This window comes from Camelus dromedarius, chromosome 28 (genome assembly GCF_036321535.1).
Source record: "Camelus dromedarius isolate mCamDro1 chromosome 28, mCamDro1.pat, whole genome shotgun sequence".
NCBI classification, from domain to species: domain Eukaryota; kingdom Metazoa; phylum Chordata; class Mammalia; order Artiodactyla; family Camelidae; genus Camelus; species Camelus dromedarius.
In genome coordinates this window covers 3,386,441-3,530,619 of record NC_087463.1, presented here as the reverse complement: position 1 = coordinate 3,530,619, position 144,179 = coordinate 3,386,441, and the positions used below count along the sequence as shown (strand labels likewise).

Sequence of the window (144,179 nt, the reverse complement as noted above, 5' to 3'; positions counted from 1 at the left end):
TGGATACAATCAGGCAATGTGGGACCTTCTGCAAAGCTTAGACGCTTCAAAGAGCCAGTATTGTGGGCCTGGCTACGTGATTTGTGGGGCCCAGTGCCAAGGGAAATGTGGGCCCTTTGTTCAAAAAGCAAGAAAAAAGTGCTGTTAAAGACATTAAAAACTATTACAGTTTTTTTCTTCTTCTATGGCTTTTCTCTTGATCGGCCATGATATTTTTAATTTGCTATTTAATGATATTTTAAGTAAAGTGAAATTAAAATTTTACATTATTAGCATGAATTTTACCATCCATCTTTACATTGTGCACTGCTGCATTTAACCACAAATATAAAAGTGCTCAACTCATACGTGGAATCACCAGAATTACACAGCTTGTACTTCATAGCTTGTACGAGGGCATGTGTATTTGGCTTTTACCAGAAAAGGGGGAATGTTGCACGAAATAATAGCTGCTTTTATTTCACTTGTTTTTTGGCAGGAAGAGGTAATTAGGTTTATTTATTTATCATTTTTTTAAATGGAGATACTGGGGCTTGAACCCAGGACCACGGGCACAGCACGCACTCTACCACTGAGCTGTACCCTCCCCCATATTTCACTTCCTGATGCACTCTGCCAGCAGTCTCCACCTTCCAGGTGCTTGTAAGAAAGGAAGACTTGAAGGAAAGGATTGCTGTCTCCTTCCCCTTTCTGATATGTCATCATTTCCAGGGCAAGTTACAGGGAAGCACGTTACAGGGAATTAAGGTGAGTGAGGAAGGATCTGATAGGGTTCCTTGGTCATGTATGTTTCTTAGAACCCCCTTGCTTTTTGTTCTGCATCTGAATAAAGTCTTTGAACAGAAGTGCCCCACTGTAGATGTAACACACATTATGGGTCCACTGGAACTGTGTGCCTGTGGGATATCAGGGACTCTGCACACAGGAAGGTGGCAAGAAATGACAGCAGACACACATATTGTACATATCTCCTCTGCTTATACACATAGTCCGTGGTCCCCTCAAACTTCCCTTACAAAACATAAGTTCAAATATAGAATATCAGAAGAAATTAAGAATTTCAGGAGAGTGATAGCAGGACACCAAACCAAACACTGGGTCCTTCTGAGCACAACTGAACAAGTCACATATCCATGGTCACAGGGGACACAATGTGGAGAGAGTGCTCTAAGTCAGAGCTTGGCAACCTGTGGCCTGTAGGACAGATCTAGCCCGCTGCCTTTTCTTTTTAAGAGCTGCAAGTTAAGAATGGCTTTTGAATTTTAATTTATTTTTAATTTTTTTATATATGTATATAAACATTTTTATTGAGTTATAGTCATTTTAGAATGTTGTGTCAAATTCCAGTGTAGAGCACAATTTTTCAGTTGTACATGAACATACATACATTCATTGTCACATTCTCTTTCGCTGTGAGTTACCACAAGGTCCTGTATATATTTCCCTGTACTACACAGTACAATCTTGTTTATCTATTCTGCGTTTTGAGATCCCAGTCCCTTCCCACCCCCGTCACCCTGGCAACCACAAGTTTGTACCTATGTCTATGAGTCTGTTTCTGTTTTGTATATATATTTTTTTAGATTCCACATATAAGCGATCTCATATGGTATTTTTCTTTCTCTTTCTGGCTTACTTCACTTAGAATGACATTCTCCAGGAACATCCATGTTGCTGCAAATGGCGTTATGTTGTCAGTTTTTATGGCTGAATAGTATTCCATTGTATAAATATACCACATCTTCTTTATCCAGTCATCTGTTGATGGACATTTAGGCTGTTTCCATGTCTTGGCTATTGTAAATAGTGCTGCTGTGAACATTGGGGTGCAGGTGTCATTTTGAAGTAAGGGTCCTTATGGATATATGCCCAGGAGTGGGATTCCTGGGTCACATGGTAAGACTATTCCTAGTCTTTTGAGGAATCTCCATACTGTTTTCCACAGTGGCTGCACCAAACTGCATTCCCACCAGCAGCGTAGGAGGGTTCCCTTTTCTCCACAGCCTCTCCAGCATTTGTCATTTGTGGACTTTTGAATGATGGAAGAATGGCTTTTATATTTTTAAATGTTTGTTAATCTAAGTACCTACGATGATTTTGCTTCTTGGCCTGAAAAACATGAAATACTTACTATCTGGCCCTTTGTTGAAAAATCTAGATCCCTGCTCTAGATTAAAAGAGACTAAAGAGCAGAACAACCAAATGCAATGAGGGAACTTAACTGGATCTTTGGAAGAGAAAACAAAACAAAACCAAAAAAACACATGCTTGGGACAACTGAAGGCAATTTGAATATGTGTTCAGAGAGTATATGCATATTCACTGTGCTGGCTTTCAAGTTTTCTGTGCATTTGAATTTCTTAATAATAGAAATTTGAGAAAAGTATACAGACCTGATGGGTTTCCCTGCCGATTGGGGGTTCAAAATTATTGTAATGCAGGTTAGGTTTGAAACATACCAGAGATGACATTAGAATGCAAGGATGTGCTGTGTGCCCGGGCCTAGTTTGGGAAATACCACGGCTTTCCATGTTGGGATTCCTGGGGTGTAATCATTGGTGTGTTGTTAAATATTTAACAACTGGAGCTCCAGGAAAAGCAAAGCTGACTTGCAGCATTGACAATCTGCATGTTGTAAATGTGCTCACCATGGCTGATTTCAAACCACCAACATGATGTCACTGACCTCAAAATTGAGAAGACGTTCTCATACTCAGCTCTCACAGGCCCACGTGAGTTAGCTGCAGCACACCACTGCAGTCCGGCCTGGTAAAGGGTCAAACCAGACAAAATGTGTCCTGGTTCCTCAGGAGTTAAGGTGAGGGTGGTGGCTGAAACCTGGACCTCAGGAAAGAAGGCACATAACAGCTGTGATTTAGGATAAGATGAGCCTCCCAGCTTCACCAAGCCCCACTCCGCTGCTGGAACCTGGTGCCCATCACTGCGCTCCCCATGGGTTCCAGTCTCCCTGCTGGCTGCCCCATCTCCAGCTGGCTGCTCCCCATTTCCAAACTGCCCACAACACACCTTCTGTCCTTATAGTGCACCCTTTCCCATGCCAGTCCAGTATGCATCCTCCCCTCACTGCCCCACAAATCCAGCCTATGTATTCTGTCCCTGCAAATTCTCACTAACCTTTCCCTGGTTTGGAATGTGCTACTCTATCCTCTAATTCTACAAGTCTGTAAATTCTGGTTCGAGACTCACATGTTCCAGAATCCCTCCCTCCCTGCTCTAGCTCATAACTGACTTCCTTCTTTATTCCTCACCTTCACTATAATGTTTACTTCCATTAATTATCACCTCCAGTGCCTTCATCTCTTTCATCACCTCCACCATCCCCATTCCTTTTCCTTCACTAACACCACTATCATCACCATCACCTCCACCTTTATCTTCACTGCTTTCATCTCTGCATCACCTCTACCATCACTGGTTCACTACTTCCGCTACCACTTCCGTCACCATTTTCACCACCAATGCTCTGCTACCTTTACTATCACTTCCTTCATCACAATAATCATCACCTCCAGTTATACTTCCACTGACTTCATCTCCTTCATCACCTTCACCACTACTGCTCCATCGTCTTCACCACCTACTTCTACCACCACCACTTCCGTCACCATCACCTCCACTTCTGTCTTTTCCACCTCTACTTCCACGGCTTTTCCTCACTCCACCATTATGGTGACTGCTATTTATTTATTTGGCTTCTATCCTTAGTGCCCTCTCCTTGTTATTATCAGATTTTTCTTCTCTGTCTCCATGTCTTTACCTTTGACATTGAACATAGAAACCTGATACCCTTGCCCATAAGTGATATCCATGTAAAAATGAGCCTCTTTGTTGAAATAATGAGATTTGCAAGAAGAAAATAAAGTCAGATATTGCTCAAATCCACAGGTATGGGCATTCGCAGCCCTTTTCAGGCTCTAGAACTTGGCATACATGTGAGTAGTGAGGGAAGAGAACATGTGTTCAGTTCAGTGGCTGGGTATACAGGCTCAGTAGCTCCTTCTCTGAGTCCTGCCCCCCTATCATTTTCAGAACCAGGTTCCCCAGGCTTGAGGCCAGTGATGCAGGGAGAAGGAGCAGGGCCAGGCCGAGCTGGATGAGTGGTCAGTCCAGCCCAGCCCTTGGTCCGCCCTGTCTGTGAGGTTTGCTGGGAAAGTGTGCAGTGCTCCGAGTCCAGCCTCAGGTGGTCAGGAGTGAGTGCCAAACACCCCCAGCTGCCCTTAACAATCACTGTGACTCTCCCACCCCTGAAATGATCAAAACCCTCCTTGAACCAATTTTTGTTTGCCTCCCTACTGTCTCTACGGTGGATTCATTCCAGATGTTTGCAGCTTCCTGGTTTTACCCCAAAAGCCTCCCTTTCTGAGTTTGCTGGGTGTCCTCCTGTTTCCAGCATTTCGAAGTGCTGAACCTCCTCCATATTCTTCATGCCATGAACACTGTCTTCTCAGTGCTCTTGAGAATAAACAAGACAAATACATAAATCTATTTTCAGTCGAAGTTCCTCAGTGCTCTTACGGGCATAATCACTTTCCCGAACGTCCCCTTGTGTAATGATGCCTTTATCCCTGGGGAGTGGGAGTGAGTTGGACGTTGCTTCGCATCATGAAACCCTCACCGTCAGTTACTCATCTGATACCTATGTATGTGTCTTCAGGGTAAATTCAGAAGAGGAGCATGGCATAAAAGTCTCCTTCTGATCTGGCCTCCTCTCTCACCATCCTGTCCCTCCCTCAGGCCCATGCCGTCTGCCCAGCAGTCACAGCTCCGTGCCTTTGCACTTGGGGCTTCTCCTCCTGGAATGTTTTTCCTTCCCCTTTTCTGGCTCATGACCTAGTTTAGGCACTGGGTCCCTAGAAGACTTCCCGATACACCACGGAGGGCTGGATGCCTCCCACTAGGCTCCCAAAGCCCCCTGCACTCCCTCAATTAGAGCGTTTATCACACCCCCACCATGACTGTCGGGTTAGCTACCCCATCAGGCTGCAGCATCTCCCCCAGAAGGAGACCTCCACAAGGAGAGGGGCCGTGGATTTCATCTCTGACTTGAAATAGCTCATATTATTGGTTTGAGATATCTCATTTAAGAAGTTCCTTGTTTTATGTTTTGGACCTATTAACCTTATCAAGATAGCTCATTAAAGAGAGGCTGGTGAATGAGATCATCCATCCTCTTCTACAGAGAGGAGCCTGCCTTTTAGAATGAACAGAGGAGGAAAACACCGGGGGCTCGGACAGATCAGGGAGCAGCACGGGCACCGGGTCAGGGCGAGGCTCGGTGCCCAGGCTGGGGAGCGCCAGCTGCCTCTCTGGGGTGGGGGCTTCTGGGTTTCTGTGCTTCCTCAGACCCACTACCCATCTTTGAAAACACAACTTTCCTTCTGTGATGAGCTGTAGTTTCAGCAGCCCAGCCTGACAGGTTCATTATTTAGCAGCTGTTTTGAAGCCCTAGCTCACATATTTCCTGGACTTTCAATATGGAATTTTAAATAATCTCATGGCTTCCTGTGGACTGTTTACTTTTAAAGCAGAACTATTTTCTATTTATTTCTATTTTTCCCTGACAGTATTTTCCAATAGTTCCTCTTACTAAAAATGACAGATGTTTTGTTTCCCCCCAATCACCAGGAGGTACAGTTTAACCAAATATGTGTGTTGAGGTGAGAGGTGTATCCAGACATTTCCTGTGTAAGACCCAGGCCACCTAGGACCACGCCCCGTGTGCGTCCTTCCCTGGTGGGTTCTACAGCCGTAGGGCCTGCCCCAGGAGGTGCTTGTGTATCTCCTTGTCGAACATCTCTTCTGTTCTGTGCTTGGACAAGGGTATTTCTGCTTTCAGAAAAGCAGTCGTGTTGGGCATGCACAATCTGCACGGATGGACGCAATGTTCCTGGCCCAGGGGTTTCCAGAACCCTCACCTGGCACAGTCCTTCCCTGGCAGGGTCTGTGGAGGGGAGGAGCTGAGCAGCATGGACAGGCAGCAAGGTGGCTGAAGGTCCAGCCCTCTGGGAGCAGAACCAGCTCCACTGTGGCTTGTGTCCAGTGAACTGGATCCCAGTGTTCAAGAGTCTCAGTGGATAGTGGGTGCCTACTTATGACACATGGAAGGGAGGTGTTTCCCCTCAAAGACCTCGCTCTCCCTGGCTTCTCTGGCAGAGCTTTTATCTTTTCCTTGTCTTTTCCAACAGGATACATACACTATGTAAGCAAGGGCTGACGTCAGGGCACAGGTGATGGGCTGTTGCTCTGACTCTCATATATAGCTTGACAGGCCCACCTAGCTGGCTCAGAGCAGGACTGCGCCACCTCCAGGTTCATCATCTAAGCAGTGGCCTTCCGGGGACCACCTGCTTTCATCCCCCTTTTGTTATCTGTCTCCTTCCTGAACCAAGTCGAGCAGTCCTCTGCATCGTCCCTTCTGGTGCTCTGCGTCCTCTCAAACCTAAGATGAAAGTCATCTTAGAGGACATTTTTATTTTATACTTCAAAGTATGCTGGGTGCTGCAAATAAAGATGCTGAAGACATTCTTTGTCACGTCTTTTTGGTGAATATGCACATTGCTTTCTGTTGGTTATTTATCTGGAGGTGGGATTGCTGGGTCAGAGCACGGTTTACCTTCAGTAGATTCTACCAAATGCTTCTCCAAAGCCGCTGGGCCAGCCTGCCCTCCCCCCAGCAGTCCCCGAGAGCGCCAGTTGCTCCACGTCCTCCCCAGTGCTTGCGACTGCCAGGCTTTTTAATTAAAATTTCAGTCTTTCTGGTAGGTAAGTAGCAATGTCTCATTTTGTTTTTATTTACATTTCTCTGAGAAGTAATGATGTTGAGTATTTTTTCAAAGGCTTAGGAGCTATTTCGGATATCTTTTTTAAAGTTCCTGTTCAAATATTTTACCAATTCTTTTTATTGAGCTCTTTCTCTCTTTATCACTGACTTGCGGAATTTTAAAAGTAAACATTCTAAATAGGACTACTTTGTCAGATATACAGATTGCAAACATCTCTCTGTCTTTGGTTTATCCATCCATTTTCTTCATGGTGTCTTTTAATGAACAGGTTATTAATTTTAATGAAGTTTTGATGAACAGGCAATTAATTTTTTATTTGAGGTATAGTCAGTTTACAAGGCTGTGTCAATTTCTGGTGTACAGCACCGTGCTTCAGTCGTACATATATTCATTTTCATATTGTTTTTCACCATAAGTTCAGGCAATTAATTTTAATAAAGTTATTAACTTTAATGAAGTATTTTTAAATTTCTTTAATGCCTTTTGTGTCCTGTTAAGACATCCTTGTCCTTCCCCAGGTCGTGAAGATATTTTCTTATATTTTCTCATAAAATGATTGTTTTCTTTCCTAATTCAGGCCTGTGATCCACTTTGAATTAATTTTTGTGTGACGTATAGGTTAGGGGTAGGTAAGGGTTAATTTTTTTTCCAACTCGACATCCAATAGCTCCACTGTCACTTATCGCAGGACATTTTTTCTCCCATTGAAGAGCAGTAGAGCTTTCGTTGCAAGTCCTCGCAGCCTTATTCATCACAGGCCTGCGCTGAAATGGGCCCAAACATCCATGAGTGGAGAAACAGACTGTGGTATGTCTATACAATGGACTACTACTCAGCAATAAGAAGGATGAACTATGGATAAGCACAACAACAAGAATGGATCTCAGAAACATGTCAAGGAAAGGATGACAGAGACAAAAGAATATACACTGTGTGGTTCCATTTATATGAGACAAAATTAATGCATGGTGGTAAAAGTCAGAACAGTGGGTCCCCACTGCTGGGAGGGGATTGATGGGGTGGACTGGTTTGCGAGGCACTTACGTTGTGCTCAGCATAATGCACCCATGGAAGGCTCGCCTTCACACCAAGCCTTAGTTGCCCTCGACCCCTAAGCCCCTGGACTCACGCGCCAGATTGTCTCAGTGGAGACTTTATAGGTAGAAGTGACATACTGAGAAGAAGCCCCAAACCAGCTTGATCCTTTCCTGTCCTGCAGACCACGAGGCCGCGTTCGTACGTGCGTGTGCACACACACATTCCTGGGGACAGAGCCAGGGGCTCCAGGATTGGGGCTGCAGTGCGGTGAGACTTAAGGGGGGCTGGGAATTAATTTTCATCTTGACTCACGTGACCCATCCCCTCATATATCCTTCCTTGGGAGGCCGTCGCTTTGTGTTAGTGACAGGCCTCTACTGGGAGTCCTTTCCCTCCCCTGGGTCTGAATCTTGCTGCCTGAGTCTTCAGGAGATACAATCCCAGGGGGCTCCGGCCAAGTGCAGGGGAATGTTATGCCCACTGGGCAAGCAAGGGCTGGGCTGGACAACCTAGAATCAGGGACTTCTGCCACCCTGCTCCCTAAAACCCTAGGCCAGAGGCAAGCCTCAGCAGCCTTCTGGCTACCTGGCTTTCCTTGGGTAGAGGAAGAGAAAGAAAAAAAGAATGAGGAGGGAAAAATATTAAGAAGGAGGCACCCCCTTTCACTGTCTCAGCTGCATGCCCATGGTCCCTTTCTGGACCCTTTCCTGAGGGAAATGTGGGGATGGAGGACCAACAGGTACCTTATCCCTAAAGAAGTGCTTATAATTTTAGGGGCTGCTTCCAGACAGGTCCCTAGAGGTGTCTGTTGTTAAATATAATCATGGAGTTGGCTTGAAATATTTTAAAATTGCATTGGGCCCAATAGTTGGGTCCTGTGCAGTCATAAATATAGGACACTGATTGATGTATTTATTTGTCTATCTAGCAAATAAATAGCCCCTGACATGCTAGGCCTGACATAGCAGGGAGCAGGGGCGTCATGCGCCCTGCCCTGTGGGGAGGGGAGGGTTTCCAGCAGAGGCAGGCACAGATGGGTGACAGGGAGCAGACAGTGTTGAGCCCAGGGGGACACGGTGCCTGATACAGACTTGATGCTTAATAAGCGTTTGCTATGTGAACAAGTGAGGACAGGACAGACTAAGGGAGGACGTGGCAGAGAGGATCCAGGAGGATTTGGTGAAGGAAGGGGGTGGGGAGAGCAGAAGCGGGGATACAGTGACCCTCGTTATTTATGGATGATACTTTTTTTTCAAATTTACTACTTGTTATAATTCATGTGTAATTCAAAATCAGCTCTGTGGCCCAGTCACTCACGGACATGCACAGATCAGTGGAGACTTTGAACTCTGAGGTTGGACAAGGCGATGCCCTGCCCTCTTGTCTCAGCTCATACTGTAAATACGTGTCCTCTTCCAGTCTAGTTAGTGTCTCATTTTTTGCTTATCTGTGCTTTGTGTGAGTGACTGGGCTGTTCAGAATGGCCCCCAAGCATCACGCTGAAGGGCTGTGTGGGGTTCCTGAGAGCAAGAATGCCGTGTGAGCCACTTAGATCAGGCCTGAGTCCTAGTGCTGTGGACTGAATCCAGCACATTAATGAGTCAACCATATCTGTTAAGCAAGGTGCACTTAAACGGAAACCCACATACAACAAGGTTATGTGTTGATGGTCGATAAAAATGTGACCAGAGGCTGGCAAGAGCCTAAGCCCATACCCCCCCATAGGAGCAATAGTTCCGTGTTCACTAATTCGGTGTAAGTGGTGACTTTAACAGAATATAACTACCTCAGATAATGAGAATTTACTGCAGATCGGACAAGTGGCAAGAAATAGACAAGGTCGGTTAGAGCTGGCCAAGAGAAGAGAGGGGCAGTGAGGCATGAGGAGGATGGAGGCAGCTCAGCGGGAAGCGGCAGGGAGCCAGGACTCTCTGGGCCGAAGTAGGGCCAGCGGCCGCGAGGCTGCGAGGGGGCGACTGGGGCGTCGGCGCTTTCAGCCAGAGGCTCAGCAAGGACCGGGGGCCCTGCAGGGATGCAGTGGGGGGTGAGAGGTGGTGACCCAGCCGAGATGCAGCGACTGCAAACCGGAAAACAGCTCAAGAAGTCCAGTTGCTTACCTTGGAGCGAGGAGAGTACTACCTTGCTTACATCGCAGGTTAGGAGCAGGGCCCGGGGGCCCTTACAGATAACAAGGGGTGACTTGAAGGTAGGTCCCCTCTTCCTAGGGTCTCCCTCTAGACTGGTTTGGGGACTTGAATTTCTCCATTTGATCCCCATTTTCCTCCGACACATCTCAGTGTAAGGGTGCCGAGTGCCAGCTCTGCGCTGGCCCGGCTCTTCCTGTCCTGACTAACTTTGGCCCCCCTGTCCCCCAGCCTGGCTCTCTGGTCCCAGATCTTGACTCTCACACATCTCTGTCCATGGCTTCTCTCTGTGGCCCCAGAGAGAAGTGGGTGACACGGGTGGGCTGCCGGGTAGAGCAGGGTTCTGTGGCTCCTTGCAAACAAGACTTGCTCTGTGTGCCGTGCTGCGGAGGCCAGCTGCTGGGGGAAAGCAAAGGAAAGAGAATCTGTTTTAAAAAGCCCAGGTGAAGGCCGCCAAGACAAACACAGCCAGCCAAGGGAACAGGAGGGCTGGGGGGTTCCAGGTGTAGAGGCCGCCCTCCACCACCATGGTCTGACCAAGGGGCTGGGCAGATGAACGAGGCAGAGGAAGGTGCCAGGCAGGGTGTCTTTACCTGCTGCCTCCTGAGCCCAAGCAGGAGACATTTTCCCTGGGACAGGGCCTTACTGGCTGCGGGGCTGAGCTGGATTCAGCCCAACAGCTCAAGCTTCAGTTGGAAACTCATGGTCCCACAATGGGCAGCAGAGGAAGGGGTATGTGGACAGTGCCTGGTGTTGTCCCAGGTGATGGCCAGCAAAGGACCGTGTCCTCTGCTCCTTCTCCCACTCCCACTCTTTCCAGCCCCCCGCCTCCCTCACTCGGTGTCACGTGGCCCTTCTGTCAACACTGGCTGAGCAAGGGGGGCTGAGGGAACGTGTGGGTCTTTCCTTTACTGCTGTTCTGGGAACCAGCCTGGGCCTTATGGAAATGTGCCCTCTAAAAGGACAGCCTGTGGTCTCCCAGCACGGGACACTTACCCAAGGTGGGCCCCCGTGAGTCAGGGGGCCACACGGCCCGGGAGGGACTCACGCCGGCGGGCTGCAGGTCTGAGCAGTAGGGCATTTTGCTGCTGCTTCGTCCCTAACCCTCTCTCAGCAGCAGAGGGAGAGGCGGAGGAGAGCAGACTGGCTGCAAAGTTGGCACAAGGGGGAGGACCACACGGGCCGGAGCAAGTCTGCAAACTGAGTTGGGCAAATGTGCCTGGGGCCGGGCCACTAGGCAGAAGCTCTCTGCAAACAGGGCCCCTCTTGAGTGTTGAGAGCAGACTTGTGTTGGCCTGATGCCAGGACAGACACGAGGACAGGCCCAGAGGGGCAGGGCAGCGGGACAGAGGTCTCCATGAGCAACTTCATGGTATGGCCGAGGCCTCCTGGCTGAGACTGGAGGGTCATTTCTGACTTTTTGAAGGGCTGGCCCCTGGAAGAGAGTGATGCTGCCCTGTAGGGCCCCCAAAGGGAGCTGGAGTGATGGAGTTTAAGGACCTGGAGACAGAGTTACCCTCAAAATAGGGAGGAACTTGTCAGCGATTGAGAGATCTCTCTGAGGACAGATGATGTGTTTTGGAAGATAATGTGCATTCTTCCATTAAATATGTTCACACAAAAAGTATGGCAGCCGCTTTGGAAGGATGTTGTTGGGGGGAGGGGGCGCAGACTGGACGGATGGCTGCAGTAGATGCTCTTTGGAGGCCTGTCCCATCCTGAGAGTTTCTTAAGTCCAAGGAATCGAGTTAGTGACATGCATGGTGGCAAGTGTCTTAATCTCCTTAGCCTCAATTTCCCCATCTGAAAAACTGAATTTGTCTGGGTCACATCATGGTGGAGACCAAATGACGTTTGACACCCAAAAGCCTACAGTGACATGTGAGACATCACTAACGTAGGTTCTCAGTTAGATTTGGGGAGCGATTAAATTATCAAGGGCAGTAGCTGAAAACACCAGTAGTGTGGCCCTGATACCTGCTGAAGTCTCTAGTGCCAAGCCTGTTCCCTAAACCAACAGACTGAACACACACACACGCACACACTCTCTCTCCCACCTCTTCCCATCCTGAAGACTTGCTCAGCTCAGTCAGGGGGCAGACATGCTTCCACAATCTGGCTAACTTTTCCCTTTCTGAAAAAGAAGACTGAACTCAGAGATCACCCCTCCTAAGTTCTTTGTGGCCCACTGTTTGGTGTTTAGTGCACCCCGGGGGGGGGGGTGCTTAGTGGTGAAGCGCACGGGCTTTAAGATCGGACACGCCTGGGTTGGAGTCCCAGCCTGCTCTTGGCTGACTGCAGGAACTTGTCCTCCCAGACTCAGTTTTCTCATCTGTAAAATGGGAATCATAAAGTAAGGCAAATACACTCACAGCTGTTGTGAGGATTAAAGAAAGAAAGAAAGTGCGTGGGTGCTCAGCACGGGGCCAGGCGCGCAGTAAACGCCCAGTAGGTTTAGCTCTTGTGCTCGTGGGTACGGAAGCGGTGCCAAGCACGCAGCGGGAGCCGGGCGTGTGGGGGGCTGAGCGGGTGGAGGAAAGGCTGAGCAAACTGACACTCGCCTGTCCCCTGGCTTCCAGGGCTGAGCTCTCACGACCTTCTGCGGTGGGCTCTGCGTCCCTGCAGCGGAAAGTGCGCTGAGTCAGGGGGCAAGGAGCAAAGCGAGTCCCTTCAAGGCAGGGAACCGAGGGACCGAGGGGCCCAGGCTTATCTCGGGTCCCACCGCAGCCGCTCTGAGCCCTTCAGAGGGGGCCCAGGAGGGCGGTCCTTGTCGGGGCCCTGGAAAAGTCCTGGGCCACAGCCTGGGCTCCATCCACTCTTGCGCAAGCCCCACTCCCAGGGTGAGCGTTGCTTCTGGAGTCTGTTTAAGGGAAGCGGCGGAGGGAGCACGAGCACGGGGGCCGCCCGCCGTCCGGCCACGGCTGCGCGAGCAGACGCACCACAGAGCCGCCGCCGAGGGCCGGGCAGCCGAGGACCGGGGCCGCCTCGCCCCACGTTCACGCAGAGGCGCCCAGGGCTCCACTGAAAGACCCGCACCCTGGACGAAGCACGGATGGGTTTATCCCTGACTGTCCCCACGGCCCCCCTGGGATTCTCTCTGCAGAGTGGCTCTACTACCCTGTTGGCCCAGAATCACCCCCCTCGCCCACCCCCAGCTATTTTAGTCTCTGAGTCTTTTCATTAAAACAAACAAACAACCTAGTCTATTAGATTTTTTAATTTTTTCTTTCTGGAACACGGTTTAGCCAGGTCCCTCTTAGCGGGCTGAGCTTGCACCAAATAGGGATGTTTAAAATTTAATTATTTTGATGCTACCAAGTAGCAGAGGCTGGATTTTTTTTTGCAGGGGGTGTGTGGGGTGGGTCGGGGATGGGGGAGAAGGGGCCGCAGGAGGCACAGGACGTGAAACCCAGGCCGGCTGCAAACTTGGGGCCCATGGTGGTTGCTCTCTGCCTGGGCAGGAGGAACTTCTAAAGCGCAAACGAGAGCCAAAAGGCCCCTGGGCCCAGACTGCCCCTCTTCCCTCCAGCCGCTCACGGGGAGGGAACTGAGGACGGCAGGGGCAGGGCCAGGTGTCAGGCTCTGAGCCCGGGGTGTGTGTGTTATGCACCCCTTCTGGGTGGCACTACAGGGAGGGATGGGGGAGCTCTGGGGTCAGCTGGATGAAAATTGAAATCCTGGCCCCACCAAGGAAGCTTCTTATCTCTCTGTGCCTCAGTTTCCTCACCTGTAAAAGAGGGTAACAAAAGAACCAACTCATAGGGTTCTGGCAAGGATGAAATGAGGTGATGTTTGCAGAGCAGTCAGAACAGTGCCTGGGTCTTGGCGAATAATCATTATTGTTCCCACATTAGAGAGGAGGAATCAGGGCTTGCAGAGGTCATTCGGGGTGCCCAAGGTCACATGACTTGCCCAAGGTCACACAGCTGATCAGTGGTGGAAATGGATTTCAAGCTCGAATCAACTTGGTCGGGAGTTGGTGGACTTGCCCTCGCCCTGCACTGCCGCACAGAAGAAGGTGTTCCACCTCTGACTCGGATGTTTTTTAAAGAAATATCAAAATTCCAACTTTTTAAAAAAAATTCTTGGGTGGGTGCCTTTACTGAGCTGGTGCACCAAGAGGCTAAGCTGGGCTCGGGGACAACAGAATCCCTGCCCTCAGGGAACTCAGGCCGGTGGGGGCACCAAAACTCAGTGCCCAGTGACTATGATGTGAAGTGTGTAGAAGCTTAAAGATGAGGCACTTGCGGAGCACAGGGGTTTGGGAGCTCACACAAAGCTTCAGAGAAGTCACCCAGAAGAGAGCGAGGACATTGGAACCAGTTCCTCCCATCAGCCAGAGTCCCTGAGATTCATCCATGTGGCAACTGAATCTCAGCAGCCCTTGCAAGGACCAGGGGTTGACAGAGCTGGGGCTGCTCATCTCCATGGGGTCCTGCACGTGGCCTGGGATGATGCTGGCTGTCATTACCCTGTTTCCTGTGGTCGCTGAAACAAGTCCCCCTGAGACACCAGCGCCCCCTGTAGGCAGCATTCCCTGAACTCCGCCTCCTGCCTCAGCACAGCTGTCTTTCCATGAGGCCCATTCTTTGCAGTAAACCCTGAGAGGTACGGCTCTTTCCTCACTCACCCCGCAGTGCCCTGCCTCACCCCCATGCTGTGCCTGACACGCTGCTGGCAGACGAAGCAGCTCCAGAGATGTCAGCTCAACGGGCCGTGCTTGTCCTCATTCAGCCCCAGAAGCACTGGTTAGCATCCTAACGGCTCACATTTATCAAGGGCCTGGGCCTGGACATGGGTGTTGCTCGCTTTGCTGCTTTGTCTCAGTTCTCACATCAGCCCAGGCTTGGAGGTGCCCGTGTTGTTTCCATTTCACAGATGCACTGACAGAGGCAGAGAGAAGTCACACAGGTTACCAGGGGCAGCACTGACCTTGATGGCAGGGGTTGACTCTTGATCATCACACGGTCTGTGCTGCCTCCCACACATGCAGGGGAGGGGCCTGGGGGCCCGAGGATGGGCTTGGAAGGGGCAGATGTGAGAACACCCTACACTCACTCTGGACCCAGAGTGTGCTCGTATTCCTGTGGGGTCTTTCTGCTCCCGTCCTTAGGCTGAGGTCCAGGCAGGCCCTCGGCACCCGTCCCTCACTTCTCCTGGGACCCTGAGAACTGATGTCCCCCAGGCTTGCCCTCCTATGGAGGCCCTGTGGTCTAGAACTTTCCTGACCTACCCTCCACCCCTGTCAGGGATTCTTTGCTTCCCAAGGTGCTCACCCCAGAGGCATCTGTCCTTCTTCCCTAAGCGGGGCTTTCTGGAGACAAGGCATTAAGACAGAGAGGAGAATTTCAATGATGAACTTTGTCAGGGCCTGTATCAACCTCTCCAAAGCTGACTTAAACCTTCTGCCTGGAGCTCCTTCCTCCAGGCCTCTAAGGCTCCTGTGCTGCTCTGCCTGTCCTCTCACCATCCCTCCTCTTGGAGCTGTGCAAGCCCAGACGGCCGCCGTGGCCTCAGCAGAAGGGCTCAGCACCCCGCTCCCCGCCAGGCCCCAGGGGGGCAGCCCATCTGAGCAGCAGATCTCACCTTGGGATCAGCTCCCGCTCTCTCAGGTGCATCAGGCCTCTAGGGGCCATGGGATAGAGCTTAAGCCCTTCCTTCTTCAAAACTGGAAGATTTCTGGCAACCTCAGGGAAGGATTTTATATTTTGTCTCCTGCTTCTCTTTAATAGCAATTGGATGGAAACTGCAGAAAACCCTATGCTCAGCAAAATGTCCCTCTATAATAAGGAAATAGCAAGAAACCATGTTCCAGAATGAACGCCAGGCCAGTTTCAGTGTTTCTTGGAGCCTCTGACTTGTTACATAATGTCTATGGTCCAGCCCAGGTGAGCTGGCACCCCTGGAGCTTGGCAAGCCCCCTTTGCTTTGTGAGCCCCCTGCCCTGGGCTGGTCAGGCCCCTAGGAAGGCACAGGCTTTCTCTGTAATAACAGTTGTCTTTTTAATACTGACTCCTCCCTGTGCCCCTTCTCCCCGCCCCTTGGCTCATTTTTCACGGAAACAGCAACAGTTCCCATGATGAGCTCAGTGCGCAGGCAGGAACTGAACCTGTCTGGGCTTTCTGCTTCCCCACTGGAGGGCTGCGGATCAAGTGACCTGAGGTTATCGCTTGGAACCAACATCCCATGATTCTGTGGTTTTTCTCATAAAGGAAATCTCCCTGTTCTTGAGTCTGTAGACCATGACTGAGGGGGAAGGCTTCCACACAGAGCCATCAAGTCCCCTCCTAGCTGGCTGTGACTAATCCTGTCTTCTCCCCCACTGAGCAATGACACGCACATGCACACAGGATATCAGGCAAGCCTGCCTCTCGTGGGTTGCCTTCTTTCATTCATCCACCCATCCACCCACCCATCCATTCATTTGTTCCATGACTGTTCATTAAGCTCCCACTTCGTCCTACAGACACAGAGGTGATGGGATCCGCTTCCTGCCTCCAAACTCACAGGCTGGTGGGGGAGGGGCAGCGTGCAGCCCAGACAGGGCAGTGCTGAGTGAAAGACCCAGTGCAGGGGTCTGGCGGGGGCTGGCAGGGCAAGTGCCCGCAGCATCCTGGCTGCTTCGCCGTCTCCTCAATCTGCGTTTGCCCACACTGGACCCGGCGTGCAGGCGTATGCCTGTGAGGTGCCCTGAACACCTGGGAGATGTCCTCCCAGTCCTGTGCCCAGAGTGTTGGCCAAAGTTCAGGAAGGCCACGCAAGTGGGGAAGCTGGAACCATACCCTGGGCCCCTGAATGTTACCAAGCTGGTGACTCTTATCATGGTGGCAGCTAGCAAGGCTCAAGACTCCACTTAAGACAGGGTGGCAGTAAACACTCGGACTTCACTGTAGAATTCCAGAGCCAGCACTGTCACCTATGTCTTGGCAGGCAGGGAAACTGAGGCATAGATTGGATGAGTCATCTGCCTGGTGTCCTCAGCTTGGAAGAGGCTGAGCTGGGAGAATGCGCAGGTCCCCTGACTCCAGGCTGGCCTCCAGCAGGCTCTGGTTCAGCCACACTGCTGTAATCGCTTACACCCCCGCTTCCTAGACCCTTCCCTGGGTGGTCCTGAGTCAGACGGCCTGGCCACAGCAAATGCCGCTGTGCCAGCAGACAGGGGTGTGCTCATCCCCCGAGATGGCGTGGCAGGACTGTGGTGGCAGCCTGGGCTTCTGCTGCTGTCTGAAATCATGGATCAAAGTGGCTTGCCTGCGGTCTGTTGATGCCTGATACTCTATCATCAGATTGGGGAAGTCAATTAAAAGTGTCTGGTTTCCCCTGAGGGCCTGGGAACTGCACAGAGGCCAGGGATCAGGGGCCAAGAGGAAAAGGGCCATAAGTCCCCCTTTACAACATCAAAGCCAGAGGCTGCAGGCTGCACCTAGTGGGTCTGTTGGAAGCAACAGGCAGTTCCCAGGGACTGGCAAAGAGAGACCAGCTCTCCAGTCTGAAGAATAGGCTCAGATTCAGGCTGCAGGAGCATCTGGCCCTCCTGGAAAATGCACAGGGAACAGCTCAGGACGGGAGGGCCCTGGGACTGCCCTGGAACTTCCTGTGGCCAATGGGGCAGAGGCCAAGAGACCAGAGTGGTATGAGTTGGGAGTGACTGTGGCTGGTTCCAAATGGGACTTCAGGGACACTGGGTAATGTTCAGAGCAGGGCAGAGGGATGAGTGCCCAAGGAAGTGCAAACTCTTCCCCTGTCATGTGCAAAACATAGGAACGTGGACCTCTTCTCCTCTCCAGCTTGATGCTGACCTGGGCCAGCCAACAGGAGACAGAAACCAGACTCCCCAAGCCCTACTCCAGCTGAAATCAAACTGTGCCCCTTCCCCAAGACGGCTTGGCCCTCTGTGGGTTTCAGGTCTAATGCAGTTCCACCTTATTACTCAGCCAGCTCCCCTTTCACCTTTGGCCGCATTAACCTTCCTATTTTCAGGCCCCCAGGTTCCAACTTTCCTTGGCTGGATGATGAAGACTGTGCGGGCACAGGGATAACAGGCTGGGCCAGTGGTGTCCACACTTGAGAATCCAATATCCAGATCACCTTGGAGGGATTGTTAAAACAGAGTGCCAGGCCCCATCCCCAGAGTTTCTGACTCAGTAGGTCGGTGATGGGTCCTAAGAACATGCATTTTGAACAAATTCCTGAGTGATGCTGATGCTGCAAGTCCAGGGACCACACTTTGAGAACCACTGTACTAAGCAATGACCTGATCAGGAAGGGGGCACCTGTAGCTGCCATGGCCAAGGAAGACCTCCCTGAGGAGGTGACATTGAGCTGGGACCTGAAGGACAAGGAAGAGCCAGACATGCAAAGGTCTAGGGATTCCTACACTCTTCTGTGGCACAGGTGCTGGGACAGTCTGGCAAAGCCTCAGGACTCCTTCCCTAGATGATGCATAAAATAATATGCAAAGTGTTTCATAGGAAAATTAATTAAATTCAGTGAAATGTAAATCCACCTCATCCTATGGACCCGCTGGTTAAGAACCCCTAGGGAAAAAGTGTTTGGGGGAAGTGGGAACAGCAAGTGCAAAGATTCTGGGGTGGAAATGAACTTGGCAGGTTGGAGCTCAGACCAGGGGCTGAGCTTAGTGGGAGGAGAGGAGTAAAGGCAGGAGCCTGGGGCTGTGGGACTGGCTCTCAACTGTGTTCCCAGTGTGCTGGAAGACGTCACTTTTAAACAGGGCATTGTGGTGGTCAGATTCATGTTCTAAGAAATCACTTTGGCTGCTGGATGGGGGATGGGATGTTAGGGGGACAAGAGGGAAGGCAGGAGGCCTATGATGGGGGCTGCCAGCCCCGGGTGGTACACAGGACCTGTCTTTGACTCAGAGCATGCAGAGCCAGAGGAGCCTGGGGAGTCCAAAGGGACTTGGGAGGCATAATTGACTGAAATGCCTGTGTTGGACACAGGGCAGAGGCAAGGGAGGACCGGGGTTTGGGGTTAGAGCCTAGGGCTGACTCCGTCCCTAGTCCACCACGCCACTTTGAACGGTTGCTTCCCCTTCTGCCCTAGTGCGTAAAGGGAGGGGTGGACTAGACTCTAATTGCGAGCCTGGAAGTGCTCCGTGGGGGCGTGGCGAACCCCTGGCTGAGAAGGGCTGTTTGCCCGGGGAGGGCGATGCCCGCGGCGGGGCGCCCCGGTGGCTGCCCAGCCTGGCTGCGGGCCGCTCTGCGGGCAGAGAGGGCGGCGGCAGCGACAGCCGGGTGGCCGAGCGCCTGGGCGGCGAGGGGCCGCGGCGCCCCCGTCCGGCTGCCGGCGGCGGCGGGGCCGTGTCCGGCCGGGCCGAACCAGGGCAGTGGGAGCCCAAGGGAGGCTCGGGCGGCCGCGACGCTAGCGACCTCCTTCTCCGGCTCGGCCTGCTCCTCCTGCTGCTCCATCTGCTCCTCCTCTGGGCAGAGCGTTTGGGGGGGAAAGGGAGTGGCAGAGGGACAGAAAGCAGCTGGCCAGCTCCGCACGGCCCAGCAGGGCAGCGAGTGCTCAAGAGGAAAAGCTACCGCCTCCTGGCCCGGGCTCCCACCAGCATCCCCACTCCCGAGGTCCCGCGCCAGAGGCCTGGGGGAGGAGGCTCTCCCCCACCACCGGACCCTGCTGGCCCCCCGCAGGGAAGTGCTTTCTCCCGCTTCACTGCCACAGCCCCTCGTTCCCTCCCTCAGATCCTTGAACTGCTGCCTGGAGATTGCGTCTGGGAGGCGCTGTCATTTACTCAGTCAACAAACTGTACTGAAAAACCTCTTCTTGCTGGCACAGAGCTGGGCCCTGGTTGCTACACAAGTTAAGATTCTGTCCCTGCCCTGGAAGAGCACCAGTCTAATGGTGGAGACAGAAATGTACAGTGACATGAACTGAGCACCCATTTTTTGCCAGGTTTTGAAGGTACATAGTGTTATTCCCACTTACAGATGTTGAGACAGATACGTACACGATAGACTAAGGTAGCAGATGGGTGAAATTACCTTTACAATACAGTATAAAAAATCCTAGAGAAGTGAATCTCTTAGAATACATAGATCTCTTACAAAACCCACCAGAATGGCTACAATTAAAAAAACTGAAAATATCAAGTATTGTCAGGGATGAGGAGCAACTGGAATTTTCCCGCACTGCTGGTAGGAGTGTAAATTGGTATGAACACTTTAGAAAATGTTTGCAAGTGTCCATTAAAGCTAAACCTGCAAAAATGCCCATGATGCAACAATTCCACCCCCAACTGCACTGAGTGCTTATATCCAACAAAAGGCATGTTCAAGAATGTTTATAGAAGCTTTAGTCACATATAATAACTCCAAACTGGAAACAACCCCAATGTCCATCATCAAGCAAAAGGGTGAATAATTGTGGCATAGGCACATGGTGGAATATCATGCAGCAATAAAAAAGACTGACTTAATGCTGCAAACAACATAGGTGGGTCTTACAGACACTATTCAGAGAAAAAAGTACATATTGTTTAATTCCATTGATATGAACTTTTGGGACAGGAAAACTGACCTAAGGTGATGGAGGTCACAATAGCTGCTACCTTAAGAGATACCTGACCAGGGGAACACAAGGAGCCTTTGTGAAGGCTGGGACTGCTCTAAGTCTTGATCTGGGCAGTGGTTACACTGATGTAAACTTGTGTAAGAACTAGTCAAGTTCCACACTAAAGATCTGTGCACTTTACTTTATGAAAGTTATGTCTCAATTCAAACAAAGCAGAAAAAAGAGCTCCTGCCTATCAGTAAGGACAAGCCAGGAAGAACAAAGTTTGACAAGCAAAGAATATAAAATGGTAATTCCCAGAAAGAGAGGTCCTAAGAGCCAATGGATATTTGAAAAGATACTCAATCTCATTAGTAATAAGATAAACATATGCTGAAACACGGTTTTACTCGACACCCATCAGAATGGCAAAGATTTGCAAAGTGGGTAGGTACCCAGTGTGGGCCAGGATGTGGGGAGGTAGGGGCTGGAGCTCTGCTGGAGCCCAGGCAGGTAACTGGTTGGTTCAGGCAGTGAGGAAGCAGTCAGGCCAGCAGCCCTGAGTGACATAAAGTAAGCGCACAGCTTGGGTCCCAGAGACCCGCTCTCAGTGCTTGTGCAGACCAGCAAGGGGACTGGAAGGATGGCATGTTCACCACGGCATTATTTATGGGAGTGCTGCATTGGGGGCAACCTTGGTGTTCATCAAAGGGAGGGATAAGTAAAGTGGTGGGGACACACCATGAATGCTGCACAGCAGTCAGAAGCAACAAGCTTTTCATTGCAGGGTATGCAGAGTGGAGCTCAAAGAGTAAGGTCAAGTGAAACAAGTAAGAAACAGAACTAGATTTACAGCCTAGTACTGTGTACGTAAGTTAACCATCCCCACCACCACACACACAAACACACACACCCCCCCCCCAGCTCTGAGCATTTTAAGAGGATATGTTCATGGTTAAAGGAATATATCAGAGTGGGTGCTTAAGGGAGAGCAAGAGTAAAGATTAGGGATGAAGGAGAAAAATGTAATAAAATGTGATCCAGTCATGCTACTTTGAGAGAGACATGAAAGCGCATGTCCACACCAAGTGTTCTGTCTGCAGGCTCACAGAGCTTTACTTGTGATAGCCAAAAAGTGGAAGCAGCCCCTATGTCCATTAACAGGTGACTGGATGAACAAATTGTACGATAACCATACACTAGAATGCCACCCAACGATTAAAGAGGAAAAACCACTAATACAACATGGATGACCGCAAAATAATCATGCTGAATGAAAGAATCCAGACAGTATGATTCCGTTGATGTTCACTTCTAGAACAACCCAAGTCTCTCTGTTGCACTACTCAGCTCTGCCCTAGTAGCGTGAAAGCACCCAGAGGCAACAGAAACAAATGGGCATGACTGCATTGCAATAAAACTTTATTTATAAAAACAGGCAATAGCCTGGACTTGACCTACAGATTACAGTTTGCTCATGGCTGGATTTGATTATTGTTTGGTGGTTATTTTCTCCTTTCTCCCTTCCTCTTGCCCCTTGATTTTGGGCTCAACTGTGAAACTTCTTTTAGCTAATGGCTGTTAGCAGATGTAGGACAAACAGAGACTTGACACATGCTTATGTATTTCCACTTGCCCTCGTAGGCTTCTGTCATTGCCATGAGAATATACCTTGGATAGAGCACTGGTCCAAGGATAAGACAAACATGGAACAGCTCACTCTAGATCAGCTGACAGCTGGTTAACCTGCAAACGTGAAGAAGAATAAATGACGATTGATTTAAGTAACTGAGTTTAGGGGTGGCTTGTTACACAGCATTATTGTGGCAATAGCTGACACAGCTGGATATCTCACTATCAAGTTAATACAACACATCCATGAATTATCTTCTGTCCCAAACTTGCTCATTATCCTCTTCCCCTCCTTCATATACCCAGCAGCACAGGCATGGTCCTACCCGCTTATCCCTGGTCTCCAGTCGTGTGATGGATCTCCAGGTTCTGTTTATTCTGCCCCTTCTCATTAATCTCATCACAGTTCAGTACTGCTTATCCCTACTGCGGCTACCCTTTGTCATCTGTCTTCAGTATTGCTGCAGTAGTCTTTCAACAGGCCTTCCTTTCTTTTGCCTCTGGTATTTCCAATAGAGTCATCGTTACCCCCAAAGCCAACTTCCTGATACAAATGGTGAACCACATCACTTCTCTCTACAAAAACCAGGAATGGCTCCCCCGCAGTTCTCACGAAGGGTTTAAAATTTGGTGTCAGGAGGCATGGAGAGAGAGGGAGGGATTTCTGTCAGCAAACCTTCTCCTTGGTCCTGGTCTCTCCTCCCCCTACTCTGTCTTGCCCAGCGGTAGGCATCTCCACCTGCCACGTCCCCCATGCCACTCAACAGCTGGGGTGCAGAACTCAGCTCCGCTGCACCATGAGGGATTAGGCAGACTTCCATGATGTTCAGCCAGCACAGCTTAGAGAGCCAACCTACCAGAGGTTGGGTACTGTAAACAACAAACATTTACTTCTCACAGTTCTGGAGGGTGGGAAGTTCAAGATCAAGGCACTGGTAGGTTCTGTGTCTGGTGAGGATCTGCCTCCTGGTTCACAGATGGCTGTCTTCTTGCAGTGTCCTTACCCGGTGGGAGGGGCGAGGGGGTGCTCTGGGATCCCTTTTATAGGGGCACTGGCCCCACTCATGAGGGCTCCACCCTCATGAACTGAGCATTTCCCAAAGGCTTCATCTCCTAATACAGTTCCCCTGGGGGTTACAGTTTCAACAAATAAATCCTATATGTGGGGGGACGCAGACATTCAGTCCATAGTCCTGAGTGTCTTAGTCTGGTTCCCTAGAAGCGTGCCTCAGGTGGGGGTTTGGGTGCAAGTGACTTATTAGGAGAGAAAAGTGCAGGAGGTGGGAGGGGTAGGAGAACAGGGGAGGGGAAGGAGTCAAGCAAGGGTGAGTTTTGAAGCGATTCCAACCTCAGCCCGATCTTTGGGGTAGCTCTGGTGTGTACGTTACATCTCAGAGTGTGCATCTCCTGCACAAGTCAGTCACTAGCTGCTGGCTGCCTGTGAGTGTGCAAGTGCATCTGTGAGTGTGGAGAGTGGTGGACATCAACTCCCGGGCACCTCCTGCTTTGCAGCGGTGAGCAGTTTGGAGAGGAAATGGCTCTAGTGGCCCGGAGCAGCCTTCTGAAGATCACAGATGCAAGCCTTTAAAAGCAAAGCACGCAGAAACTGAAGAGGACTCACAGACCCAATGAAGGGGATTTGAGTGGGAGCATTTATAGTGTCTGCTATCAAGGGCAAAACGTTGTGGTTTTTTTTTTTTAAGAGAAGGCAATTAACATTTATTAAAGTTCTACTTTGCAACAAGAGCTTTATGGACATTATTTTATTTAATTTTCTAAAAAGAGAAAGAAAACTCCACTTACAAAGTGTCAGAGCCTACCCCAATGCAAACAGAGTTTCCTGCTGTCCTTCGCATGCCTTTCACTTAATATACCCAGTACCTGGTGAGTTACTGCCATGTGCCCATTTTACAGATGAAGGACCCCAAAGCTTAGATCATTTTGGAAAGTAGGGGAACTGGTCTTGAGGTCAGGCCTTGTGACCTTGCACACCCAGGGCTCTGGCCCTTATGGTACTGTTGTTTCCTGCCTAGATTGGGAGTAACTTGAAAATGGGATCCATATTTCATGTTTTAAAATCCTATTTAAAATAAAGGGTACAAATTTCAATCCACAAAATCCCACGTGCAAAAAAAAAGTAATGATCTTTTTGTAACTAACCTTTGCTCTAAGTCTTGGTTCCCCTGCCTGGTGGAAACACTCTCAGTCAGCTCGTGGTTCCTCTGACTTTCTCCTGTCCCTGTACGAGGGGTTCCTCAGGCTGGATAACTCGCCCTTTCCTTCAGTGCCACCCTTGCACACACAGGTGCCTGCCTGCTCTGGTGGGCATGGGCACTTGCTGATCTCACCAACCCCTGCCTGCCTGCACACTCCACTCAGACATTTCCACTTCAGTTGTTGCCATATCTTCATTGCTCTCAGATTTTCTGAACCTACCTGGCTCTGTCACCCCCATTTTACCAGGCATGGGATGGAGCACTGTCCACGGACACATCTTCATCTTAATGCTCTTTGCTTCCTCTCCAGTTTCTTACTGGTAACCATGGGCCTCATCTAGTTCTGGGCTCCTACCACTTGCTGTGTGGTCTGGGACAAGTTACCTACCCTGTCTGTGCCTAATTTGCCTCATGTTTGAAATGAGAATAACAATAACTTAACAGAGTTGTTATAAGGATTAAATTAACAAAGATGTATGAAAAGCACAGAGAATAGTGCCTGGCACATAATAAATGCTTAATGAACATTATTATTATGGGGTGTTGAGTCCATGGGCTGACTTAGACCATTGGAAACCCACTCAAAAGATGATTCAAAGATGATTCAAAGCCTAGGTGAGGATTGAGATGATGTCCTGATACTGTCTGGCTTGATGCCTCCCCCACCCTCTGCATTTGTCTCTAACAGTGGTCATCAGGAGATTAAAGTTGCCACTTTGGGGGTTCAAGTAACAGGCACTGTGGCTTGGCATTGAAAATAAAGTCCTTCATATTCACTGGCAATTATATAAAGGAAAATGAAGTATTTACAATAAGAAATCAAATTGATTCATTTTCCAAAAGCATAATCCATAGAAACCAAACAGAATGAAGATGAACAGAAAGAATCTGTATCCTGGCGCCAGCCTACACCTTAGAGGTCATCCACGCAGTTCTTCCTGCATTAAGGACAAGGAGGTCTGGGGTGGGAGAAGGGGGAGGGACTCGCCCAGGACCACACTGGACCACAGCAGGGCTGGGTCTAGAACTGGGTGATCTGCTTTCCAGTTGTGGCTCCGGCTTCATCCAGTCACCCCAGTTCTCCAGGATGCCCCAGCAAAGGCACACATCTTGGGCAAGCTTTGTCCTCTAAATCCCCTTGTACTTCCCTCCCCTGACAAACTGAGAATGAAGAAACCGCAAGGTCCATTTATCTCCCTGCCTCAGAGCCTGGGGCCAGTCTTAGCGTGACTCCCAGACTGGGGGCCCCGGGGCAACACATTTTCTTTCTCTAAGCATTAAAAGATTTCTCTTTTGAAAATGCATAATGCAGCCTGACCTGCTGACTTGGAAGAGCTGTGAGGATTGGGATGTGATAACGTAGGCCAAAATGCTTAGAGCTTAAATGGACATAAATAAGAAGCAGGGGGGTGGTGACCCCTCCCTCAGATGTGTGGACTCTACCTACCATGACTTTAAAATGTTAGCAATCAATGTACAGCAGGACAGTTGTGCCTGTTACAAAAGGACATGTATCAAGGACCCCCAAGTCACTGAGTCCACAGCTCCTGACCCTGCAGGAAGAGTCCCTGCTGGCAGTAGCCAAACAAGACTGAGACTTGTGGGCCTTTGCCCACCCCACCCCCAACTTCCAGGGTGTCCCAGTCCTTCCTTGCGTGCTTCGCTGTCCGTGTTTCCTAACTAGAGACCACTCGCCAAGGTGGGGTCCTGGCCAGAGGCTCTGATTCATTCTTTTAGGAAGTGGGCCCCTGGCTCCTTGTTTCTAAAAATCTCCATGCTGCTTCAGAAGACAGGATTTTTTAAAGAGGGCTTTTATCCAGCTAATGAATTTCTCTTCTATTCCAAGGTTTTTGACAGGTTTCATCATAAATGAATAAACGAATATTAGATTTGTCAAATGTATTTTTCTATTGAGGTGATAATGTGGTTTTTTGCTATTGTTTTCTTAACAGAAAGTAATTAAAGGAGATCTAAATAAATTGATATAGTTTCCAATTTTATCAATTGGAAGAACCCATATTGTTAAAATGGAAATTCTCTCAAATCGATCTATAGACTCACTAAGTTAGGTTTAGGGTTAGGGTTAGGGGCACAGAAGTTCAGAGGACCTCAAATTTGCCCTTGAAGAAATGCTTGAACCTACTTATGAGTTCTAATTTCACAGGCCCAGACTCTAAACAATCAAAATACAATTTGGAGATCAGTCTAACAGAGACAGAGGGATAGGCTGCAGCTTGGGGGTCTCTCTGGAGTGCCAGCCCATCCTGTGGTCTGAAGGTGGGCGGAGGCATTCACTAATCTCTGACAAAATCTTAGATCAGTTTTGTTTTTTTGTTTTGTTTTGTTTTGTTTTTGCAGAAATTGATAGATTGACCCTAAAATCTATATGGAAATGCAAACAATTTAGAATGGTCAAAATAATGCTGAAACTTGTACTTCTTGATTTTAAAACTTACTACAGAGCTACAGTTATCAAGAAAGTGTAGTACTGCCAAAAGAATAGACATGCCGCTCAATGGAACACAGCAGAGAGTCCAGAAATAGTGCTTCATTATGGTCAATAGATTTTCAACAAAGAAATTAAGGCAATTCAATAGGGAAAATATAATCTTTTCCAGCAAATGGAGCTGGGGCAATTGGATATCTACCTGCAAAAGGTAATATTTAGACCACAGATCAACAAACTACCCCCATAAAGTAAATCCAGTCTGCTGCCTCCTTTTGCAAATAAACTTTATTGAGACACAGTCATATCTGTTTGTTTGCATACTGTCCATGACTGCTTCACGCTACAACAGCACAGGTGAGGAGCTGGGACAGATGCTGTCCAGCCCACAAAGCCCGATGGCCCCGTACAGAGAAATTCTGCCAACCCCTGACTTAGATCCTTACTTCATAACATATATAAAAATTAACAAAATGGATAATATATCTAACTGCAATAAATGAAACTCTTAAACTCTTCAAAGAAGACATAAGAGTAAATCCTCATAACCTTGGATTTGGTAATCATTTCTAAATAACTCATCAAAAGTATAGGCTACAAAAGAGGAAGAAACAATAAATTGAACTTTCTGGAAAAAAAAAGCATATGCTTTTCAAAAGCATTATTAAGAAAATGAAAAGACAAGCCACAGTCAGGGAAAGAACAATTGCAGATAATATGTCTAATAAAGGCTTTGTATACAGGATGCATAATAAACTCTTTCAACTCAATAATAAGACAAATAATCCAATTTTTTTCTGCTGCAAAAATAGCAGGACATAATAGAAATATACAGTGATTTGGGGCCTCCAAGTACTTTCACATCCCTCGTGCAGTTCAATTTTCTCAACAACCCAACCAGATGTGGTATTATTATTACACCCACTTCAGAGACGCGGTAACTAAAGCCCACGGGGACTGACTTCTCAGGACCCCTCGGTGAGTAGTCATTCTCTGAATCCTAGTCCAGTGCCCAACCAAGCAGCACTTTCCTGGCACTGCAATCCTCTTCTTTTCCTCATGTATTCAGAGCTTAATTTAATTAAAGTAGTACTTCTAGACAAAGAAACTATATAAATATTGAAGCTACATGAAGCTAATCTTTGAAAAAAAGATTAGACCATGTGTATCAAAGTATTCAACTGAAAAGCTGGCTCTCAGAACCCAATCTCATAGAAAAAAACACATGAATTTAGAAAAGCAAGGCTAACTCTTCCTTGAAAATACATATATTTTACAAATTCTTCCTATGTAATAGAATGGTAGGCCATCATCAAAATATTTCATTTACGGATAAGATGTAATCACCTTCTTCTTAATTATATCATATACTTTTGACCTTAGCTATACTTAACTGTTAGGAAAGTTCATACAAATTAGAAAAATTAGTCAAAAAAAAAAAAAACAAAAAAAACACCACAAAACCCAAGGTGATATTTAAAGCCACAGAAAACCTGAACTTCAGGGACTAGGGACACATTCTCACATTACGACTTTGCTCAGATTTTTCCAGCAGAGTAACCTTAGACTAAACTGGGAGAGGGAGACATGGAGGCAGGATGAATGGTCCTCAACTGGCTACAGCATCACTAAACAATGAGTCCAGCAAACAGAGAGATGGTAAGGGAACTGGTGTGATCCTCCAGGCTTCAAAACAGGAGGGGTCTCTGTTCTCTGTGTGAATCTGAGGAGATTTGGGAGGTGGGGGCATGTAGCAGAGATAAGAAGCCAGCAGCTGGGTGTCATGTTACAAAGTTGAAAGGAAGTAGAGAAACCACGAACAGGCAGAAGACAGATCAGAGAAAGCTATTATTATGTAATATGCCCATTGCAGACAGACAGGCGGCCCCTGCCCTTCATCTTTCTTAACCTCAGATTCCGAGAAAGCCTTCGTTACAGCCTGGTCAGTCACACACAGGCACACGCTGGGGTGATGTCAAGGTCTCTGCCAACCCCACTCTGGACAAGAGGGTAACTAAACTTGGGAAACCCCTGAGACCTTTTCAGGTTAGCCCCATCCTAGTTATCAGTTTCCCAGTCTTAGCTTCCTTCTGTTGCCCCCAGCTCCAAACCAAACCCCTCTGAGGGCAGTGGGAAAGTGGGGCTGCCTCCAGCATGGCAAACAGCAATGTGTTTGGGGCCACAATTTGCCCACATACTTGGCAGGCACCACCCTAGACTCATGCTGACTTGAGCTGGGGGAAGTGAAAGACTCACTCATCAAAGAGTTGTTTTGTCTACATGACACCAGACCAACCACTGGTTGATCTAGTGCAACAGGATGCGGAGAGCTGCCTTGACTGAAATCAGCTCCTATGACTTTGTCCGTCACCTGTGGCCTGTGTTGGATGCCAGGTGGGGCATAGGTAGAGCCATAGGTCAGAGCATCCCTCAGACCCAGCCCAGCTGAGGGGGGCTCTGTTTGCATGTCCCCCTCTTACAGTTCCAATTGCTGCTCTGTCCACTGTCACAGCTCTGAGTGCTTATGTGGCATCGGCAGGTGTCCCTGTTGGAAGACACTTGGAGGGGAGAGGGGATTTTCTTAGAGATATTTAACTGAGACACAATAACTTAGTAAGGTTTGGATAGGTCCTCATGTACACGCCTTGTGTCTGCTTTATTATGGAAGAAGTATCATCATGCCTATTTTAAGATGAAAGGCTGAAAAAGAGCCTGGAGTCAGAGTGAGGTTCTGAAGGTACCCACCACATAGGATACAGTGAACATTAAATGAAATAAAACAATGTGCAGATCACCAGTGCATGGAGGCAACAGTAAGTGCCCAGTGGGTGTTCACTGCTTCCCTTCTTCTCTGCAGCCTAATTTTCCCAAGTTATTTTAAAGTCCTTGAGGACAGAAACAAGCTATCCTTTTTCACCTTGTATCCTAGGGTCTAGAACAGTACCTGGCAATAAAAATTACACTGTCTGACTAGCATTTATATCATTTGTAACACTTCTATCTCCCTCCGGCCACACTCTTTCCCTTTTCTCAATTTTCTCTTAACTCCTTGTGATTCAGTTTCTTGCTTGAATTAGCTCATCTCCGGCTTTCCTCCCCTCTATTCATTTGCTGTGCCTTCAAGCAGTAAGCTTCTCTGTGTTCATGTATTTTGAAGATTCTCTGCTTCTTAGTCATCTCATTCTTGGGGCAAAGATAGAATGTTTCTTTTCCTTCTAAAAAATTTAGGCTGTAATAATCACCATCCCTGTGACCTGGGAAAGATGGAGTATTTCTTTAAAATATCTATTTTACTTGCTCAAAGTAATGGGCCTGCCTCACAAGTATAGGTTTTTAGCTAATTTATTCACTCCTCACAGCAGATCAAGAGGCTGTGAGGAGTTCTAAACTGAATTCCAAGTTGCTGTAATCTAAAAATCAAACCTAGATAAAACAACTAGCATTTAAATCTCAACATCTCCCAAACCTGCATCTCACATTGTCATATAATGTCAGACTCCAGAAAACATATTTACTTTGCCTTAACAAATTAAAATAGGTTAGAGAAGCACTTTGAACTATCTACTTACGTACGTATGTGTACTCTGGCACTGCTCAATGAGCACACATGCTGTACAAATTAAGTAACAGTATATATCTAATACCATCCTGTGTATATTTTTTTGAGGACTTGGAAACAAAATTTTCCAAATCACACCCTAGAGCCTTCTGCCAATTCTATCACACATCTGACATCATGCAGAACTGAAGCTTAAGGAGTTTACTTAAACACACACACACACACACACACACACACACACGCACACACAAAGGGTTTATATGCAGAAGTGGCTCAGAAATAAGGGAGACTCATGCTTGGTGTAGAAAACCCAGAACTCAAGAGTATTCTTCCTTTCAGCAGGAAAGTTAGCTTATGAGATATCCTCATAACCAGAATAGGTTTTTTTTTTTTAAAGTTAACATTTTACCCAACTTTATTCAATTTTTTCCTTCATATTGAAATAAACACTTTCCAAAGACTTCCTCTCAAGTCATTAAAACATCACCAGGTAGGAAAATATCAGTCAAACATTTACTACCATAAGTAGGACTAAGATACATAATAGTCTCAGTTACCTTTCAACAGACAAAATATGCCACTGGTTCAAGGAGACATTAGACGCTTTCAATTCAATATCACACCATGAAAAGCAGAAAAATACAATGTGAGATAATTTATTGAATCCAATGTTTTCACAGTAGAATAAGATTCTTCTTTAAAAGCAAAAAATTATTTGTTTAACATTAAAGAGAAATGAACATCAGTATATGTGTACATTGCCCAAATTTTATCAGTGACATTTCTGACAGTGGGTTGTAGGTCTTTGCTGCTCAAAGCAAATCATTTTTTTCTGGACTAAGGTAGTATATATATTTTTGAATCTCTTTGAAATGGTGTTTGACTCACACAGAGTGAACTCCATGAACTTTGAGAGGGCAAAAATGCAGCAGTTACAAGAAACCAGTAATACTGCTTAAGTTTACATGATCCTAGAAGTACTGATGTCTTGTAGTATCCAGACCCAGACATCCTGGGATAACTGGGTATGTCTGGAATCAACTGGACACTCTGGTCAGAATGGTTCAAATTTAGATAAGAAGATCTTACACAATCAAACGGAGTTGATTTTTTTTTTTTTTTTTTTTTTTTGCTGTAAGAATGTAGACTATATGTGCATCTGATTCTAGGAGCACCGTGAGAATATAATACCTAAGAAAATGAAGACTTTGTGTCTAAAGCATGACTTGTTTGGTAAATGATAAGAATAGAAAAAACATCTTTTTCTGGAAAGACTGACCATGGCCTATGATGAAAAGTTCAAAGTTCCAATTCAGCATTATTTACATTTTATGAAATTCCCAACGTTAAGCAGAAATTGAGCTCATTAGCTAAAACAGTTACACAAAGGGCAGTATTACTCTGGTGGGACTGTTAACTTTTGAAGAACGGTGTTCCATTTAATACATAGCATGAACTTCATACACATCCATTATCAGTGCCTTGAAAAATCAAACAACTTTAAAAGTTAGCAGCAGTTCCTTCAAGTACAAAAATACACATTTCTTACATAACATATGGTAGTAAAATTTGTCAAGATATATTATACAAACTCAAAAGCATCTTAGATAAAGCATCAGTCTAATATTTTATAGACTGACAAGAGTGTAATAAGATGACATGTAGTCTGTCTTCAAATCATACAATATAATACTTTACAGCAATATTAAGTATTCACATTAAGTATGTAAGGAGTATCTAAGGGAACACAGAGTAGAAATGGTTATTAAAGAACTTGAGTATCTATTCTTTTCTCTGCTTCAAACTGGGCATATGATTTTCTCCCGTCAGTACAAGAGAAAAACAAAAACATGGCTAGAACTATTATTTTGTTAAGTAGAGAAGAAGTTTGTTTCCGGAGAAGACACTCCAAGCCATACAGCTTCATTCACATATTGCAGTTCTGACAGTAGTGTGCCCGCAGGGTGAGGGAAATCCCTGCTGCTCTCATATATCATATCACATGAGATGCATAGGAACAGTTGGAGGACTCTCAATATAGGAGTGGTTGGTGATAAGGTAAAATCTACTTCACATCTGTGACTGAGATGGCCAGTGTCATAAAGGAGCTCTTTGGACACAGAAATCTAAAGGTTTATTATAATGCTTAGGTCAAAAAGTGCCATGTCCCCAAGAGGTAGGTAGCACCTATAGCTAATATTGAAAGGACTTCTTCTAATTTACAGAAAAAAATTTTTTTCATAACAAAAAAATGCAATCTTTAGGAGAACAGGGGAAGCATATCTGGCATGAAAGTTTCTGGGTGGCTAAGAAAGGCGATTTGGAATAAGCAAGTTTGTGGGAGAAAAGGCCATTGGAATTTGAACTAAAGAGGTCAAATGGGTTCTAAAAAATTTCCAATAAGTAACTCTTTAAAATGAAGGGAGGTGCACAGCCATTCCTGATTGTCCCTTTGTAATGTCTGGCAAGGCCTAATCATCCATGGAGATACTTCAGGAGAGGTGTAACTTCTGAGAGAGAGGGGCTGGTAGGCTGTAAAGAGTCATAGAAGAGAAGAGCCATCACAGAACAGAAGAGCCACCACAGTGCCAGTCAGGACTTCTTTCAGACAGTCCTCGACGATGATATTCTCACCAACAGAAGTTTTTACATCTTTTTGTCCCAAGATGATTCATGGTGTATACCCCATTGGAAAAAACCAGTGGGGTCTACACCGCAGTGCATGCCCCAGTGGAATAAGCCAATGGGGTCTACAATGCCATGCATGCCCCACTGGAATAAACCAATGGGGACTACACCGCGGTGCATGCCCCAGTGGAATAAACCAATGGGGTCGACACCGCGGTGCATGCCCCAGTGGAGTAAACCAATGGGGACTACACCGCGGTGCATGCCCCATTGGAATAAACCAATGGGGTCTACACCACGGTGCATGCCCCAGTGGAATAAACCAATGGGGACTACACCGCGGTGCATGCCCCAGTGGAATAAACCAATGGGGTGTACACCGCGGTGCATGCCCCAGTGGAATAAACCAATGGGGTCTACACCACGGTGCATGCCCCAGTGGAATAAACCAATGGGGAATACAACGCGGTGCATGCCCCAGTGGAATAAACCAATGGGGACTACACCGCGGTGCATGCCCCAGTGGAATAAACCAATGGGGAATACACCGTGGTGCCTGCCCCAGTGGAATAAACCAATGGGGTCTACACCACGGTGCATGCCCCAGTGGAATAAACCAATGGGGAATACACCGCGGTGCATGCCCCAGTGGAATAAACCAATGGGGACTACACCGCGGTGCATGCCCCAGTGGAATAAACCAATGGGGTGTACACCGCGGTGCATGCCCCAGTGGAATAAACCAATGGGGAATACACCGCGGTGCATGCCCCAGTGGAATAAACCAATGGGGACTGAACCGCGGTGAACGCCCCATTGGAATAAACCAATGGGGTCTACACCGCGGTGCATGCCCCAGTGGAGTAAACCAATGGGGTCTACACCGCGGTGCATGCCCCATTGGAATAAACCAATGGGGTCTACACCGCGGTGCATGCCACAGTGGAATAAACCAATGGGGACTACACCCCGGTGCATGCCCTAGTGGAGTAAACCAATGGGGTCTACACCGCGGTCCATGCCCCATTGGAATAAACCAATGGGGTCTACACCGCGGTGCATGCCCCAGTGGAATAAACCAATGGGGAATACACCGCGGTGCATGCCCCATTGGAATAAACCAATGGGGTCTACACCGCGGTGCATGCCCCAGTGGAATAAACCAATGGGGACTACACCGCGGTGCATGCCCCAGTGGAATAAACCAATGGGGAATACACCGCGGTGCCTGCCCCAGTGGAATAAACCAATGGGGTCTACACCACGGTGCATGCCCCAGTGGAATAAACCAATGGGGTGTACACTGCGGTGCATGCCCCAGTGGAATAAACCAATGGGGAATACACCGCGGTGCATGCCCCAGTGGAATAAACCAATGGGGACTGAACCGCGGTGAACGCCCCATTGGAATAAACCAATGGGGTCTACACCGCGGTGCATGCCCCAGTGGAATAAACCAATGGGGACTGAACCGCGGTGAACGCCCCATTGGAATAAACCAATGGGGTCTACACCGCGGTGCATGCCCCAGTGGAGTAAACCAATGGGGTCTACACCGCGGTGCATGCCCTAGTGGAATAAACCAATGGGGACTACACCGCGGTGCATGACCCAGTGGAATAAACCAATGGGGAATACACCGCGGTGCATGCCCCAGTGGATTAAACCAATGGGGTCTACACCACGGTGCATGCCCCAGTGGAGTAAACCAATGGGGACTACACCGCGGTGCATGCCCCAGTGGAGTAAACCAATGGGGTCTACACCGCGGTGCATGCCCCATTTGAGTAAACCAATGGGGTCTACACCGCGGTGCATGCCTCAGTGGAATAAACCAATGGGGAATACACCGCGGTGCATGCCCCAGTGGAATAAACCAATGGGGACTGAACCGCGGTGAACGCCCCACTGGAATAAACCAATGGGATCTACACCGCGGTTCATGCCCCAGTGGAGTAAACCAATGGGGTCTACACCGCGGTGCATGCCCCATTGGAATAAACCAATGGGGACTACACCGCGGTGCATGCCCCATTGGAATAAACCAATGGGGACTACACCGCGGTGCATGCCCCAGTGGAATAAACCAATGGGGAATACACCACGGTGCATGCCCCAGTGGAATAAACCAATGGGGACTACACCACGGTGCATGCCCCAGTGGAATAAACCAATGGGGACTACACCACGGTGCATGCCCCAGTGGAATTAACCAATAGGGACTACACCGCGGTGCATTCCCCAGTGGAATAAACCAATGGGGACTACACCGCGGTGCATGACCCAGTGGAATAAACCAATGGGGAATACACCGCGGTGCATGCCCCAGTGGATTAAACCAATGGGGTCTACACCACGGTGCATGCCCCAGTGGAGTAAACCAATGGGGACTACACCGCGGTGCATGCCCCAGTGGAGTAAACCAATGGGGTCTACACCGCGGTGCATGCCCCATTTGAGTAAACCAATGGGGTATACACCGCGGTGCATGCCCCAGTGGAATAAACCAATGGGGAATACACCGCGGTGCATGCCCCAGTGGAATAAACCAATGGGGACTGAACCGCAGTGAACGCCCCACTGGAATAAACCAATGGGTTCTACACCGCGGTGCATGCCCCATTGGAATAAACCAATGGGGACTAAACCGCGGTGCATGTCCCAGTGGAATAAACCAATGGGGACTACACCGCGGTGCATGTCCCAGTGGAATAAACCAATGGGGACTACACCGCGGTGCATGCCCCAGTGGAATAAACCAAAGGGGACTACACCGCTGTGCATGCCCCAGTGGAATAAACCAATGGGGTGTACACCACGGTCATGCCCCAGTGGAATAAACCAATGGGGACTTATACCGCGATGCATGCCCCAGTGGAATAAACCAATGGGGACTACACCGCGGTGCATGCCCCAGTGGAATAAACCAATGGGGGGTGTATACCGCAGTGCATGCCGCAGTGGAATAAACCAATGGGGACTACACCGCAGTGCATGCCCCAGTGGAGTAAACCAATGGGGACTACACCACGGTGCATGCCCCAAGGAGTAAACCAATGGGGTCTACACCACGGTGCATGCCCCAGTGGAGTAAACCAATGGGGACTACACCTCGGTGCATGCCCCAGTGGAATAAACCATTGGGGAATACACCGCAGTGCATGCCCCAGTGGAATAAACCATTGGGGAATACACCGCGGTGCATGCCCCAGTGGAATAAACCAATGGGGACTACACCACGGTGCATGTCCCAGTGGAATAAACCAATGGGGACTACACCGTGGTGCATGCCCCAGTGGAATAAACCAATGGGATGTACACCACGGTCATTCCCCAGTGTAATAAACCAATGGGGACTACACCGCGGTGCATATCCCAGTGGAGTAAACCAATGGGGTCTACACCGCGGTGCATGCCCCAGTGGAGTAAACCAATGGGGAATACACCGCGGTGCATGCCCCACTGGAATAAACCAATGGAGAATACACCGCGGTGCATGCCCCAGTGGAATAAACCAATGGGGACTACACCGCGGTGCATGCCCCAGTGGAATAAACCAATGCGGTCTACACCGCGGTGCATGCCCCAGTGGAGTAAACCAATGCGGTCTACACCGCGGTGCATGCCCCAGTGGAGTAAACCAATGCGGTCTACACCGCGGTGCATTCCCCAGTGGAGTAAACCAATGGGGAATACACCGCGGTGCATGTCCCAGTGGAATAAACCAATGGAGAATTCACCGCGGTGCATGCCCCAGTGGAATAAACCAATGGGGACTACACCGTGTTGCATGCCCCAGTGGAATAAACCAATTGGGACTACACCGCGGTGCATGCCCCAGTGGAATAAACCAATGCGGTCTACACCGCGGTGCATGCCCCAGTGGAGTAAACCAATGCGGTCTACACCGCGGTGCATGCCCCATTGGAGTAAACCAATGGGGAATACACCGCGGTGCATGCCCCAGTGGAATAAACCAATGGGGACTTACACCGCGGTGCATGCCCCAGTGGAATAAACCAATGGGGACTACACCGTGGTGCATGCCCCAGTGGAGTAAACCATTGCGGTCTACACCGCGGTGCATGCCCCAATGGAGTAAACCAATGGGGAATACACCGTGGTGCTTGCCCCAGTGGAATAAACGAATGGGGTCTACTCCGTGGTGCATGCCCCAGTGGAATAAACCAATGGGGATTACACCGCGGTGCATGCCCCAGTGGAATAAACCAATGGGGACTACACCGTGGTTCATGCCGCAGTGGAATAAACCAATGGGCGGTGTATACCACGGTGCATGCCCCAGTGGAATAAACCAATGGGGACTATACAGCGGTGCATGCCCCAGTGGAGTAAACCAATGGGGACTACACCGCGGTGCATGCCCCAAGGAGTAAACCAATGGGGTCTACACCGCGGTGCATGCCCCAGTGGAGTAAACCAATGGGGACTACACCGCGGTGCATGCCCCAGTGGAGTAAACCAATGGGGTCTACACCACGGTGCATGCCCCAGTGGAGTAAACCAATGGGGATTACACCACGGTGCATGCCCCAGTGGAGTAAACCAATGGGGACTACACCACGGTGCATGCCCCAGTGGAGTAAACCAATGGGGTCTACACCACGGTGCATGCCCCAGTGGAGTAAACCAATGGGTATTACACCACGGTGCATGCCCCAGAGGAGTAAACCAATGGGGAATACACCGCGGTGCATGCCCCAGTGGAATAAACCAATGGGGTCTACACCACGGTGCATGCCCCAGTGGAATAAACCTTTGGGGACTGCACTGCGGTGCATGCCCCAGTGGAATAAACCAATGGGGTCTACACCGCGGTGCATGCCCCAGTGGAATAAACCATTGGGGAATACACCGCAGTGCATGCCCCAGTGGAATAAACCATTGGGGAATACACCGCGGTGCATGCCCCAGTGGAATAAACCAATGGGGACTACACCGTGTTGCATGCCCCAGTGGAATAAACCAATTGGGACTACACCGCGGTGCATGCCCCAGTGGAATAAACCAATGCGGTCTACACCGCGGTGCATGCCCCAGTGGAGTAAACCAATGCGGTCTACACCGCGGTGCATGCCCCAGTGGAGTAAACCAATGCGGTCTACACCGCGGTGCATGCCCCATTGGAGTAAACCAATGGGGAATACACCGCGGTGCATGCCCCAGTGGAATAAACCAATGGGGACTTACACCGCGGTGCATGCCCCAGTGGAATAAACCAATGGGGACTACACCGTGGTGCATGCCCCAGTGGAGTAAACCATTGCGGTCTACACCGCGGTGCATGCCCCAGTGGAGTAAACCAATGGGGAATACACCGTGGTGCTTGCCCCAGTGGAATAAACGAATGGGGTCTACTCCGCGGTGCATGCCCCAGTGGAATAAACCAATGGGGATTACACCGCGGTGCATGCCCCAGTGGAATAAACCAATGGGGACTACACCGTGGTGCATGCCCCAGTGGAATAAACCAATGGGCGGTGTATACCACGGTGCATGCCCCAGTGGAATAAACCAATGGGGACTATACAGCGGTGCATGCCCCAGTGGAGTAAACCAATGGGGACTACACCGCGGTGCATGCCCCAAGGAGTAAACCAATGGGGTCTACACCGCGGTGCATGCCCCAGTGGAGTAAACCAATGGGGACTACACCGCGGTGCATGCCCCAGTGGAGTAAACCAATGGGGTCTACACCACGGTGCATGCCCCAGTGGAGTAAACCAATGGGGATTACACCACGGTGCATGCCCCAGTGGAGTAAACCAATGGGGACTACACCGCGGTGCATGCCCCAGTGGAGTAAACCATTGGGGTCTACACCACGGTGCATGCCCCAGTGGAGTAAACCAATGGGTATTACACCACGGTGCATGCCCCAGAGGAGTAAACCAATGGGGAATACACCGCGGTGCATGCCCCAGTGGAATAAACCAATGGGGTCTACACCACGGTGCATGCCCCAGTGGAATAAACCTATGGGGACTGCACTGCGGTGCATGCCCCAGTGGAATAAACCAATGGGGTCTACACCGCGGTGCATGCCCCAGTGGAATAAACCAATGGGTTCTACATCGCGGTGCATGCCGCAGTGGAATAAACCAATGGGGTCTAAACCGTGGTGCATGCCGCAGTGGAATAAACCAATGGGGTCTACACCGCGGTGCATGCCCCAGTGGAATAGACCAGTGGGGTCTGCACAGCAGTGCATTCCCCAGTGGAATAAACCAATGGGGTGTACACTGCGGTGCATGCCCCAGTGGAATTAACCAATGGGGTATACCCCATGAATCATTTGGGAGAAAAAGATGTAAAAAGTTCTGTCGGTGAGAAAATCCAACGTCGAGGACTGTTTGAAAGAAGGCCCGACAGCGACTGTGGTGGCTCTTTTGTTTTGTGACTGTTTACAACCTGCCAGCCGTCAAAACTGCTCTCTTAGCTTTAAATGGCCATCGGAAAAGGGAGAATTTATCAGCAATTTTTTTTCTTACTGATTAATCCTATAGGCAAGGCTGCAGAAAAACATTTCAGCAATGTGGGGTCTTGCTTTGATCACCTGTTGGCAATGATGACCATGTAACAAAGGAATGACTGTTGTTGCAGACTCTTCCTGCTCACCCAGACAGCGAATGCCGTCAAGAGGGCACCTCCTAGGAGGGAAAAGTGAATTTCTGGAGAATGTTCCTGGCTCAGGCACCTCTAGAAAGAACACTGAAATGAACACCCATTTCCTTCTTTCTCCCCACAGCTGTGTCCGGGGCCTTGCAGAGCAGTGAAACACTAATGGAAAAAAGAATTGACCAACAAAAACTATGATGTCTTGGTACTCATGGCTCAAATCCCTTGAGTTTTTTCCACTCTAGCTGAAATGAGTCTGTGAGGGCATGTGATTGACTATGAGATGTCTCAGAACTGGCCACTCGCTTGGTTTCAGGGAAAAGTCTGATGTGATTTCCTTGATCATCTGACATGCTTTCCTTCTTAATGCTTTGATTGGTGGTATTTTTCTTGTTTACTTATTAAAAACATTTCATGTAATGTGGATGGTTTCTTTGCAGACTTCCCCCTCTGTCCATGGTTTTTATTCTTTGCTTTTGATATCCTTGCCTTCTTAATGTCATCTAAGGTATGTTTCCTCTAGAGAAGATGATTCTTCTTTAGCCCTCTGCTTGGATCTCTTAAAATGCATGATAGGATCAATCCATGCTCTAATAAGGAAAAGCCTCCCAAACAGTTAGGTGATAAAATCTTTTAGTCTCAACTTTTTGCCAAATAGTCTCAATAAAGAGGATTCTTTTGTTGTCCTAAGTATCAGCAGTGATAACCTTGATGCTACCTGTCTTGGTTATTCTATACACAGGTGTCATAGTAATTATTATCTTTATGTTATTAGCAGCCCGGTTTCTGTCCTTGCAGATATTAGATTCTGATTGTGGTTAAATGTCTTTGGTTACGTGCGTGTCCTCAGCATCAGAAACCACTGTTGGCCCTGAGTCTGGGCTGGACACGTCGTCCACTGTCAAAGAGCTGGGAGAGGATCCTTCTAGAGGCAGAGTACCAGAACACTGCTCATCCTTCTCTCCTTCCTCAGGGGACTTCATACAAAGCTCAAGTCCATCTTCCGCCAGGCTGGATGGAGAGCTACCGTCCTTCTCCAAGTCCTGGCTGGGGTAAGAACTACAGCACTGGGCTGTTTGCACGGCTCCAAGTCCTTCAGCTGCCCTTTGGGGAATGTGTGTCTGTCTCTCTTGCAGTGCGCTGGTTCCTGGAATGCCAGAAGCAAGTGGAGGTGGCTCTGTGGGTGCTTTTAGAGAACCTGTTTTATTGTCTTCTGGTCTTGGTGCCCTTGCCTTCTTTTTGAGGGACCAATTTTTCAAACTGGCTATACCATTTCTCAACCATGTGCTGGGGTGAAGACTTACAGAACGCATTTGTGAATGCCCCTCTAGGCTGTCCTTTTTTGTATGAGCCAGGTGGCTGCTGGCCTGCCCTGATGAGGGACTGGGAATTCCAGAAATGAGGCTGGAACTGCTAAAGTCAGAAGAAAGCTCTTCCTGTTTTCCTTGAGCTTGAAAAGTGCAATCTACTGGAGAGGATGTTTCAGTGGGTGTAAACACTGACTGTTCAGAAATCTGAGGAAAAGCGCTGTCTTGGGAGCTCACTGATGAGCCAGATGGGGACGTGTCTGGGGAGGACAAGCTGGAATAGCTACTCCTCGGGCAAATATTTAATCTTGGGGGGAAGACCTTCTCAGTGTTCTGGTTTGTGGCACCACTCTTGCCAACCTCGATCCCCATGACCAAGCTCTGATTGATAAGCTTTTGTCCCTCCATCTGCAAAGACTTGTGCCTCTTGAGATAATCCTCCTCTCCATGCAAGAGACTGGTGTCACAGCTTGCGTTGTGCTGCTGCTTTTTTGAATAAAGTCCCCTGAGATAGGTCAGTTTGCAGTGCTGGTCATCAGTGCTGGGCTCTGAGCAGCGCCGCTGCCCCCTTGAGCCCTTGAGGGGCTCTGCTGTGCATGGTGGGGAGTACCCAGCCGTGTCCGCAGTGAAGGGCTGGTTCCTGGGACAATCATGTGAGGACAGGCAGCTGTAAGAAATGGTCACTGGCTTGGATTTAGGAAAAAGCTTTACATGATTTCCTTCGCTATCACAAAAGATTTTCTTCTTATGATTTTTATCAGTGGTATTTTTCTTGACATCAGTACCTGTGACTAAACTCGTTTTAAAACCTGTCTTACCCTCTTCCTGGAGGGGTGGATTCTGACTCAGATGGTTCTCATCTTTTTTCAGGAGAATAGCATCACAGCTGGCCCTGCGTATCCTTTTCTGATAAAACGCCCTGAGAAAGGAAATCTTTGAACCCAGGTAGCCGATGCTGGGCTCTGAGCAGTGCCGCTGTTGCCTCGGGGTTTTTGGAGCATCTTCTGTAGCTGTGGACAGGTAGATGGGGGTGCTCGTGCCAGAGGGGGCACTGGCCTGGTCCTGCAGTGAGGCCTTTCTGTGCACTGCTGCCATGGCCACCGGCGCGGGCTCACCGGGCTGTTCCACGTGGATGTCTTCATCTTTAGGACGGTCTAAGTCAAAGTCACTCAAGGTTAAAACGCCTTCCACCTCAGGCTGCTCGAGGTCATAGTCAATGAGGGTTAACACGGAGTCCATGCTTCTGCTGCCTGGACCGAGTTTCTTTACTAAGTCACTGCACGGAGCATCGACTTCTTTGTTCAGCTCATTTTCCAGGCTGTCATAGGAGGAGTCATTCAACTGGAAGCAGGAGATATCTGCCAAAAAAATCAAACCGTGATTAACATTTGCACTTGCCTCAAATACACGCTGCCTTAAAAAAAAAAACAAAAAAACAACTAAACAACTATGATGTTTAGTTTAATTCTGTTTTCATGCAGATTTTTCAAATTCCTACTCCCAAGAAAGAAAGCATCTTTCACAATCTTTCTAGTTGTTAGTGCAGAAATTAAAAGTAAATTTTTGGGGTATACTAGATTTACCTCAGTCCCTGAAGAAATAGGCTTTCTTTAAGTAAGACTTCCTCAAAACAATGAACACATGTCATAATACCAAGAAATGGTAAAAAAAAAAAAAAAAAAACGAATAAATTAATGCAGATATACCCAGGTTCTGAATAAGACCCTGTCTTTTATTAAATGGATTAGCTGGCAGGTATACCTAATTAATTCTGTTAGCCTCAGTGAAACCATTTACCAACCTTATCAATTTCCCTTTGACAAAGTTCTTTAATATCTATTACCTTGTTTATTCTTTACGGCAATAATACCAGTTAGATGTTATGGTTTCCCACAATTACAGGAGAAGATACTAATGTTATGGTGGCACAGAATAATTGTTCAAAGATAACCAAGAATTGGTGGTGCAGGCATTCATATTCTGGAAGGCTGAATGTCTTCAAGCCCCACACACCCTGCCCCGCCCCATGAAGCTAGCTGTTTTCTCAAGCGTTTTGCAGGGCGCTGGATTTCTGAGAGGTGTCAGGGACCTCGGAGAGGAAGATGAGGAGGAACCAGACCAGGCCTGCATCTGGGTCTCCTACTCCAGTTTCAACCACAGCAGTTCTGTAATATTGTAAGATGTTGTAACAATATGTTATAACAATATATTATATTGTAAGTCTGTTAATTGTTCTATTGTATATCCTTGTAAGGTTTATTTTAAAAAAAAGTTAAAATTCTGCCACTAACAACTTCTTGGAGTTTGGGAACCTTGTCTTATACACTTGGTAACCCGACCACAGTGTTAACACAGCCTGACCTACGAGCAAGCCTTGTAAGGAAGGGGCAGGAGCCCTCGGCCCCTGACCCAGGCGAGAGGCCCCTTCACCTGAGCTGCTCTGGGCTGCAGGGTAACCAGTGCCCTCGCTGACCTTCACATGTGTGTCTATTTCTCACGAACAGAAACAACCCCATTATTCACAATACCTGAGGCTTTCTCTTTCGTATCACATGTCACTGAAACTGCTTCCAGAAGGGAAGTGATTTCTTCTCCAAATATTCTACAGCAATTTTCAATCAGAAATTGTATAAGCAGAGAAACCTGTACAAAAAAGGAATAAAAATGAAGGGCTACTTTTCACATAGTGCACCTATAAATCACACTTCCTGTATGAATCCTGGTTCAAACCGAAAAAAAAAAAAAAAAAAAAGAATCCTGAGAAAAATTCAAAGTTCCTATCTCCTTGAAAACTAAACAGAACTGTTTCCCCTAAAAAAACACGATACTTTCAAGAGTAGTTTGAGTATAGAAATTGATTTTAACCAGTGGCTTAAAGTTATTATTTGTGGCCTTGGTTTAATGCTAACATTTTGATACTAATGGTCCTGTCTTTAAAATTAGGGTAATTTTAAGTATTCTCTGTACAGGGCATTTGGGATGAAGAAATATACTTTCTTATTAAAATTCATGAAGCATCATTAGATAAAGACTTATAAAATATGTTTCTTATGTAAAAGGCAGGTGTCATAAGTGTGGGAGGTGGGCATCCTCTGTGGATTTACTGTGAAGGAGAGAGACAGCTGGAGAGAAAAGCGTACATTTTGCCTGACCAGCCTCTTCCTATGCATTTCCCTCCCTGAGGAGCCAGAACTGGAGATGCTTGGAGAAGAGCTCACTGGAGAGCGCTGTGCCTCCACTGAGATAAACTGGAACATTTACATAGTCTTCTTGCCCCAATAGCTGAGGCAAAGGAACAGGCGGAACGTTGGGAGGAAGAGGAATCAGTACCCCGTCCCTGTACTAACCACTAGGTACTGCAGGAGTGTGATTTCAAGTAAGTACTGAGTGAGCGAGGTACCATCCCCACCTCCACTGTGTTAGGTGAGGAAACTGTGGATCAGTGTAACTAATTCTGCCCTAGATTGTACATCTGGCAAGTGCGGAGGGCTGAGATTTCCACCTGCACCTGTTCAATTTCAAAGTATTTTGTTTCTTTTTAAAATCTTATCATCTGCTCTTATTCCTCTGTGGTTTCAGTCAGTCATAGCTGTTTTGCCTCCTTAAAGGGAAAACAGAAGTAACCCAATTACTATCACTTTCTTTACTTAAGAAATCACCTTTCTGCAGTCTACCAGGAGAGGACAGAATAGTCGATGAACTCAGACTTATAAAAAGATGTACTTAAGAACATGTCTTTCAGAATTAATACCCCAAACTTTAGGTTCAAAACGGGGACTCAGTCCCCCAGGGCAGAAAAATGAAAAACTTTATTACCTTTTTTGTAAATTCACTTTCTAGTTCAGGGCTGGAGGAAGTAGGAGGCCAAAGGACACTTGGAGAGATGCACACTGCTAAGTTAAATGCATTCATCTGATTCGATGAGTTGTGCTGTTCAATCTTGTGCAATAACCCAAAAAGATGCTTTAGCAGAATAACGTTAGCTCTTGGGAGCTGGTCTAATAGCCTAAAGACAGACAAAAGTGCTCTTTAAGCAAGACATTTTGTGGAAAACTTGTAGACAGGGCAACCTTTCTTCACTTTTCATGGGGAATCACACAGACAGAAACACAGTTCAGATATGCTGGAGTGTCAGCTTATACGGTACGTGCGGAGCGAGGACTGTCTTATAGAGGGGAGAGAGTAAGACTCAGGGGGGTTATTCATTTATTTTGTATATTCTGTCTCTGGATTAGAACCTTTCAAGCCTCAGCCACAAAGACTCCCAGTTCCATCCTGAGAGCTTACACTCTGCTCCACCAGCTTCTAAGGTCAGTTCTGTCCCATGTCTCTTTATCTCAGTGGCACCACTTTCACACGTCAGTCAAGCTTATAACAGTATATTTCCTACTGTTCCGATTTTGTACTTGATAAGGGATTTTTAAATTATCCTTCACCATCATTTACTACCATCCAGAATACATATATATATATACACACATATATTCATGGTTGTTGCTTTTTTCCAACAAGAATCTGCAACTGAGACAGGAGGGAAGGGGGCAGGACACAGCCATTAAAGGAATGACACAGCAGTTAGCACCAAGGTGGAGGAAAAGTCAACTTCCGATGGACCTTGAGGACCAGGATGGAAGGGGATCTGACCTCCAGCGGACCCTGAGCTCCCTCACACACACTGTAATGTACTAGCACCACGAACGGCACACCCACAGGTGCCATGACAGCTCCAAGGCTGACCGTGAAAGTCAAGGAGAGGGTGGTGGCCCAATTCCTGGGGATCCCCGCCCCCTTTCTCAAAGCAGTTGGAGTAATCCTCTCACTTGTTAGCATATAAAAACTCGCAACACCGCGCCTCGTGGCCTCCTTGCTCCCTCACCTTCCGAGATGCCCGGCACTCTGTCTATGGACTGTGTGTCTGCTTCTTCTTTAAACAAAGCACCCAACCTGCTCCCCTCTGCCCTTCTCCTGCGTTCTGAGATGGCCTGCACTCTGTCTACAGAGTGTACATCTCTCTAAACAAATCTACTTTTACTCAACTAGGGCTTGCTCTTGAATTCTTTCCTGCGTGAAGCCAACGACCCTCACTTGGCAGGGTGCATCCCAGGGACTCAAGTGAGACCTGGGACACAGCCCTCCTCTCGTGCCCCGTTTTCCTGTATCACAACCTGGGGAAGAAAATCAGGTAATCTGACTCTTGTTGCAGAGAGGTGCTTCTTCAGCACCACAGACTGACAATGAGTGTGGTTTTCTAGGGACAAATTATGACAGATTACAACGGGCCAAAAGATTACTGAATGTATTCAGTGGAAAGTAAGGCCTTGCCTAGCGTGCTCTTTTGGGGTGTCAGATTCTGTGGGGGCCCTGAGCCTTTGAGTTATTTTACACCTCTGTAAACTGTAGCACATTGACAGCAACACACATAATACTTGTCCATAGACCTGAAAATTCTCTCTGGTGAAGAGACACGTGATTTATTTGCACTGCCTCATGTCCCAGCAGAAAAAGCCAGTTTTTTTTATATATTTATAAATTCATTTCAGCATTTCTGATTCAACTATTATAACTTGTGGTAGTTAACCGTCTTCTCTGAACCGGCGGCAGTAACGTCTTAGTAGTTCTCTTTATTAATTCATGTTTTAAATAAAATTTCTTTCATGTGTGTATATTTATATGAAAGCCATAATTTTGACCTTTTAAAAATCATCCTTTAATAGCTCTAGAATATAAAGTTTTAGACAGTGAGCAACAACATACAGAATCTCAGGTTCCCTGTCTCTGAACAGTTCCCAACAAGCTGTCATGAAAGCAGAGACAGCATTTTGTACATGGCTCTGAGTCTGGTGTCTTCAACAATTACACCATCAGTAGCTGTGTGTAGATAATGATTTACATTTGAAAGTTGCTCAAGATAACACTGCACTAAACAAGCATTTGCAAATAAATGATACTGGGATTCTTGGGTTTCACAGAAACGCAAGTATTGCTTTTCATTAATGGACACTTCTTTCCTATTCTCTTATGATGTGGGAAATACTCAGGAATGGGGGTGCTGGGTTCTGCTCGCAACTTCCCTTTCCATGAGGACAGACCATGCATTCTCTGTGATCAGGCTGAGGCTTTGCAACTCCCTTTTCCCTTGACACTTTCAATGAGTTGACTGTCTCTCTGGACTGTCCTCACGTCCCCTTCTCCACATACCCCTGTCACGGCACTGACTGCAACACACTGGAATTCTGGGTTTTATCTGTCTATTTCTACTAGACTGTGAGTTCCTTGAGGGGAAGGAATTTTCTCTGTATGAATTCAGCTGCTAAATGAAGTGTATAAGGAATCATCTGGTTAGTTAAATATTTACCAAAATTAAGGTCATAAATTGTAGATTGTGTCTACAGTATTAGCTATTAGTCTAATGGGTTTCAGTGCCTATCAGATTAGAATATACAGAAGGTGTACAATGGTCAAGTATTCCATATTAATAAGATTAGGAAAAAAACCAATAATAACAACAGCTGCTAGCATAAATCTATTTTTAAACTGGCCCCTATGGATATGACTTTGACAGTTATTATTACATTAACAGACAAGCTTATAAAATATAAGTTTTTTTAAAGTATTTTTGAGAAATGACCAAATTGGAATAATTACCTTTGAACTGCATTTATTTTCTCCTCATCATTTCCTTCGTCCATTACACAGACCCAATGATCATAGAGATCTGATGAAAACACGCTTCCAGGAATATGTCGTAGAAAATCCTTACATAGAGGGAAAATTTTTTTTAAATTGTTATTCTACTAATTTGTATTGGAGAAATTAGAAAGAAGGCACTTTATTGGAAAATTCATTCCTCCCTTCTTTGGAACACACAGAGCTCTGTGCCAGCCCTCCAATGATGTGCATACACAGAAAAATATGCTTTGAATTTTTTCCTAACAAAAAACCAGAGGGAAATTGGGGTCTAGACTACAGTGGGAAAGATAAAGGACAACCTGTTTGGACTGAAACCTCCTGTTTGCATACATCTTAGCAAACTAGTGTAACATGGCAGAGTCTGGCAAACCATCCTAATCTTTTTTTTTTTCTCTCTCTCTCTCTCAAATCACTAGTTAAAAGAAATGCATGAAGGTATCTGTGAGATTCACAATGTGGTAGTCAGTCATCCAGTCATTCTACACATATTTACTCATCTTTGCCAGGCACTGTTTGAGGTGCCAGGAACAGGGTAGTAAATAAAACAAAGTCCCTGGTAATTTAGAACTTTAGATTCCAGCAGCATTGGTGACTAATTCCATCCAGAGGTGTCTGGAGTTTCTCCCTGTATTCTTCATAGGAGGGGAGAAGGCATTCCAGGCTATGGCTGGGCTCTGGGAGCCTGGGGCAGCACCCTCATCCCTAATGTATATTAAATAACATGTCCCTGGTATTATCCTTCCCGGCCTTTGAGACTCCTGCTGAGAGCACTTGTGGGGCCGGGTGTGGTGAAACCAGACTATGACACAAGTAGGATCTGACCAAGGGAATTTGTTGTTTGACATTTGTTTATAAAAAAGCTTAAAAGTAAACACACTTTGGTCCTGGTCCTATGTTCCTTTCCTTTCTAGGCCAGCACTCTCTGTTGCTTTTGGCACGGTCCTAACAAGCCAAGCTTGCGAAGTCTGATCTCCACCTTAGGAAACTTCAGGCAGAGAAAACCCAATTCCATGTCTAAGCACTGGACCCATGGCTGACCACCCTCTTGCAAGTTCCTGCTTACAACATGGAGACAGGTGTGCAATGGAGTAATTTTAATTCTTGCTGGAAAATCAAATAGCAGGCTTACATATGTGCTTTACCAAAGGCGACACACAACTTGTGACGTACATGTCGTGTTTCTGTGACTACATGGAAGCCTTGGGCCTCGGTGCTGCAGTCAGCTGATGAGGTGAGCATGTCTCCCACGAGCCTACGAGCTCCTTCAGGGCAGGACCAGACCAGACCCTTGCCTTTCACTGCGTACACTCAACGCCAAGCACAGTTGCAGTCATAGCAGGGGGTCATTACTGAAATGTCGCTGTATGTGCTATGGCCAAATATTAGTGAGGGACAAGGGAAGGCCAGCTAACTATAGCTGAGGCTCTAAAATAATTTAAAAGTAAACCTATTTGCCATAGACATCTTTGCCACAAGTATTTCTGCTACAAATACTTTTACCACGTAGCTAATTGGCTGTGAGACTCTAAGTATGATGGTTCTTCACAGATGGGGATAGCGTTATAATGAGGGAGACCAGCTGTCTCCCCCCAGAGCTCCACTACTGGGGGGACAAAGGGTGTGCGTTCCCACCTTTAAGACAGAGGCTATCACGAAAGCCGATTCACAGTCTAGCTGTACTTCAACTCCGGAATTCAGTTTCTCTCTCAGCTCTCTGCAGGATTTCATGTTGGCCGACTGTCTGAAGATCCCTTTTGTGAGGGGTCCTTTCTGATTAAGGAAGAAAAGCATATCCTATGGGGAAGCAAAGGAAACAAAAATCAAAATGGCACTTGAGGCAGAAGGAGCCGGAGAACACACCGCTGCCCTCCCCGGCTGCCAGGGGCCGGGGCGGCCCAGCGGGAGGCACTGAAGGGCTGGGGCTGGATGGGCTGCCAGTGGATTAAAGCCACTTTGTATGTGTGTGTGTCTCTAAATCTACTTTCTCCCATTTGTTCTTGCTACATTTCAACACTTGCTTTCATGCGACTGTCATTTTTCAGCGATCCAGTAGTCACTTCAAGGTACCTGTTACCTCGTCTCTCTCCTGTCTCACTATTCTTTGCCCACTGTTCTCTAACATGAAATCTTGTCCCCAGACATGGAAATGTTCTTGCCAAACTCATCCTCCACTTGCTTGTCTTGCTTTTCATGTGACTTTACACTTCATCCTACTTCCTGTGTTGCCTTCTTTTAAAATCAGCCTCCAAAATCATCGCCTCCAGGAAGCTTTCTCTGTCCCATTCTATTCCAATCAGTCTTTCATTTTGCTTCCTTTCCAGCTGCGTGTCCTACGCTTGCCGAGGAGGAAGAGAGTGGGTGCCGGAGACATGCAACCCACAGGACCTGAGACCTAGTTATGGCTCAGACTTGCTGTGTGTGACTTTCAGTAAACTTGAGGGGTTTTTGGGGGGAGTGGGGCTTTAATTTGTGAAGTAGGAATGATGGAGATGGTGATGGTGACGGTGACGATGGTGATAACTACCTTCTAACTCTGTTGTGAAGGACCAGCGATGAAGTGGCTAGAATGTGTCTGGTACTCACAGCCCCACAGCAGAGCATGAAGTGCCAGGCATCTGGGACGGTGCCTGGAGGGTACCGGACACTCAATAACTGCTGCTTGACAGGGTTCATTTACTACCTTCACTGAAGACCATGCACACTCAGTGGCTTTCACCTGATCTGTTCTACATACAAAAGGTAACTAAATGCCAGAGGATGTATCTGCATGCCTAAACGCTTAGAACACTAATAAGAAGTATGAGGTTTAGTCCCTGCTGCTAAGGTGACTGAAAGAGTCATGTTCTGAACAACACAGGGTTCAAGAAAGGATGTGAGAGGAACGTGCAGATAAAGTGCGCTCTCCGTCCATGGAGCAGACAGACTCTAGTTGATCTGAGCAGGTTCGCGCTGCTCCTTCCTGCCGCCAGCAGACGAGACCATCCCTCCCCATCACATCTGCCTTATTATGCTGCAATAGTTTAGTCAAGATTTGTATTCTTTGAAGTAATAATAAAGGTTCTCAGCCAAAGCCATGAGTGTCCACAATTTTTCCATTTGGGGTAGAGTTTCCCTCCAGAGCTCTCCTTTCCTGTTAAGTGTTACAGACCAAAACGAGACTTACCAAGAGAGGTTTGGGTAGATTGTCGTTCTCACAGATATCTGGCAAAGACACTCCAAAGAGTTGTCCCGGCTTTGGAGACGTTGGTGACATGGGCTGGTTGTCCAGGTGGGTGCTCGAGCCCCGCCAGAAGGCCCAGTTAATGACAGATCTTCTTTTAAATGTCTTCTGACCTGAATCTAAGGAAGAAGTGAGATTATTAGTAAACCTAATTTAATTCATGTAATCTTATTTCTATAGTTTCCATTTTATAGTATGCTCAGCATTTTATAAGGTAAGGAAACATTAAACGCTTGGGTTATTCTCCCCCCCATTTTGGGGACGTCACTGGTCTATGTACTTGAATTCTGGAACCAAATTTTCAAAGGTCAAAGAAGGGCTCCCCCTTTACTGAACTTACAGCACAAAGCATTTCATACCAACACACAGGCCATTTTAAAGAGGAAACTAAGTGAACAAAAAAGCTGAAGATCAAATTAGACCACAACTCAATAATGAGAAAAAGAAAGGAAGAAGGAGGAGGAAAAGGAGAGAGAAGGAGAGGGGGGAGGGGAGAAGGACGAGGAGGAGGAGGAGGAAAAGAAGAGGAAGAAGACAAGGGGGAAGGGGAGGAGGCATCGCTATGAAGGTGCTCTCTGAGAACAAGAGCTCTCTGCTGCCTGATGCCCCACTCTGCTGTCGAGCACAGAGGCAGGAAGCTAATGCTCTGCATTCCCCCCTTTTCTCTCCAACTGAAGACTTTTCATGTATCTTTTTGGTTCCTGACTTTAAAAAGTATGTTCAAGGCAGCATGGATGGATGAAAACATGAGTGAGACTCGCCCTTGCCATGGTAAAGTTTATAATCTTATGGGGGGACAAGATTGGTGATGGGTGGTGGGGGGACAGCAAGTATATTAATAAATAAAATGTCCTAAGGGAGGAACAAGGCACCAGAGGCATTCAGAAGAACCATGAAGCACATCTGTCTCCCCTTTGGGAGAGAGGGAGCGGTCCTGCAGGCACCTGCATTGGATGTGAATTTTGAATCAACACGATTTCAACAGATAGAAGATCCAGCATCATCCCTCATGTCTAGTAAGTACTCAATAAATCATTCTCGAACAGTAACTGAACTGAGCAGACATATAGGTGAAAAAAGACAGCAGGAACAAAACAGGCAGGAGAAAGGTCAGCAGTGAATCACGGTTTTGTGAGATCATAGTTCTAAAACAGTTCTGATGTCATCTGCATCTAATTTTAAGACAAAAATGGATGAATCTGCACAGGATCTGATACCTAAAAAGACAGCTCTTTAGGGTCCTTTTTGATCTTTCTGCCACCTACACCTCCTGGCCTAAACAAATACACACAGGTAACAGCTATAAACTCCAGACAACACTTAAATATGTAAGAGCCGACCTGGAGACACTAAAGAGTGACCAAAGGAAGGCACAGAGTGAAGGCAACAGTTTGACACCTGGAAGAAGGGAATGGCATGGCGCTGGGTGAGGTTCCCATTTTTACAGCTTCTTCCATGAGCACAGGACCCAGGGTGGCAGGGGTGACTAAAGTTTGGAGAGAGACCTGTCCTCTTGTTGGTTTGAAAAAACTGTAGAGAATGGAGTTGGAGATGACCACAGCAGCTGGATGGTGAAGGGGGAACCCCAGGAAGGAGCAGACTAGTGGGAGCCCCAACCCAACTAATGGGCATGAATTCTGCCCAAGCCTCTGGCTGACCCCCGAAGCCTGCGCTGCGTGGGGCAGATGCAAAACAGCTCTTGAGGCGAACGGGCCCCCAGGTGGCACCCACATAGAGTCTGACTACATTTTTCACCAGGGACAGTGCATGAAACTGGTCATCACGCTCTGGCTGTGAGGCCCTGACACCCAACCATGCTGCCAAAGATGGTGCTTTACCCCTCAGCTCTCTCTGACCATGGGGCACGAAGGGGACGATGTTGGGGGGGCACCGAGGAGACAATTCCGGGGGGGGACACCAAAGGAGACTATTCCGGGGGGTGGGGTGGGGCACCGAGGAGATGATTCCTGGGGTGGAGGGACACAAAGGGGACTATCTCGTGGGGCAGGGCACCAAGGAGACGATTCCTGGGGGGCGGTGGGGCACGGTCGGCAGTGCCCAGTGCTCATTTCAAGCAAGTGTTTCATACTGTTTATTTCCTCAGCATAACCAACATAAACCAAATACTAAAAAAGCCACGTCATGGGAAGATAATCAAATAGGAAACATTTTACTGAACAGCATCTAGACCATCATCCACCCCTGGCTTCCTCAGGATACAGGAAGTGCATCATAAATGCTCATACACCCAGGTGTAGAGGTCTTTGTTTCAGGAGTCAGGAGCCCAGCTAGACTCCCGCTTCAGATATTTGTGCAAGTTACTTATCCTGCTTCTTCACTTTAAAACGAGAACACCGCCCATAGCTCACAGCCTCACTGAGAGAATTAAGTAGGATAATGTTTGAAAAGCATTACTTTGCCCAGGGCATAGGTCCATAGCAGCCTCGAACAGAGCTGCCAAGACACCAATCTCCTCCCCAGAAAGAGGACCTCCTCCCCACATCCATTCTCCACTTGTTTAACAGCCTTCGGGAAGTGTGCGGACAGGAAGGAATCCCAGACTCTGCTTAACTAAAGAACTTTCTTCCTGTCCTGACATTCCCAACTCGTACCATCTTAAAGAACAGGAAAGGAAACTGAACCCATTCTTAAATCCAGGAGGGGTCTCCTGTGTGCCAGCAAAGCCAATCTGTGCAAATGTTTGTTGAGTATATATGTTGACATATGATGAGTAGTTGTACTCAGTCTAGTTTCCTCACATTTAATCTGGTTTCATTATTTCTAAACTATCAGATTTATTTGATTTTTTTTTTAGCTTTCATACACTTCTTAGGAAGAATGCTCTATCATAAAGTTATATACCCAGCTATCCTATGCGTGCAGACAGAGGATAAAGCAGAAACTGAGTCCTGAACTTTATTACAAATACTTTCAGCTGCAGCCATGTCTTTTACAACGTACAACATTCAATTTCAGAGCTCACGTTCCCTCTGGGATTGAGAGAAAAGAATCTCACTAAAGTTTACTTTCTTGTAGAACTTTAATGCACAGCTCTTACTTTCCAAATGTCAAAGACTGATGAAAAGACATGCAATTGCTATAAAAACTGTAAGGGAGATGTAAATGCAGGGCTGGTGGAGTTCAGGAAGGCCTAGCGGCCCAGAGAGCCCTGACAAGGTCCAAGCCAGCGTTTCTCCACGCTTCAATTAGGGAGCTGAATATTAAAAAGTATAATTCTCAGAAGTTTGTCCTCATAGATTGTTAAAGAATAATCACAACAAAAAACCCTTTAATGAGAGATTTTAGCAAGATGGTGACATAGGAAGACCCTGAACTCACCTCCTCCCATGCATACACCGTATCTACAGCTACCTATGCGACAGTTTTCTCTGGAAAAAAACCTAAAAACTGGCAGAGAGACTGTCACATTGGGAAAATGAGAGGGAAGTGGCTAGAAAAGGCTGAGACAATCTCACCATAAACCCCACCCCTAGTGCAACAACCCACAGTTGGGAGGGAACTTAAAATCTCCTCAAAACCCGGACCTTCTCCAGAAGGAGTGAAAGGTTTGTACCCCAACTTTTAAGGTCTGGCACCTGTGAGACAAACCCCTAAAACATCTCACTTTGAAGGCCAAGAGAGCTCATGCCCAGGAGACCTGTGGGCCGTGGCGGACTGGGGAACAGTTCTTAAAGCACTCGTGTGCACACTACCCACCCCAGGGCTCAGAGCAGAAGCAATTCTTTCCAAATCACTGACTTCATGTTAAAGAGACTCATTTCCTAATTTTAAGGCACTGGTCTGAGGGGCAGGGCCGCTGGGATACCCCCCGGAATATACAACGGGGAAAGGACAGTCTCTTCAAAAGTGATGTGGGTTCATTTCTGGGCTCTCTATTCTGTTCCACTGATCCAGATGTCTGTTTGTGTGCCAATACCATGCTGTTTCAATTACTGTAGCTCTGTAGTGTTGTCTGAAGCCTGGGAGGGTTATTCATCCAGCCTCCTTCTTTTTCTTTAGTAATGCTTTGGCAATTCTAGGTCTTTTGTGATTCCATATAAATTTTATTATGATTTGTTCTAGTGGAAAAATTGGAGAGCAGTAAGTGAAAAATGAAACTGGACCACACCATACACAAAAATTAATTCAAAATGGATCAGACGTGAATATAAGACCTGAAATCATAAAACTCCTAGAAGGAAACATGGGGGTAAATTACTTGACACTGGTCTTAGCAATGATTTTTTTTTTTTGCATTTGACACCAAAAATGAAAAACAACAAAAGAAAAAATGAAGGAGTACATCAAACTAAAAAGCTTCTGCACAGCAAAGGAACCCATGAACAAAATGAAAAATCAACCTACTTCAATAAGGTGATGGGAGAAAGTATTTGCAAATCACATATCTGATGAGGGGTTAACATCTAAAATATATAAAGAACTCATATAACTCAACAGCAAAAAAACAAACAACCCTATTAAAAATAGGCAGAGGATTTGAAGAGACTTTTTCCAAAAAACATATAAAGTTGGCAACCAGGCACGTGAAAAGATGCTCAACATCACTAATTCTCAGGGAAATGCAAATCAAAACCACAATGAGATAGAAACTCACACCTGTGAGAATGGCTATTATCAACAGGACACAAATGACAAGTGTTGGTGAGGATGTGGAGAAACGGGACCCTCACGCACTATTGGTGGGAATGCAACTTGGGGCAGACGCTATGGGAAACAGCATGGGGGTTTCTCCAAAAAGTAAAAATAGTACAACCATATGACACAGCAATTCCACTGCTGGGTATTTATCTAAAGGAAACAAAAACACTACTTTGACATTTAATGACATTTAGTGAACAAGTAATGTCAAGCTACTTTCACACTTTTCTTGCCGTCTAAAGTCAAAACAAGAAGCAAGATCTCCATTCTCATAAAAAAATTGTAGCGGATATATTTTCTGAGCTCAAACTACATGTCTAGCAGTATTTACCTACCTCAATGTAAGTGCAAAGGATACTTCTATATTTGAAAATCCTTTAACTGTGCAATTGACCTGTGCAAAGGGGAATTTCATGTTTCAAAAGCCTTTCACTTCTACCTAACTTTCAATTGGAAGTGATTAATCTGCAATGAAATGACACGCCAAAAGGCAAATATCAAAAGAAGGATCTAACAAAATTCTACAAATGTCTCTGAAGAGAGAAATATGCTCAATTAAAATTGTACGCTTGTAGCGTGGTATGTCAGTATTTGGCAGCACCTACTTGTGTGAAAAGGTATTTTCAAAGATGATGAAATACACAAAACCTCACTACAGATCAGAACACTTTCCATCCAATGGTGATAATTGGAATACTAACTTTGCACTTCAATTAAGCCAAATGTTATTCCCCCAAAACAATCCTATTCCTCTCATTAGCAGATCTGTACTACACAAAATTGTACTCTATTACTACATATCAAATGTCATCGATAAAAAATTTGTGAAAATTTGTTTTTCCTCTTGTTATTTAAGTACCTGTGTAATAATGTCAATTCTGTCTCTTGATCTGCAAATTTTACTACCTGGCCCTTTACAGAAAAAGTCTATTGAGCCCTGGTCTAAGTCAGTGGTTTCCAAAGCAGCTGTTCATCAAAATCTTGCGTATTAAAAAAATACAAAACTGGTTCACTTGTTAAATTTTTAGTTTCACATGTAGGTTGCCACCATGGGTCTGTAGTCACTCCATTCCCTTAGTGTGAATCATCCTACAGCTGCAACCAATATCATCCTACTTCCAGCAGAGAGAAGCAGAGGACTAACACACAGAGGATGCCTACAGTCTAATTAAGCAAGCTGTTGACAAAGTTGGGTAAAACTCTTAGGATTCTTGACCCCTGATTGTTTTGGTCAAGTCAGTTAAAATAAATTTATTTTACTGACAAGGGACCCAGAGATATCATTTTGAACAACATGGGTATAAAGATAGAAGAGTAAAACACCATTTTCCTCAGCTTAGTTATAAAGGTGACATTCCCTTTGTGTCTTCAATGAGTACCAGCAACAGACCTGTCAATAAAATAATTCATTCAACAAATATTTATTGAGTTCAATTTATATATGCAGACACTGTTTCAGGTGCTGAAAACATAGCAGTGAACAAAACAGACTCAGCTCTCTGCCTTCATGGAGCTCACGTTTCAGGGGATGGAAAACTGTAATATCTCCATAGCACCCCAAAGACGTGGGTAGAGGGCCTTAGAGTTCAAAAACTCACTTTAACTCTGTGGGAAACAGGTGCAAATGCAGGGTAAGTTTTTTATAGCTGGTGTTGGCAAGATGAAGGAGTCCTGACCAGTGATTTCAATAAAGTATAAAGTTTGAGGCTAGGTCATCAACCGAAAGAGATGGGGCTGGACATGCATGTGTCGGGGGATGAGCATAAAACAGTGGCCACTGTCCATGGGGCATCCCAGTTTGTTCAGGTTTACAAAAGCAGCTCCAAAAATTCAGCATCAATTTTCTGCTATCCCCCCACCCCCACCTCACACTTTTTGGTCTGACACATTTGCTTTCATTTGTATACAATCTTACTTTCAGACTGAGGGTTTAAAGCTCAAACACAGGTTAGGGTAATTAATGATGGTCCTCCTACGTTGAACACCACTTTTTATCACTCTGGAGTCTTTATTATGGGGAGGGTAACAGATGGCTATGTTCCCAGGGAATTCAGATTAGCTTAGCAGACTAAGGAGAGATTTCTGTGGAAATTACCTTCATCTTCACATGATTATCAGTACCAGGATCCAGGTAGGGCACCAGCATCTCCTGACACCCATCACGGACGGCCTTCTTTTAATAATATGATCATTTAGGGGGAACACACAATGCAATGCATTACAGTACAAAGAAGGCATTGAAGCACCTGCCGCATTGCCTGGTGCCTTTGACTCTGCAGTGGGCATAAAGCTAAAGGGGGAAGGACAGTGAAGAAAGAAAGAACAGACCGTACCACAACCAGCTACTGATTACCCATCAGTCACCCCTACCGCTGATTTATAAACCCATCTTCTAAAGCTACATCTTTCCCTTCAAAACACTTAGAAAACTCAAAAGAAAAAAAATACCTCATCTGGCTGGAAGTTTGGGTCTTTGCCTGTATAAAGGCAAAGAACTTTGAAAACTTTGTTTTCAGGAGTGAAAAGTTTTGCTAAAAAAAGGCTCTCATGAAAGAGAAAACTCACCACCCAGTTGTTGGGCCACAGCCAGCCGGCTGGGCTTCAAGATGAAGTGACACTGCTTCTCTTGGGGCAGCTGTTCCATGAAGAAGGACTCTTGGAGGTTTGAAGGTGTGGGGAAGTCCTTTGACCCCTGCGTCAGGAGTGCCTTGTCTCGAAGGTGACTCATTTCAATCCCATAGGGGAATTCATGTCCTACACAGAGAAAAATCTAAATGTAGACTTTAGGCTGACTGGCACTGTGTCAGTATGAGCATGTGTGCTACAGACTGGAATGTCCTGCAATTTGCTCCTGGGACTTTTGGTATAAAGAATCCTTTTGTTGACTGAGCAATCGCCATGCACACTCTTACAGTTGGAGACCACTGTGTAATGCAGGTGGCCCCACCAAAGTAGTTTTTTTTTGGGGGGGTACAGAGAAGAAACAAAGAGAAAAAAGTCTTTAAAGAATATCTTGTTTGGGAATGCACAGGTTAGTTTGTGAGTTGCATCCTGTTGACTTTTCCTATGTTCACATCTGAGAATACTGAAAGGCATTCTAGTTTCTCCTTTGACACTACCTACCTCTGTAAATCTTCAGCAAATCCTTGACCTCTCTCAGCCTTAAGTTTATGATTTAAAATATTTATCCTACCCATCACACAGTATTATAAGGATCAAATAAGAAAATTTAGTGGTTAATAGTATTTAAATACAAAGGGCAAATAACTATATATTTCAAAGATCACTATTATTACTATTATTCAATACAAGATATCTACCTGAAAGAAGACATTTTATACTCTTTATTAGTTATAGAAACAATTAGAGTTACTCAAGGGCTGGCTTGTCTGACTTACGCTTCCCTCCCACCATGCCACTCTGAGGCCGTTATTCACAGGCAATAGTTAGAAGGAAGACTGCAGGGTATGAGAGACACAAAAACAAGATTCAAAAAGGAGTTTTCTAACTAGAAAAACTAAACCCTGGACACCTGACTGAAATATCAGTTTTTGATCTTTAGTACACTGAGTAATTTCATTTTCTCAATTCTTAAGTACCATTGGGCTGTAGATTTGTTTACTTTTTAAGTACAGAGAGTAAGGTCTCTTCCATTCCAGACTTATCACTGAATCTAATTCAGTGAACTTTTCCTTTTCATCTTGCATAGGCATATAGTGTCAATGTTTCATTGATATTAAGTACTACAGCAACTTTCAGGGACTAAGGCAGAAAAATAAAAAAAGACTTCTATGACAGCAATAAAACAAAATTGATTTACCAAAATAACCAGTAGCTAATCCACAACTGAAATTTGCAAGGTGCAGTAAAATATACAATGGAGAATTGCTGCTAAGTAACAACCATGTCCCATATCCTTTTTTTTTTTTTTAGTGAGTTAGAAATGAAGCTTCATGTTGTTTTAAGCCTGAGAGTTACTATCTACATAGTTTTAATTAAATTAATATATTTTATTAAAACAACTATTTTAAGTATTTATTTGACTTTTCAAAACAGCTTTAATTGTTGCTCATTGACTTTTACACAAATGACAACATTAAGAAATAAACTGGAAATGAATGGAATATTTTGTCCTCAGCTATGTGCATGATGGCTTGCTTTAAAGCTGAGAATATACATTTCATAGAAAAGTTTGGATTTGGGTTATTCGGATCACTTGAAACCTGAATTACACTGTAGTGATCTCACAGGTAAATGAAAGGATGACATGAGATAACTCGTGCGATATGCTTTGCATAATGCTAGGCAGATAGCAAGCATTTAAAAATCATTAACAGAAATCGTCATCATCATCAATGTCATCATCTCAAGATTTGCTACAGATGCTGTCCCTTATTTTAATTGCCCTATTTCCATTAACTATACTGAAGGACTTCACTGATCAAGAAATATTTTTATAGCTAAATGATTTAAATAAGGTGAGATGTGACCTATTTTCCAGTAATTCCTCAAAACAGGTGCTGGGAAGTTTGGCTAGAGAAATAGCAAAGTAGTTAGTTGGTAGGGTAGTACCTATTGCTAAATAAGTCAATAAAGATTTTTAGGAATCTAAATGGTTTAATTTCATTTTCTTTTTTGATGCCTAGCAAAGATTTGGGTACAGGGCAGGTGTTAAATACTCACTGATAGATTAAGAGGCATGACTGGATCATAGAAGGTTTTCTATAGAGGCAAACAGCAGGAAAAGGAAAGGAGATTCAAGAACTCAATATGAAAAATAAATATACAGGGAAAATGGGATTCCAGCACATCTTGCTTTCTCTTAGAAAGAAATTTTTAAAAGGTTTGACAAAAATAGGTCTATTTGTAAAGTGAAAAAAAAAAAAGAAAGGAAAATTTACATTTCTCTTCCCCTCTACACCACTGGTTACTTGAAGAGCTATCATTTATCTGCACATAGGACATACTTGATATATGTATTTATTAAATGAATAAATGAATATTACATGGGATTTATTATTTAATAGTATTTAAATTTAGGACTGTATGACCAACTCTCTGAGACATTTAGAACTATAACTAAAACACAATCCATCTTATAGTTTCACAGAAACTTACCAATAAGTGGGTATGGTGCCTCCTCTTTGCTGGAATTCACCCATAATTTGTACTCTTTCTCAGAGCCCTTGGAGATAAAAGAATTAACAATCATCCTCTCACACCTGGTAACTGAACAAAGACATATTTTTTGGCATTTCTATGTTTTGCAAAAACATAGGGCCACTATAAATGCTTTCATGGTTCATGGGGGTGATATGGTTTTTGAAGGTGGCAATGCTGATTCCTACAACCCATCTCTCCTCTAACCCCTAACAGATGATTCAAAATCTTGGCCTTTTCCCCTAGTGATGACGAGGGATCCATGAACTTCAGTGGAATCAGGCTCTCAGTATTATGGGTAGCCCACAGAATGGGAAATCACATACACACCCTTTTGTAAAGTAAAAAACAAAAAAAACCCCAAAAAACAAAAAACCTTCCTGGTTTACTAAAAGGTTAATCGATCTTATTTAGAGTCCTGACTTCTGTTAGGTCTCTGTACTTGTTAGCAAACACTAGAATTAATCTCCAACGTGCCCCTGCAAAGACAACCTTGTTATCCAGAAAACCACAACACTGCTGTGTCTGTGATGAAAAAGTAAAGTCTCAAAGTCTGATTATTAACTCAGCTGCTCCTGAGTGGAAAGAAAAGACTGACCAAGGGGCTCTGAGGAGACAGGTAGTTGGCACAGTGTGCGCTGGCTTTATTTTGGGCAAGTCCAGTCCTGGGGACAGAAAGGACAAGAATTCTGTCTAGAGAACAGGCCCAGTTATGGGAAACAATGAAACCATTCACTAGCAGAATTACAACCCAGTAATACTAAAAATCCCATTTGAAAGAAATAATATCAAATTATACAGACTTTGCTGTATCCTCTAGAAGAGGATAAAGCAAAAATGTTTAAAATGAAGTCAGAACAGAATGGCAATATTTAATATTCTTGCCTTTATCTTCTGATTAAAAATCATGACCCTGACCTTATAATGAAGGGAACAGGCTAGGAGACCATCCTGCCAAGTCCCCTCCCCTACTTTGTCACTTCCTTTCCTATCCTCTAGTCAAACATTTTTATTGCAAACAGGAAGAGCAATCTAGTAAAAATCCTTTCTTTTCATGTAGGGTAGCGTACACATTAATAATTCCTTAAAGCAGTATAACCAGAGAGACTCAATTCCTAATCCCACACTGAATAGAAATACTTTTGGTGTGATGAGACTGATCACTTATCCAAAAGAAAAGCATAAATAAGAAAATGAGTCATGTCATTAATTAACCTCCCTTCCTTCCCTCAAGCTACTCACTCTCTTCCAATGTATAATTCTATAGGCTTAGAAATCTATGCAGAGGGGCCTGCTTTACTCAGCACATATATATTTAATTATACCTTAAATATATTTCTAAATTGAACTAAAATAAATCAGGTATCTCATTCTAAATTTTGATTCTTTCTTAAGGGCTAAACAATAGCAATGTGTACAAGCAAATCAAAATACTTAAGACTATGACATATCTTAAATATATGTCATGTCACGTCATAGTATCACTGTGTCTTCATATGTATAGAGAATCTCACGCAAGAAATGGTATTGTCCAAGTGTTTCCTTTGGCATCCATCCTTTTGAAAGTCATTCACTTTAATACAAGGACCCACTGTGTGGTGTTTATACACCGGTAAGGAGGAGATGGGACTCCCCAATGCTCTTTCCCTACCTCATCCTCAAACATTCCAATCTTCTCCACTAACAAAAATGTGGTGTGAGGCCTTCAAATCCATGATCTAATTCAAAGCTTATTTTTTAATTTACCAGTTCATCAGAAGCACCATCCTTCTTATCCTCTGAACCTGTAGCCAGTGAATATGGTTTCTAGCTATATATTCTTTACGTAAAAATTCTATAGAGTAAATCCTTCAGAATTCAGCATCCTAAGACTGAATTGAATTTTGGGATAATAAAGAGAATAACAGATAACAAAGATGAACTAAGACAGGAAACAGGGAAAGAATAGTCATACAATGACAAGTGAGGAATGGGGAAGGAGGTTATTAAGAATCTTACACAACAAACAAACCCTCAAAAAGAATAAAAAAATCTACTGTCCCTATTTTCTACATTTTTGGGGACAAAACAGAACTTTAGTATCTCTAGTAATCAGCTGTCTTATGATGGAAGGGATAATATTTACATGAACCTAAAGTATCAAAGTTTGTTTTTAATTAAGAATGTCTAGCAGAGTAACTTACAGTTATCCCTAGCATTGGTAGGGCCGCGTTGATAACGTCATTTGCAGTATCTGTATTTGTTACTGTTATAGTTTTAGACTGTATAAAAAAAAGAAATAGAAAAACACAGCTATAAATAGAGAATTTTAAAACAGGTGGACAAATAATTATCGTCAAATGGTTATCTACAGGCAAATCTTAGTTTAAAGTGTTTAAAGAGTAAAGTACATGGCCTAAGTAGAACACAAACCCTTGATTATAATTTATTTTCATCCTATTATATATGATGCCTTTTAATACAGCATCTCTTTCTTTTAAAATAAAGAATATGTGGCTCACAGAACATAAGACCTTAAGCCAGACAGAAAAAGAATAAAATATTTCAGAGAGATTACATGAATCACCCTCCCAACCAAAAGAAAAAAAATCAGTGAGGCTGATCACCCAGCCCATGACTACTTCCATAATGCAACATGTTAGTAAAGAAGGGACTGCGCTGGATTAATTCCTATTTCTTCTTGTGTACTGTTTTCACAGTGTGTGTTTTTATTTCTTTGCATGGTAAAAAGTCAGTTTAGGTAAAATCAGAACTAGAACTGGTTACAAAAGACATTTCAAGTTTAGCATTAAAAAGCCCCACTGTTTATTGAGCACTTTCTCTATGTCAGGTGCTGCGGCTACTGAAATTTTCATTTCTGAAATCTGGAGTGGCCTTAAAACCAATGAGTCTACTGAAGAGACTGAACATTTCAGAAAGCTCAGTCCTGTTACCAGCTTTGCCATTAAACAGGGTATCTGTAACAGCTCTGTGCTAAACCACGGTGAGAAATGACTATTTAATAGTACAGTTCACAACAAAGAGAATAACAAGATTCTGAAATATCTATAAAGTTCACTGAATTCCAAGACATTACTTAAATATAAGACAATGCTATGCTATAAAAAGTAAGTATTTACTATAGGTAGGTTCTACATGTTACAATGATCAGATAAATCAGCAATTAGGGCTGTGTCCCCGACAGGGCTTAAATGGCACAGATAAGGCAGCATAAATAGAAACAAAATGATGTATACATATGAAGCTAAGTGAAAGCCACTGATAACTCATCACTCATCCCTCTGTTATAGAGCATTTCTTCTCTATGGGCCAATTACTTGACATGACAAATTGCTTAAATTTGTTAACTGATTTCAAATTGTGTTCCTTGCAGCTCCAAGGTTTATGCAGAAGTGTCTCAGAACCCAGCAGGGAGGGCTCAGTGTTCACCTTCTACCAGAATGGCAGAGATGTTTTTGCAAACTTGAGATAACTATCATGAAAGGCTTCTGCTTTTTTACTTTAAAGTCTGAAAAACCTCTCCATTTCATATAAAGAAACAGTATAAAATCTTTTGTAAAGTGAAGCGTCTATCCTGTAATACTAATAATCACCTGCAATCTATCTGGTTTCTAAGACGATGACTTTTCTTAATATTAGAGACATCTGCTTGAAACAGTAATTATAGGATGTGTATTTTTCCCCGCATGCCTCTCTGGTATACAAAACAAATGAATTTTAGCAGATAAGTTTTCTTTGGCTAGTACACAAAATAAAGAGACAAAACTGAAAATGTGGCTATTTTTTCTATATTAGCAGAAGTCACTAGCAGGTGGCACATAACTGAAGGCCAAGGATAAAGAACACTCTCAGACATGCACTCCTGCTTGAGGGAATCACTCTTTCTGGCAGCAGGGCTCCCCGAAAGGAGAGTGTTGCCATGAAACAACTTCAGAGAGCAAAGGACAGTGTGTTGCACCATCATGGACTTCACCAGGGTCTAGTGATAGAACAGAGCACCCAACCCGACCACAAACAATATGATATAAAAATAAAGCTAAGTGAAATCCACTGGTAACTCAACCACTCAAGTTTTTATGGTGTGAGACTGCACAGACCTTCTGTAGCAAAGTAAGGGGCAGAAAAAACACCACCATTTTCCTGCTGGCTTTCGTTCAGTGGTTATGGCAGATGGTTACATTCAGGATTTTCATGGAAAAATACCTTGAAAATTTTTTTCCAACACTTGCAGTGTATGGAAAGTGTGTCCTTGAGAAAGAACTGGTTTTAGAAGAGAAGTGAAAGAAGAGAAAAATTTGATTATTTCCCTCAAGCAGTGGCATTTGGCACTAGTATCAGACCTTTGCATAACTTTTGCCCAAAATATAACTATTTTGTACTACATATCTGTCCACACACAAAACTACTCTGTGTGATCTTGAGCTCCTGTGACGTGTGACAATCCACAGTATCACGGAAATATTCATGTTTCCGTTTTGCTCATCGCTGATAACATGGTGGCACTTTGCTGTATTTCAGTCATCACATTCCACATAATGACTAGGGCTAAATAGACTGAATTTTTTCTTGACCAATATGATAACAACTGTGAGGAAGAAACATGCTGATCCATTAAAAATACCATCTCTCCCAGCTCATCCATTTATTAATAACCTGAGGGATTCAATCCCTAAAAACTCAAAGAATGGAGAACTTTCCGAAACCAGTCTCTCCTTATCTCTACTTAAGTAGTGACAAGTTGGAAAAAAGTTGCTTAATACTAATAGGAAATATCTCCTTATGGAAATGGCTTTACAACAAGCCTCTGCAGCGGCTTTTGGACGGACCCAGAGAAGCATGGATGCCAGAGGAAGGCAAGAGACACCTGACAGGCAATATCCTTCCAAGCATCAATGTTCAACACTGTAGTTAACAAGAATTTCTCTTGTTTCATTTTCTCTAGGGTTACTTGTCACTTATACAAAGATATACATACACCCAGGAAAATGTACTTCCCCACATGGTATTTCTAAATGCCTACCTTCTGTAGACTGTACACAGTCTGTCTGTCTTTCTGTCTACCTGCCTGTCTCTCTTTTATCCATGGCGCTCGGCCTTATGTAGGGACCTGGAACTTAATTTTTTCTGGCTTAGAAACACTTACACAGGTGCAATTCCCAACGTCCTTGGCGACGACTTGGAGCGGAATGCTCTTCGGGTAGTCCTTCTCTTTCTCTAGATTGATGTATCTAATCAAATGCAACAACAATCCAAAACAACACGGAGTCAGATGGATTTTCCTAACGGCTTATTTTTAAATCAATCTATTTTTGCTAATATTTTTCAATATACTTATATGCTGTTTTTTAAAAGACAGGTGGAAAGACTCAGCAAAGTCAAATTACATTATGGATTGGAAGATCACTTTAAAAATTCTCAGGACATTAGGCATGGGCACAAAAAAGAACAGAGAAGGTCCATTCCAAGCAAGGCTTGAGAAGCAGAGTCAGGTTAAGGCACCTCTGGGTGATGTTTTATCATCAAAGCTTCCCTGCCTTCCCTGGACATGCCCAGAACCTGGCTCATTGGCACAGGAGCATTTGTAACACTTTATTAGATCAAACCAAAGCAGTGGCCTTTCCCTTCTCACTGAGCTCTCCAGTGGAGTGTGCATCTTGGTTATCTCCACTGCTTGGAAAGGGGGAGCAGGGAGGAAGGGGGAAGGTCCACAGGAATCAGAGATGGATCTAAGTTGACCATTTTATTCTGTATGCTCAGAGGTAGGGATGATAATTGAATTCTGAGGTGCTCAGCAGAAAACCCTCCATGTGTGGAAACTTAACACACGCTTTGAGGAAACTGTGAGCAAGTGACAGGTTGGAGACAAAGAAAGAGATGGGAGAGATTATTAACTAAATTCTGTCTAACATGATCCAGACCTCAATGTTCTCCTTCCTAGAAAGTAAGAAGTACATGTAATGAGAGAACATTATTTACAGCACATAGTTTGGCATACAGTCTAAACCTCAGATTATTCTGAGGACAAACAATTTCTACTAAGGGGAAGAGGAATAGTTTGCGGCACATCCCTGCAGAGAAGAATTTAATCGTTTAACTACACCTGAAAGATTAAAAATATGTATACTGAAAAAATACCTCTGAAGGAGAGAGAGCCATTTGCCCTTTTGTTCTGGAGAACTGCAATGAAAGAAAATGGGAGAGAACAATTAAACCACATAGAACACTTATCCTAACAAATTAAGAGCATCAATCCAGACAAAATATCAGCAGCCCATTGTTGCTGACGGGGGTGGACGGTACTGCTGCAACCCTGGGTAAAACTGTGTTCTGGAGAACCCAGAAGTGAAAATCCCCATTAGGAAAAACTACACAGTCAGGTTTTAGTTTTTAACTAAAACCTCTTGGAAGGATCCAAGAAAGATCCACTTTCTTACTTTATGGCTCTCTTACAAGTAATATCCTTATAGTGGAAAAAGTACTTGATTTGGAATTCCAACACCTGGCTTCAAAAATATATCTAAGATGTATTATCATGGGCAAATCACTTAACATCTCTATGCTTCGGTTTCCACATCTGTAAAACTGGGCTAATTATCTCAAGAGTGTTTTTGTAGCTTTAAGTGCCATGCAAACAGAAAATATGCTTAATTTGAGATTAAAGAGATTAAGGAGAAATTTGGCATACTGATGGAAATATCTTGGCTCAGAAACCAGTTTGCTGTCAGTAAAGGAAACATTTATTTCTCTATACATATGGCAGAACTATAATTCAGTAATTTAGTTCATAGAAAACTTATTCTTAATTACTGTAATCTTCTGATTAAGATCAACTTATTTACAACTAAATTACTATTAATAATTTTTCTGAAGTCACTGCTGTATTTAATTCTTAAAGTTAAAAATAATTTAAAGTTTATTTCTACATAGTCTTGTTACTCAGTAGCTTTTAAAATCATATTTCTAATCTTCAAGAAGTTGGAAACCTCAATTACTTTCTTGCTCCAGGAAAATACACTTAACAATATTTGTAACTTGTTCCTAACTCTGTTGTTTAACAATTTTCTCCATGAGCAATCTCCAGGATTGGTCATCAGAAAGTTCATTATATCTCTTTGCCACTGACAAATTTTCATCTTTCTTAGTCCCTTACAATCTTTGATGCCTTCTCCTTTTCCGAACAGAAGATTTTCTAGGTTCATTTATGTCAAATACTGCATTTATTTGGCAAAAAAAAATCTATGTTGAAAAAATTAGGTTTTTCTTTAGACTTGTACCTTTTCAAAGCAATTAAATAAAACTGTCCCTTTAAACAATCAGTATTGTAAACTTTTAACTTGTTATTGACATATAAGATACACAGAGAGAACTTGTACAATGATTAATTGTCCAGCTTGAAGAATTTTCACAAATTGAACACACCCCGTTTGACAAGCACCCAGAGTAAGAAACAGAAAACCACCTTGGAAGGTTTCCTTGTGTTCCTTTTCAGGCACTAGTTCCTACTATCCTGACTTCTAATAAAACACAACAGTTTTGTTTATTTGGGCATTTTATATAAATATAACCATATAGCATGCAAAGTTTTATACCCGACTTCTTTTGTTTAACATTGTGTTTGTGAGACTTATCCATTTTACTGCATGTGGTTTTAGCTCATTCGTCCTCAGTGCTGCATCGTGTTCCATTGTTTGAATATATAGCATACTTTACTTTAAAATAAACAAATTATGAACAAACAAGTTAACTCACTGAGATTACTTTGGTAATCTTCTTGCATCTTCCCCTAGCTCTCGCTCTACGCAGGAATTCAGGGCTTCTCCTTGCCTAGTAATTCCTAATCTCAGGCATTTTTGTAGAACTAAAAACAGAAGTACTCCCAAATCAAGGTTATTTCAGCGTTTCATAAACACCTAAGATAAGAGCCAGGAGAGAAGCAAGCAGTGTAACTTAGAGAAAGAAAAAGGGGAAGATAGTCTGGGAAGATCCCCTCAAATTTGGGAGGTGATTGAGAGTCTACCATCCCTGAGAGTTAGCTGGGAACTATGTGCCATTCAGTTGAGGTGCCTAAGGAAACAGAAGACCCTAGAGGAAACGGTTATAAGGAGCAGGTGCAGAGGCTTCTTCCTAGGCACCAAGGCATTAAAAAAATCTTTGTTTTCTCTATTCCTCAGATTGGACAATTTCTATCAATGCACCTTCAAATTCACTGACTCATTTCTCTTTCATTTCCACTCTGCAACTAAGGCTACAGGGGGGGATTTTTAAAAATTTAAGATATTACAACTTTAGATCTAGATTTTTCATTTGGCTTTTACAAATATTTTCTATTTCTCTGCTTAGCTTTCCCATCTTTTCATTCATTTTAATTGGCTTCTCCCTTTACCCACTGAGCATAGTCATAGGAGCTGCTTTAAAGTTCTTTTTTTTTTTTTGATTCAAATAATATATATATTTTTTCCTCTGTGAAACTGAGTAGAACTGAGGAGGAATCAAAGAAAGCCTCATATATTAAATTCTTAAATAGATTCTCTGAATTCAAAAGTTAAGGGTTAGTGGGAGAGGCACAGGTGGCGGGCCTTGTCCTGGCAAACAAAGCCACCACGGTGGTCCTGCAAATTAAGGAGGATGGAAAATCCCTTCCTTCAAAAGAAAAAGTTCTCGAGGGGGAAACATATAAAATATTTAAGTTTCAAAAGCCGAACTCTTCCACACTGTTGCTTCTCTACCCCGGAGTGTCCTAAAATAGAGTACTTTAAGGTTAAGTTTTCAATGTTCAGCTTTTTGCAAATATACGCAAATACATTTCTCACAAGCAGTCCTGATTTGGCAATTAACAGCAAGCAATATGCTTGGATTAGAGGTTCGATTTCCACTCGAATGCAGTTTCTTCTCTTCCGGCAACAAAGCCATTTGCAGAGATCAGGAAATCGTGAGATTCCTAAGTGGGAGGAGGTACTGTTCTGGTTCACCTGAAAATAGCCCTTCAGATTGGCTGGTGCTTTACAGTCCCCTTTCAAGACCCGGTGTGTGTTGTTGACGACAATGGGGTCGGGATTGCTGTAGTTTTGGGTGGGTTTGCATAGGGGTCGTAGCCGAGCCGAGCCAGCATGGGGGCGATCTGGGCCATGTCCCTAATCACATCCCTGGGGATGTGGCCAGTCCACTTGGAGAGAGCTTCCAGGTTTACGGGTTTGATGACCTGGTCTGTGGATCGCTCAGTCTTGGACAGGGAGACGCCCCCGGGGTTGCCGATGAGATTCTCGTGGTGCAGGACGGCGTCGCTCCAGGCAATGCCGAGGAAGTCGAGGATGAGCTTGAGGGAGCGCCGGGGGTACAGTACCAGCCGCTCATAGTACACGGGCAGGCATTTGTCCTTGCCCACCTCCATGCACTGAGGTTACATCACCTCGATGGCCTTGTTCCTCTTGGTGAGGCAGTCGCGGTAGCTGCTGAGGTCGAAGCCGGCGATAGTGACCTTGCGGGTGATCATGGAGTGCACGGAGGCCCGGCCGTCCCGCACCATCAGCAGGAACTTGGAGTTGGGGAACAGGAGCGACAAGTAGACGGACGACTTGAGCGTGAAGGGGTCCTTGTTGCAGAGGACGCGGGCCGGCTCACCGTGCTTGACGATCACCTCCAGGATGAAGGCCTGCATGGCGGCATCCAGTACCTCGTCCGTCACGCCCACCTCGTCCAGCCGCAGCTTCTCCCGGCCAGACTGGGACCAGGCCTGGTGCATGGCCAGCACGCGGGGAATGATGCGGGTCTCCTCGCCGCAGCGCACCTCGGGGTGGGGGTCCAGCATGGCGCGCATCAGCGTGGTGCAGCTCCGGGGCACGCCCCCCACGAAGATAAGCGGCACGGCCTTGCCGTAGCGGTACTCCATGTGGTCGGCGCCCACCATCACCCGGTCCTCCTGCTCCGGCTGCATGGTCCGACAGGGGCCCAGCGGGCCCCCCAGCACCGCCCGGCACTCCAGCACCTGCTGCCCCAGCTGGACCGCCAGCACCAGGGCCAGGGCGAAGCCAGCTGCCAGCAGTGCCCTCCTCAACGACAAGCGCATGCTGGGCCTGGGGCGGGGGGCGTGCTTCAGCGACAGGTCAGAGGGAGGTCCCTGGGGCTCGCCTAAGTTTCGCTTGAGACTGATCCTTAATTTGGCTACAGGACTTCAAAACCAAGCACTGAGTGGCGTTTTTACGTTTACTGAGCATGTACTCTGCTCAAGCTTATTCTAGGCACCATTTAGCGGGGTCCTCTCCACCACCTCGGGTAGGGATGCCCTGCGCCCAGCAAGCAGCTCAGAGAGAAGCGGCAACTTGCCCAGGATTGCACAGCCAGAGCGGCAGGCCTGGGTCAGAGCAGGCTGAGGCCAAGCTGGTCACTGTCCTTTGACAGGACCCGGCGAGGGGCCCATCTCTGCCACCAGGAGAAAACGGCTCAAAGCGGGCAGGTCAGCTGTGAGTAGGAGACAGCAGAGGCCTGGAGAGCGGCTTGAGAAGAAAAGCAGGGCGACTTGGCAGAGGGAAAGCAGCTGGGAACCTCCCCTGGGCGCACTCTTCCCTGGGCTCTAGCCTTCGCAGCTGCTGCCCAAGACTGTCCATCGGCTGAGCCCGTGCGAGGCGCGCCGAGAAAGCGCCGCGCGCGCAGCGACTGGCTGCTCGCCAGCCTCCCGGCCGGGGGGGGGGGGGGGAGGGGGGGGAATGCCCGCGCCGGGGGCGGGGCCGCCTAAAGTTCTTTTACGGTAATTCCAACATATGAATTATCCGAGGGCTGGCTTTTATTTATTATCTTTTCCTCTCTAGGTTTTTCATATGTTAAGAAATTTTAGATTGCATTCTGGACATTAGGAATGCTTTGTTTTGGAGACTCTGAGCTTTGTTATATTTGCTAAATACTGTTGATGTTTTTGTTTTAACAACTAACTTTATTAGACTCAAGCTGAAAACTTTATCTCACCTGTGTTGAGCAGCACCTCGGTTCAATTTTTTTAGCCTTAGCTCCAGACTGCTTTAAGTCTGTTCCATGCATGTGCGGTTCAGCCTTCAGCCAGAAGCTGGGGCACAGTCTAAACAAAAATTCTAGAGCTTCTCTTTGCTGATACTCTCCTTTTTGAGAATTCCCCCCTCACGTTCCTGTGGTGGTGGCTGACCCAGACTCTGTACTTTGGTTCTTGAGCCCAGAAAGACTGCAGCTTTTTGTTGGCTTGGTTTTCCTGCACCACCATGTGCCTGCAGCCTGCCCTCAAGCTAATGCCTTAAAAACAGGAAACTCACCTAGAGTTGCTGCCTCATTCCAAGGTTCATTTCTTCTCCAAAATATGCTAATTTTTGCTTACTTTTCAGGACCTTCAGGTAGTTTGTTGCTGTTTATATTTTGCTTAGGGTTTACAATTGTTATCTGTAGAGTGGTCAGTCTGTTTGTTGAGACCTCACTCTGCCAAACTAGAGTCTGAACTCTTCAACACTACTTTTTTTTAAACAAAAGTAATCTTTTAATTTGGAAATAATTTAAAATCTTCAGAAACACTGCAAAGATAGTACAGAAAGTCTATATACCTCACTCCTAGCTTTCGATTCCTCTACAGGAATCCTGACTGTTCAGATTTCAACAGTTTTCCCATTAATGTCCTTTTTTCTGTTCTAGGATCCATCCAGGATACCACATTGCATTTAGTTATCATATCTCCTTAGTAACTATTTCTATGTCTTTTCCTTTTTTTTTTTTTTTTTTTTTTTTTGGCCTTGACAGTTTTGAGGCTTACTGGTTAGGTAACCCTACAGAACATCCCTCAATTTGAGCATCTCTGATTCTGTTCTCATGATTAGACTGAGGTTACGGTTTGGGGGAGAGATGCTGCAGGAGTGAATTGCTCTTCGAGGGGCAGATATTCACACAACATCACTAGTAATGTTAACTTAACCATTTGGTTAAAGTGCTGTACTTTTCCAGGAATTATAATGTATTGTATAACTTGTTTCTACATTTTCTCTTCTTCTTAAAAAAAAGGTTCATGAAAAAACTACTCAACTAAAGATGTCACGTAGTCCCAGCCCTCACTTGAAATCGCTTCCTTTCAGCTGTAAACTCCAAGGAGATTAAACAATAGGAAATGATAATGTCTAGAGAAATCTGTCATGGAAAAGAAGATATGCTGAGAATGATACAAACACATGCTTTCTTCCAAATAAGTTCTTAAAATCTTTTGGTAGGCCAGTGGTGCATAACAGAACTTCATGGCATGCTCTTCCTTCATCAGATAATTAGTAGCTTAAAAATTTTTAGTTCTCTAGCTTTAAGATGATGCCTGAGGAGTTTGATGGTAGTGAGGAGAGAAGAAGCAGAAAGAAAAACATTGTGTGCATGAGATGAAAACCAGCTCTTTCAAGCTTTCAACATTACACTGGACTTGAGGATGCAGTTGTTCAAAATCACAAGTTAAGAGTCCTGGTCAGCTCACCTTGATGTGAAAAGTGCCAGCTGAGCATGTTCAGGATGAGAGCACAAAGATTCTCTATTCATACATTCTCCAACTCCATCCCCACCAAGGAGTGAGTTTTAGGAAACTGACTTTCACTCCTTCTATCATATATTTGCTTTTGATTGTCACATCTCTATAGACACTAAATCAGAACATGATATACAATTCAGGAACCACATTATTTCATGACATTAAATTCATTTCTATAATTAATTTTTTTTAGAAAATTTGGGAGTATAAACCAGTTATTCAAACTCAATTGGAGAATTTTATAAAATTTGTTTCAGTAAAGGTCTGCTTCAGTGGTTTGAAAAGCCAAGTTGAAAGCTCAGCATATAAAACAATACCTGACCACGAGTGAAGGGGATGTTGGAGAGGGGGTCCTAGAGCTCTGACCACCCCCTCCTCTTCCACAGTGCTTGAGATGTTTTGGTAGCCCCTTTAGCAATCACCGCTCAAACCAAGATAATGATTTCAAGAGTTCTCAGTATTTACCAATATATTTCACATATTTTAATAAAAAGCTCTTTGGGAAAAAATATAAGGCATACGGGAGCCTCCAGTGGGGTGTGTCAAAAGATGAGTTACTGGCTTCAGAACAGATCAATCAGAAGAAAATATTTCCTTTAAAAAATCAGAAGAACAAAACTGGAACAAAATCTGATTAATTTTTTTTCCTTCCACCCTGGACATTCCATAGCTGACGGGATTTTGCAGCAGCCAGCCCACGGACCGACCGCGGCGCTCACCTGAAAGTGACCACAAAGTTGATGGTGGGCCAGCCCAGGACAAAGGACCTCGCAGCGCTGGTGTTGTCTTCTCCCACTTCATCCACACAGCTTGCCGTCCACATGTCACTTAATTTTATTTTATTTTGTATCTTAAGGTCGTTGTTGTATCTAGAAAGATAAAAACCAGACAAGGACTTCTTGTAATTTGGCTTGTTAAATTTTATGACAACTTCTGCATTTGTGATAAGAGGACAGTTCTCACTAATCATGGGCAAAGAATGTCTTACTCACTGTTTTTATCTTTGGTGCCTACCACGATGAATGGTAACACGGTTGGCTACCTTGGCCCAAAAAGGCCTTTGAGATGTTTAGTGTATTAGTCCTAATGTCTGCATTTGTGACAGGAAATAATCATAACCTTGTGACTTTATTATTCTATACTGAGCATTGCATTTGGATCAAAACCCCTAATTTTAAACTTGCTGCTGTTACAAAAAATTGATTCATTTACTATTTATAACTTGCTTACTTCCAAAAATATTTTAGTGGTTGAACAAAAGAGTAAAAAAAAATTATTTAAAAAAATACTTGTAAAATTTTCATCTTAAGAGCAATAGATACACTAAAATATATAACCTGAAATTAATTACAGAAATTTATAATGCATTTCCAACTGGGCAGTTATAAGATTTTCTAATCTTTAGAAGCAAATATTATTTTAAATTTCCTTTCTTAAGATTTTGTCCATAACATTTCCCCATATATTTTGACTAAAATTGAAAAACTGTAGCCTAAAAATAGACTCTACATTAAACTGAAAAAAAAATACTAAGAAGTAATTGATACAATTAATATTTATCCCTGGAGACCCAGAAGTTGATCTTCTTTAAGATGGCAATGAAATTGCTTTTTGACAATTTCTACCTAAACCTCCTTAGAACCTTGGTATTGAAACCGTTATATCTCTTAGCCTAGTTCACAGATTTAATGCTCATAATGAACCCAAGGCTTAAATGGAAGGCACTGGGAAGGATTAAGAGAATATTCTGGAAACCTGTGTATTTCCTATCATTCAGAGCCATTTGTGGAAACACCAGAAGCTAAAACGAAATCCAAGATACTTTATAGGAAAGTACCCCTAAAACTCCGTATGGGATATTTAAAACTAAAACTCTTCGGCAGGATTTATAAAATGAAAGGGGATTTTGCAGGAACTATATACACGAAGGACAGTGTAGATTCAAAGCCTCATCTACGCTTCCTGTAGGGCACACCACTTAAGTGTAACAGTGAAGTGCTTCGTGGCACAATGGCTTCATTCTATATTTCATTTCAATATTTTTTATCACTATGAATCATTAGTTTTTTTTAAAATAAAGCAGACTGAACTGAAGATATTTTTTTTCTTTTAAAAATCTTATTTCTTAATGGCAGCTATTTAGGTAACACAAAACTGACACTATGAAACTTTGGAAGGAAAAGTGTGTTTCCATATCTGTTTTCATACATTTTGTGTCTTTTAATGCAGACCTCTCTTTATATTAGATAATTCAGATACCATGTGGGCACTTTATGTGTCTATTGATCTGGAAAAAATCCTTCCCTAGATCAATAAAGTGCCAAGAGTATCCATTTCCTTATACAAATAACAAGGAGCTGTCTGAAAGCGTGAAGAACGACTTCCATTCCAATGGTCAGCATCTGTTGAACTTACCATTTGCCATTCATTGTTGTAAACACTTAACACATATTATTTGGTTTAATCCTCAAACACTTTATAGATAAGGAAATGTCATAGGGAGTTAAAGTAATTTGTCAAAAGTCAAACCGCTTAACTAGCAGAGATAGAATCTGAACTTGAGCAGAGTGGACTTAAGCTTATTTATTATGCTCATAACCATTGTGTATCTATAAAAAGCCCTGGTTATTGCCATTCTTATAAAGCACCTGCACTGATTTTCTGTCTGGATGATCTGCCCATTGTAAATGCGGTGTTAAAGTCACCTACTAGTATTGTATTATTGTCAGTTTCTCCCTTTATGTCTGCTAATATGTACTTTATATACTTAGGTGCTCCTGTATTGGGTACACATATGTTAACGAGTGTAATACCCTCTTCTTGTACTAACTCCCTTATCGTAATTCCCTTCTTCGTCTTTGTTCAGCTTTTGTTTTAAAATCTACTTTGTCTGATATGAGTATTGCTACTCTAGCTTTGTCTTTTCTATTTGCATGAAATATCTTTTTCCACACCCTCCTCCCCACTTTAAGACTGTCTGTGTCTTTAGCTCTGGAGTGAGTCTCTTGGGGGCAGCATATAGAAGGGTCTTGTTTTTTAATCCAAATCAGCCACCCTCTATTTTTTGATGTCAGCATTTTTTTCCATTGACATTTAAAGAGTGATTGATAGGTATGCACTCTTATTGCCATTTTTGTTACTTGCTTTCTGGTTGTTTTTGTAGTTTTTCTGTCTCTTTTTTTGTGCTTTAATGATTTTCTTTAGCAGAATGCTTGTGTTCCTTTTTTTTTTTTTTTTTAGCTTTTGTGTATCTGTTGTAGGTTTTTGATTTGTGGTTACCATGGGGTTTATATATGTTGATCTATATCTTCTTGTTTTAAACTGATAGTCATTTAAATTCAAACACATTCTAAAGATTTACATTTTTTCTTCCTTCCCCCACATTTTCTGTTTTTGATGTCATATTTTACAACTTCATGTTTATCCCTTAACTGTTTGTTTTAGTTGTAGTTGATTTTTACAATTTTTATCTTTTAATCTTCATACTATCTTACTTAAGTCATTATCCACAGCCTTTACTGTGTATTTTCCTTTACAAGTATGATTTTTCCTGTTCTGTAACTTGTTACTTCCTTTTAAAAATTGAAGTACACTCAGTTACAATGTGTCAATTTCTGGTGTACAGCACAATGTCCCAGTCATGCATATACACACATACATTCTGCTAACTTGTTACTTCTTGTTGTAGCCTTGTCTTTTCTACTTAGAGAAGACTCTCTAACAAGTTTTAGGGTTGTTAGTTTTGATGAACTCTTAGTTTTCTTGTCTGAGAAGTTCTTTATCTCTCCTTTAATTCTGAGTGGCAACTTTGCTGGTAGAGTGTCCTAGATTGTAGGTTTTTATCTCTCAGCACTTTAAATGTATCATGTCACTCCATTGTGGTCTGCAAAGTTTCTCCAGAAAAATCAGCTGATAGCCTTAAGGGGGTTCCCTTAATGTGACTCTGTTTTTCTCTTGCTGCCTTTAGAATGCTCTCTTTAACTTTTCCCATTTTAATGTGACATGTCTCGGTGTGGGTCTCTTTGGTATCATTTTGTTTTGGAAGTATCCCATGTGCTTCTTGTACCTGGTTATCTGCCTCCTTCTTCAGTTTGGGAAGTTTTCAGCCATAATTTCCTCAAATACATTTTTGGCCCCTTTCTCTCTCCCTTCTCCTTCTAGGATCCTATAATATGACTATTAATACTCTTCATGTTGTCCTATAGTTCCCTCTAACTGTCCTTATTTTTTAATTTGTTTTTCTTTTTTCATTGGGTGATTTCCATTATCCTGTCTTCAAGATCACTTATACAGTCATCTGTATCACCTACCTGGCTATTAGCTCCTTCTAGTATGTTTTTCATTTCCGTTACTGTATTCTCAAGCTCTGACTGGTGCTTTTTGTATTTTCTAGTTCTTTGTCAGCATTCTCACTGTTTTCATCTATTCTTTTCCCAAGTTCAGGTAGCATTTTGACTACTAATGCTTTGAACTCTTTATCTGGTATGTTCTTTATCTGTTTCATTTGTTGTTTTTTAGGGTTTTTCTTTGTTTTTTGTTTGAAACAAACTCCTATGTCTTTTTATTTTGTCTAACTTTCTCTGTTTCTATGAAATTAGGTGAAACACTTACCTATCTCAGTCTTAAAAGGGTGCCCTTGTATGGGAGCATGCCTATGGAAGTCTGCATATTCTGAGGGGCTTTGGTGGGAGAGCTGGATCTTAACTGAGTGTGGGTCACGTCTTCTCCCAGGATACGCTGCCACCTGTCACCTTGGTGAGAGGTAGGACTGGAGCTGGAGGGGCTACACCCTGAGTCAGGTGCGAGCTGGAGCTTCTCCTGTGCTCAGTGGCCGTCACCACCCTACTGGGGGCAGGGTCAGGTCCAAAGGTGCTGGAACAGAAACCCTGAGGGTCAGGTCTGAGCTAGTGCTGTTCCCTCTAAATGTGTACTCTTCCTTCTCCCAGCAGTGGCACCTTTGCCACAGACGGGAGCAGTGATGGAGTAAGAGGAGTTTGGCGTGGCCGCCTGGTGCAGCTGGGGTGCACACTGGGACAGTCCCCAGTATACCAGTCAGAGCTCCAGACAGCTCCCAATCTGTCCCCTACATGAGTGCCAGTGATAAATGTCCTTGGCTCATTCAATTGCAGTGCTGGGTCTGAGCTGGCTCTGTGTCCGCCAAGTGCACACTCTTCTTGGCAACACCCTGGTTGGAAGTTGAGCTAGTCAGAGACGATGCCGGGGTGTGCACTGGGTCAGAGCCCTGGGCAGTTTTAATCTGCCTCCTCCACTTGGTTTGAGGAGTAAGCAAGAGTGTGTGCACATTCTTCATGAGTGGACTCTCGGTTCCTTACAGCCCTCCTACTGGTTTTCAAAGGGACTTGTCTTCTTGGTTTTGGCTAGGGTGCCCAATATATGTTTCAAATCACTCGTTCCCCAGGTAAGACTTGCAAGCCCATGATACCCCCGTCTTCTTCTGTGTCCCCTCCTAGGGGTGGGGGCCCCGACCTGATTGCTTCTCCTGCCTTTCTACCTGACTCCTTGCGGATCTTTCTTTGCAGCCTTGGTTGTAGAAAAGTCTTTCTGCCAGTCTCCAGCTTTTCCGTGAGAATTGCTCCACATGTAGCTGTACTTTTGACGTGTTCCTGGGGGCAGGTGAGCCCACCGTCCTCCCACTCCACTGTCCGGATCTCCTCCCCACCCACGTCTTATCTATGACATTGCGTAACTAGGTGTGAGGGTGTGGATAGTAGAAAAAAGTGTTTACTATTCTCTAGTGACTAACAATCTCTTTGATGAGACTGGATTTGTTAAACGACTCTTATCTTTTAGGATGTTTCATAAACAATGAGAATGGGGGATGCAGCAAGTTGCAACCACTGTTTTCTAGGCTGGATGTTAACTGCATTGGCATTTAGTGTTGTGTGAAAAGTGAATTCTTTTGGTTACCTCTACAGTATATTCCAAATATGTTGGTATCCTTCATGTAACTGCCATTTCCCCAGTTAAGGCCCTCACTATCTCTTATCAGGTCTAGGACAATAACCTCCTGTTGAGTCTCCCTGCTTCTACTCTTGCCAACCCTCTAATCCATTATCTGTCATAGCCGGAACAATATTTTTAAAATATGAACTAATTAAAACCCTTTGGAATAAAATCCAAACTCCCATCATAGCCTTTGTGGTACCCGGCCTCCAAGATGGTCCCCAATGATGCCTGTTTCCTGATATTCATACCCTTGTTTAGTTCCCTCCCAACTGCACCAAGGGTGGTCTCTGTGGCCAGCAGCAGACACTGGAAATGATGGTACGCCACTGCCGAAACAGGTTATAAGACTGCAGCTTCTGTTTTGGGGGGTCTTTCCCTTATGTACTCTCTTCCTCACGTTCTTGGATCTTTCACTTTGAGGAGGCCTACCTGGAGAAGACCTACAGCCCTGGGCCAACAGCCGCTGAGGACCCGAGGCCTGCCAGCCCCCCTGAGTGAGATGGGAAGGGGATTCTCTAGCTCCATTTAAGCTCTGACATGACTGTCACCATGGTCAACAGTTTGACTGCAACCTCATGAGAGCCTCTGAGCCAGAACGACCAGCTAAGCCACTCTCAGATTCTTGGCTCAGAGAAAATGTACAAAGGCATTCATACTCATAAGCTGTTGTGTTTTGGGATAATTTGTTATATGACAATAGACAATTAAAGCAGCCCCCAAAGGTCCTGATAAGCTGATCGTTGCCTATTTCCACTGCTTATCATGCTCCAGTGATAGGCTTTCTTTTAACTCCCCCAAAGGGCAAAGCTTTCTGCACCACCTTTGTACCTGCTGTCTCCTCTGCCCATCTTCCTAATATCTGAATGGCTGTTTGTTTTTTATCCTTCATTGATTTTTTTCCCCCTTGACTACACCTACCTAACATATATCCCATATTTCACTTCAACCAGCACTCTATTTTCTTCTCAACACTAAGTACAATTTGTAATGTCTGCCCCCACACATTAGAATGAAAGCATCAAGGAAGCAGACACTGAGAGAGAGACTCTACTGACCCCAAGAAATCACTTCGGATAGTGGGCAGCTGATTCCTCTCGCCATGCAGACCTGCAGAGCTGTGGACTAGGCCTCCAGTAAACAGGATGCTGGCCAGTTGGCTCTCACTGTTCTGTGTTATTGCAGCAAAGTGTGCTGGACCTGACCCAGGCTACCACTCTCACACTACACACTCAGTCCAGAGTGCTGAGCGACTGGAATTAGGCAGAGAGAATGTTTTACAAACCAATTGAACAGTATCTTGATTATGGAGTAACAATGACTGGTGTGATGTAAAATGGTTGGCCAATCAGGCTGAGTTCTACAACATCACGTGTTCTAAGCACAGTATTCGTTTCCACCTCTGCACAACGACTCAGAGAAAGGAGTCCTTGTTGATGTGTAAGAATTCAGAGGCCAACAGTGTATAAAAGGAAAGGGAAAGGACATTTGGGCAATCGAGGCTTACCTCAGTGTCTTGGGAGAAAATGTCTGGAGTCCAAACTGTAACATTTAGGATTCTAAAAAGTGTTTAAAAGAATAAACTGCTAAAAGTAACAATGAAGATAATGTCTACACATAAAAATATGAAAGCAGGGATCATGTCCATCACGGTCTTCTTTGCATCCCCTGTATTTACAGAGAACATGGCACAGAGTGGGGTCTAAATGAACACCTGTTGAATGAATAAATAATTGAAACACTCTTTTCAAAACCAAACCAAAACAAACATAAAACTCACTTCAGATATTAGTTATGGTAACAGAGTCCAGATAGTCTCATAGTAAGCAAAGAACAGAAAGGTTGCCTTTGTCAGTGGAAATGCAATTTTATAATGATAACCAGGGGAGAATGTATAGAGTATACTCACTTGATTGTTGCCACAACAAACAGGTCATTGAATAGGAAAAGATGCTCCTCCTGACTCTGCAGGCCTCTTCTGAGTTCCACCCTGCCATCAATTAGCAGGGTCCTACTGGAGCACAAGAACGATGACAGAAATGCACATGTGTCCAGGCTAGCAGACGGGCTTTCCCTGCAACAGATCAAACGCCACAGATCTTTGGTCAGGTGATCAAATATAGACTTTCTACAAAATTTCTACAAAAATCACAGCTTTGTACTAGTCTTTTTATGACCTACGTTTTCATTTTTCTTGGATAAACACCTCACGGCAAAATTGTTGGGTCACAAAGTAGGTGTATGTTTAATCTTATAAAAAACTACCAGATAATTTTCTAGAGTGGTTGTATCAATTTATATATTCAACAAGACTGTCGGAGAATTTTAGTTGCTTCACAACCTTGCAAACTTCTTTTTGCTGTGGTTAGCATAGACCAAAGGTTAATTAAGTTATTTTAAAAATGTTCTGCAGGGCCGGAGCTGGGGAGGAGCCAGGAAAGGCAGCCCCAGCCCAGAGCGCAGCCGGCGGCTGCGCGGAGAGCCAAGCGGGCGGTCGGGGGTCATAGGGGAGAGTGCGCTGGAGCCGGGGCCTGGGCCCGGGGGCCCGGTGCACGCGGTCGCCGCCGTGACCCTGCTGGAGAAGCTGGCCACCATGCTGGAGGCGCTGCGCGAGCCGCAGAGGGGCCTGGCCGGCCCCGTGAGCCGCATCCAGAGTGGCCCGGGCGCGCCGAGTCGCAGGCACGACACCCCGAGCAGCACGCCGGCTCGGCTGCTGGCCGGGGCGGAGCGCGTGGGCGCGCACGCGGGTGCTGCCCAGGAGCGCGGGGCGCCGCGCCGGCCCGGGGCAGCAGCTGGAGGCCGACCGCGGGCTGCTGGTGGCGCGCGGGAAGCTCCGCGTTCTGCTCTTCCGGGAGGAGGCAGAACTCCCAGCCAGAGCCTTCCGGAAGGCGTCGGAGCCCTCAGGCCCGGCGGAACAGGCCGAAGCTGGCCAAGAGCAGCCCGAGGCCGAAGCTGAGAAGCGCTCCGACGAGGAGCCCGCGGAGGCCAGGGCGCGGCGGCTGCGGCGCACCGGGTGCAGAAGGTCCAGAGCCTGCGAGGGGCCCTATCGGGCCGTAAAGGCCCTGCTGCGCCGGCACCCATGCCTGTTAAGCCACCTCGCTTTGGGCCTGGCCGGAGTGCTGAGGGCCAGCCCGAAGCCCAGCCTGCGCTGGAGGCCAAGCCAGAGCCAGAACCTCCGCGAGGCACCGAGGAAGATCCCCGGAGACCTGAGGCTGCCGAGGCGGCTCTTCTCCAGATAGAAAGTGCGGCCTGATGGCTGGTGCCGCTGGCCTCCCCCGTGCCTATGCCTGGTCCCGCAGTAAATCTTCCTCTGCGAATGCAGCGTTCCCACCCAAATAAGGAGCGAATCCTGCATCCACAGCCCAGCTCTGGCCCTCCCTTCCCGGCTTCTTCAGCCCAGCACCCTCTGAAAGAGGAACAGCCACTCACACCTGCTTGCACTTACCATCAATAAAAATAATGTCACCCGGAAAAAAAAAAGTTCTGCATTTAAAAGCAATCCCAAAGGATTTTAATACATAATAACTCTTTTCCCATCTTACAATAATAGTTTTAAATAAATAGATTTGATGGTAGTTCTAGGGGAAAATCCACAATGAAATAAAAATCTTTTTTTTTCTAGTGTGGATTTATCAATGTACATGTCGTACAGTCTGTCATTTTTAAAGATCTATGTGTAATAAGCATGGCAAGAGATGCCTCACGATTTTAGCAATCTAAGTATTGATTAAAAAAAAAAACCAACTTAGCAGTCCACAGTAAAAATAAACATCTCAGCTCTCACATAATTTAAAAAGAAAAACTGTCTTTTACAGAAGGAAACAAAAATTTGTGTTTTCTAAAATGACAATCTTATCAGCGTTTCCTACTTAAAACTGTATTTCTCAATTATGTGACTCTAAAGTGTGTATTTTTATTGAGTGCAATGCAGATAGATGTGTTTTATTTTAGTCTCTTGGAGTATGGAAATGGGGAGGAGGGTAAGATTATAACCTTCTATTTAGCCTCTTAATATAGCCTGATTACGATTTACAACTTACACTTAAGAGCGCTCTAAAACGAGCTAACAAGTACAAGGGGAGTCTAAGAGTCAACCTGCTGCCTGCTTCTTATGTATTAACATTCCATTTTCAAATACGTTTGTGAAGCCATTTCTGAAAGGCAAAAAGCAGTTTTAGGACCTTAATCATTTTTCACTAAAATTAGACGACAGCTTTCATGAGGCTGGGCCACACTAGTGTCCCGATATTTACCCCTGAAGCTCACTGTAACAGTGAGTCCACTGTCAGGTACAGTTTTAGAGGTAGTGTTGCTTCATCTTAAATCACGAAAGAAAATAAACTAAAATTCAGAATTCTTCTTGGAAATGCCTGTGTTTATAAGGGGGAATCAACTAACGGCTACTGATGGCTGGGTAGTACCAGTCCCCAGTACTAGGTAGGGTCCTGATAACCTCGAAGCCTAACACGTGGTCCCTGCTCATTCCAAACGCCATCTCTTTCATGAAAAATTTCTCTCATTTGAATTCTTATCGGCATTTCTTACATATCTAACACATATCCTACCTTGAACCTCTTAAAGCATTCTCATTTAAAATACACTGAGTATATGATCACCATATAATAAGTTAGTTGTTTGTAATAGTGATCAGGGTTGCCTTTGCTGGGTGGCTGCCATGTGCCAGGCACTGGAGATAGATGTGGTTTCTAGCCTCAGGGAGTTAGCAATGTGACAAGGGAATCAGACAAGTAAACGTCATGATACGCCAGTGAGGTAAGTGACATAAAAGAAATGCAGGGCACTGTGGGCAAAGAGAAAAGCCAAAATAGGAGGCCCTTTCTGAGACTGAATTGGTTAGGAAAGTTTCTTGGAGGAATCAAAGTCTTAAAGGATGGAAGGACAACGAAGACTGAAGGGCATTCTATGGAAAAAGAAGAGCGTGTCAAAGACAGGAGGGCGTGCATCAGTAACCCTGGGAAGTTCCCAGCGGCTGGCATGACAGAGGTCTGAGAGGCGGAGCAGCAGACGAGGAAGGGGCAATATATTACAGGTGTTTTCCCCACAACCTTCAGACTCCGTATGAAAGCACTGCAGGATTTTAAGCAGGACGCTGTGGTTTACAGTATGTTGAAGAGAATAAATGAAGGCAAGCTTAGAGGAAGGGAGACCTTTAGGAATTTGTTGCAGTAATCTCAGGCAAGAAATGTCATGGGCCTGAGTTGGCAGTGAGAAAAGGATAGAGGATATAGGAGAAAAAACATATTCAAGAGATATTAAAAATATAGATCGTTAAAATTTGCAAACTGATTAGTTGGGGGTGGGGTAAATGGAGATCGACTTGGCTGAGAAAAGGAATACAACAGACTTACTGCCCAGTCTTTATTTATTTACTTATTTTTAATTTATTTTTCATCCAACAAATGCCTTCTGAGCATCTGTGTGTGTTGGCTAGGCACCATGCTGAATGGTGAACACATGGGGTAAACAAGTTAGACTTACCCTCTACTCTTACACAACTGCTGAGTCTGATTCTACCATAAAGCAGCTACTTGACATCACGTCATTGCTGCTCAGTTCACTCTGTAACAGAGGTTGAGAACCACAGCCCACAGTCATGTTTTATTTGGCCTGCATTCTGATTGCCTGGTTCACCACATTCCCTCACTTGCAAACTCTTTACTCTGTATCCTGCAACTCCCAGGGACCTGAAAGCATTTAAGTCCATGATTCTTACTCTAGCACCACTTTAAAAAAAAAAAAAAACTAGCTTAATTTTAAGTTATTTTTAAAAATTATGGCAAAACACACATAAAATAAAATTTATCATTTTAACCATTTTAAAATTCAGTGGCACTCAGTATGTTCACAATGTTGTGCAACTATCACCGCTACCTAGAGTTCCTGAATATTTTCATCATCCCCAAAGGAAAACCTGAACCTATTAAACAATCACTCCCCACTCTACCCAGTCCCTGGCAACTACTAACCTCTTTCTGTCTCTATGAATTTGCCTACTCTGGATATTTCAGCCCATAAAATATTTGGCCTTTTATGTCTGGTTTCTTTCATTTTGCATAATGCTTTCAGGGTTCATCCATATTGTAGCATGAATCAGTACTTCATTCCTTTTTATTGGTGAATAATATTCCATTGTATGGATATCCATTCAGTAGGTGATGGACATTTGGGCTGTTTCATGGCTATTGTGAATAGTGCTGCTATAAAAAATGTGTGCACACTTGTTTGAAAACCTGCTTTTATCTTCTGAGTAGACCCAGCAGTGGAACTGCTGTATAATATGGTAATTCTATGTTTAAGTCACTGAGGAACCACCAAACTGCTTTTCACAGTGGTTGTAACCGTTGTACAATCCCATGAGAAATGAATGAGGGCCCTTCTGCTACTTTTTATTCTCTCTTTTGTCCCCCATATGTAATCACATCTTATGTTTAAGGACATTCTAATTAAAAAATAAAATCTCCTGAGTCTAGATTTGTAATAAACTCCTAACTGGACTCTCTACTTCCTTGCTCTTACTTTTTCAATCCATACTATTCACTTCTTGCTTCTATCATATTAGTCTTCTTGACGTATATTGTCAATGCACAGCATGTACACTGTCTAAAGAGTAAGCCCAACTCATTTAACCTCGCATTCAAATTCTGGCATCTATTTTACCCTACCTGGTTATGATGATAAGTCACGTTACCAATCTCTATATTGCCTGAGCAAAGCTAACCCTAGTAAATCTTAGAGAATAAATTAGCCCAGAAATAATTTAGAACAAAGAGATGACTACTGAAATGAAGCCACAAAAACTATTATCAAATCAAAATTCTATCTTATTCAACAATACAAATCTGTCCCTTAGATATTCATGACTATCTCAAACATTTCAAACATTAAAAAAAGCGCACATTTTTAGGAAATCTAGTCTAAAGGAATTATCTGTCTTATTAATGGTATAAAATACAAAAAGTTACAGTTACATTTCAATAGGCATCATCTAGATAAAAATCACATTCAAATCCCATTCAAATTACCAAAGAAAAGTGTATGTAGAGATTATACCATAACGAGGTTGTATGCAATATGTACTACTATTTTCACTTCCAAATTAACATTGCTGATTAAATGATGCAGCATGTAGCTCATACTACACAGTCTGAATTCTGACTTGAGATTACAGAACAGAGCCTAATGATAATGATAATGCCAGGTTCAAAATGTACTAAGGTAGGATAAGGGCTTGTAGGATACATGGACGAATGGTTAGATAAACAGAGTGAGCAAGGATACAAAGGACAACTTCAAAATTATCATCAAAATACTGATTGCAACCGGCAGCATAAGTGACACAATGAGAACAATAATCTTATCAGCGACGCTAATATTTAAAGAGCAAGGAAAACACAAACATTAAATAAGTAAAGGCAGAAGCAATATGGGAGGAGAGACTAAAGGACAGAGAAGGACACTGATAAACAGTCACCCTAACAGAGCGAGATCCATACACAAAGAGATATTATCTCCAAAGAGTGGAGTAAACCATGTGACTTATTCACAGCCCGGACACAGAAGTTGCTCAACAGTATCTGCTGGGAATCCACGTAGTACAAAGCACTTGTCAAGGCATGATAGGGAGAATTATAAGGTCAAGGCATTACAGGAGAGAGCAAGATCTTATGAGCATCGTCTCTGAGAACTTAAAAAAATACATGCAAATTATGTCAATGACATAACCCAATTCAATAAAAACCCAAGTTTTAGAACTTCAAACACTCTGGTGCAAATGACACCTCTTCAGAAAGGACAGCTCTACTTCATTATGAAAGAATGAATTAAAGTTCCTTAGTAAAAGCTCATTAGAGGCTTTTTGAAATGCAGTAACTCAGTATAGAAATGATGGTGGTTTGGTAGCTGTGGAGGTGGTAAGAAAGAGTTCTATCCTAGATACATTCAAGGTAGAACTTAATAGGATTTGATGACAGATTGATTTTTGGCATGGGGACCTTGGGTAGGGATGGGGATAAGGAATTTGGTCTTAGGCATGTAAATTTGAAATAACAATTAGAAAAAGGGAGATAAAGCTACGGCAGAGATCGGGTCATGGAGCAAGTTAGCATAGATGGAGAACAGGGTCAAGTACTGAGCCCTGGGCGCCCCGACAGTTACAAGCTGAGGAAGAAGGGAAAACTAATAAAGCAGAATGAGTTGGCTGTCAGTAAATAGAACCAAAAAGTTGTTTATTTTACTGTCCTAAAACTCACTTATTGTAGGTAAAACAGAAATAACATACTAAAAAGATGCTGTAATTTCAGACAGGGCTAACTTAATATTATTTCAAGTGCTTCAGCTGAGCCTATGTTGGGAATTCTAATCTTGACATTAATTCCTGAAAGCATTAAAATCTAATACACTTTCCAATTTCAAACAAAAGTGAGTCTAATCGTTAAAATAAAAGCTTTCTATGGAATATATACAATGTATACTGTCAACAAATGTTGAGCTAAAAGATTTTTAAGTTGCTAAGAGAAGCAATTTTTATATTTACTACTGTATAAGAAACTCCAATTATGAATCCTTTTCACCTGGGCTGTCACCACTTGTGCAAGTATGAGTGAAATCTGCTACGACACAGCACTTAAAAGGCCTGGCATTTTAAATCACTATTTTCACCCTGTAAAACTTCGGCATCTGTCACCAAAGCAAGATGCAAAACCAAACACACACAAAAAATCCTTTAAATTGACCAGGACCATTGATTGGCATCGAGACGTATTGAAAGTGGTGTAACTTGATGTAAAAAATGATACGATATAAGGTCAAAGTGGTAAGTACCATAGAAAAGAGGTACAACTCAAGGATGAAGGGAATTTAGGAGTCAGAAGGCATCCTTTGAGACAATTAGGTGGTGAACGGGGATGAAGCGGGTGGGCATGGAGGAAGACATCAGAAAAAGCTTCACAGAGGAGTCGGCATTGGATCTGAGTCTCTCAAGAGAGTTAGGTTTTGGACAAAAGAAAAACTTTAGCACAAAAAGATCAACTGATTTGTCAAAGTCACCAAACTGCTTATTGCAAAGTCAGGCCTAGAGCAATGGTTTTCTGATGGCTGAAAGTAAGCAGGCTTTGGATTATGCATTCAATTTGGGGCAGAAGCAGCAGTTTTGGCAGTCCTTTTCACCTAGTTTTTCCTCACAGTAAATGATCTTTGGCTGTTTTCCCATTTTTTTGGTTGAAACTGGTCACAATACAAACACTGTTGCTACAAAGACTTGGAGACCAGGAATATTTTCACTGTATGTCTCAATTACCTACATTACTTAGCAATCTTTCTCTTCTCTAAACAGAAACTATACAAATATATTTCTTTAAAGTCTGTATTCTGATAGAGTAGCTGTATCTGACTCGTAACAGGTGTTACTCGTGGACTGAATGCACTGCAGATGCGCTACGTAGCACTGAATTGCATGCTCCCTTTCATGTTCTTTATGTGTCTTGTGTCTGTGAGCCCTGCTTCCCCAACTGAATGGCGCTCCCAGTGAGCACCTTAGACTGTGCAGTAAGGCAGAGTCCATGTCTTATTTCTGATCCTCTGTTTCTAGAATTGTGCCTGGTACAGAGGACTAAAACGTTTGCAGGGTTAATAGCTAAACAAACAAAACAGTGTCTTCTCCACCTACAAAATTAAACTAGGGAAATCACTCAGTTTATCTGGACCACTCAGAAACCAAAACCAAACCTCAGAGCCACTTTGCTCTGAATCTAATGTTGGTATTAATACTCTTTGGCTGGACTAGGAGAGGGGTGGGAAAGAGCGGTCCTCTTGTTTGACATGATTACCATGGTAACCCGGTAGAGCACAGCGTAAAGAAGTAACTCTCTGGAGGAGGCAGATGCATTTGCTTATTTGCTCCAGCTCCCCGCCTACTTCACGATTGTAGTCCCACTTATACATCCACGTCACTCTATTTCTGGAACTCTTTTCCATCAATGCTGCTAAATAAAAATAAAAGAGGACAGGAGAATTCCAGAAAGATGAGTATCTGACTTCACACAATTTCATTCATAGCGGCTTCAAGTGATCAAAGTATTCCAAAACTGAGAAAAAGCTAAAAGATATTAGGGGGAAAAAAACCCTCAAAAAACGGTTTCTCTTGCCTAAGTTAACAGAGTCTAGCTCAGACTCACCCCTCTCAAAGACTTGGGCTGTGTGCACATTTCCAAAAGCATGTGCTAAGATGCCCAGTGTGATTTTGGAATTCTAACCCCCCATACAAGGGCAGATCTTTAAATTTTGCTCCTTATAAAACACAAAGCCTAGCATATATTCAACAAATGTGTGCTGAACTGAAATCAGAACCAAACTAAAAAAAAAAAAAAAAGAGAGAGAAACATTATGAAGTTCTCACCAACTGGACATTCATCACGAGGAATCATCGTATTAAAATTATCATTAAAAAATCCTTTCATCATTCTCAAAATTTTTTTTCTCATGTTCAGATCATCAAGAGATGAATCACAATGATCATAAACAAATACTAATTAACAAGTGTATTAATTTCTACTTTATTGAAAGTCCTTAAAAGTGTTAGTAATAAATGGAATACTTAAAAATCACTGCCGGCACATGTTCAAGTGTGAAATGCACATATTAAAGGCCAGACAAAGTAAGAAATGACAGCACTACTAAAACCCAACCACCTTTTAAAGTCATTTTTCACACAGCTAGAATGACATCATTGCCTTAACAGAGCAGAAAGCACGCACTGCATCTGTGTTGGGAGCTGAGCAAACATACATGCGGCCTGATTTATTTCCAGACTGTGAAGACATTAGTGTGCTGCTAACAGCGCTCTCTCTGACCATTCAGCAAAGGGCTGAAGCAATATCCCCTGTCTTAGAGGCCTCCCTAGAAAGGGAGGTTAGTCGGAAAATGCTCTACTGTTTCTATCATTCCCAATAAAATTACATTGGAAATAAATTCCAGAGGTTTCTGAATGCAGGGGTTTGGAGAAGGCTAAGCAGAATATAAATTGCAGTGCAAGTTTCATGTTTCTCATTCTTCAGAAAAAGCTTCTCCAGCGACCTCACTCTAGAGACCTATGGGGAGTACGAGTAACCCACAGAAATACAGCCATGTTAACCACCTTTCCACTGGCTGTACCCCAGTCTCCTTTTCCAAACCAGGGAGCTAAGCAGACAGACTTTGGAAAGAGAATGAAACAAACGGGGAGGTGGGAAGCAAGTCGTCTTCTCTTTAGAGCCAGAGCTTCATGTGCCCAAAATATCAGCAGGACAAAATCAGGGTCCCTGCCCCCCATGAGGGCAAGGGGCTTTGTCCGTCATATTCACTACTGTGCTCCTAGACGCGTCTGGCCACCGGAAAGTCAATGGAGGTTTGCTGAATGAATTACGATGATGATGTCCATCTTGCTATCATCTTATAAAGCTCCTCACAGGCAGTCATGGGTCTGCTCTGCAGTTGGCAGATACTGTCAGGGCTAGTGACACGGGAAGAGGCAGGTCTCTGAAGTGGATAAGAGTGCCCGACTCTGGCTTCTTACTCTTGGACTTGGTGTCACATAAGAATGTGGAGCCCCTTGGGGCTGGCACTCAGAGGACCACGAGAAAGGCGTCCAGCTCAGGGGCACCTGCCTTGCCATCCTACTGAGACTAGCCACTCTCTCTTCTATGGCCCTGTTTTGTTCTCTTACACAAGGTACTCCTTTTTAATACTCTCATTTGTTTTGCATTTTCCCATCCACATCCCCCCACTGGAATGTAAACTCCATGAAAGCAAGGACCGCATAACAATATACCCAAATGCCTAGAAAAGTGCCTGACAAATAGTTGGCATTTAAATACTTACTGAATAAATTAACAATTGCCAGGCACTGTTCTAAGAGGTGAATGAGACAAACAAAATGCCTGTTCCTTCTAGAGTTTATCTTTTGTGAAGATCAGGGAAAAGGAACCTGAGAGGAACGTGAGATTGAAGAGGTTTCTTTACTTCCCTATTTCCCACAGCTTTTACTCTGCTATACATACAGTGAAAGCTGATGGAGAACCCTCTGTCCCCTCAACTGAACATCCGACAGCAGCAATGCTGCCCGCTCACACTGAACACACGTGGAGAAATGCACTCCTGTGTCTCACTTAGGTAATCCCACACAGTCTGCCTTTGCTGGGATGCTGGCGCTATATGTACACTAGGGTTAAAGTCTTAAATTATCAGTGTGATGACAGCAGTGATAAGCAGAGCAAGATCCTCAGTGGTACATGGATGAAAAGGGACAAGACAATGAGCTGAGAGTTCCAGCCATCCCTCCCTGCCAGGATGTCCTCCCTCCATTACCAATACACAAAATTTGGTTTATTTATTCAGCTTGAGAGCTTCTGAGCTTCTTCCTTAATTGTGTAAAATTCTTGGCCATTTGTATCTTCAAATATTTTTTTCTGCCCCATTTTCCTCTCTGTTCTTCTGGGACCACTCACACGTATGACAGGCCGTCTGACATTATTCCACAGCTCCTGGATAAGTCACATGTTTTTAATTTGTGTTCAACGTTGGAAAATTTCTTATTAATCCATCTTCAGGTTTACTGATTCTTTCTTCAGCTACGTCAAGTCTGCAGATAAAACTGCTAAAGAATTCCTCACCTTTGATAGCACATGTTTATCTCCCACGTTTCCATTTGGCTCTTTTTCAGTTTCCACCTCCCTGCTAAAATTCCCCATCTGTTCATGGTTGCTGCCCACCTTTTCCACTAGAGCCTTAACATATCAATCATAGTTGTTTTAACATCCCCATGTGATAGTTTCAACATCCAGATCGTCTCTAAGTCTAGCTGGCTGCTTTAGGTTTCAACCATGGGTCTTTTTCTAGCCATTTATTGTGTCACAAAACTTTTGATTGAATACTAGACATTGTGATAGAAGAATAATAGAGGCTGGTATTTACTCATGGAAATGGGCACGCCTCTTCTGTCAGGTCATTATCGTTAGCATGGGAGGCTGAGAAGCTTTAGTCAGTTGCTGAGCTGGGTTTGGGTTTTGTTGTTGCTGTCTTTAACATCAGTGAACCACAGGCTTCGGATTCTCCCCGTGACGGACCACTACCGCCTGTGCTTAGGGTGAGGCCTGGAACGCTACAGAGTTCTTCTCAGTGTTCCTGGTCCGCTTTCATCTTTTAGCTGCCCCTGAACGCCTGCGCTTCGTGGAAGGGTGGTTCTTGCCAGCTCTTGCTCTTGTCCTAGCAGGAGGTTCCTACTGCATGCTACTCAGCATTAGGCTCTTTGTGGGAACAAGTGGGGTTCTCAGTCCTCCTGGCCTGTCTCAATTTTAGGCAGAGTCTACGCACCTGGGCCTCTGAGGTAGGGTCTTCTCATAGTCCTGCCCTTCCTCAATCCCCATGGCAGCCTAATTCTGCCTTGAATTTGTGATAGCTCTGTGGCAAAAACAAACAAACAAACAAAAAAAACAGACTTTCTAGCTTCTCCCTCAATGGCAGCAGACCTCTGGTTTGTATTGGTGCAGAATCCTGAGACCAAGAGGTTTTTCTGCCTTTCCCACATGGGTAAATGGTCCAGAAGCCGTGGATACTGACCTGTGTCCTACAGGCAAAGGAGAAACCCATTCGGGACTTTCCTAGAAACCTTAAGAAGCCTAAAGGGTCACTTGCTTTAGGAAAAAAAATTGCCTTCCTGTAGCCTTTGTATAATCCTCTTCTTCCTTAAGATATCACAGTTCCCATCTCCTTGGCACAAAGACTACAACACGTATTTAAAAGTAGCTCAAGGAGAGAGTCCCCCCTACTGCGAACAGTAACAGTTTATGCCCAGCAAGGAGGAAGACGACTTGTTTTGTCTGATTCACTGTGCCTACGTGGGAGGGAAAGCAGATTTTTTTTAAAAAATGTGTGCTGAAAAAACACTCTTATTTACAGGGCAAAGTTAAACTCGGGTTCACAAAATGCAAATAGAGTGAAACATGGTACACCGTTCACTAGTGACGCCATCTATGCACAGAGGACTCGGGGTTGGCCCTCGTCTATAACATCCTGGACTCGGGCTGCGGCTATTCATCGTTCGCTTTTGTCTTGCGCTACCAGAGCCTGCATCAGCCCTCTGCAGACATTCAGAAATCCTGAAGAGGCCTGGAAATTGCCCTCTGGTGTTGCAAAGGATTAGCCTTATTACCTGACACTCACTCCTTGGCCTATGCTATGCTACCTGACTATGGCTTAATCACTTCTGAGAATGAGACTTCACCCAGTGAATGGCCTCAGATTTGACCTATATCTGAGTCACATGTAGGGCTGATTAAAACATATGTAGAATGCCGGGCCCTAGTCCTGCAGGCTCTGATTCAGCATGGGGCAGGGTGCTATAATCAGTATTTCTAATATTTTCCCAGGTGATTCTCAGGACCACACTCTGGACCACTGACCTCGGAAGGTTTTGTTTGCACAGGCTGGTACACCCTCTAGGTATCTGAGGTGTGTGTTAGAAGAGATGGCTGTCACTGGCTTATAGAGAGAACTGTGAGAAAGAGAGAAAAGTGAATAAATAATGACAGGGCATGGGAATAGATGAAGATACAGAGTAATGAATTGTTCTTCCATCAGTTTTTAAAAGGGGTGGAGTCCCAAGGCTTAACTTGGGGGCCAGTGGAGAGTGCTGGCAAGTCAGCCTTTTTTTTTTTTTTTTTTTTTTTTACTAGATCTTGGGAGTAGAGGGCCAGTTACCCACACCCATCCACAGTAGCTCTGCCCCACGTCCTCCACCAATGGAGAGCGGATATTCTCAGGAACACAGTCTCCAAGGACAATACCCTGGTCTTTTCCCCTCAGAACTAAAAGCGGTCACCCAAATTTCAAGGCACTTATTTTCAGTGCCTTAGAAAACCAGCAGCATGCCTGCTACTCTCTTTACGAATGTCCAGTGTTTGATTATGTTGGCCCGTTTTTCACCCACTCTCTTACCTTAAAGGTCGGATATGAGAGAAAAATTGAGGCTAGATTGAGGACTATACCAAAGTATTTTGGTGAAATTACTACGTGTATAATTTAATTTCAAATGGCTCAGGAGAACGTATAGATATGGAGATACCCAGACAAATACAGAGGAAATGATTAGGGCAAATGTCAACAATTATACAGAAAATACAGGTACTGAGTATATGAGCGCTGTTCTGTAAACTTCATGTTAAAATTTTTTCCTAATTGAAAGGTAAGAAAACAGTTTAATGTTGCCTCCACCAGATTAGAGCTATCTCTGACTGTCATTAGATTAAAAAAAATTTCAGCCCAGTGAGAACTGAGTCCAAAATTTCTACACTACAGATTTCTGGTACTCAGTTCAGAAGCTTGTACAGTTCCAAAACAAACATGTCAGAGACCATTCTTAGACCAGTAGTTCCACTTACAAGTTATCCTACTTATCCAACGCTTGTGGGAGGTTAAAAAATAAAAAGTTGATACTGATTCCTTTGTCTGTTTTTCCTGTTTTCATCTTATTTTCTTTTTTCATAAAAAGCAGACAGTTACTAAGTCCAAGAGGAATTAGCCCGCTTTGTTATCCAGGTGCACAAACATAACCATAAGCCCATTTTTGTGTAACTAAGAACTTACGTGTTTATCCAGAACACGGGGGAGAGACACGCTGGGGGAAAAATAACAGCAGGAGGACAAGGAATTCACATCCAAAAGTTAGCTGAAAAAAAGTCCTTTAAATCCAGTGAGTCAATTTACAAGTTTAGTAAAATTTTACTTCGTAAGACTGTAGTACTGATATGGAAATATTATCTGGATGTAAGTTCTCAGTTTAAGAAAAATCCAGTGACCTTCTCATAATTAACACTCTGAATTATACTTAAAAAATGACAGCAGAAATAATAATTCAGCATTTATTTTTATGTAAAGAACATTTTATATTTCTACATTGCTCCGATGAGTTTGTTTTTTTGCCCTGCATTTCTGATTATGTTTTCATAGCAGAGTAAATATTTTAAAATTTACTTTACATTTGTTTACATAATATATAATTTAAAATATGTTTTACTTCATACTAATAGAAATTTAAATGAAAACCACCCTGGATACATCACATCAACATAATCTGTAAGTGAGGCTGTGGCAGAGACAGGACCTCTTTCTACATCAGTGATGAGAATGCAAATGGCACAACCTTTAAAAATGGAAAATCTGTCAATATCTAGCAAAATTATAGATAGCAATTCCACTTCTGATAAGTACAAGCTTATCACTAGAGTATCATTTATTGCAGAAGAGTGGAAAAAAGTGATCATAATTTCATCAGACTGGCTGAATGAACCATTGCATCTGTAAGCTCTGGATTACCAGTAAGCTGTAGAAAGGGAAGAAAAGTATCTCTATATACTAGTATGAAGTGGCCGTAGAGATAGTGTTATGTAAAAAAAGTGGGGTGGAAAGTATATATCATTATTTAAGAAAGAGAATTCACATCTACTTATATAAAAAACTGAATGTTTTGAAAGTTGGCAATGGCAAAGGAGGGAAAAAAAAAACAAGGTTGAGGAGATAGAAACTAAACTTCTTTGAATATACCTTGTTTTAAGTACTATGTAAATATTTACTTAATTATAAAATTTTATGAAACCATACAAATTTTTAGTTTTATACAAAAGTAAAAACTATAAAATTATAAAGGATAAGCTATAAAACTTGTAAACTATAAAAGTATAAAAGTAAAATTAAAACAAATTAGCCAAAATAACCACAAACAGAAAAACTAATCCAAGTCACTTTAAAAAAACCAATATTCCTGTATATCACTAATGGGATATGTCATAAAGATACAGATAATTGCTTAAAAAAAATCAAACTATTTTGAGTAATCATATTGATGGTAGTAGTGTTGATGATGTTATTCTGAAACTGTATATTGTAAAATCATGTGAGTAATTATATAGTTCAATTCATAGATTCCCAGAGTCACTGAATGTGGTATTCTCAGCATGAAAGACAGAAAACACAGATACCAGCATAGGCTAGGGTGATGAACACATCTATAGTCCTGAATCTGAATTAGAAATAAATTTATATGCATTTATGACATATTTTGTCTCTAAATAAGATATATTCTCCTTATGACTTTCAGTGACCTAGAAATGATAACCAACCTAATAGCAGTGCCTAGATTAGACCTGAATCCAGATCTGAGGAAGGGAATACACGAGCTGAACCAAGCTGAACCGAGCACATCGTGTCATGAATAGACGCTCAACATCATAAGGGAAAAAGGCAAATAAAAACATAGACATACCTCTCTACACTCACTAATGTGGAAAATAACAAGGGATGGTAAGGATGTGGGGAAGTTAGAACCCTCATACATTGCTGATGGGAATGCAGAATGGTGCAGGTGCCTTGGGAAGAATTTGGTACTTCCTCAAAAAGCCAAACAGAATTACCATATGACCCAACAATTCCACTTCTAGATATATGTAAGAGAAATGAAATCTATGTCCACATAAAAACTGGTACATGAATGCTCACAGCAGCATTATTCATAACGGCCAAAAGGTGAAACTAACCCAAATGTCCATCCACTGATGAGCAAATAAACAAAACTGCTATATTTACCCATATAATGAAATAGTATCTGACAATGAAAAGTAATCGATACAAGCTTGATGAACTCATATCAATGGATGAACCCTGGAAACATTATGAAAACTGAAAGAAGCCAGTGACAAGAGACTACATAGTGCAGGACTGCATTTATATGAGATGTCCAGAAAAGGCAAAGCCACAGAGGCAGAAAAGAAATCAATGGCTGCTTAGAGGTAGAGACAGGGGAAGAAGGGACATGGGAGAGAATGAGGAATGACAGCTAATGGCTACAAGGTTTCCTTTAGGAGGGATGAAAATGCTCTAAGGTTGTGGTGATGGCTTCACAACTTTGTGAATATCCTAACAACCACTGAAATGTACACTTCAAATGAGTAAATAAGATGGCATAAACTGTATCTCAATAAAACTGTTTAAAGAAAGAAAGAATGTTATCTGGCCCCTTTTCCAACAAATGACATTACCCGGGGAGTGAGCATTTTCATTTATAAATGGGAACAGTCTGTTTCCATCTTTCTACCTCTAGCTATAAGAATACATAAAAGGTACATAGGAGAAGCATTCTAGAAAGCTAGTTTCATAACTTGAAGGTGCCTGTACTAGTTACCAATTGCTGCATAACAAATTACCCCAAAACACAGCAGTTAAAACAACAAACATTTATCATCTCATACAGTTTCTAAGGGTCAGGAACCAAGGAGTAGCTTAGCTGGGTGGGGCTGGCTCAGGTCTCTTATGAGGTTGCAGTGAAGCAATAATAAAATAAAAATACCCTACACTTAAAAAACAAGGGCTACGATCTCTGAAGACCTGGCTGTTGGAAAATTCACTTGCAAGCTCCTTCACATGCCTGCTGGTTGGAGACTTCAGTTCCTCCCACAGCAGTCCTCTTCATAGGGCTGCTCAGGACATGTCTTCCCCGAGAGCAAGTGATCAGTGAGTTGGAGAGAGCATGAGGGCAATCAAGACAGAGGCTCAGGCTTCTATAACCTGACCTTGGAAGTGACACGTCGTCATTTTTGCCACATGGTATTGGTTACACGGATCAGTGCTGATACATTGTTGGAGGGGACTGGACAGGAGTGTGAATTCCAAGTATTGAGAATCATTGGGGCCACTGTGGAGACTGGCTACTAAAACAACATTATGACAATAAACAGACCAAAGATCCCATAGGAGCAAACGCTTGACCTTTGCACTCAAAGTGGGTAAGGGGGATACACAATCCTCAGTTCTGTGACAGAAGCACCCTTGGAGAGTTTTAAGAGCTGTGACAAAAGGGTTTTGCAAGATTGAGGTCTATCCCAGTGGGGCTTTTTCTCTAGACCTACAGTGTTGGAAACGCTTCAGAGAGTAACTTTCCTTTCCATAGGTTTCCTTTCCCCACGGAACTACATGTCAGATCTGCGGGAAAGAACTACAAGACAGAGCTGCTAAATAAACTGTGAAAAGCCTAGCAGTCAGACGTTTTTATTTCGGGTATTGGCATGTCCCAGTGATCAGTGCTGTCAGCTGGGTGTGACAGCTCAGAAGTGAGTAAGATTTGAACTTAATGCATATTTAAAGGGTATTTAAAATTCAGAACCAGGCAGATCAATCTCCTCTGACCCTAAATATGGTCCTAAAGTAAAGGGCTTGAGGAAATTGGATTTCAAAGATTACAGGTGGGGAATTTGCGAAGTGTGTCCACGGTCCACTGGAGAGCAAAAAAGCCCAACTACAAGAACTGTGGACTGACTAATACGACAACCATGGATTAAGCAAAAGTTCTTTTTGAAAGGCTATCTTAGAGATCATGACTCACACATTGGAGACCTAAGGTGATGGGCAGTGGAAGGAATCATCAGAACAGCAGAACAGAAACTCCTTAAAAATTTATTGACAAAAATTTTGTGCATGTTACACATAATAAGAAAAAATCCTACACTTGAAAAACAAGTCTTTTCAAGAACCACTCAACCATTTTCCATTCTTCTTGCGCCTGAGTTATGGTTGGGATAAAGAAACACAAAATCATAGAGTTAGGGGCTGGTGGACAAAGAACATGAAAGATTTAGTCAACTTCACCCTCCCCCTCCTCCCGCCGCTGACAGGCAAGGAGAGTCCTAGCTGAAGAAAGGCCAGGTGACTCTACCAGGACCATTAGTGACAGAGCAGGATTTGAATCCATCGCACCAGGAGCTACGCATCAGAGGCTCAGTGGCAGTGACTCATAATACAGACACGTTAAACATGTGAGCATTAAATCAACAAACATTAAACTGCTGGTCACTCTGGAATGGGCATTTCTTTGTGTGGCTTTTGACACTTGCTGTGTTACTTCCTTAGGTAGCAGTGGACTCTTACCCCTCTTTCTGCTCCAACAGACAGCTGACCTTCTTAGCCAGGGGAAGGAAGCAATCTCTCACTCAGCTCAGCTAATATTTACAGAATATCTGTATTACACCTAGCACTGAACATGTGCATTTAAAGAGTAGAAAACACAGTTCCTTCATTCCAAAAGCAGATATTCAAGCTGAAGAAAACCTACACCTGGAACACTAAGAAAATTACACATCACGCGAGAGGGCACACAGGAATTTATATATTTTTAATACCTTTACACAATAAAAAACTTATATAATACTTACAATGTGCCAGATATATTATAATTCTAAATCTTTAGTACCCTATGAGGTTATGAAATTTGCCAAAATTCTCACGCCTGGTAAGAAGCAGGGCCAGATTCAAACCCAGAAAGAATGGCTCCAGAGACTCATCATGAAAGGGGCCTTTGTGAGGTCATTCAGCTCATTTCAGGGATGGTATCTGCCAGGTTCACACTTAATCTATTGCCGGTAGAAGCAGTGTTTCACTCTGCTGTGAAAGCAGGCCTGACCACAATCCTCAGTAAACTATTTGAGAGTATAAATGTACTTCTAGCATTTGAAAGTATGGTTAAGTCATCATCCACTTGAGACTAATTAGATGTTAGATGCTAGACAGAGAAACAGGAAATGGAATAAGGAAGAATTTGCAGAACACAATGTGGGGCAGCCTGAGTAGGACAACGTTAGCCAGTGTGTGTGTAGTCACGCACAAGAGGAGTGAACTGACCAGGAGGAAGAAGTCAGTTAGCAAACGGCTGCTTTCCTCCTTCCCCAATGTCTTCTGCTGCGGTCCTCTCATCCAAGCATCCTTACTCCAAACCAGCCAATCTGATAGCCCTGACTCACAGCTCTGGCACATATGAGTGCCCTGGTGTCTGCTCATCTCAAATGGCCAAGCAAACCAGGTCAATCCTCCATGTCTCAGGCCCTAATTTCCCAGAATTATTCCAGGCACACTTTCAACTTCTGCCTAGGGAGACCTTAAGAATTGTTAGTGTCTACCGAGAATAAATTTCAAATATTCTGAACTAATCTCACTTTAGGTGTGACCTTAGAAATATAACTGTCTTGCTAAAATGAATTTAATGTTAGGGTCAAGCTGGCTTCCAGACTGCATCTTCCATCTTTTTAAATTTTGCATCTACCACGGTCCTGAAAGTGTCTCTATTCCAGGATAATGTGAGCTTCAGTGCTGCTGCTACTATGACTACTACCACTAACAACCTTCAGGCTGGCACTTCATTCCAGCACTGATTACGTGCTAGAAGCTACGTTAAAAGCTTTACATACAGAAGAGCCATTCAGTCTTTCTTACAACCTTATGAAGTAGGTTTTATTATTACCCCTGGTTTAAAAACATGCCCAAGATCACACAACTGGTAAGGGACAGTACTGGGATTCAAAACCTGGCCATTTGGCTCCAGAATCCATTCTCTTAGACATTGTATCATTCTCCTTGTCTTTATGCAATGCAAAGAATATTCCATCAAAATCAGAGACCTGGGTTTTCATTCCCGTCTCTAATGCTATAACCAACTGTGTGACCCAGGGCAAGTCATCCTCAAGACACAACTCAGTTTCCACTACATCCTGAGCCAGGCTCGATTTGTTTCTAGTCATACGATACTGTGATGATAAAGTAGTGGCTTTTCCTTAACAAACTTGACTTTGCTGGAGAATTCAAGAGATTTAAACCTTACAAATGAAATATACCCAAGGGAAGGAAAGAGGCAACTAATAATAACTATGTAAACCTTCTAAGCATTTTCACTTATTTTCTCATTTCATATTCTATGACAAAAGCATTAGATTCATATTTTACAGAGGAAAACATTGAGACTCAGAGATTAGGTAATTTACCCAAAGTGACACAGAAAATCAGGATGGAGAGCCAGCATTTGGACGCAGCCGAAGCCCAAGCCCTTTCCACTGCACCACAGTGCTTCCTTGGCACTGCCTTCCTCTCCTCGCAGCAGCAGAAAGCAGAGGTGAAAGGTAATGTATGGAAAGTACTTATTATGAAGTCTTGCAAACAACACACACACAGTAAATTAATTTGGATAGTGAGGATGGAGATGGGCGAATGCCAACGTCAAAGTGCAAACAGACTGTAACGTAAAACCAAACCGGGTACATTTTGGTGTAACTTTTACAAGGTGGGCTGAAATATCAAAACAGGTGACTTTCTGGAAGAAGTTTGTGTGACTTGAGTTTATCCCTAAGTACACAATGAAGTACGACAAGAATGCCAATATATGTGGCATTCCCAGACCACATACATGCGTTCCTGTGGTATTTTGCTGCATGAAATAACTTCCTAACAATAACTCAGAATCATTGTGCTAAAATGGATCTGCATTTTTCCCTAGCCAGAATTTCACGAATAATACCAACAAACAAGGAAAGTCTTATGTACTGGCTACTCAAAGAAGGGCAGAAAAGTCAGAAACTACTGTGCTAACTTACTAAATTCCTATTTTGATTTGGAAATTGAGTCACTTGCTCATTAACTAATTCATCTGACAAATAATAACTGAATACCAGGTACCTACAAGCCTTTAATTACTAAATAACACCTTATAAAAATCCTAATCACATTTGCATAAACAAAGGTGTAAGAAGGACATACAAATGATTAATAGTGGTCACCCCTGGGGACAGAGAGTGCGGACTTTTACTTTTTTGTTTTATAACATCCACACAGTTTGTTTTACAAGAAATAAATATTATAATTCTATATTTTCTTAAAATTCTGTTTGAGTTTTTTTTTTAGAGCATTCTTTAAAGAAAGGATTCTTCTGTAGCTTGCGGGAGTGGTTCTCCACCCAGAGTGTATTACAATTAACTGTGAAGGGTTTTTAAACAAATATGCAGGTGTCTGGGTCTCACTGCAGAGTACGGACTTAGAAAGGTCTGGAAACCTCCAGACCAGATGACCTTTAAGGTCTTCACCAATCCTACCAGATTACGCTACTTGCAAATATTTTGTGCACCTTCAACACCCAAAATAGCTTTTTTTTTTGGACACATATTAACCACCAGATACTGCACAGAGTAAAGGCGTTATTCCTGTAAGTGAAAGTCCTGTTCTCTGGCACTAAGTACTCGTCTTACTGACCTAGAGACACTCATAGGAAACAAGCTGAAGATTAAAACATACACAATTTCAACTTAAACTTTATTTCCTGTGGTTATTTTGACACAAAACCCATCATATTTCACTATTTGTGAGGCAGGAATTTGGGGAACCGGCTCCAATGTAAGCACCAATTATTGCAGAGGTGATGGGGAGGCCGGAAGGCAGAGGGTCATGGTTGCAATATTGTCATATTGGTTCTCTTAACTCAAAACCACCCCAGTAAGTCACGTATTGGCTTCTTCTCTAACCTGGCACTTCACCTCTCTCAGTCATTTTCAACCCTATTAGACCCAATATCCCTTTGTTATATACATGTCTATGCTTATCCATTCATTCCAATTCCTCCTTTTCTATCCTGAGACAAAATTCACAGCTATTTAACAGAATTTCAAAAGTGTCTAAATATTTGTATATTCATGGATGACTGAAGCATTGTGCTGTACACCAGAAACTGACACAACATTGTCAACTGACTATACCTCAATTATAAAAAATAGAAAAAAAATCCTAACAGTTAATAAAGGAAAATGAAAGTAATTAATTATGTATTTCATTATGTTTATGTTTCACATAAAGAATAGGCCTTATTAAATAACCTCAGAACAAAAGTCCTATTTTCTGTTAGTTAACAGAGAATTCTGGTCTTGATTAAAAACAAACCTCACACGTTTAAAAAAACAACGCAGCACGTGCCAAATGTGTAGCACAGAGCTCCACACTTACTTGGTCCTCGGCCGTTTCTGCTGGGCTTCATCCAGGACGAGGGATGGGGCACTCCTCCTCCTTTCTGCTAGTGCTTTCATTTTCTGTTGAGGGGGAACAAATCAAAGTGAAGACCACGAGGCTATAAAGCAAGTAAATGCCAGTTTTCAATACCAGTTCGCAATCTTATCATGGACATAAAACAATAACATCTAAACCAGGACAGCTAAGTGGCAAAAAGCGGTACAAGCAGCAAGTCTGTTTCGTGGTCAGAGAATAAGGAGCTTAAATGTTGACCAGCGTATTCGGGAAAGAGCACCCAACCATTAGCATCAGCTGCGGCTTCACTGCTCACGGCCCTACGCCGAGGACAGGACCGGACTGTCTCATTTCCTCTCTGGAATCTCATCAGAGTGATTCTGCTAGCTCTGCTTCACAGGCAGGGTGGGCCCCAAAGTGGGCTTCAAGGGAAAACAGAATTCGAAGAGATCAAGAAAAGGGAGAAAGAACGTAGTTAAAGCAAAAGACGGAGACTAGGTCCGTATACACTTAATAGACTTTAAAATTGAAATGTTGACACATTTGGGGATCTATCCTTCCAAATAGATATTTACCTGTAACTTTAAAAAAGTAACTTTTTCTTTCTTTTCTAAGTGGTATATAAGTACAGGATTAATTGGATAATTCAGATACTCTGTGCTTCAGAGGACCTAAAATTTGTGATAAATGGGGTTTTATTCAACTTGAATTATCCAGATAATTACTCCTTAAATTTTCAATGTTACATATCTGACACCTCTAGACAGAGTCTGAGGGCCTGCCGCTGGAGTTGGATGTGTAAAACTTACAATATAGTCACAAACAGCCATGAGTGAAGTTCAGGCTGGGTCACAGTAGCATTCTTCCTGCTCTACCCTCTCTCCTTATCCTGGCCAGAGGTCTCACCCACCCATCACCTGAGGGCCTAGGCCAGCCATGCCTGGGACTGGATACTGCTCTTAAAACACACACACACACACACACACACACACACACACACACACACACACACACACACACACAAGACCAACTAGCTCAGTAGCAGTATCTCCTTACATGATTTATAAGGGAACTGCTTCTTAGCTAGTAAAATAAAACCTAGATCCTAAGGAAGAGAGGTAGAACCATCCAGTGAGAAGGGGATACTGGACTTCCTTGGCCCATTTCATTGCCTCCAGATTTACCATGCCCCGGGGATCTCACACAAGTTACTGTTGTCACCAGTGCCATGGCCTCAGTGTTACTCTTTCCCCCTTTCGTCTTTTGGCTCACGTGTAGAAACTAAATGCCCAAACCTTCTTCATACAGCTCAGATAGCAACTGAAACAATTATATAAAACATTAATAATGGGCAGGAAACAAATGCAGAACACCATACTCAATCAGGACTTATTAACCATGAATTCGTTTCGGGGCAGGTTAGATTGTATAAATTTTTTTTTTCACATGATACATATTTGGTGCCTCCTTTCTGAAGGGAAAGCCTGAAGTTTTCATCAGATTCCCAGAAGAATCTGTAATCCCTCTCAAGCCCAGTGATTCTGATAAACTGTTTTATATATTACAGCTTATAAGCCTATAAGCCCCACTGCACTGCTTCCATTAGTCACATCTCTAGGGAATGTACCTCTCAGGGATCTAATACTCCGTGGCCACTCTGGGTGCAGAGGCTGCAGGATCCAGGGAAATATGGGAGACTAGTATTTGTACTGCAAGGTCCAGCAGCCTGTCTCCACATAAAGAGTCTCAACTTTGGAAGATCAGTTTTGATTTTACTAAAACAGGTGGCAGTTCATTCATATGCAGATTTTCTGCAGGATTCTGTTCCACCTTCAGGTCTGGGTTTGATTCCTGCTCCTTATCCTGACTCCCTTTATTCAGGATCTATTTACCATGCTTTGAAATTTGAAATGCGCCCAATCCTTTAAGCTTGCCCTGGGTCCCCTGCCCTCTGTCTGTTCTGATCATGAGGGTCTGCCTAGCTACCTGAGCACAGGCCACAATCCCGGGCCTATCTCAGTAGTCTTACTTCTGCTGCTCTAACCCTCTGACACTGTCAGCAGATCCAAGCTCCTAAACTAGGTCTTCATTAATACATGATCTTTAATTCTGAGCTCCTTGACTTTCAGGTTTATAAAGAATTTGGAAAAGGTTCAAAAGATTACCATCAAAATGATTTCAAATGAGAGAAGTTAAAATGGTCTGAAATTCTTCATTTAGAAACAGTAATAATATACAAATTAATGCAGAGTTATAATACAGAGGATCGAAAGTATCTTTCAAAGAAAATAAGGCAAAAAGAAATGTGGCCAAACTGTAGACTGAGAATCCAGGTTGACCTTGGGTAGTGGTTCTCAGAGAAGTTCACAAAAGCTGTGAACTAAATTATGCACGTTAACTTCAAGGGCCTCAGAAACCCCTAACATGGATTCTTCAGGGATCTGTGGATCCCCAAATTGAAACCTTCTGCTATAAGGAAAACTTTCTGAGAGTGATGGTTGTTAAGCATGAGAATGGATAAATCAAAGGGTGACAAATTTTCTTCTGTAAAGGTGCTTTTAAGATAGGAGCTTCCATGGAGACCTAGTGCAGAGGACCATTTGTGCATATATACATAGGAATTAGACGGTTTTCTTAGTTATAAAATTGTTAGATGTGTGAGGAGTCAAATGTGGAGTATGCCTACCTCATCTAGTGGACTCATACTCGAGAATGCATTTTTGGAAAAAAAATGTTAAAAGCAAAATGAAACAGTTCTTCAACCTTACTCCTGCTCTATAGGCAATAAAATGCTGTCAAAAGACCAGACTGGCAACATCCATTTACTTTTTTTAAAAAGGAAAAGGAAAAGACTGGATTGGTAACGAGACAACCCATTATGTTTTATAATGAAGGACAGCATTTTAGGACAATGGCTTAAGATATAAAGCAACCTATCATTTATTGGACAAGTACTATTGATACGTAAGCAAGCTCCTCTAACGCGTTCTCCCTTCACCAGTATGCCTAACTACCGTTAGTAAAAAAGGAAGAGATCTGTTCACGAATAATTTGATTTTTCCCAATTCCTTAAGTTTACAAGAATAAAAGTGCTTTAAAAATGCTAATTACTGAACATTCAATTACCTTCCCAAATATAGCTCTAACCTAGTGAGTCCCTCTCCCCCCATCCCTGCATCTCTGAAGGGGACAAGCACAAGGACAAACCTCAGCCTCAATACATCAAAGGCTGAGCCGGCACTACAGCGATACATCGAGTTCACCGACACCTAGATGGCTTGGTGACATGGTCATGGTCCTTGGGAGCTCACACACTTCTGAACTCGGCGCACGGATGCATGGATCTCGCCGCTCTTCCACTGACCTGGAGCCCACCCAGATCCTGGTCGGAGGAGTCATGAAAGGCTGTAAGATTCTGACATCAGGGAGCCTCCGCGGTCCCTTAGGGCCCCAACGATATAAATACAATGCCTCAAGACATTTCTTAAGGAAGAGTTAGGTTATTCCTCGAATCCCAATTTGGTTCCACAGAAGCTGGAAGGGCACCACCAGGACACAGAGCAAAAATGGCCAAATATCAGAAGGTCTTGGGGAAGGGGAGGAGCGAGAGCAGGCAAGGCTAGAAACACTCAAATCAATCAATCAGAGAGACACCCAAGCTGCAGAGGCCAGCCGCTTGCGGCCACGTGCACTTGCCGAGGGAAGGGTTCCAAGGAAACCTGACCCGATCCGAACGGGCACACCGCACGGCGGCTGTGTTTATCGGCATGGTACGCTACAAGTTGTGGCCTGCGTCCCTCCCATCTTTGACAGGGATCAAGCGCGCCGTCCGCACGCCCACACTGACACCTGGCCCTCCCCAGCCCCGCCGGGCCCCGCGGGCCGGGACCAAGCGCAGGGCCAAGGCCCTCCACCGCAGCCCTCACGACCCCCCGCTGCAGCCCACCGGCCCCACCCAGCCCGTTCCCAGGCCCTTCCGTGGAGCTGACCGTTAGCATCAGCAGCACACCTACGAGGCTGCCCACCGCTGGGAGACCCGGAGTCCTTCCGGGAGCGCAGTGAGGGGCGCACCCCCTCCCCGACCCCCGCAAATCGCGCGGAGCGGCCGCGCCGCGGGGTCCAGGTGAGAGGTTGATCCCCGGGGGCGCCGCAGCGCGGCCGCCTACCTTACTCGGCGCGGTAGCCGCGCCCGGGAACACGCCGCCGGCCTCGACCACCTCGGAGCTGACCCGGTCAAGAAGCGGTGAGCGCCCGGGGGACTTCGGGCGGGGCGCCAAGAGCCGGCACCAGGAGGGGATGGGGAAAGGCATTGCCCGGCTCCCGGCCCTCGCCCCCGCCGGAGGCGGGAGCGGGGCCGCCGGGCCCGCGGCGGATGGGCTGCCGCGGGGTCCTCTGTGGAGCGAGTGAGACTAGACACGAAGAGACCAGGAGGTGCTGGGGGCGCCGCAGGCGTGAAGGCGGGTAAGGCGGGAATGGTCTGGAACAAACGGCGCAGAACGCGAGCTTCGAACGTTAAACCCTGCGGCGTCAGCGGCGGACGCAGAAGGCGCGCGCCGGGAATGGGACCGCGGCGGCGGCGGCGGCGGCGGCGGCGGCGGCGGGCGCGGGGTCCCGCTAGGCGCCTTCACCTTCTTGGTGCTGGGGCCGCCCGCGATCCGAGACACTCCTGTCAGGGAAGAGGAGCGCCCCGGCTGCCCACCCCACCTCCAGCGTCTCCTGTTGGGGGGACATCGCTTCCAGGAAGAAGACCTTCAAGCAAATCCCAGCCCAAGAGGAGGCTACGCGGTCCCGTCCGCGGGACGGCGGCCGGACGGCCAAGGACGCGCAGCGCCGAGGCGGTCCGGCCGCCGCGCTCAGGCGCGCGGGGCTCCGGGTGCGGGCCGCGCACCTCCCCTCGGGGCCATGCACCGCCTCCCGCCTTCCGCAGCGCGGCTGCAGCCGATTGCGGCGGCGGTCGCCCTGCCTCAGGTCCGCGACTACGCGCCGGGCGCCCCGCGCGGGGCCGCCCTCCTCCGGCCGCAGCCCTCCCCGCGGCGGCCCGGCCTGCCGCGCGCCTTTCTAGATAGAAATTAGGACACCGGCCACCGACTGACCTTCTCAGTCCGCGACGCCGATTGGGTCCGGTCCAAAGGGGCTCACCGGCCGGTGTCACTAACCGGGCCTCTAGCGCGCGGATGCGCGCCTCTCCCGCCACCCAGCCCACTCGCGCCCGACCCCATCCCTTCCCGCGCTGCGCCCGCGGGAAAGGCGCCGCGGCAGCCCGTGCATCGGCGCTGCCGTGGCGACCTCAGCCCGAAGGGAGGAGTGCCGGTGATGCCTGTCTTGCTTTCTCCGTGCTGCGGAGGGGTCCCCCGCCCCCCGCCCCGCCCGGGAGGCCCGGGGACGGAGTCGCGCGTCGCAGAGGGGTTTGGAAGCACCGGCTGACCTCCTGTGCAATCCCGCCCTTTAGCCTGCCCGGGGGACCCGCGCCGGCTTCTGCAGCCGCTGGGCCGGGCAGGGCAGCAGCCCCCGCGCAATTTGCACCGGCGGTTTCCGCTGTCTGCGGGCTGCAGAGACCTGGGCATTCCAAACGTGCAAGCGCGATTAAGGAAAACGCAGGCAGAGAGAGGACTCCGAAATTTGACTTCGCTGTTGAGAAGGCTACAATATGCGGCAGTGTTTATCATTTATGTGCTCTGAGAGCATAACTTCCTGTCAGCCCAAATAGTGGCAAATTTTTTAAAGACCAAAGAATAATCAGAGGGAGGGGACTTGGAGCCGACCCGGGCTGAGTTGAGCGTTGCCGCACTTTGCAGGACTGGCTGACCGGTGCGGATGGTTCGGTAGATGGCATTCTTCCCTTGGAGTCAGGACTACAGAAAGGGCGGATTAGTGATGAGGGGCACCACTCTGTGATACTAGCTCGTTGAAGGGGTTTGTTTGTTTTTGTGATAAGAAAGAAATGGATCAAAGTTCCTGCCGGATTGGACTGTTACCGGGACAGGTTGCGGAAGAACAGGGTTCGGGCCAGCTCTGTTCCAAGCAGGAGTTGCTGTCCAAAACACACCCACACGTACACACACCCACACACCACCACCGCACCAAACCCTGGAACTGTTGATTGTGGAAGTAATGGGGGGAAGATGTTCCAGCCCGTTTTAAGCTTTGTCCATATCATATGGTTTAAAGTAGGCATACACAGGCTTTATAAATCATGCACACCCACACATACAATTATATGTCATGCTAATAGATATGTATGTGCATATATATGTATATGTGTGTATATATGTATATATATGTGTGATATATATATATACACACACACACACACATATATATACAGTTTTTCAAGGTGATTCTCTTTCTGCTGCTTAGACCAGTGTCCTGAGATAAGACTTTGCACCCACCCTAGAGTTTATCATGAATTTTACACTCTATACTGCAGAGGGCTTTTCTAGTTCCTTTCATTCCTTGTTGAAATTGTGCTATGATGATTCCTACCATGAATGTATGATTTCAGTTTTTTTTTTACTCTGCTTCATTTTTAAATTTCAATAATTCTTAATCTTCTTTCAATATTTCATGTGATTTACTTATTCCATTTAAGTGTTATTATTGTTGTCTTGCAGAGGGCAGGAACCTTTGTTGTTGTTCCTCCCAAGCACCTTAGAGCAGTGTCTGGCACAACAAATGTTTGTTTGATTAAATGAATGAATGAGACACAGAAAAGATATGAGATAGATCCAGAATGGCCAGGCTAGAGATGATAATTTCACTCATGCTATCAGGTATTTCTTTTTGAGATAAACACCTCATGCTCCCAATTGAAGTGTTATTTTTACTGCATATATGGAAAACTCACATTTACTTCTTAATTTGTAAGTGCTTTTATTTCAAAATTTGTTAGTTTTGATTTGCATAGAAAACCATCTTATCTCTCTTCTAGAAGGAGTTTTGAGGGACGTCTCACTTCCTAAAGAAAACTGAGTTTGCCTAGAGTGATGTGATCACCAGAGTAATGTTTTAAGAACACAAACCTAATCATGTCACTCCTCTGCTTAAAACCTTCTGTGGTTCCTTGTGTCTATGGAATAATTTTCAAATGCCATAGTATGACATACTACACCTATAATCTGACACCCTGGCCCCCACTTCTTCCTTTTCTCATTTCTTACCCCTCTTCACTTTTCACCCTGTTCTCCCTCTCACTGATCTATCTGCACTTCCGAGAACTTGTTATGACCTCTCACACCTTCATGACTTTGCACCTGCTGTTCCCTTGCCGAGGAATTTCTCCTTCTGTATTTTCTAACTTATTGCTTTACACTTACTTACTTAGTGCAGAGTGTGTAAGTAAATACCCAACAAATATTTGTTAAGGAAATAATCTTTAAGACTTAAGTCAATAATTAAATCAGGAAAATCTTCCTAATTTTATTACTCGCTACCTCCAAGCACCACACACACACACACACACACACACACACACACACACACACACACACATACACACACGGTTAAGCACACCTTCTGTAGTAGCAACAGATAATATTTATTGAGTGCTTACTTTATACCAGACACTATTCTAAGCATTTCAACATATTAATCTACTTAAATCTTCATTATAATCCTGCAAGGTAGATACCCACACACATGATTTTACACATGGGAAAACCAAGCTACAAAGATGTTAAATAACTTGTTAAACAGCTGGTAAGCAGTGAAGCCAGGCTTGAAACTGGGGCGTCTGCCCGCAGCCCATGCTCTCAACCACTTGGCTGTACTGCCTCTCCTGTGTGTGCATTCTTCTCTTCATAGCATGTTTTACACTATACTGCTACCATCTGTTTACTTGCCTGTAAGCTCCTTGAAATTGAAGGTTGCATTTATTTGTCTTTTCTTCTTGGTGCCAGGCAGACAAGTATGCTTTCACTGATTTTTTTTCAAGGACTTACCTTTGAATGAATGAATGAAATATTAAAAACAACTATCTTCATTGTGCTGCACAATATAAGGAAGATGCTCTTATGGGGAAGAAACAATCCTAGGCCAGCCTTGTCTTTTCTCAGATGGTAAAACCATTTTTTCCTGCACTGGAAATGTTATGTTGTAGAAATGGGTGATGCCAGAAAACCAAAGCGATGATAAGGCGGTTGGAGGAGTGTGATGACCATGTCTGACACAGCAGGATGTATCCAGAATATTTTGAAACAAACCATAAAGCAAAGTACTGAGAATAGCAACATAAAACAGCTGGGAAATACCAATAGCAGACCTTTAATAGGAAGCAATCTCAGAATGAAACCAAAATGTTTTGCCAACCATTAGACTGAATAACAGTGAATACAAAGGGAGGTGTCTGTGCACCTTGTCCATTCAGTGTATTTATTGTGTGCCAGACGTTCTGCCAGGCACTTAGAATACAGTCAAAATGAATCCACAGAACAGTCCTTGTAAGCCCCCAAAATGGGCACAAGAATCATCAGCAGTGCCACCCAAATATCCTAGAGCAGGGGTTTCAAACTGATGGCCCACTGAGTGAATTCAGGCATGTTTTTCAACTTACATGCTTTTTTTCAAACTTGTTACCAACCTTAAAAATCAAGATATTCCACTTAGACATCTCAGTCCTCTTGAAAAAGATCAAACTCTTCATAACACTGGGCTCAATTTCTGCAAGGCAACAATCAGCTAACACTGAGTTATAGCTGTGTTATTACATTTCATGCTCACAACAAACCTATGATTATCGAGTCACTGCTGTCCCTAGTGCTGAGGAACCACTAACAGGTAAGACAATGGAAGATAAAAAACTGGCAAGAGAAGTAGAGAAGAGGGCAGAAATGAATGAGAAACACTGTGTGTGTGTGTGTGTGTGTGTGTGTGTGTGTGTGTGTGTGTGTGTGTGTGTATGTGTTTTACAGCCAAAGTAATTAGTTTTCCAAGAAAAGATTGACAGTGTCTAATGCTGCAAGAGATCAAGCCCTCCCCAGGGTGACTAAGGGCCTTGACACAGCAGAGCTTTGAATTTACTCAATTATCAAGGTCAGACGTGGGGTTTGCTTTCTTATCCTTGGTTGAAATCTCAAAAGGGGCTACTCCCTTAAAGAACAGAATCCCAGCTATAAGAGTGGGAGCTCATGAAGTGGGAGACACAGGAATTAGGGAAAGGAGGAAGGAAGAAATGGAGGATGTTAGGAGCTTAGGCTGAAAAAAAGAGGTAGTGGCCAAACTATGAAGGATTCCATGGTAAAAATGTGGTTATTATTTTTTAGGGAAAGTGGTAGAAAGGGAACTGGCATCTGCTGAGGGCCTGCCGTGTGTTAGGTATGCCTTACATGCATTATCTCATTTAACTTTGACCATCACCAGAGATGTGGGCATCATTATACTCACGTTAAATGTGAAAATGAGGCACAGAGAAGTTAAGCAGCTTTCTGAGGTCACACAACCAAAATGTGATGGAGCCAAATTTGAACCAGATCTGATTGAATCTAAGGACATATGCTTATGATGTCAACAGTTTTATAATATTATTCACAACAGATACCATTCATTGAGAGCTAACTTTGTGGAAACATGGATTAGGTAGTCAAATGTTGTGCTAAGCATTTTATGCACTATCAAAATATTCAGAACAACTCTAATGGCTTGTAGTTTTATGCCCACTATGCAAAGAGCCTGGTACTCAGAGATACTAAGCTTTTTGTTAGAAATTATATGGCTACTGAGTCCAAGAGCCAGGATCATACCCAGGACACCACATCCTATGTTCTTAACCTCTGCACTTGATGGTATTGTCCTATTTTAGTTCCTTATGAGTGCATAAATTGTGTTGCATCCATTTCCTGTGAGATAAAACTTGTTATGATCCCTTCTGCTCTGTCCACAGTAAACTTGCTTGCTGGTCAGAGGCTTAGCTTAATCATTTAAAAAAAATGTATTTTACAAAGCAACTTGATATTTTAATAAGAAACAGCAAAAAGGAGGAGGAATGTCTGTTTTCCATCGAAGTTTAGGTTGCTCTGTTGAGCCAGACCTAATTAATTAACTAATCATCATTTATTGTCTACCATGTGCCTCGTGCTCATGCCCATTCTTCAAGGGTAAGCACAGTGTTTGACACTTCTCTCCCCAACAAATCACTTTGGGTTTTTAAAAATTTCTTCCTCTTTGTTTTTTTTTTAAAGGCATTTCAATTGACTGCATGTTTTTTAGCTCTGTCTACATGTTTATGTTACAGTCCTCTCCAGAGATCTCTGGAAACTTGCTCTTTTAATTATACTCCTATTTCCCTGCTAGATCTGCTGCACAGTTGATTACTGTCTGTGCTGATGTGGCAGAGTTATTAGGGAGCTCAGTCCGTGAGTAGATTCGGTGAGCTGTGCAAGATTGCTCGGCTAATATGCGGTGGAACGGCATTCTAGTCCAGTTGTTCCTCTTAAAACTGTGAGACTTAAATTCTTTCCCTTAAATCCTATTTGAATTATAAATGAAAATCACCTGTTGCCTATTTGTAGTATAAAATAACAGAAAACGGTACTGGTAATTAAACAAACATATGGCTTATTTTTTAAAATAGTGTTTGTGTCAAATAAAAAGAAGTTAGAAAGAAGTTAGAGATAAACATACTGAAAGAAGTTTTATTTTAAAACATATTTTCCAAAGCATGTCATATGCAACACTAGTTTCTTAAGATGCTTTTAGAAAAAGAAGTGTTCCAAAGTCGAGGGTTCCATGGGAAATACTGCTGATGTCCTAGTGTACATTATAAAATGTGTATATTAAATCTTTGAAATATTCTGCAGTTAAAAAAACAAACCCTGCTTAATCTCTGATTAACCTTTTCTTCTGCCTCTGTATAGTTAACATGTTAATACAGTTTTATAAGAACATTACTGGGTATCTAATAAGACAAGAAAAGGAAATAAAATGTAGACAGATTGGGAAGGAAGACATAAAACTTTCTTTTTTTGGCAAATGGCATGATCATCTATGTGGAACATCGAAAGAATCAATGAAATAACCCCTTGACCTAATAAATGACATAGCAAGGTTGCAGGATACCAAGTTAATATAAAAAAGTCAATGGCTTTCCTATATACCAATAATGACTGAGTGAAATTTGAAATTAAATACACGATAACATTTACATTAGCACCCCCAAATGAAATATTTAGGTATAAATCTAGCAAAATATATACAAGATTTGTATGAGGAATACTGTAAAACTTTGATGAACAGTATTAAAGAACTACATAAATGGAGGAATATTCTGTGATCATGGATAAGAAGGCAATATTGTCAACGTATCAGCTATCCCCAACTTGATCTATAGATTCAGTGCAATCCCACTCAAAATCATAGCAGGTTATTTTATAGGTAAGAATAAATTTGTTCTCAAGTTTATATGGAAAGGTGAAAAGCCCAGAATAGCCAACACAATACTGAAGAAACAAAGTTAAAGGACTGATGTAACCTGACTTCAAAACATAGCGTAAAGATACAGTAATCAAGACAGTGCGGTGTTGGTGAAACAATAGACAGATCAATGAAACATATTAGAAAGCCCAGAAATAGACCCCCATAAATATAGCTAACTGATCTTTGAAAAGAGGACAAAGGAAATACAACATCTAAACACAGACTTCACACCCTTGACAAAATTAACTCAAAATGGGTCACTGACCTAAAAAAAAAAAAAGCAAAACTATAGGAGAAAATCTAGATGACCATGGGTATGCTGATGATTTTTTAGATACAACACCAAAGACAAGATTCATAAAGGAAATAATTAATAGATTAAAAACTAATGCTCTGGGGAAAAAACAGTATCAAGAGAATTAGAAGACAAGCCACAGATTGGGAGAAAATATTTGCAAAAGCCACGTCTAATAGGAACTGTCATCCAAAATACAAAAACCTCTTGCAATTCAGCAACAAGAAAACAAAGAACTTAATCAGAATATGGGCCAAAGATCGTAATAGACACCTTAGCAAAGAAGATATACAGATGGCAAATAAGCATAAAAAGAGATCTCCCACATGTTATGTCACCAGGGAAATGCAAATTAATACACCAACGAGATACCACTACCCACCTATTAGAATGGCCAAAATCCAGAGCAGTGACAACACCAAAGTCTGATGAGGATGTGAAATAATGCATTCATTGCTGGTGGGAATGCAAATCCTACAGCTACTTTGGAAGGGAGTTTGGTATTTTCTTACAAAACTAGACATACGCTTACCATGTGATCCAGTCATTGTGCTCTTTGGTATCTACCCAAAGGAGCTGAAAGCTTAGGTCCACACAAAAACGTGCAAACTGAGGTTCAAGCAAGTTTTATTTATAATTACCAAAACTTGGAAGCAACCAAGATGTCCTTAGGTAGATGAATGGATGAATACAGTGTAGTATATCAGACTTTGAAATATTATTCTGGGTCACTGGAGGCTTGTCCTCGGGTCAGCCTGCTCCTGAGAGGTGGGCATGGTGCAGTCAGTGTGCTGGGGCGGGGGCAGGGGCAGCGGCAGCGGCAGCGGGAAAAGGGAGCACATCCCCCATCTAGCATGGGGCAGCCCCAATCCTGCCATCTCCAGCGCTGCTGCTGCCACTGCTGCCGCCGCCCCGCCCCCCTGACCACAGCCGGCTTGCCTCCCAGGAGCAGGTGGACAGGGGGAAACTCCTTCCAGGAAGCTCCGGCAGCAGAGGTTGCCCCCAGGCCAGGCAGCGGAGGAGATGGGAGCAAGTAGACTGGCTCTCCCAGGGCAGCCTCCTCTCCCCCACCGCCGCCGCCACTGCTGCCAGCTGTCCATCGCGGGGGCCGGGCTGCGGCTGCACCCTCCCTCCCAGCACCAGCATCAAGCAGCCAAGGCCCACTGGCGAGCGGTGTGCAGCCTGGGACCACCCTGACCCATGAGCTCAGAGGAGGCAGTGGGCATGAGGGTGGGGTGGGGGGAGGGATGGGGGCATGGGGGTGGTGCAGGAAATTGGAATGGCCTCCAGCCTCGCCCTCCCGCCCGGGCCGGGCACCTGGGACCTAGGGCTGTGTGCCTGCAGTCAGCCCGGGATCCCTGTCTGGCGGCTGTCGCCATGGTGATCGGAGCCCGGACCGCCCGGCTCCCGCGAGGAGAGGGCTGAGGGGGTCAGCTGGGGTAGGGGTGCACTCCGGGTGTGGGGCGAACTGGCAGTGGAGGAGGACATGCTGAGGGGAAGGGGTTGCTGGGAGTGGAAGTGACTCGGCTGAAGGGTGGGGGGTAATTCCAGGGTGAAGGGTTAGGGGAGTATCTCTGGACTGTGGGGGAACCTGGGGTGAGGCATGAGGGGTAAGCTTGGTTTGCAGGGGCTGTAGCTTAGGATCTAGTGGGGCGCAGACCTGGGGTGGGACTTGGGTGTGAGGAAAAGCAGCCTTGTCTGGGGGGGTGCAACGGATCAGGGGACAGGGCGTGGCAGGGGTGGGGAGGCATTGACTGGGTGGGGGTCGGCAAGTAGGGGGACTGGGGCTGGTGAGGGTGTGGCCTGGCCCTGGGCCCATGGTGGTTCTAGTTGGGTGCTGGGATCCTAGCGGGGGGGACATTGGGGTTGGGGACCTGCCCAGCACTGGTCGAGGGCTGGGTGCGCACCACCACCCCACCGCCTCAAGCTCCACTGACCCACCGCCCAGTCCCACTCATAGATCCCTACTTCAGGAGCCCCAGCCAAGCTTCCTTGCTGCAGGCAGGCAGACAGGCAGGCTGGCAGGCAGAGGGGGTGGGGGGATCACCACAGCCCTAACAAGAGGACGCTGGGGCAGGAGCTGGGTGCTCCTGGACCAGCTCCCAGAGGAAGAAGGTGGCTTCCTGTCTACTGGAGGAAGCCTCCCAGGACTCGACAGACCTGGAGGGATGCCAGTTGCCACCCTGAGGCAGCAGACGGCCCACCAGAGCAGGCGGAGGGGGACACTGGGAGGAAATCCACAGGCTTCCCTGGGCAGCAACCAACCCCTCTGCTGCCCACTCTGCAGACGCCCCCGCACCCGCCCCCTGACCACGACGCGACCTCCTCCCGGGAGCCGGCCGACACAGAGATGCGCACCCCATGAACCTAGGGTAGAAGAGACAGACACCAGGCCCAGGCAAGTGGGAGATAGGAGCAAATATACCAGCTCAGTAGGGCAGCACCCGCCTCCTCACTGCAGCCCCTGACCACACCGCGCGCGCCTCCAGGGCTCAGGCTGACCTGGAAACATGCATACTGTGAACCTAGGGCAGGTGAGGCTACCCCCACTCCAGTCCACTGTGGAGATGGGATCAAACTGATCTGCTCACCCAAGGCAGTCCACTCCCAGCGACATCCCTGTATCCTGAACTCACCTCACCAGCATCCCAGGACCTGGCTGACAAGGAGAATTAAATCCCTCAATTGTGGGGTAGCAGAGCATGCCTCGAGCCCATGACAGGGGTAGATGGGAGGAAAATGACCAACTACCCGGGGCAGTTGCACACACTTGCAGTGCAGCCGCCTCCACCACCGACCTCTTCCACTCACCGCACCACGCCGTTCCCAGGAGCAGGCTGACTTCAAAGGCTTGAGTCCAGAGAACGTGGGGGAGCTGAGGCTGCCCCCAGACCATGCCCCTAGGGACATGGGAGAAAATCTTCTGGCTCACCAAGGGCACCCCATTCCCCGGTCGCCGCCGCCTACTCCATCCCCTGACCGCGCCCCACCTCTAGTGTGCCTGTCTCTCTGACTGCCTGCCGGAATCTATCTAACGGAGGAGGGGAGAGGCAAGTTTATGTGTGTCTCTGTCTGTTTATCTAACGGAAGAGGAGGCGACTAGAATGTCTCTCTCCTTGCCTATCTAGCTATGTATCTATCAGTCTATTTATCGATCTATCTATCTATATAGTGGAGGCATACGAGCCGACTAGTGTGTCTTTTTAACTGTCTGTCTGTCGGTTGGAGGAGGAGTATACTGCGTCAATCTACCTACCTACCTAATTGGGGAGGAGGAGGAGGCTAGATTATTATGTGTGTGGGTGTGCGTCTCTGTCTATGTATCTGTAACTAAAAGGGGAGGAGGCTAATGTGTCTGTCTATCTGTGTATAGATGCATTTAATGCAGGAGGAGGAGGCTAGTATGCCTGTCTGTCTGATTATCTATCAGGTATCTATGTACTTAGATCTAGTCAGGAAGAAGGAGGAGGCTAGAGTGTCTTTCTCTCTGTCTGTCAGAGGAGGAGAAGACTAGTGTGTCTGTCTCTCCATGTGTCTGTGAGTCTGTCTTATCGATATCTAATGGAGAAGTAGGAGGAGGCCGTGTTCCTGGCTATATGTCTGTATCTTTAACAGGAGAAGGTAGAGGCGAGTGTGTGTATCCGTCTATATCACTGACTATCTATCTAATGAAGGAAGAGAAAGAGTCTATTATTAAGTTTATCTATCTATTATCTAATGGAGGAGGAGATTAGTGTGTCTATCTACCTACCTAGTTGAGGAATAGGAGAAGGCAAGTGTGTGTGTGTCCGTTTGTCTCTCTATGTATCTGTCTACCTATCTCATGGATGAGAAGGAGGAGGTTAGGAAATATGTCTGCTTCTAAAGGGAGGAAGAGGCCAGTGTGTCTATATATTTATTTGTCTCTCTGTCTGTCTAATGGAGGAAGCCTCCCAGTACACGATCAACTAGGAGGGATGCTAACTGACACCCTGAAGAAGCAGACAGCGCCACCATTGCAGGCTGAGGGGGACACTGGATGGAAATCCACAGGCGTGCCTTGGCAGCCAGCGAACCCGCTTCAGCTGTCTATGTAGCCGCCACCGCCCCGCCCCTGACCCGCCCCGTTACCACCCCGCACCCTCCTACCGGGAGCCAGAAAACACAGAGATGTGCACTTCGTGTACCTCAGATAGCAGAGACCGAAGCCAGGACCGGCCAAGGAAGAGATTGGAGCAAATACACGGGCTCGGTGGGTCAGCCACGAATCCTCAATGCAGCCCCTGACCACACCGCACCGCCTCAGGGGCGCAGGCTGACCTGGAAGCATGTATACAATGTACCTGGGGAAGGAAAGGCCCCCCCCACGCCCAGACCAGGCCCTTGTGGAGATGGGAGCAAACTGATCGGCTCACCGGAGGCAGTCCGCTCCCCGTGACATCCCTTTCCCCTGAACTCACCTCACCAGCATCCCAGGACCATGCTGAAAAAGAGACTTAAATCCCGCATACCTGGTGTAGCAGAGGTCGCCCCGAGGCCAGGAGAGGGAGAGATGGGAGGAAAATGACCAACTCGCCGTGGCATCCCCATTTACTGCTGTGCCGCCTCCGCCTATGCTGGCGACCTCTACCCCTGAACTCACCACGCCCCTCCCTGGAGCAGGTTGATGGCAAAGACTTAAATGCGGAGAGCATGGGGGTGCGGAGGCCGTCCCCAGGCAAGGCAGCTTGGGATATGGGAGAATATCCTCAGGCTATTGAGGGGCACCCTAGTCCCTTTTCGCAGCCACCAAAACCCGGGTCCAGACCGCACCCTGCCTGAAGTGTGTCTGGCTGTCTGACAGCCTGCCTGACTGCCTATCTATTGGAGGTTGGGATAGGCTAGAGTATGTGTGTGTCTGTCTGTTTATCTAACGGAGGAGGAGGCCACTATTATGTCTCTCTCTTGGCCCGCAGAACTATCTACGTGTATAACTATGTACCTAACTACCTTCCTACCTATCTATGTATCTATGTATCTATCTATCTATCCATCTATCTATCTATCTTTCTATCTTCTTATCTACCTACAGGAGGCATACCAGCAGGCTAGTGTGTCTTTTTATTTGTCTCTCTGTTGCAGGAGGAGGTTTGTGTGTTTATGTACCTATCTACCTATTTCAGGAAGAGGAGGAGACTAGTGTGTGTGTGTGTGTGTGTGTGTGTGTGAGTGTGTTCTTCTTTCTGCCTGACTATAAATGTATATGTGTACCTATATAATGTATGAGGAGGAGGAGGTTAGGATTTATGGCTGTTGCTAAATGGAGGAAGAGGCTAGTGTGTCTGCCTATTTATATGTCTGTCTGTCTGTCTAATGGAGGAAGCCGCACAGTACTCGACCCACCTGGAGGGATGTCACTTGCCACCCTGAAGCAGCAGAGGGCGCCCCCATTGCAGGCTGAGGGGGACACTGGATGGAAATCCACAGGAGTGCCTTGGCAGCCTGCGAACCCCTCTTCTGCCCTCTGTGTAGCCGCCAAGCCCCGCCCCTTCCCCGCCCCGTGACCAACCCGCACCCGCCTACCGGGAGCCAGAAAACACAGAAATGTGCACTTCTTGTACCTCAGATAGCAGAGACCGAAGCCAGGACCGGCCGAGGAAGAGATTGGAGCAAATACACGGGCTCGGTGGGTCAGCCACGACTCCCCAGTGCAGCCCCTGACCGCACCGCACCGCACCGCCTCAGGGGCGCAGGCTGACCTGCAAACATGCATACAATGAACCTGGCGAAGGAGAGGCCCCCAAACCCCAGACCAACACCTTGTGGAGATGGGAGCAAACTGATCGGCTCACCCGAGGCCGTCCGCTCCCCGCGACATCCCTGTCCATGAACTCACCCCACCAGCATCCCAGGACCATACTGAGAAGGAGACTTAAATCCCGCAAACCTGGGCTAGCAGAGGCCGCCCCGAGGACAGGAGAGGGGGAGATGGGAGGAAAATGACCAACCGCCTTGGCATCCCCCTTTACTGCTGTGCAGCCACCTCCTGGGCTGCTGACCTCTTCCCCTGACCTTAACCACGCCTCTCCCTGAGCAGGCTGATCTCAAGGCCTTAAATGCCGGGAACCTGGGGGAGCGGAGGCAGTCCCCAGGCAAGGCAGCCTGGGACAAGGGAAGAAACCCTCTGGCTCTCGAAGTTCACCCTAGTCCCCTGTCGCGGCCGCCAAACCCCTTGTCCGGACAGCACCCTGCCTATAGTTTGTCTGTCTGTCTGACAGCCTGCCTGACTGCCTAACTATTGGAGGATGGCAGAGGCTAGACTATGTGTGTGTGTGTCTGTTTATCTAACGGAGGAGGAGGCGACTAGATTGTCTCTCTCTGGGCCCGCAGAACTATCTAACTTTATAACTATGTACCTACCTATCTACCTACCTAACTATCTATCTAACTATCTAACTATCTAACTATCTATCTATCTATCTATCTATCTATCTATCTATCTATCTATCTATCTATCTTATCTACCTACAGGAGGCATAGCAGCAGGCTAGTGTGTCTTTTTATTAGTCTGTCTGTTGCAGGACGAGTTTTGTTTGTCTATGTACCTATCTAGCTATTTCAAGAAGAGAAGGAGATTAGTGTGTGTGTGTGTGCGTGTGTGCGTGTGTGGTTCTTTCTGTCTGACTATGTATGTATTTGTCTACCTATAAAATGTATGAGGAAGAGAAGATTAGATTTATGGCTGTTGCTAAATGCAGGAAGAGGCTAGTGTGTCTGTGTATTTATATGTCTGTCTGTGTGTCTAATGGAGGAAGCCTCCCAGTACTAGACCCACTTGGAGGGATGCCAGTTGTCACCCTGAAGCAGCAGAGGGCACCCCCATTGCAGGCTGAGGGGGACACTGGATGGAAATCCACAGGCGTGCCTTGGCAGCCAGCGAACCCGCTTCAGCTGTCTATGTAGCCGCCACCGCCCCGCCCCTGACCCGCCCCGTTACCACCCCGCACCCGCCTACCGGGAGCCAGAAAACACAGAGATGTGCACTTCGTGTACCTCAGATAGCAGAGACCGAAGCCAGGACCGGCCAAGGAAGAGATTGGAGCAAATACACGGGCTCGGTGGGTCAGCCACGAATCCTCAATGCAGCCCCTGACCACACCGCACCGCCTCAGTGGCGCAGGCTGACCTGGAAGCATGTATACAATGTACCTGGGGAAGGAAAGGCCCCCCCCACGCCCAGAACAGGCCCTTGTGGAGATGGGAGCAAACTGACCGGCTCACCGGAGGCAGTCCGCTCCCCGTGACATCCCTTTCCCCTGAACTCACCTCACCAGCATCCCAGGACCATGCTGAAAAAGAGACTTAAATCCCGCATACCTGGTGTAGCAGAGGTCGCCCCGAGGCAAGGAGAGGGAGAGATGGGAGGAAAATGACCAACTTGCCGCGGCATCCCCCTTTACTGCTGTGCTGCCTCCGCCTATGCTGGCGACCTCTACCCCTGAACTCACCACGCCCCTCCCTGGAGCAGGTTGATGGCAAAGACTTAAATGCGGAGAGCATGGGGGTGCGGAGGCCGTCCCCAGGCAAGGCAACTTGGGATATGGGTGAATATCCTCGGGCTATCGAGGGGCACCCTAGTCCCCTTTCGCAGCCACCAAAACCCGGGTCCAGACCGCACCCTGCCTGAAGTGTGTCTCGCTGTCTGACAGCCTGCCTGACTGCCTATCTATTGGAGGGTGGGATAGGCTAGAGTATGTGTGTGTCTGTCTGTTTATCTAACGGAGGAGGAGGCCACTATTATGTCTCTCTCTTGGCCCGCAGAACTATCTACGTGTATAACTATGTACCTAACTACCTTCCTACCTATCTATGTATCTATGTATCTATCTATCTATCCATCTATCTATCTATCTTTCTATCTTCTTATCTACCTACAGGAGGCATACCTGCAGGCTAGTGTGTCTTTTTATTTGTCTCTCTGTTGCAGGAGGAGGTTTGTGTGTTTATGTACCTATCTACCTATTTCAGGAAGAGGAGGAGACTAGTGTGTGTGTGTGTGTGTGTGTGTGTGTGAGTGTGTTCTTCTTTCTGCCTGACTATAAATGTATATGTGTACCTATATAATGTATGAGGAGGAGGAGGTTAGGATTTATGGCTGTTGCTAAATGGAGGAAGAGGCTAGTGTGTCTGCCTATTTATATGTCTGTCTGTCTGTCTAATGGAGGAAGCCGCACAGTACTCGACCCACCTGGAGGGATGTCACTTGCCACCGTGAAGCAGCAGAGGGCGCCCCCATTGCAGGCTGAGGGGGACACTGGATGGAAATCCACAGGAGTGCCTTGGCAGCCTGCGAACCCCTCTTCTGCCCTCTGTGTAGCCGCCAATCCCCGCCCCTTCCCCGCCCCGTGAACACCCCGCACCCGCCTACCGGGAGCCAGAAAACACAGAGATGTGCACTTCGTGTACCTCAGATAGCAGAGACCGAAGCCAGGACCGGCCAAGGAAGAGATTGGAGCAAATACACGGGCTCGGTGGGTCAGCCACGACTCCCCAGTGCAGCCCCTGACCGCACCGCACCGCACCGCCTCAGGGGCGCAGGCTGACCTGCAAACATGCATACAATGAACCTGGCGAAGGAGAGGCCCCCAAACCCCAGACCAACACCTTGTGGAGATGGGAGCAAACTGATCGGCTCACCCGAGGCCGTCCGCTCCCCGCGACATCCCTGTCCATGAACTCACCCCACCAGCATCCCAGGACCATACTGAGAAGGAGACTTAAATCCCGCAAACCTGGGCTAGCAGAGGCCGCCCCGAGGACAGGAGAGGGGGAGATGGGAGGAAAATGACCAACTCGCCTTGGCATCCCCCTTTACTGCTGTGCAGCCACCTCCTGGGCTGCTGACCTCTTCCCCTGACCTCACCACGCCCCTCCCTGAGCAGGCTGATCTCAAGGCCTTAAATGCCGTGAACCTGGGGGAGCGGAGGCAGTCCCCAGGCAAGGCAGCCTGGGACAAGGGAAGAAATCCTCTGGCTCGCGAGGTTCACCCTAGTCCCCTGTCGCGGCCGCCAAACCCCGTGTCCGGACAGCACCCTGCCTATAGTTTGTCTCTCTGTCTGACAGCCTGCCTGACTGCTTAACTATTGGAGGATGGCAGAGGGTAGACTATGTGTGTGTGTGTCTGTTTATCTAACGTAGGAGGAGGCGACTAAATTGTCTCTCTCTGGGCCCGCAGAACTATCTAACTTTATAACTATGTACCTACCTATCTACCTACCTAACTATCTATCTAACTAACTATCTATCTATCTATGTATCTATCTATCTATCTATGTATGTATGTATCTATCTATCTATCTATCTATCTATCTATCTATCTATCTATCTATCTATCTATCTTTCTATCTATCTTCTTATCTGCCTACAGGAGGCATAGCAGCAGGCTAGTGTGTCTTTTTATTAGTCTGTCTGTTGCAGGACGAGTTTTGTTTGTCTATGTACCTATCTAGCTATTTCAAGAAGAGAAGGAGATTAGTGTGTGTGTGTGTGCGTGTGTGCGTGTGTGGTTCTTTCTGTCTGACTATGTATGTATTTGTCTACCTATAAAATGTATGAGGAAGAGAAGATTAGATTTATGGCTGTTGCTAAATGCAGGAAGAGGCTAGTGTGTCTGTGTATTTATATGTCTGTCTGTCTGTCTAATGGGGGAAGCCTCCCAGTACTAGACCCACTTGGAGGGATGCCAGTTGTCACCCTGAAGCAGCAGAGGGCACCCCCATTGCAGGCTGAGGGGGACACTGGATGGAAATCCACAGGCGTGCCTTGGCAGCCAGCGAACCCGCTTCAGCTGTCTATGTAGCCGCCACCGCCCCGCCCCTGACCCGCCCCGTTACCACCCCGCACCCGCCTACCGGGAGCCAGAAAACACAGAGATGTGCACTTCGTGTACCTCAGATAGCAGAGACCGAAGCCAGGACCGGCCAAGGAAGAGATTGGAGCAAATACACGGGCTCGGTGGGTCAGCCACGAATCCTCAATGCAGCCCCTTACCACACCGCACCGCCTCAGGGGCGCAGGCTGACCTGGAAGCATGTATACAATGTACCTGGGGAAGGAAAGGCCCCCCCCCACGCCCAGACCAGGCCCTTGTGGAGATGGGAGCAAACTGATCGGCTCACCGGAGGCAGTCCGCTCCCCGTGACATCCCTTTCCCCTGAACTCACCTCACCAGCATCCCAGGACCATGCTGAAAAAGAGACTTAAATCCCGCATACCTGGTGTAGCAGAGGTCGCCCCGAGGCCAGGAGAGGGAGAGATGGGAGGAAAATGACCAACTCGCCGTGGCATCCCCATTTACTGCTGTGCCGCCTCCGCCTATGCTGGCGACCTCTACCCCTGAACTCACCACGCCCCTCCCTGGAGCAGGTTGATGGCAAAGACTTAAATGCGGAGAGCATGGGGGTGCGGAGGCCGTCCCCAGGCAAGGCAGCTTGGGATATGGGAGAATATCCTCAGGCTATTGAGGGGCACCCTAGTCCCTTTTCGCAGCCACCAAAACCCGGGTCCAGACCGCACCCTGCCTGAAGTGTGTCTGGCTGTCTGACAGCCTGCCTGACTGCCTATCTATTGGAGGTTGGGATAGGCTAGAGTATGTGTGTGTCTGTCTGTTTATCTAACGGAGGAGGAGGCCACTATTATGTCTCTCTCTTGGCCCGCAGAACTATCTACGTGTATAACTATGTACCTAACTACCTTCCTACCTATCTATGTATCTATGTATCTATCTATCTATCCATCTATCTATCTATCTTTCTATCTTCTTATCTACCTACAGGAGGCATACCAGCAGGCTAGTGTGTCTTTTTATTTGTCTCTCTGTTGCAGGAGGAGGTTTGTGTGTTTATGTACCTATCTACCTATTTCAGGAAGAGGAGGAGACTAGTGTGTGTGTGTGTGTGTGTGTGTGTGTGAGTGTGTTCTTCTTTCTGCCTGACTATAAATGTATATGTGTACCTATATAATGTATGAGGAGGAGGAGGTTAGGATTTATGGCTGTTGCTAAATGGAGGAAGAGGCTAGTGTGTCTGCCTATTTATATGTCTGTCTGTCTGTCTAATGGAGGAAGCCGCACAGTACTCGACCCACCTGGAGGGATGTCACTTGCCACCGTGAAGCAGCAGAGGGCGCCCCCATTGCAGGCTGAGGGGGACACTGGATGGAAATCCACAGGAGTGCCTTGGCAGCCTGCGAACCCCTCTTCTGCCCTCTGTGTAGCCGCCAATCCCCGCCCCTTCCCCGCCCCGTGAACACCCCGCACCCGCCTACCGGGAGCCAGAAAACACAGAGATGTGCACTTCGTGTACCTCAGATAGCAGAGACCGAAGCCAGGACCGGCCAAGGAAGAGATTGGAGCAAATACACGGGCTCGGTGGGTCAGCCACGACTCCCCAGTGCAGCCCCTGACCGCACCGCACCGCACCGCCTCAGGGGCGCAGGCTGACCTGCAAACATGCATACAATGAACCTGGCGAAGGAGAGGCCCCCAAACCCCAGACCAACACCTTGTGGAGATGGGAGCAAACTGATCGGCTCACCCGAGGCCGTCCGCTCCCCGCGACATCCCTGTCCATGAACTCACCCCACCAGCATCCCAGGACCATACTGAGAAGGAGACTTAAATCCCGCAAACCTGGGCTAGCAGAGGCCGCCCCGAGGACAGGAGAGGGGGAGATGGGAGGAAAATGACCAACTCGCCTTGGCATCCCCCTTTACTGCTGTGCAGCCACCTCCTGGGCTGCTGACCTCTTCCCCTGACCTCACCACGCCCCTCCCTGAGCAGGCTGATCTCAAGGCCTTAAATGCCGTGAACCTGGGGGAGCGGAGGCAGTCCCCAGGCAAGGCAGCCTGGGACAAGGGAAGAAATCCTCTGGCTCGCGAGGTTCACCCTAGTCCCCTGTCGCGGCCGCCAAACCCCGTGTCCGGACAGCACCCTGCCTATAGTTTGTCTCTCTGTCTGACAGCCTGCCTGACTGCCTAACTATTGGAGGATGGCAGAGGGTAGACTATGTGTGTGTGTGTCTGTTTATCTAACGTAGGAGGAGGCGACTAAATTGTCTCTCTCTGGGCCCTCAGAACTATCTAACTTTATAACTATGTACCTACCTATCTACCTACCTAACTATCTATCTAACTAACTATCTATCTATCTATGTATCTATCTATCTATCTATGTATCTATCTATCTATCTATCTATCTATCTATCTATCTATCTATCTATCTATCTTTCTATCTATCTTCTTATCTGCCTACAGGAGGCATAGCAGCAGGCTAGTGTGTCTTTTTATTAGTCTGTCTGTTGCAGGACGAGTTTTGTTTGTCTATGTACCTATCTAGCTATTTCAAGAAGAGAAGGAGATTAGTGTGTGTGTGTGTGCGTGTGTGCGTGTGTGGTTCTTTCTGTCTGACTATGTATGTATTTGTCTACCTATAAAATGTATGAGGAAGAGAAGATTAGATTTATGGCTGTTGCTAAATGCAGGAAGAGGCTAGTGTGTCTGTGTATTTATATGTCTGTCTGTCTGTCTAATGGGGGAAGCCTCCCAGTACTAGACCCACTTGGAGGGATGCCAGTTGTCACCCTGAAGCAGCAGAGGGCACCCCCATTGCAGGCTGAGGGGGACACTGGATGGAAATCCACAGGCGTGCCTTGGCAGCCAGCGAACCCGCTTCAGCTGTCTATGTAGCCGCCACCGCCCCGCCCCTGACCCGCCCCGTTACCACCCCGCACCCGCCTACCGGGAGCCAGAAAACACAGAGATGTGCACTTCGTGTACCTCAGATAGCAGAGACCGAAGCCAGGACCGGCCAAGGAAGAGATTGGAGCAAATACACGGGCTCGGTGGGTCAGCCACGAATCCTCAATGCAGCCCCTTACCACACCGCACCGCCTCAGGGGCGCAGGCTGACCTGGAAGCATGTATACAATGTACCTGGGGAAGGAAAGGCCCCCCCCACGCCCAGACCAGGCCCTTGTGGAGATGGGAGCAAACTGATCGGCTCACCGGAGGCAGTCCGCTCCCCGTGACATCCCTTTCCCCTGAACTCACCTCACCAGCATCCCAGGACCATGCTGAAAAAGAGACTTAAATCCCGCATACCTGGTGTAGCAGAGGTCGCCCCGAGGCCAGGAGAGGGAGAGATGGGAGGAAAATGACCAACTCGCCGTGGCATCCCCATTTACTGCTGTGCCGCCTCCGCCTATGCTGGCGACCTCTACCCCTGAACTCACCACGCCCCTCCCTGGAGCAGGTTGATGGCAAAGACTTAAATGCGGAGAGCATGGGGGTGCGGAGGCCGTCCCCAGGCAAGGCAGCTTGGGATATGGGAGAATATCCTCAGGCTATTGAGGGGCACTCTAGTCCCTTTTCGCAGCCACCAAAACCCGGGTCCAGACCGCACCCTGCCTGAAGTGTGTCTGGCTGTCTGACAGCCTGCCTGACTGCCTATCTATTGGAGGTTGGGATAGGCTAGAGTATGTGTGTGTCTGTCTGTTTATCTAACGGAGGAGGAGGCCACTATTATGTCTCTCTCTTGGCCCGCAGAACTATCTACGTGTATAACTATGTACCTAACTACCTTCCTACCTATCTATGTATCTATGTATCTATCTATCTATCCATCTATCTATCTATCTTTCTATCTATCTATCAATCTATCTTTCTATCTTCTTATCTACCTACAGGAGGCATACCTGCAGGCTAGTGTGTCTTTTTATTTGTCTCTCTGTTGCAGGAGGAGGTTTGTGTGTTTATGTACCTATCTACCTATTTCAGGAAGAGGAGGAGACTAGTGTGTGTGTGTGTGTGTGTGTGTGTGTGAGTGTGTTCTTCTTTCTGCCTGACTATAAATGTATATGTGTACCTATATAATGTATGAGGAGGAGGAGGTTAGGGTTTATGGCTGTTGCTAAATGGAGGAAGAGGCTAGTGTGTCTGCCTATTTATATGTCTGTCTGTCTGTCTAATGGAGGAAGCCGCACACTACTCGACCCACCTGGAGGGATGTCACTTGCCACCCTGAAGCAGCAGAGGGCGCCCCCATTGCAGGCTGAGGGGGACACTGGATGGAAATCCACAGGAGTGCCTTGGCAGCCTGCGAACCCCTCTTCTGCCCTCTGTGTAGCCGCCAAGCCCCGCCCCTTCCCCGCCCCGTGACCAACCCGCACCCGCCTACCGGGAGCCAGAAAACACAGAAATGTGCACTTCGTGTACCTCAGATAGCAGAGACCGAAGCCAGGACCGGCCAAGGAAGAGATTGGAGCAAATACACGGGCTCGGTGGGTCAGCCACGACTCCCCAGTGCAGCCCCTGACCGCACCGCACCGCACCGCCTCAGGGGCGCAGGCTGACCTGCAAACATGCATACAATGAACCTGGCGAAGGAGAGGCCCCCAAACCCCAGACCAACACCTTGTGGAGATGGGAGCAAACTGATCGGCTCACCCGAGGCCGTCCGCTCCCCGCGACATCCCTGTCCATGAACTCACCCCACCAGCATCCCAGGACCATACTGAGAAGGAGACTTAAATCCCGCAAACCTGGGCTAGCAGAGGCCGCCCCGAGGACAGGAGAGGGGGAGATGGGAGGAAAATGACCAACCGCCTTGGCATCCCCCTTTACTGCTGTGCAGCCACCTCCTGGGCTGCTGACCTCTTCCCCTGACCTTAACCACGCCTCTCCCTGAGCAGGCTGATCTCAAGGCCTTAAATGCCGTGAACCTGGGGGAGCGGAGACAGTCCCCAGGCAAGGCAGCCTGGGACAAGGGAAGAAATCCTCTGGCTCTCGAAGTTCACCCTAGTCCCCTTTCGCGGCCGCCAAACCCCGTGTCCGGACAGCACCCTGCCTATAGTTTGTCTGTCTGTCTGACAGCCTGCCTGACTGCCTAACTATTGGAGGATGGCAGAGGCTAGACTATGTGTGTGTGTGTCTGTTTATCTAACGGAGGAGGAGGCGACTAGATTGTCTCTCTCTGGGCCCGCAGAACTATCTAACTTTATAACTATGTACCTACCTATCTACCTACCTAACTATCTATCTAACTATCTAACTATCTAACTATCTATCTGTCTATCTATCTATCTATCTATCTATCTATCTATCTATCTATCTATCTATCTTATCTACCTACAGGAGGCATAGCAGCAGGCTAGTGTGTCTTTTTATTAGTCTGTCTGTTGCAGGACGAGTTTTGTTTGTCTATGTACCTATCTAGCTATTTCAAGAAGAAAAGGAGATTAGTGTGTGTGTGTGTGCGTGTGTGCGTGTGTGGTTCTTTCTGTCTGACTATTTATGTATTTGTCTACCTATAAAATGTATGAGGAAGAGAAGATTAGATTTATGGCTGTTGCTAAATGCAGGAAGAGGCTAGTGTGTCTGTGTATTTATATGTCTGTCTGTGTGTCTAATGGAGGAAGCCTCCCAGTACTAGACCCACTTGGAGGGATGCCAGTTGTCACCCTGAAGCAGCAGAGGGCACCCCCATTGCAGGCTGAGGGGGACACTGGATGGAAATCCACAGGCGTGCCTTGGCAGCCAGCGAACCCGCTTCAGCTGTCTATGTAGCCGCCACCGCCCCGCCCCTGACCCGCCCCGTTACCACCCCGCACCCTCCTACCGGGAGCCAGAAAACACAGAGATGTGCACTTCGTGTACCTCAGATAGCAGAGACCGAAGCCAGGACCGGCCAAGGAAGAGATTGGAGCAAATACACGGGCTCGGTGGGTCAGCCACGAATCCTCAATGCAGCCCCTGACCACACGGCACCGCCTCAGGGGCGCAGGCTGACCTGGAAGCATGTATACAATGTACCTGGGGAAGGAAAGGCCCCCCCCACGCCCAGAACAGGCCCTTGTGGAGATGGGAGCAAACTGATCGGCTCACCGGAGGCAGTCCGCTCCCCGTGACATCCCTTTCCCCTGAACTCACCTCACCAGCATCCCAGGACCATGCTGAAAAAGAGACTTAAATCCCGCATACCTGGTGTAGCAGAGGTCGCCCCGAGGCCAGGAGAGGGAGAGATGGGAGGAAAATGACCAACTCGCCGTGGCATCCCCCTATACTGCTGTGCCGCCTCCGCCTATGCTGGCGACCTCTACCCCTGAACTCACCACGCCCCTCCCTGGAGCAGGTTGATGGCAAAGACTTAAATGCGGAGAACATGGGGGTGCGGAGGCCGTCCCCAGGCAAGGCAGCTTGGGATATGGGTGAATATCCTCGGGCTATCGAGGGGCAACCTAGTCCCCTTTCGCAGCCACCAAAACCCGGGTCCAGACCGCACCCTGCCTGAAGTGTGTCTGGCTGTCTGACAGCCTGCCTGACTGCCTAACTATTGGAGGATGGCAGAGGGTAGACTATGTGTGTGTGTGTCTGTTTATCTAACGTAGGAGGAGGCGACTAAATTGTCTCTCTCTGGGCCCTCAGAACTATCTAACTTTATAACTATGTACCTACCTATCTACCTACCTAACTATCTATCTAACTAACTATCTATCTATCTATGTATCTATCTATCTATCTATCTATCTATCTATCTATCTATCTATCTATCTATCTATCTATCTATATATCTATCTTTCTATCTATCTTCTTATTTGCCTACAGGAGGCATAGCAGCAGGCTAGTGTGTCTTTTTATTAGTCTGTCTGTTGCAGGACGAGTTTTGTTTGTCTATGTACCTATCTAGCTATTTCAAGAAGAGAAGGAGATTAGTGTGTGTGTGTGTGCGTGTGTGCGTGTGTGGTTCTTTCTGTCTGACTATGTATGTATTTGTCTACCTATAAAATGTATGAGGAAGAGAAGATTAGATTTATGGCTGTTGCTAAATGCAGGAAGAGGCTAGTGTGTCTGTGTATTTATATGTCTGTCTGTCTGTCTAATGGGGGAAGCCTCCCAGTACTAGACCCACTTGGAGGGATGCCAGTTGTCACCCTGAAGCAGCAGAGGGCACCCCCATTGCAGGCTGAGGGGGACACTGGATGGAAATCCACAGGCGTGCCTTGGCAGCCAGCGAACCCGCTTCAGCTGTCTATGTAGCCGCCACCGCCCCGCCCCTGACCCGCCCCGTTACCACCCCGCACCCGCCTACCGGGAGCCAGAAAACACAGAGATGTGCACTTCGTGTACCTCAGATAGCAGAGACCGAAGCCAGGACCGGCCAAGGAAGAGATTGGAGCAAATACACGGGCTCGGTGGGTCAGCCACGAATCCTCAATGCAGCCCCTTACCACACCGCACCGCCTCAGGGGCGCAGGCTGACCTGGAAGCATGTATACAATGTACCTGGGGAAGGAAAGGCCCCCCCCACGCCCAGACCAGGCCCTTGTGGAGATGGGAGCAAACTGATCGGCTCACCGGAGGCAGTCCGCTCCCCGTGACATCCCTTTCCCCTGAACTCACCTCACCAGCATCCCAGGACCATGCTGAAAAAGAGACTTAAATCCCGCATACCTGGTGTAGCAGAGGTCGCCCCGAGGCCAGGAGAGGGAGAGATGGGAGGAAAATGACCAACTCGCCGTGGCATCCCCATTTACTGCTGTGCCGCCTCCGCCTATGCTGGCGACCTCTACCCCTGAACTCACCACGCCCCTCCCTGGAGCAGGTTGATGGCAAAGACTTAAATGCGGAGAGCATGGGGGTGCGGAGGCCGTCCCCAGGCAAGGCAGCTTGGGATATGGGAGAATATCCTCAGGCTATTGAGGGGCACCCTAGTCCGTTTTCGCAGCCACCAAAACCCGGGTCCAGACCGCACCCTGCCTGAAGTGTGTCTGGCTGTCTGACAGCCTGCCTGACTGCCTATCTATTGGAGGTTGGGATAGGCTAGAGTATGTGTGTGTCTGTCTGTTTATCTAACGGAGGAGGAGGCCACTATTATGTCTCTCTCTTGGCCCGCAGAACTATCTACGTGTATAACTATGTACCTAACTACCTTCCTACCTATCTATGTATCTATGTATCTATCTATCTATCCATCTATCTATCTATCTTTCTATCTTCTTATCTACCTACAGGAGGCATACCTGCAGGCTAGTGTGTCTTTTTATTTGTCTCTCTGTTGCAGGAGGAGGTTTGTGTGTTTATGTACCTATCTACCTATTTCAGGAAGAGGAGGAGACTAGTGTGTGTGTGTGTGTGTGTGTGTGTGTGTGAGTGTGTTCTTCTTTCTGCCTGACTATAAATGTATATGTGTACCTATATAATGTATGAGGAGGAGGAGGTTAGGATTTATGGCTGTTGCTAAATGGAGGAAGAGGCTAGTGTGTCTGCCTATTTATATGTCTGTCTGTCTGTCTAATGGAGGAAGCCGCACAGTACTCGACCCACCTGGAGGGATGTCACTTGCCACCGTGAAGCAGCAGAGGGCGCCCCCATTGCAGGCTGAGGGGGACACTGGATGGAAATCCACAGGAGTGCCTTGGCAGCCTGCGAACCCCTCTTCTGCCCTCTGTGTAGCCGCCAATCCCCGCCCCTTCCCCGCCCCGTGACCACCCCGCACCCGCCTACCGGGAGCCAGAAAACACAGAGATGTGCACTTCGTGTACCTCAGATAGCAGAGACCGAAGCCAGGACCGGCCAAGGAAGAGATTGGAGCAAATACACGGGCTCGGTGGGTCAGCCACGACTCCCCAGTGCAGCCCCTGACCGCACCGCACCGCACCGCCTCAGGGGCGCAGGCTGACCTGCAAACATGCATACAATGAACCTGGCGAAGGAGAGGCCCCCAAACCCCAGACCAACACCTTGTGGAGATGGGAGCAAACTGATCGGCTCACCCGAGGCCGTCCGCTCCCCGCGACATCCCTGTCCATGAACTCACCCCACCAGCATCCCAGGACCATACTGAGAAGGAGACTTAAATCCCGCAAACCTGGGCTAGCAGAGGCCGCCCCGAGGACAGGAGAGGGGGAGATGGGAGGAAAATGACCAACTCGCCTTGGCATCCCCCTTTACTGCTGTGCAGCCACCTCCTGGGCTGCTGACCTCTTCCCCTGACCTCACCACGCCCCTCCCTGAGCAGGCTGATCTCAAGGCCTTAAATGCCGTGAACCTGGGGGAGCGGAGGCAGTCCCCAGGCAAGGCAGCCTGGGACAAGGGAAGAAATCCTCTGGCTCGCGAGGTTCACCCTAGTCCCCTGTCGCGGCCGCCAAACCCCGTGTCCGGACAGCACCCTGCCTATAGTTTGTCTCTCTGTCTGACAGCCTGCCTGACTGCCTAACTATTGGAGGATGGCAGAGGGTAGACTATGTGTGTGTGTGTCTGTTTATCTAACGTAGGAGGAGGCGACTAAATTGTCTCTCTCTGGGCCCTCAGAACTATCTAACTTTATAACTATGTACCTACCTATCTACCTACCTAACTATCTATCTAACTAACTATCTATCTATCTATGTATCTATCTATCTATCTATGTATCTATCTATCTATCTATCTATCTATCTATCTATCTATCTATCTATCTTTCTATCTATCTTCTTATCTGCCTACAGGAGGCATAGCAGCAGGCTAGTGTGTCTTTTTATTAGTCTGTCTGTTGCAGGACGAGTTTTGTTTGTCTATGTACCTATCTAGCTATTTCAAGAAGAGAAGGAGATTAGTGTGTGTGTGTGTGCGTGTGTGCGTGTGTGGTTCTTTCTGTCTGACTATGTATGTATTTGTCTACCTATAAAATGTATGAGGAAGAGAAGATTAGATTTATGGCTGTTGCTAAATGCAGGAAGAGGCTAGTGTGTCTGTGTATTTATATGTCTGTCTGTCTGTCTAATGGGGGAAGCCTCCCAGTACTAGACCCACTTGGAGGGATGCCAGTTGTCACCCTGAAGCAGCAGAGGGCACCCCCATTGCAGGCTGAGGGGGACACTGGATGGAAATCCACAGGCGTGCCTTGGCAGCCAGCGAACCCGCTTCAGCTGTCTATGTAGCCGCCACCGCCCCGCCCCTGACCCGCCCCGTTACCACCCCGCACCCGCCTACCGGGAGCCAGAAAACACAGAGATGTGCACTTCGTGTACCTCAGATAGCAGAGACCGAAGCCAGGACCGGCCAAGGAAGAGATTGGAGCAAATACACGGGCTCGGTGGGTCAGCCACGAATCCTCAATGCAGCCCCTTACCACACCGCACCGCCTCAGGGGCGCAGGCTGACCTGGAAGCATGTATACAATGTACCTGGGGAAGGAAAGGCCCCCCCCACGCCCAGACCAGGCCCTTGTGGAGATGGGAGCAAACTGATCGGCTCACCGGAGGCAGTCCGCTCCCCGTGACATCCCTTTCCCCTGAACTCACCTCACCAGCATCCCAGGACCATGCTGAAAAAGAGACTTAAATCCCGCATACCTGGTGTAGCAGAGGTCGCCCCGAGGCCAGGAGAGGGAGAGATGGGAGGAAAATGACCAACTCGCCGTGGCATCCCCATTTACTGCTGTGCCGCCTCCGCCTATGCTGGCGACCTCTACCCCTGAACTCACCACGCCCCTCCCTGGAGCAGGTTGATGGCAAAGACTTAAATGCAGAGAGCATGGGGGTGCGGAGGCCGTCCCCAGGCAAGGCAGCTTGGGATATGGGAGAATATCCTCAGGCTATTGAGGGGCACCCTAGTCCCTTTTCGCAGCCACCAAAACCCGGGTCCAGACCGCACCCTGCCTGAAGTGTGTCTGGCTGTCTGACAGCCTGCCTGACTGCCTATCTATTGGAGGTTGGGATAGGCTAGAGTATGTGTGTGTCTGTCTGTTTATCTAACGGAGGAGGAGGCCACTATTATGTCTCTCTCTTGGCCCGCAGAACTATCTACGTGTATAACTATGTACCTAACTACCTTCCTACCTATCTATGTATCTATGTATCTATCTATCTATCCATCTATCTATCTATCTTTCTATCTTCTTATCTACCTACAGGAGGCATACCAGCAGGCTAGTGTGTCTTTTTATTTGTCTCTCTGTTGCAGGAGGAGGTTTGTGTGTTTATGTACCTATCTACCTATTTCAGGAAGAGGAGGAGACTAGTGTGTGTGTGTGTGTGTGTGTGTGTGTGAGTGTGTTCTTCTTTCTGCCTGACTATAAATGTATATGTGTACCTATATAATGTATGAGGAGGAGGAGGTTAGGATTTATGGCTGTTGCTAAATGGAGGAAGAGGCTAGTGTGTCTGCCTATTTATATGTCTGTCTGTCTGTCTAATGGAGGAAGCCGCACAGTACTCGACCCACCTGGAGGGATGTCACTTGCCACCGTGAAGCAGCAGAGGGCGCCCCCATTGCAGGCTGAGGGGGACACTGGATGGAAATCCACAGGAGTGCCTTGGCAGCCTGCGAACCCCTCTTCTGCCCTCTGTGTAGCCGCCAAGCCCCGCCCCTTCCCCGCCCCGTGACCACCCCGCACCCGCCTACCGGGAGCCAGAAAACACAGAGATGTGCACTTCGTGTACCTCAGATAGCAGAGACCGAAGCCAGGACCGGCCAAGGAAGAGATTGGAGCAAATACACGGGCTCGGTGGGTCAGCCACGACTCCCCAGTGCAGCCCCTGACCGCACCGCACCGCACCGCCTCAGGGGCGCAGGCTGACCTGCAAACATGCATACAATGAACCTGGCGAAGGAGAGGCCCCCAAACCCAAGACCAACACCTTGTGGAGATGGGAGCAAACTGATCGGCTCACCCGAGGCCGTCCGCTCCCCGCGACATCCCTGTCCATGAACTCACCCCACCAGCATCCCAGGACCATACTGAGAAGGAGACTTAAATCCCGCAAACCTGGGCTAGCAGAGGCCGCCCCGAGGACAGGAGAGGGGGAGATGGGAGGAAAATGACCAACCGCCTTGGCATCCCCCTTTACTGCTGTGCAGCCACCTCCTGGGCTGCTGACCTCTTCCCCTGACCTCACCACGCCCCTCCCTGAGCAGGCTGATCTCAAGGCCTTAAATGCCGTGAACCTGGGGGAGCGGAGGCAGTCCCCAGGCAAGGCAGCCTGGGACAAGGGAAGAAATCCTCTGGCTCGCGAGGTTCACCCTAGTCCCCTGTCGCGGCCGCCAAACCCCGTGTCCGGACAGCACCCTGCCTATAGTTTGTCTCTCTGTCTGACAGCCTGCCTGACTGCCTAACTATTGGAGGATGGCAGAGGGTAGACTATGTGTGTGTGTGTCTGTTTATCTAACGTAGGAGGAGGCGACTAAATTGTCTCTCTCTGGGCCCGCAGAACTATCTAACTTTATAACTATGTACCTACCTATCTACCTACCTAACTATCTATCTAACTAACTATCTATCTATCTATGTATCTATCTATCTATCTATCTATCTATCTATCTATCTATCTATCTATCTATCTATCTATCTTTCTATCTATCTTCTTATCTGCCTACAGGAGGCATAGCAGCAGGCTAGTGTGTCTTTTTATTAGTCTGTCTGTTGCAGGACGAGTTTTGTTTGTCTATGTACCTATCTAGCTATTTCAAGAAGAGAAGGAGATTAGTGTGTGTGTGTGTGCGTGTGTGCGTGTGTGGTTCTTTCTGTCTGACTATGTATGTATTTGTCTACCTATAAAATGTATGAGGAAGAGAAGATTAGATTTATGGCTGTTGCTAAATGCAGGAAGAGGCTAGTGTGTCTGTGTATTTATATGTCTGTCTGTCTGTCTAATGGGGGAAGCCTCCCAGTACTAGACCCACTTGGAGGGATGCCAGTTGTCACCCTGAAGCAGCAGAGGGCACCCCCATTGCAGGCTGAGGGGGACACTGGATGGAAATCCACAGGCGTGCCTTGGCAGCCAGCGAACCCGCTTCAGCTGTCTATGTAGCCGCCACCGCCCCGCCCCTGACCCGCCCCGTTACCACCCCGCACCCGCCTACCGGGAGCCAGAAAACACAGAGATGTGCACTTCGTGTACCTCAGATAGCAGAGACCGAAGCCAGGACCGGCCAAGGAAGAGATTGGAGCAAATACACGGGCTCGGTGGGTCAGCCACGACTCCTCAATGCAGCCCCTGACCACACCGCACCGCCTCAGGGGCGCAGGCTGACCTGGAAGCATGTATACAATGTACCTGGGGAAGGAAAGGCCCCCCCACGCCCAGACCAGGCCCTTGTGGAGATGGGAGCAAACTGATCGGCTCACCGGAGGCAGTCCGCTCCCCGTGACATCCCTTTCCCCTGAACTCACCTCACCAGCATCCCAGGACCATGCTGAAAAAGAGACTTAAATCCCGCATACCTGGTGTAGCAGAGGTCGCCCCGAGGCCAGGAGAGGGAGAGATGGGAGGAAAATGACCAACTCGCCGTGGCATCCCCCTTTACTGCTGTGCCGCCTCCGCCTATGCTGGCGACCTCTACCTCTGAACTCACCACGCCCCTCCCTGGAGCAGGTTGATGGCAAAGACTTAAATGCGGAGAACATGGGTGTGCGGAGGACGTCCCCAGGCAAGGCAACTTGGGATATGGGAGAATATCCACGGGCTCTCGAGGGGCACCCTAGTCCCCTTTCGCAGCCACCAAAACCCGGGTCCAGACCGCACCCTGCCTGAAGTGTGTCTGGCTGTCTGACCGCCTGCCTGACTGCCTCTCTATTGGAGGATGGCATAGGCTAGAGTATGTGTGTGTCTGTCTATTTATCTAACGGAGGAGGAGGCCACTATTATGTCTCTCTCTTGGCCCGCAGAACTATCTACGTGTATAACTATGTACCTAACTAACTTCCTACCTATCTATGTATCTATGTATCTATCTATCTATCCATCTATCTATCTATCTTTCTATCTATCTATCAATCTATCTTTCTATCTTCTTATCTACCTACAGGAGGCATACCTGCAGGCTAGTGTGTCTTTTTATTTGTCTCTCTGTTGCAGGACGAGGTTTGTGTGTTTATGTACCTATCTACCTATTTTAGGAAGAGGAGGAGACTAGTGTGTGTGTGTGTGTGTGTGTGCGTGTGTTGTTCTTTCTGCCTGACTATAAATGTATATGTGTACCTATATAATGTATGAGGAGGAGGAGGTTAGGATTTATGGCTGTTGCTAAATGGAGGAAGAGGCTAGTGTGTCTGCCTATTTATATGTCTGTCTGTCTGTCTAATGGAGGAAGCCGCACAGTATTCGACCCACCTGGAGGGATGTCACTTGCCACCCTGAAGCAGCAGAGGGCGCCCCCATTGCAGGCTGAGGGGGACACTGGATGGAAATCCACAGGAGTGCCTTGGCAGCCTGCGAACCCCTCTTCCGCCCTCTGTGTAGCCGCCACGACCTGCCCTTCCCCGCCCCGTGACCACCCCGCACCCGCCTACCGGGAGCCAGAAAACACAGAGATGTGCACTTCGTGTACCTCAGATAGCAGAGACCGAAGCCAGGACCGGCCAAGGAAGAGATTGGAGCAAATACACGGGCTCGGTGGGTCAGCCACGACTCCCCAGTGCAGACCCTGACAGCACCGCACCGCTTCAGGGGCGCAGGCTGACCTGCAAACATGCATACAATGAACCTGGGGAAGGAGAGGCCCCCGACCCCCAGACCAAGCCCTTGTGGGGATGGGTGCAAACTTCTCGGCTCAACGGAGGGTGTCCGCTCCCCACGATATCCCTGTCCCCTGAACTCACCTCACCATCATTCCACGACCTTGCTGAAAATGAGACTGAAATCCCGCATACCTGGTGTAGCAGAGGCTGCCCCGTGGCCAGGAGAGGGAGAGATGGGAGGAAAATGACCAACTCGCCTTGGCATCCCCCTTTACTGCTGTGCCGCCTCCTCCTATGCTGCTGACCTCTTCCCCTGACCTCACCACGCTCCTCCCTGGAGCAGGCTGATCTCAAAGCCTTAAATGCGGTGAACCTGGGGGAGCGGAGGCCGCCCCCAATCAAGGCAGCCTGGGACAAGGGAAAAAATCCTCTGGCTCGCGAGGGGCACACTTGTCCTCTGTCGCAGCCGCCAAACCTCGTGTCCGGAAAGCACCATGCCTGTAGTTTGTCTCTCTGTCTGACAGCCTGCCTGACTGCCTCTCTATTGGAGGATGGCAGAGGCTAGACTATGTGTGTGTCTGTCTGTTTATCTAACAGAGGAGGAGGCCACTATTATGTCTCTTTTTTGGCCCGCAGAACTATCTAACTATATATCTATGTACCGAACTATCTACCTACCTAACTATCTATGTTTCTATCTATCAATCTATCTTTCTATCTATCTTCTTATCTACCTACAGGAGTCATAGCAGCAGGCTAGTGTGTCTTTTTATTAGTCTGTCTGTTGCAGGACGAGTTTTGTTTGTCTATGTATCTATCTAGCTATTTCAGGAAGAGGAGGAGAGTTTTCTGTGTGTGTTTGTGCGTGTGTTGCACTTTCTGCCTGATTATAAATGTATATGTGTACCTATATAATGTATGAGGAAGAGAAGATTAGATTTATGGCTGTTGCTAAATGCAGGAAGAGGCTAGTGTGTCTGTGTATTTATATGTCTGTCTGTCTGTCTAATGGGGGAAGCCTCCCAGTACTAGACCCACTTGGAGGGATGCCAGTTGTCACCCTGAAGCAGCAGAGGGCACCCCCATTGCAGGCTGAGGGGGACACTGGATGGAAATCCACAGGAGTGCCTTGGCAGCCTGCGAACCCCTCTTCTGCCCTCTGTGTAGCCGCCACGGCCCGCCCTTCCCCGCCCCGTGACCACCCCGCACCCGCCTACCGGGAGCCAGAAAACACAGAGATGTGCACTTCGTGTACCTCAGATAGCAGAGACCGAAGCCAGGACCGGCCAAGGAAGAGATTGGAGCAAATACACGGGCTCGGTGGGTCAGCCACGACTCCCCAGTGCAGACCCTGACCGCACCGCACCGCACCGCCTCAGGGGCGCAGGCTGACCTGCAAACATGCATACAATGAACCTGGCGAAGGAGAGGCCCCCAAACCCCAGACCAACACCTTGTGGAGATGGGAGCAAACTGATCGGCTCACCCGAGGCCGTCCGCTCCCCGCGACATCCCTGTCCATGAACTCACCCCACCAGCATCCCAGGACCATACTGAGAAGGAGACTTAAATCCCGCAAACCTGGGCTAGCAGAGGCCGCCCCGAGGACAGGAGAGGGGGAGATGGGAGGAAAATGACCAACTCGCCTTGGCATCCCCCTTTACTGCTGTGCAGCCACCTCCTGGGCTGCTGACCTCTTCCCCTGACCTCACCACGCCCCTCCCTGAGCAGGCTGATCTCAAGGCCTTAAATGCCATGAACCTGGGCGAGCGGAGGCAGCCCCCAGGCAAGGCAGCCTGGGACAAGGGAAGAAATCCTCTGGCTTGCGAGTTTCACCCTAGTCCCCTGTCGCGGCCGCCACACCCCGTGTCCGGACAGCACCATGACTGTAGTTTGTCTCTCTGTCTGACAGCCTTCCTGACTGCCTATCTATTGGAGGATGGCAGAGGCTAGACTATGTGTGTGTGTGTCTGTTTATCTAACGGAGGAGGAGGCCACTAGTATGTCTCTCTCTGGGCCCGCAGAACTATCTAACTTTATAACTATGTACCTACCTTTCTACCTACCTATCTATCTAACTATCTATCTATCTATCTATCTATCTATCTATCTATCTATCTATCTATCTATCTATCTTTCTATCTATCTTCTTATTTGCCTACAGGAGGCATAGCAGCAGGCTACTGTGTCTTTTTATTAGTCTGTCTGTTGCAGGACGAGTTTTGTTTGTCTATGTACCTATCTAGCTATTTCAAGAAGAGAAGGAGATTAGTGTGTGTGTGTGTGCGTGTGTGCGTGTGTGGTTCTTTCTGTCTGACTATGTATGTATTTGTCTACCTATAAAATGTATGAGGAAGAGAAGATTAGATTTATGGCTGTTGCTAAATGCAGGAAGAGGCTAGTGTGTCTGTGTATTTATATGTCTGTCTGCGTGTCTAATGGAGGAAGCTTCCCAGTACTCGACCCACCTGGAGGGATGTCACTTGCACCCTGAAGCAGCAGAGGACGCCCCCATTGCAGGCTGAGGGGGACACTGGATGGAAATCCACAGGAGTGCCTTGGCAGCCTGCGAACCCCTCTTCCGCCCTCTGTGTAGCCGCCACGGCCTGCCCTTCCCCGCCCCGTGACCACCCCGCACCCGCCTACCGGGAGCCAGAAAACACAGAGATGTGCACTTCGTGTACCTCAGATAGCAGAGACCGAAGCCAGGACCGGCCAAGGAAGAGATTGGAGCAAATACACGGGCTCGGTGGGTCAGCCACGACTCCCCAGTGCAGCCCCTGACCGCACCGCACCGCACCGCCTCAGGGGCGCAGGCTGACCTGCAAACATGCATACAATGAACCTGGCGAAGGAGAGGCCCCCAAACCCCAGACCAACACCTTGTGGAGATGGGAGCAAACTGATCGGCTCACCCGAGGCCGTCCGCTCCCCGCGACATCCCTGTCCATGAACTCACCCCACCAGCATCCCAGGACCATACTGAGAAGGAGACTTAAATCCCGCAAACCTGGGCTAGCAGAGGCCGCCCCGAGGACAGGAGAGGGGGAGATGGGAGGAAAATGACCAACTCGCCTTGGCATCCCCCTTTACTGCTGTGCAGCCACCTCCTGGGCTGCTGACCTCTTCCCCTGACCTCACCACGCCCCTCCCTGAGCAGGCTGATCTCAAGGCCTTAAATGCCGTGAACCTGGGGGAGCGGAGGCAGTCCCCAGGCAAGGCAGCCTGGGACAAGGGAAGAAATCCTCTGGCTCGCGAGGTTCACCCTAGTCCCCTGTCGCGGCCGCCAAACCCCGTGTCCGGACAGCACCCTGCCTATAGTTTGTCTCTCTGTCTGACAGCCTGCCTGACTGCCTAACTATTGGAGTATGGCAGAGGGTAGACTATGTGTGTGTGTGTCTGTTTATCTAACGTAGGAGGAGGCGACTAAATTGTCTCTCTCTGGGCCCTCAGAACTATCTAACTTTATAACTATGTACCTACCTATCTACCTACCTAACTATCTATCTAACTAACTATCTATCTATCTATGTATCTATCTATCTATCTATGTATCTATCTATCTATCTATCTATCTATCTATCTATCTATCTATCTATCTATCTATCTATCTATCTTTCTATCTATCTTCTTATCTGCCTACAGGAGGCATAGCAGCAGGCTAGTGTGTCTTTTTATTAGTCTGTCTGTTGCAGGACGAGTTTTGTTTGTCTATGTACCTATCTAGCTATTTCAAGAAGAGAAGGAGATTAGTGTGTGTGTGTGTGCGTGTGTGCGTGTGTGGTTCTTTCTGTCTGACTATGTATGTATTTGTCTACCTATAAAATGTATGAGGAAGAGAAGATTAGATTTATGGCTGTTGCTAAATGCAGGAAGAGGCTAGTGTGTCTGTGTATTTATATGTCTGTCTGTCTGTCTAATGGGGGAAGCCTCCCAGTACTAGACCCACTTGGAGGGATGCCAGTTGTCACCCTGAAGCAGCAGAGGGCACCCCCATTGCAGGCTGAGGGGGACACTGGATGGAAATCCACAGGCGTGCCTTGGCAGCCAGCGAACCCGCTTCAGCTGTCTATGTAGCCGCCACCGCCCCGCCCCTGACCCGCCCCGTTACCACCCCGCACCCGCCTACCGGGAGCCAGAAAACACAGAGATGTGCACTTCGTGTACCTCAGATAGCAGAGACCGAAGCCAGGACCGGCCAAGGAAGAGATTGGAGCAAATACACGGGCTCGGTGGGTCAGCCACGAATCCTCAATGCAGCCCCTTACCACACCGCACCGCCTCAGGGGCGCAGGCTGACCTGGAAGCATGTATACAATGTACCTGGGGAAGGAAAGGCCCCCCCCACGCCCAGACCAGGCCCTTGTGGAGATGGGAGCAAACTGATCGGCTCACCGGAGGCAGTCCGCTCCCCGTGACATCCCTTTCCCCTGAACTCACCTCACCAGCATCCCAGGACCATGCTGAAAAAGAGACTTAAATCCCGCATACCTGGTGTAGCAGAGGTCGCCCCGAGGCCAGGAGAGGGAGAGATGGGAGGAAAATGACCAACTCGCCGTGGCATCCCCATTTACTGCTGTGCCGCCTCCGCCTATGCTGGCGACCTCTACCCCTGAACTCACCACGCCCCTCCCTGGAGCAGGTTGATGGCAAAGACTTAAATGCGGAGAGCATGGGGGTGCGGAGGCCGTCCCCAGGCAAGGCAGCTTGGGATATGGGAGAATATCCTCAGGCTATTGAGGGGCACCCTAGTCCCTTTTCGCAGCCACCAAAACCCCGGTCCAGACCGCACCCTGCCTGAAGTGTGTCTGGCTGTCTGACAGCCTGCCTGACTGCCTATCTATTGGAGGTTGGGATAGGCTAGAGTATGTGTGTGTCTGTCTGTTTATCTAACGGAGGAGGAGGCCACTATTATGTCTCTCTCTTGGCCCGCAGAACTATCTACGTGTATAACTATGTACCTAACTACCTTCCTACCTATCTATGTATCTATGTATCTATCTATCTATCCATCTATCTATCTATCTTTCTATC

General features: G+C 46.3%; 2 protein-coding genes and 2 pseudogenes across 2 annotated transcripts; 2 read left to right on the top strand and 2 right to left on the bottom strand.

Moving 5' to 3' along the window:
• Nucleotides 1-40,320: 40,320 nt before the first annotated feature.
• On the bottom strand, nt 40,321-103,058 carry LOC105098588 (rho GTPase-activating protein 20-like). The gene is made up of 14 exons (XM_064480284.1): nt 102,976-103,058; nt 81,035-81,199; nt 73,881-74,030; nt 66,789-66,830; nt 65,797-65,881; nt 62,837-62,914; nt 60,612-60,678; nt 58,059-58,247; nt 50,778-50,953; nt 49,247-49,408; nt 47,570-47,679; nt 44,741-44,930; nt 43,453-43,567; nt 40,321-42,282 (listed from the first exon to the last, which is right to left on the bottom strand). Exons 1-14 carry the CDS (start codon nt 103,053-103,055, stop codon nt 40,436-40,438), a joined length of 3,456 nt encoding a protein of 1,151 aa, XP_064336354.1. The 5' UTR covers nt 103,056-103,058; the 3' UTR covers nt 40,321-40,435.
• LOC105105701 (protein-tyrosine sulfotransferase 2-like) lies at nt 69,203-70,744 on the bottom strand. Its single transcript, XM_064480293.1, is given in 3 exon segments — nt 69,203-69,262; nt 69,464-69,718; nt 69,721-70,744. Coding segments are annotated over 3 exon segments (1,311 nt in total). The 5' UTR covers nt 70,717-70,744.
• On the top strand, nt 81,298-82,738 carry LOC116150136 (caveolae-associated protein 3-like; annotated as a pseudogene).
• Nucleotides 98,036-98,174, top strand: LOC116150273 (small nucleolar RNA SNORA18; annotated as a pseudogene).
• Nucleotides 103,059-144,179: the final 41,121 nt, after the last annotated feature.

What these genes read in the sequence shown, in the direction of transcription:
- LOC105098588 (XM_064480284.1), bottom strand. Translation starts at nt 103,055, where the DNA reads ATGAAAGCACTAGCAGAAAGGAGGAGGAGTGCCCCATCCCTCGTCCTG. An exon ending in ACGTTGGGAATTGCACCTGT is followed by an intron (nt 62,915 to 65,796) that starts GTAAGTGTTTCT and finishes TTTTTTATACAG; the next exon opens with TCTAAAACTATAACAGTAAC. An exon ending in TACGAAAGAGAAAGCCTCAG is followed by an intron (nt 42,283 to 43,452) that starts GTATTGTGAATA and finishes TTTTTTTGGCAG; the next exon opens with ATATCTCCTGCTTCCAGTTG.